Source organism: Tachyglossus aculeatus, chromosome 3 (genome assembly GCF_015852505.1).
Source record: "Tachyglossus aculeatus isolate mTacAcu1 chromosome 3, mTacAcu1.pri, whole genome shotgun sequence".
Classification (NCBI taxonomy): Eukaryota; Metazoa; Chordata; class Mammalia; order Monotremata; family Tachyglossidae; genus Tachyglossus; species Tachyglossus aculeatus.
Window position 1 is genome coordinate 82,893,442 of NC_052068.1, and position 144,179 is coordinate 83,037,620.

Consider the following 144,179-nt stretch of genomic DNA (forward strand, 5'->3'; position numbering starts at 1 on the left):
TGAAGCCTGTCTTTCTACACCCTGATTCTCTGTCCAGAGCAAAGGCCTTGCTTAGTCACTGGAAGTCAGTGCCCAAATGATTCCTGAGGCTGAAGGGTCTGAAGAAGGATGATTCAGGAGATCTGAAGGATCCTTGCATTGAAGAGGTCTTTCCTCAACGAAGCAGTAATAATAATAATAATAATAATATTTGTTAAGTGCTTACTATATGCAAAGCACTGTTCCAAGTGCTGGGGGGAATACAAGGTGATCAGGTTGTCCCACGTGGGACTCACAGTCTTAATCCCCATTTTACGGATAAGGGAACTGAGGCACAAAGAAGTTAAGTGACTTGCCCGAAGTCACACAGCTGACAAGTGGAGGAGCCGGGATTAGAACTCATGACCTCTGACTCCCAAGCCCGGGCTCTTTCCTCTGAGCCAGGCTGCTGACAGAAGGATGTTTTCACAATCAGTCATCTGCCGGTATCAGACCCTTAGATCTGCCCAGAGGGAGAAGCCTGGTGAGAGGTGTGGGGCAGTGAAACTGAAGGCCCTTGGCCACAGATGTTCTACTCCGATGTTCTTGCTGTTTTCCAGCTCTGGTCTGTTTAGCTTTGCAAAGGACAACTATGTATATTTTTTGTTGTTGCTGCTGTCTTTGTTCCTTGTGGTTTTTAAACATTTTCTATCTCATATTTTTGCTTTTCCTTTGGCTTTCACGATAAAATAAACCAATCTGAATAGAGTGCTCAACCATGGCTGACCAAGTGGGTGAGGGTGCACTAATGCCTGCCCCTTTGGTTGACATTTTAGGGCATTCATATTGCTTCTTACTGGCCATCGCACCAAGTTTGACACAAAGCGTGACAAGCGTGACTCCATCAACTTTCCCCCTCCTACTCTCCTACTACAACCCAGCCCACACACTTTGCTCCTCTAATCCATTCATTCAATCTATGCCAACCTTCTCATTGAATCTTGATCTCGTCTAACTCGCCACCGACCTCTAACCCAATAAATATGATTGAATGAATGAATGAATGAATGAATAGCCCACATCCTGCTTCTGCCTGGAACGCTCTCGCTCCTCATATCTGACAGAAAATTACTCTCCTCCTCTTCAAAGTCTTACTGAAGGCCTTCAACAGGCCTTCCCTGACTAAGCCCTCATTTATTTTTCTTCAACTCCCTTCTGCATCTCCCTGACTCTCTCCCTTTATTCATCTCCCCTCCCAGCCCGACAGCACTTATGTATATATCTGTAATTTATGTACTTATCTTAATGCCTGTCTCCCCCTCTAGATTGTAAACTCACTGTGGGCAGGGAATGTGTCTGTTATATTGCTTTATTGTACTCTCCTGAGAACTTAGTACAGTGCTTTGCACACAGTAAGCACTCAATAAATAAGTTTGACTGATTGGCTGACACTGGGCCCCAGGGCCCAGAGGATGTGCATGGCTAAGTGCAAAACATCACTACTGTTGCAAAAATAACTCAAATGTACCCACTGGGTAGGAGGTAGGACATGCTTCCCCCCCTCAACCGGTGGTGTTTTGAGTAATGTGCACCCAAGATGGGAAGAAGCCAGAAAAGACAGCAGACTATTTTCATGAACAAAGTGTGCACATTTGCAAGAGATTCTTTCTCGGGGACACTCTCATTCATGAATACAATCTCACTGACTGCAAAGTCATCTTGGAACCAAAGGACCCATTTCAGAAGCATCATCATTCCCCAGGAGTCACTGGACCCAAGTTCAGCCGCTTTTGTGAGTTTGGGGAAAGGGAGGAAGGAACCCTGCCAAGCCTAAATGGGAAGATCAAGCTGAGTGTGTTCCGAACTTAAAGTCTTCAAAGGATTGACATCAATGAAGCACAAAATTCAGATTTTTCTTCAGATTCACTAATTCATTATTTTTTTCAAATTGATTTGTGCTGCTGTTCTTTGATGATGATTTGAATTATAATTTCTCTAGGCTCATTTGTCTCCCTACTTTACTCTTTCTCCCAGATGAATGGAGAAGCAGTGTGGCCTAATGGAGACAGCACAGTCCTGGGAGTCAAAAAGACCTGTGTTCTAATTCCGCATCTTCCAATTGCTTGCAGTGTGATCCTAGACAAATGACTAAACTTCTCTGTGCCTCACTTTCCTCAACTATAAAATGGAGATATCTGTCTTCCTCCTACTTAGACTGTGAGCCCCATGTAGGATGGGGACTGTATCCAACCTAATTAATTGTACCTGCCCCAGCATGTAGAACAGTGTTTGACACATATTAATCATAAAAATGAGCACAAGTGTTCAGAAAACAAACACTTGTCCTCATGACACTCTCCTCATTCCACTTCTTTCTAAAATTCAAAACTGTTTCATTCCTCTTTGCCTATCATATGGTCCCTTAGCTAATTTTTATTCCTTTCAATAATTCTTTTTGCTTGAGACCATAATTAGATTAATCTGATTTTGATTTGATATTTGATTTGATTTTTATTTTTTATTTTTATTTTTATTTTGATATGATATATTTGGTATATGATATGATATATGATATATTTTGATATATGATTTGATATTTGATATTTTTGATTTTGAGATTCTGCATCCCCTACCTCATTTAAAATAAGGGCAATCTTTCATTCATTCATTCAATCATATTTATGGAGCACTTAACTGTGTGCGGAGCACTGTACTAAGAGCTTGGAAGAGTACAATATAACTATCAACAGACACATTCCCTGCCAAGAATGAGCTTAGTCTAGAGGAGGAGACGGACATTAACATAAATAAATTACAAATATGTACAAAAGTGCTGTGGGGCTGGAAGGTGGGGCAATATAGGCAATATGGGGAATAAAGGGAGGAAGTCAGGGCAATGCAATTTTTATATCTCAGTGGCTAAATCAGTATGCTTGAGTCCTGTACTACAGTTGGTTAGGAAATATTATTTCATAGGGAGAACTTTTCTTTGGGCCCATGCTAAACCCTGAAGTATGACCACTTTTAACCAAAGGCACACTCTAAGAGGCCTTTCCAGTCTAAGCCCCACTTTTCCTCATCTCCCACTCCCTTCTGCGTCACCCTGACTTGCTCCCTTTGCTCTTCCCCCTCTTTCCCAGCCCCACAGCACTTACGTATATATCTGTCATTTTACTTATTGTATTGATGTCTGTCTCCTCAGCTCTAGACTGTGAGCTCATTGTGGGCAAGGAATGTCACTGTTTATTGTTGTATTTTGTACCTTCCCAAGCTCTTAGCATAGTGTTCTGCACACAATAAGATTGTGAGCCCCGTGTGGGACAACCTGATTAACTTGTATCTACTCCAGTGCTTAGAACAGTGCTTGGCACATAGTAAGTGCTTAACAAAATACCATAATAATAATAATAAGTGCTTAAAGAATGCGATGGAATGAATTGAATGAACGAATGAATAATCTTAACAATTTTATCCTAATTACTAGACTAAGCTACCCTTATTCACACATCCTTCTATCAGTATTTTCCATTTAGTTTCAGTCATACATCCATCAGAATTTGCTTCACCTGATCATTTTTAATAGAAATATTACTCAAATTTCATTCATATCTAATGTTACAGAGTGTCTAAAGTCATTTTAAAAGTCCTTATTCTCCTGGGATAAATGTGAAGGACATGAGGTGTATTTAGAAGTGTTGTCCTTACCCACCATTCCCGCCTCATGGCAATCTAGATTGTGATCCAGAAAATGTCTGGTGAAGGTAAATGTTGTTATCACGGACCAAATCCACCAGGTTCACACAGCTCCAAATCCACCAGGCACCAAATCCACAAGCAGCTCCAACCAGTCAGGGAGTACAACAGGGCCTCCAAAAGTGAAGCAGCGACTCTTGGGACCTATTGATGCTTTCCTTGCCTCTGATGGGGTATGTGACCAACCTAGAGATTACCCTCACCCCCAGATCAGCCTCCATACCTGGCAGGGGCACTGGAGATGAGCCAATAGCCCCTGTTGCTTCCCTTAGGCTTTGGAGTTAGCATCCAATGCTCTCGAAGGTCCCGGTGGGAATATAGGGCTTAGCTGTGAGCTGCTCTCACCCTCTGCAGGCCCAGGGCCTGGTTGGAGGCTGTGGACACCTTTTACTGGCTTCTGGCACTGGTCCGGGACATTTGGCACTCCCGGCAGATTCCAAGTCCACAGTTACAAGGCTTTTGTACTTCAGATGGAATTTAGGGGACTTCTACCCCTACCAGCCTGTTTCCTGGAAGGCAAAGCCTCAACAGAAACAGCACGGTCTAGTGGATTGAGCATGGGGCTGAGAGTCAGAAGGACCTGGGTTCTAAGCCCGGCTCTGTCACGTCCCTGCTGTGTGACCTTCAACAAGTCACTTCACTTCTCTGTGCCTCAGTTACAAGGACTGTGTCCCATCTTATTTGCTTTCATCTGCCTCAGAGCTTAGTGAAGTGCTTGGCACATAGTAAACGCCAAACACCATTATTATTCTTATATTCATTCATTCATTCATTCAATCGTATTTATTGAGCACTTACTGTGTGCAGAACAGTGTACTAAGTGCATGGGAAGTACAAGTTGGCAACATATAGAGATGGTTATATCTACCCCAGCACTTAGAAGAGTACCGGCACACAATAAGCTCTTAACAAATACCCTTAAAAAAAAGCCCACCGCTTCGCTGTCCTACCCCCAGCACTTTGACCTCTTCCTAGGCCTACACAGTACTATACAGAGGAGCAGCTTGGCTTAGTGGAAAGAGCCCTGGTTTGGAAATCAGAGGTTCGTGGGTTCTAATCCCGGCTCTGCCACCTGTCAGCTATGTGACTTTGGGCAAATCACTTCACTTCTCTTTGCCTCAGTTACCTCATCTGTAAAATGGGGATTAATACTGTGAGCCACACCTGGGACAACCTGGTAACCTTGTATCTCTCCCAGTACTTAGAACAGTGCTTGGCACATAGTAAGCACTTAAGAAATACCATTATTATTATTACACCATGAATACCTGAGAAGACGGCTCACTTCTACCTCCCGTTTCAGAGACAAAGGCCATTCTCTTACTCTCTTAAATCAACACAAATAGGCCTCACATTTCAAAGTACATTCAGATAATATTCCTTATCTCAACTGTTCTAAGATAAATCAAGGTGAGCAGAATTCAGATCTGTCTAATCTGATTTATTGGAAATTTGAATAACTACCATTACATTATACCCTAACCCCATCTCTTATATGGGGTGACTGCTTTTTCTGAATCAATGGTGCTTACAAAGTGCTTTCTGAAAGGATTGAGAGGGACTACTTTTTGATCCAAAAATCTATAGGTCTATACCAAGTGCTTAGAATGGGGCTCTGCACACAGGAAGCTCTCAATAAATATAATTGATTGACTGATTGATGGCATAAATAAAATTACTTGAAGAAAATTGGGACATTAAAAATCAAAGGTTAATGGAATTTGAAAAGCAGGTGTACGGTGGATTAATTACATTTACTCTGAATGTTTTGATGAGCTAAAAAGTCTAAGATAAAGGACCAAGAGAAAATCTAAGTTTCTTCCAGAATGCCAACACAGGAAATAATGTCATTTCATTCCTCCTGGAAAGGATTAAAACTACATCACTATGAGCCATCTACCATCTAGTTGGTTTCATTGAGTCTGGCAAGAATTCCCAGGAGAGGGGGAAGAAGAAAGCGAGAAAGAGAAAGACAGGGTGGGGGGAAGGAACAAGAGAGAGTGAGAGAGATTGACTTTATTATTTAGGATGGTAAGTTACTTGCATTATTTATGTCTGATTTACATTATCCAAGGAAACAGTTCTCAGGGGGTCAGAGTGAAGATGCATTCTAAACTTCTGATATGTTTCCGGTGTAGACACCAAACACACTCTCAAATTGTTGCCCAGCGTGGCTATTTACCTGGTTTATCTGAATCCCATGTATATGGAGTCAACCTCCTTCAACCACTTTCCCCTTCTGCCTTTCCAGCTCTTTCAAATCTATTCCCATCCAGGGATGGATTGACCAACCAGGACACCAGATCCCCCCCCCCCCCCCCCCAGCAAGGCTGGTTACCCCCCTTCCACTGCCTCACAGCTAGACACACAGGTAGAGGAGATTTCATCCTTAGCACCAGGCTTGGCACATGGTAAGCCCTTAATAAATAGCCACCATTCTATTATTATTATAATTATTACTGAATCATCTCCACCATTCTCAACTTAATAAATATCCATCATTCTATTATTATTATAATTATTACTGAATCATCTCCACCATTCTCAACTGTCTATACAGGGATTCCCCAGCAAGGACTTCTGAGCCAAGTTCAGCCCTGTTCAAATCACATATAAGATGTACTTCTTATGACTGACTTGTATTTTCCAAAATACTGCAATCATGCAAGAACTGTGCCAAGAAACTCTGGGAACTGTCAAGATACGTTACTTAAAGAATATAAGATAGTTTTCAATGTAATGTGATACCATTCTTAGGTGGATGGTTTTGTTGCTAAAATGCGAGATGTATTTTTTTAATGGCATTTGTTAAATGCCTACTAGGTGCCAGGCACCATACTAAGTACTGGGGTAGATACAAGCTAATCAGTTTGGACACAGTCCATGTCCCTCATGGGGCTCACAGCCTTAACCTCCATTTTACAGATGAGGTAACTGAGGCACAGAGAAGTGAAGTGACTTGTCCAACTTCACATAGGAGACAGGCAGTGGAGCTGGGATTAGAACCCAGATCCTTCTGACTCGAAGGAGAGTGCTCTCTTCACTGGCAACACTGCTTCTCAAGCCAATAAAGTCCAGGCTCCAGTAGTGCCCACCCACCTCTCATTCTATTCCAGGCAAATCTGGATACCTGCTAAATGGGCAGCCAGCTAGGAATTATTTAAATTCTGGATCCAGTCACAGGAATTCTTCTTTACTATTGCATCAGAAGGACCTGACTTCTAATCCCAGCTCTGCCACCTGTCTGCTGTGTGAACCTGGGGCAAGTCATTTCACTTCTCTGTGCCTCAATGACCTCATCTGTAAAATGAAGATTAAGACTGTGAGCCCCATGTCGGACAGGGACTGTGTACAACCTGATTACTTGTATCTACCCCAGCGCTTAAAATAGTGCCTGGCACATAGTAAACACTTAGCAAATACCATAAAAAAGTTAATAATGCTTTACTTATCTGACTGTGCTAGTACCCCCAATTCTCCTATATTGCAAGGGTTGCATTCTGGCAGAGCTACAGAAAACTAACACTGTAGAACTCATCCATTCCAACACTGCACACATGTGTTCAGGAGCATAAGCACAAGCCGGATGTTTATAAGCATGACACGACATGACATGGTAACATGACGTATTTTTGGAAGACCATTCCCTAATTTTCCAACCGTTTCCTAGCTAAAACATGGAGTGCAAAAACATGTTACGGCAGAACCAGCTACTCTTAGGATCTCAGTCTGCTGCTATTTCATCAAGGAACTAGTGGGGACATGGGGCATCAACCTGGCAATGGGTCTGGAATATTGTAGCATTGTAACAGTAAAGATAGGGTGAGGGGAAATAATTGTGACAATAATTGGGGTTTTTAAGTGCTTACTGTGTGCCAGGCACTGTACTAATCGCTGGGGTAGGTACAAGATAATTGGCTTGGACACAGTCCCTGTTCCACACGGGGCTCACAGTCTTAATCCTCATTCTCAGATGAGGTAACTGAGGCCCAGAGAAGTGAAGTGACTTGCCCAAGGTCACACAGCAGCCAAGTGGTGGAGCCAGAATTAGAACCCAGGTCTTTCTGACTCCCAGGCCGGTGCTCTATCCAGGGTGGGGCGAGCTACCAGGAAGGGAGGCTCAGGGATTCAAGGGTTCAACATGTTTTTGGTTTATTTATTTAAGGTCTAAATCTCACCCTGGTGATAGGAGATGACTCTCTCTCAGGTAGTTGTGAACTTTTGGATGTTCTCAGCTGAATTGTCTAACTCTATCACTTTCTTGTTCTTCTGCATCTCTGACCACTCCTCTGTTTAGTTTTGTTTTCCATCTCTACTCACCTAACTATGGATTTCCCTCAAATCTCCATGCTTGCTGTCGTTGATGGTATTTGTTAAGCACGTACTACATGCCAGGCACTGTACTGAGCGCTGGGGTAGATGCAAGATAATCAGGTTGGCCACAGTCCCCCTCCCGCATGGGCCTAACAGTATGTCAGGAGGAGGATTCAATCCCCATTTTACAGGTGAAGGAACTGAGGCCCAGAGAAATGAAGTGACTTGCCCACTGCAGGCACTTGTCAGAGAGGGGATTAGAACCCAGGTCCTAGGACGTCCCGGCCCACGGTCTTTCCACTGAACCACACTGCTCCCCTTGCTCCTAGTCTCCTCCCTCTACACTTTCTTGGGGAACTCACCTATTGGCATGATTTCATCCAGCATTTCCAGGCAGAAGATTTCCAAATCTACCACTCCTTCCCTGATATTTTCCCCAGTGATCCCATCTCGGAATCCCCTTTCACTTCCAGGACACCTCCACCTGGATGACCATCAGCATCTTCAACTCAGCATTTTCAGAACTGAACTTATCTTCCCCTCCTAAGCCTCCCTTTCTGCCCAACTTTTCCATCTCCATTGAGAACACCAGAATGCACCCTGAAACGAAAGCTTGAAACCTTGCAGCCTTCGTGTCATCTTTGAGTCTTCACTGGCATTCAATTTACACATCTCATCAACTACTAAATCCTGCTGATTTTTTCTCTTAAACACTTTGCAGATCGATCCCTTCCTCTCCATCCAGTCACCAATCATAATTGGTGGGGAATTCATTTTCTGTGTGCTAATAATAATCATTATGGTATTTGTTAAAATATTATAATTTAGACAGACATCACACTAAATGCTGGGGTAAATAGAAGGTACAGTTTGGGTACAGCTCTTGTCCCACTCGGGGCTCAAAGTTTGAGGGGAAAGGAGAATGATTTAATCCCCATTTTTACAGGTGAGGAAACTGACGGCCAGAGAGAGTCAGTGGTTTAATTGAAAGGAAAACAGTTCCGACAAAGCAGAAATGACTGGATTGGGAATTCAATTAGAAACTTCCAAATAGGGACCTGTAAAAAAAAAGGAAGTTTTCAGGGTGGTAGGGAGAGAAACAAAAAGAAGGAGAATATAGGAAGAAGAGGAAAGACATTTTTGTCTCTTCCCCCTTGCCACATTCTCCCTCCTGACTCTCAAAACTCCTAGCTCACTTCACTTCACATCCTTATACCTCTGTAGAACTGAAACTCTTACAGGGCTGAAGAGCTGCATGCTGGGAAGCCATAATTACATTTAATTTCAACTGGAATTCATGGTTATGTTGTTGCCAGCTTAGAAAAGCAGCACGGCTCACTGGAAAGAACTTAGGACAATAAAGAAGCAGCGTGGCTTAGTGGAGAGAACACAGGCTTGGGAGGCAGAAGTCGTGGGTTCTCATTCCGGCTCCACCACTTATCAGCTGTGTGACTTTGGACAAGTCACTTCATTCATACAATCATATTTATTGAGCACTTACTGTGTTCAGAGCACTGTACTAAGCGTTTGGGAAGTACAAGTTGGCAACATGTAGAGACGATCCCTACCCAACAATGGGCTCACAGTCTAGAAGGGGGACAGAATTCCCTAACTTAACTACTCTGTGTCTCCGTTACCCCATTTGTAAAATGGGGATTAAGACTGTGAATTTACATGGGACAACCTGATTACCTTGTTCCTACCCCAGCATTTAGAAGAGTGCTTTGCACACAGTAAGTGCTTAACAAATACCATTATTATTATTATTATCATTATTATTATTAAAGAGAGCTGAATTCTCATCCCAGAAGGATGAGAGAAGAAGAGGAGAGAAGACTCCCATCCCATCTATGCCCAGGCCTGCTTCGCTTCTGAGATAGGTCAGACTCAAGCTCTTTCAGGCCTTTTGGCTTCAAGCCTAGTCTTGCCAGAGGGGAGAGGCTCAAGGCAGGAAGCCGCCTTGGCCACAGACTCTCCCTTGGAATCTGGCAGAGGGCTGTGGGACTTTGCTTGTGGTGCCAAAAGTTGGGATTTGTTCTCTGCCAATAGAAGTGGGGCTTGGTTTCTGGCATAAACCCACATTTTTGGACAGGCTCTCCGTAGGCCTCCACAGGTAGCCCAGGTGAGTTTGCAATGGAACCACTAATGAGGCTGATTATATTGAGACCTAGTGAAGAGGAAGGTGGGGGAGAGCTGAGTTCCGGTTGATTATTGAGATACTACTCCCTTTTTTTTTAGAAGGAACTCAAACCACTTCTAGATGCCTAGAATATCAGTTCTGTATTTCCGTCAGCCCTTTATGCTCCAGAAAGTTTCCTCTATGCGCCGCGTTTTCTCAGGTGGCTAGTTCTACCTTGTTAAAATTGTCTAGCCTGGATTTCCCCTGAGGTGGGGTGGAGGAGGAAAGGATAGAAAGCCCTGTGAGGAAACCAGCACAGATCTGGCTTTCCCAGGAGAGACTGGTTCACCTTCAGTGGACCCAGGTTTGCTCCAAGAAGTGCCAGAATGAATCAAATCCCTGGGCCCATTTCTTTTTTTATGGCATTTGTTAAGCACTTACAGTGTGCTCTGCGCTTATTACAGTGCTTTGCACACAGTAAGTGCTCAATAAATATGATTGAATGAATGAATGTGCCAGGCACTGTACTAAGCACTGGGGTAGATACACGCTAACTAGGTCGGACACAGTTCATGTCCCTCGTGGGGCTCACAGTCTCAAGCCTCATCTTACAGATGAAGTAACTGAGGCCCAGCGAACTGAAGTGACTTGCCTAGGGTCACACAGCAGACAAGTGGCGGAGCTGGGATAATGATAACAATTATGGTGATGATGATGATGATAATAATAATAATAATAATAATGGCATTTGTTAAGTACTTACTATGTGCAAAACACTGTATTAAGTGCTGGGGCAGGTACAAGATAAGCAGGTTGAATACAGTCCATTTCTCACATCGGGTTCACAATCTTAATCCCCATTTCTCAGACGAGGGAACTGAGGCATAGAGAAGTCAAGTGACTTCCCCAAAGTCACGCAGCAGATGAGTGGCAAAGCCTGGATTAGAACCCAGGTCTTCCCAACTCCCAGTCCCGTGCTCTATCCACTAGTTTTCTGAGACAGCTAGTTCTACCTTGTTAAAATTGTCTAGCCTGGGCTTCCTTTGGAGGGGGGTGGAGAAGGAGGAAAGGGGAGAAAGTCCTGTGAGGAGACCAGCATAGATCTGGCTTTCCCTGGAGAGACTGGCTCACCTTCAGTGGACACAGGTTTGCTTTATGAAGTGCCAGAACAAATCAAATCTCTGAGAGAGTTAGAGAAGCAGTGTGGCTTAGTGGAGAGAGCATGGGCCTTGAAGTCAGGGCCTAGGTTCTAATCTCACCTCTGCCAAGTGCTCACTGTGTGACCTTGGGCAAGTCACTTAACTTCTCTGTGCCTCAGTTTCCTCAACTGTAAAATGGGGCTACCTGGTCTCCCACTTCCTTAGACTGTGAGCCCCACATTCGACAGGGACTAAGACCGACCTAACTTGTACCTATTCCAGTGCTTAGAACAGTGTTTAACACATAGTAAGAGCTTAACAAATACCATTAAAAAAATCCCTTGGCCACTGAAACCAAATCCCCTCTAGAGGGGAGAATCCAGAACCAAACAGTCTAAAAGACCGCTCCCTCCTCCTTGAAACAAAACTTCCAGGCCTCAGTTTTCCTGGTACAGTACTAACTTGTTCTCTTCCTACTTCTCTGACCACTCCTTCTCAATTTTGTTTTATAATAATAATAATTACGGTATTTTTTAAGTGCTTACTATGTGCTAAGCACTGTTCTAAGCACTGGGATAGAAACAAGCAAGTCGGGTTGGAAACAGTCCCTGTCCCACCTGAGGCTCATAGTCTCAATCCTCATTTTTCAGATGAGGTAACTGAGGCCCAGGAAAGTGAAGTGACTTGCCTAAAATCACCCAGCAGACAAGTGGCGGAGTTGGGATTAGAACCGACATTCCCTGACTCCCAAGCCTGTTGGCACTAGGCCCCACTGCTTCTCTTCTTCAGCTTCTCATCTCTTAGCTGTGAAAGTCCTTTTGGGTCCCCTTCTTGTCTCAGCCTCACATCCACTCTCTTGGGGAGCTCTTCGGCTCAACAGAGCTTCAGTTACAGCATCTCTGTGTGGATAACTTCTAAAACCACCTCTCTAACCCCGATTTCGCATCCATCTTGCAATTTGAATACATCTCCCCTTGCCTGCAGGACACGCCACTTGGCTATTCTCCCCATACTTCAAACTCAACATACCTAAAGCTGAACTACTCATATTTCCTCCTAAATCTTCTCCTCCTTCTGACTTTTCTATCTCAGTTAATAACACCACAATCTTTCCTGTCTGTAAAAAAAATGTATAAACACCACAAAAGCTAATTTTTATCATCTGTATTGTGGAAGGGATTATCAGCCATGCTTGCATACAAAATACAGTCTCACCATCTGTAAAATCAGTTTGTCGATGAAGATCAATGACCAATATATCTATATTCAACAGACTGAGTCTGTGAAAGGCAATATGGCCTAGTGGACAGAGCACAAGCCTGGGAGTCAGAAGGACCTGGGTTCTAGTTCTGACTCTGCCACTTTTCTGCTATGTGACCTTGTGCAAACCACTTTACTTCTCTGCACCTCAGTTATCTCATCTCTAAAATGTGGATTAAGATTCTGATCCCCATATGAGACTGGGATTGGGTCCAACCCGATTTCTTGCATCCGCCCCAGTGCTCAGAACAGTGCCTGGTACACAGTAAGTGCTTAACAAATGCCACAATTATTATTATTATTATCATCATCATCATCATCATCACTCGACTCCTTGCACTCCTTCAAGTTTCACATTCAACCTGCTGCCAAATCCAGCCCATTTTTCCTGAACCTTGCTTCCCTTCTGCATTGTCTATGCATTTGGATCTGTCCCCTTTGGGCACCTACTTGATATTCATCCCTCCCTCAGCCCTGCAGCACTTTTGTACATTTCTGTATATTTATTTATATATGTCTTAATATATTAATTTATTCATTTATTTATTTATTAATATACGTCTGTTTCCCCTTCTAGACTAAGCTTGTTGTGGGTAGGGAATGTGTTTACCAACACTGTTGTATTCTACTCTCCCAAGCACCTAGTACAGGGCTCTGTGTAAAGTATGCACTCAAAAAATACCATTGATTGACTGACGGATTGGTTCCCAGAGCCACCCAAGCAGTTACTATCCTTTATAAGTCTTCATCACATCATATCTAGTGTAGTATATCACCCTCTTCAATGGTCTCTCTGCTTCTGCCTCTTCCCCCTATAATCTGTACTATACATTACTGCACAGATCACAGTCCTAAACCATCATTCAGCATGCATGTTTCCTCAAAACTCTCAAATGGCTCTCTATGTCCCGTTCTGTCAAGCTAAAACTCCCTACCTCAAGGCTCTGCACCAACACACCTTACACATTAGCTCGCTTCGCCTGCTACCCCCCAACATAATAATAATTGTGTGGTATTTGTTAAGTGCTTACTGTGTGACAGGCACTGTACCTAAGCGCTGAGGTGGACACAAGCAAATTGGGTTGGATATAATCTCTGTTCCGCAAGGGGCTCCCAGTCTTAATCCCCATTTTTTACAGATGAGGGAACTGAGGCACAGTGAAGTGTAGCGACTTGTCTAAGGCCACACAGCAGATAAGTGGCAGAGTCTGGATTAGAACCCATGACCTTCTGACTCCCAGGGAGGCCCATGTGCTATCCACCTTGCCGCAGTCCTCCCACCCCTCTAACTGTTTAGCTTGCTCACACTGTTCTCCCATCTTGGAACTCCCACCCTGTCCAAATCTGACGGACCAAAGTCCGTCCCCTACTCAAAGCCCTCCAACATGTGCCTTCCCTGATTCAGACCCAGCACTCCATGACATATAAATCCATCCATCAGCCTTTTTTAGCACTTGTGTATATATTTTTATCTAATCATATGTTCAATTATTTGAGTACTCTAAATATTTTTTTGTCTGCTTCCTCCAATAGAGTGAAAATTCCTTGTGGGAGGTGATGTTTCAAATCCTTATTTTTTACATCCCAAGTGCTTACTAAACTGCAGTGCACCCAGGGAGCACTCAATAAATGTAACTACTATTACTGCTGCTACTACTGTTACTACTAGGTCATGGGTTCTAATCTTGGTGCCGCCACTTGTCTGCTGTTTGGCCCTGGGGAGTCACTTCACTTTTCTGGGCCTGTTACCTCATCTGTAAAATGGGGATTGAGGCTGTAAGCACCACGTGGGGGAGGGATCGTTCCAACCCAATTTGCTTGTATCCACCCTGGCGCTGAGCACAGTGCCTGGCATATAGCCAGCACTTAACAAATTCTACAAGTATTATTACTATTATTATTATTAATGCTGTTGCTGCTGCTGCTATGACTACTTCTACTACAACTACTACCAATAATAATGGTGATATTTATTAAGCCCTTGCTTGGTGCCAGGCACTGTATTAAGCGCTGGGATCAATACAAGCAAATCGGGTTGGACACAGTCGCTGTCCCACTTGGAGCTCACAGTATTAATCTCCACTTGACAAATGAAGTAACTGAGGCCTAGAGAAGTGATCTCCATCCAAACTGCTACCACGTTTATCCTATTTCCTCTCAATTACTGTATCAGCCTCCTTGCTGACCTCCCTGCCTCCAGTCTCTCTCCACTCCAGTCCATACTTCACTCTGCTGCCTGGATCATTTTCCTACAAAAAACGTTCAAACCCACTCCTCAAGAAACTCCAGTGGTTGCCCATCCACCTCCACAACCAACAAAAACTCCTCTCCACTGGCTTTAAAGCACTTAATCACTTTGTCCCCTCCTACCTCACCTGCCTACTCTCCTACAACAAGCCAGCCCTCACATTTTTCTCCTCTAATGCTAACCTTCTCACTGTACCTCTATCTCTTCTATCTCATTACCTATCTCTTGCCCATGTCCTGCCTCGAACACCCTCCCTCTTCATATCTGACTGACAACTACTCTCCCCCACCCAAAGCCTTATTTAAGGCCCATCTCCTCCAAGAGGCCTTTCGTGACTAAGCCCTCCTTTGCTTTCCTCCCACTCCCTTCTGCGTCACCCTGATTTACTCCCTTTCTTCATCCCCCCTCTCCCAACCCCACAGCTCTTACTTGCCCATCTGTAATATATCTGTAACAATTTATTTATGATTATCTGTTACCCCTCCTAGACTGTAAGCCCTTTGTGGGCAGGGAATGTGTTCATTGTTATATTGCACTCTCCCAGGAGCTTAGTACAGTCCAAAGAGTACAGTGGAGATTAATCAAATAAGATAAATAGGAACCAGAGCACAGCTAAATGTACATTAAAGCTGCAGTTAGCACAATACAGTAAAGTGCTTTGTATACAGTAAGCACTCAGTAAATACGATTGAATGAATGAATGAAAGTGAAGTGACTTGCCCAAGGTCATGCAGCACTCAAGTGGCAGAGCTGGGAATTAGAACCCAGTCCTGCTTACTACTACTACTACTACTACTACTACTACGGAAGCAGGATGGCTCAGTGGAAAGAGCACGGGCTTTGGAGTCAGAGGTCAGAGGTTCAAATCCCAGCTCTGCCATTTGTCAGCTGTGTGACTTTGGGCAAGTCACTTAACTTCTCTGGGCCTCAGTTACCTCATCTGGAAAATGGGGATTAAGACTGTGAGCCCCCCGTGGGACAACCTGATCACCTTGTAAACTCCCCAGCGCTTAGAACAGTGCTTTGCACATAGTAAGCGCTTAATAAATGCCATTATTATTATTGTTATTACTACAACAACAACAACAACAACTACTACTACTACTACTACTACTACTACTACTACTACTACTACTAGAGAAGCAGCGTGGCTTAGTGGAAAGAGCCTGGGCTTGGGAGTCAGAGGTCATGGGTTCGAATCCTGGCTCTGCCACTTGTCTGCTATATGACCTTGGAAAAGTCACTTAACTTCTCTGTGCTTCAGTTTCCTCATCTGTAAAATGGGGATTAAGATTGTGAGCCCCTATGTGGGGCAACCCAATACAAATCTTGTATCTACCCAAGTGCTTAGAACAGTGCTTGGCACATAGTAAGTGCTTAACAAATACCATTATTATTACTACTACTACTACTACTGTCATCCTGAAATCCTCAAGCCAGTTCAGAATGCCTGGACGGCCTGCCTATGGTGTGAACTTCCAACCCACACACTGAACCAGTACTGTCCAGGCAGAACCCCAACAGACTCAGCACAATAGAAACAGAAATGATGAGCCAACTGTTCACTGTCTCCATTTCCTTGGAATGCAGCCCTTTGTCTGTAGGTAGTGAAATCAAAACAAGCATATACCCGCCTCCCACAATTACTAAAGCAGCAGGAAACTATGACTAACTGACCAACTAGCATTTTCAAAAGTTCCAGTAGCCCCTTACTAAATATTTCCTCAGGTTAAGTCTTTATCTCTATTATTTTACCTCAGTTGCTCTCCTCTATCTCTGTTCCTCTTTGAGCTGTAGAGTGCACTGCATCTAACTACACCTATGTTCTCATCCCAAGTGGATGGTAATAAACTGTTACATTTTTTTTTTCCTGGATGGACTTAAAGGTGTCATTCTGCTTTCTGGCATGGAGTTACAATAGCACTACAATATTAACTCTAGGAGGGAGTTGGGTGATAGCAGATTTAGCCAATCAATCAATCAACCAATGTAAAATAGTAATTCATTCATTCATTCATATTTATTGAGCGCTTATTGTGTGCAAAGCACCCTAGTGTATTGTGCTAACTGCAGATTTAAATTGAATGACTAGGCCAAGGTCACCCAGCAGACTAGCAGCAGAGCTGGGATTAGAGTTTAGGTCCTATTTTTTTCCATCAAGCCACACTGCATCGCTATTTTCATTCTTTATTGGGTTGGGGGGGTTTTCCTGATAAATCCTAAAACGATCCAGAATGCCTTCGCGGTAGCTGATATATTAAAATAAGGTGGAAATATTTTCTTGGACTCTTTCTCAACGCAAGGAACATAGCACATACTTACTTAGCCCTGCTGTAGTTCCTATTTACCTAATATGATTAATCCCCACCTTACTCTTTAGACTTCACAGGATAGGAGAACCAGTTCTCCGAAGTAGTATCTTAAAGTAAACATTTTTATTGGGGAAAAAAGAAAGTGGTTATTTAGCACTATGATCGCAACACGTGTTCTTACATTCCAAGAGAGTCACCAAGCACAAAACAAATGGTATAAACAGATAATTTGAGCTATCCATGAAGTGGGGCAAATGCAATTTTGATAATTTGGCAAACTTGGTAGTTTATGACTGTTTCCAAGCTACCAAGTTTAGTAGTTTTTAAATGGAAATGTTCTAGAAAAGCACCAAGTAATTGTTCTAGCAAAAATTCACTAACAATATAGTACAATTTGAGCTAGTAATCCTGCCATCTCTGAAATGATAGGTGCCCTAAACTTCTTGGCCTCACCTGGAAAACAACTTTCCACCTCCTAACAAAAAGAAAATGCCAAGAAAGCCTCCTCCCAAGTGGTGGCAGTTGGTTGGTTTGCACCTGCTGCGGCACCTGCAAGGTGCCAGATCACAGAGGGGGATAATTTCCTTTGTTTGTTTGATTGAATTTACTCACAAAAACCTCTCTTGTTCTTAACTTTCACTTTTATCCTAAAGAGAAGACAGCAGGACCCTTTCAAGTGCCAGTCTGAGGGAAGGAGCCTCAACACACCCTCCTATTACTTAATAAAGCATTGTTTCTCTATTTGAGCTTTGTGACAGTTGCAAGGAGTTAATTGCATTACACGAGAATACACTTTTCTACAGGGGAGAGAAGTTTATTTTATTATTTGTAAGGCTAAAGGAAAAAATAAATACACTCAACCGATTGGAGCTACAGAAAATAACCGTGCTGTATAAATGCAAAGAATTGTGTTTAGTATTTTCAAGTTACCCACCTAAGACATATAAGCATATACCAACTTTTTTTGTTTATTTGACAGTTGCAAGGAGTTAATTGCATTACACGAGAATACACTTTTCTACAGGGGAGAGAAGTTTATTTTATTATTTGTAAGGCTAAAGGAAAAAATAAATACACTCAACCGATTGGAGCTACAGAAAATAACCGTGCTGTATAAATGCAAAGAATTGTGTTTAGTATTTTCAAGTTACCCACCTAAGACATATAAGCATATACCAACTTTTTTTGTTTATTTGACAGTTGCAAGGAGTTAATTGCATTACACGAGAATACACTTTCTACAGGGGAGAGAAGTTTATTTTATTATTTGTAAGGCTAAAAGAAAAAATAAATACACTCAACCGATTGGAGCTACAGAAAATAACCGTGCTGTATAAATGCAAAGAATTGTGTTTAGTATTTTCAAGTTACCCACCTAAGACATGTAAGCACATACCAACTTTTTTTGTTTATTTGTAATGGTATTTGGGGAGCGCTTATTATGTTCCAGGGATCGTACTAAGCGCTGAGGCAGATAATGAGAAGCAGCATGGCGTAGTGAATACAGCGCAGGCCTGGGAGTCGGAAGGTCATGGGTTCTAATTCCAGCCCGCCACCTGTCTGCTGTGTGACCTTGGGCAAGTCACTTCACCTCTCTGGGCCTCTGTTCCCTCATCTCTAAAATGGAGATTGAGACTGTGAGCCCTACGGGGGACAGGGACCGTGTCCAACTTGATTTGCCTGTATCCACCCCAGCGCTTAGTACAGTGCCTGGAACATGGTAAGCCCTCAACAGATACTATAATAATTATTATTAATTATTATTAATAATTGGTTGGATGCAGTCCATGGCCCACATAGAGCTCACAGCCTTAATACCCATTTTGCATAGGAGGCACAAAGAAGTTGAATGACTTGGCCAAGGTCACCCAGCAGACTAGCGGCAGAGCCGGGATTAGAGTTTAGGTCCTCTATTTTTCCATCAAGCCACACTGCATCGCTATTTTCATTCTTTGTTGGGTTGGGGGTTTTTGCCTGATAAATCCTAAAACGATCCAGAATGCCTTCACGGTAGCTGATATATTAAAATGAGGTGGAAATATTTTCTTGGACTCTTTCTTGACGCAAGGAACATAGCACATAGCAGAAATAGTGCTACGGGATTTCCATAACATCACTGTCGAGCCAGCTCACTGTTGCAATTTGCTATGAGATCTATTACTTCCCATTTCTAGCAATATTTTGTATTTTTGTATTTTGTATTTTGTATTATGTATATATGTATATATGTTTGTACATATTTATTACTCTATTTATTTATTTATTTATTTTACTTGTACATATCTATTCTATTTATTTTATTTTGTTAGTATGTTTGGTTTTGTTCTCTGTCTCCCCCTTTTAGACTGTGAGCCCACTGTTGGGTAGGGACTGTCTCTATATGTTGCCAACTTGTACTTCCCAAGCGCTTAGTACAGTGCTCTGCACACAGTAAGCGCTCAATAAATATGACTGATGATGATGAATATTTTGCTCACCGACACCATTGATTGCACGCTATTAATAATAATGATGGTATTTGTTAAAAGCTTACTATGTGCAAAGCACTGTTCTAAGTGTGGGGAGGTTACAAAGTGATCAGGTTGTCCCACGGGGGGCTCACAGTTTTAATCCCCATTTTACAGATGAGGGAACTGAGGCACAGAGAAGTGAAGTGACTTGTCGAGCATGCATTACTGTTACCGCATCGTAGATGCAGATTGCAGAAAATAAAGCAGCAGGACCTTTGAAGCACATTTTATACAGAGCAAAGGATGGGAATGGCTCATAGGCTTATTTTTAAAGGAACCCGAGACATTTTGTTGTGGTCAGATTTAGACTAATGCCACTTCGTTTTTCCTTTATTTAGAAAAGTTTACCCAAATTTCATAGTTATTTGATGTCAGAACGCCCAAGTCGGGATTACTGGTTAGTGAAACATTGGTTAAACTGAGGCCAAGGCTTAAAAAAATGTGGTGGGGAAGGAGGACGTTGACATTAGGAAGCCTTCTATTAATGTGTGTAGGCCCAATTTTTCATGTTATATATGGATAGTGTTAGGGAGAACTTTTCAAGACAATCGGTGAAATATGTTTGCATGTGTTCTTATCTGGAGTTATAAAGTACATTTTCTCCTAGGAGAGCCTAGCCAAGAACAGAAGATTCCTGATTATACTAATCTTCACTAACTCCTCCCTTCTCATCACTGTAGTTTTGTCCTTCGAAGTCTCAGTCTTAATATACCAGATGGCTTCTGCGCTTCACTCGCAAAGATCTGATGCAATAGAGCAATCGGGCAAGTTGATAGTCTGCTAAGTAAAGAATGAAGAAAAAAAAAAAAACCGGGCCCACCCGGAACGAACCGGAACTGGGAGATGATTTGGCTAATCCGGCCCTCCCCTATTAATACATTTTTCTCTCCTACTCCTCCTTGCTAACATCTTGTTCCCATTTCAATCCCTTGTCCCATTCCAGCGGTTATCATCATCTCGTTTCCTTCCCTTCTCTTGCCACTTCAGTCTCATTCTCTCCTACTGCCCTTTCCCACAACCCCCAAACCAATTTCCCTCTAACCTCCAAACTTCCCCCCTCTAGACTGTACCCTCTTTGTGGGCAGGGCACGTGTCTGCCAACTAACTCTGTTATATTGTTATATTCTGCTATATAAAAACATGTATAATGTTATATATGTTGTACATAACTCTGTTATATTCCTCCAGGAAGCCTTCCCTGACTGAGCCCTCCTTCCTCTTCTCCCATTACTTTCTGCGCCACTCATACTTGCTCCTTCATTCATCCTCCCTCCCTTCCACACAGCATATATTATAGATCTGTAATGTATTTATTCATTCGTATATTTGTTTATCTTTTTATGTATGTATGTATTTATTTATAATAATAATAATGGCATTTATTAAGCGCTTACTATGTGCAAAGCACTGTTCTAAGCGCTGGGGAGGTTACAAGGTGATCAGGTTGTCCCACGGCGGGCTCACAGTCTTAATCCCCATTTTCCAGATGAGGTAATTGAGGCCCAGAGAAGCGAAGTGACTTGCCCAAAGTCACACAGCTAAGTGGCGGAGCCAGGATTTGAACCCACGACCTCCGACTCCAAAGCCCGGGCTCTTTCCACTGAGCCATGCTGCTTCCATTTATTTATTTATATTAATGTCTGTCTTCCCCTCTAGACTATGAGCACGTTGTGGGCGGGTCTTATTTTATACTGTACTCTTCCAAGCGTTTAGTACAGTGTTTTGCACATAGTACGCTCTCAATAAATATGATTAATAATAATAATTGCAATATTGTACTCTCCTCAAGTGTTGTAGTACAGTGCTGTATACACAGTAAGGGCTCAATAAATACGATTGAATGGCTGATTGATTGATTGACTGATTGATTATTGACACGTAGCTGGTCGAGTTTAGCACTCTGTCCTGAACAAGCCTCAGGGGGCTGGATCGGTGTGGGGCTGGTATCAGGGGTGTATTTTGACAAGGACGCTCAGGCCTTGGTTAATAATGGTGGCATTTATTAAGCACTTACTATGTGCAAAGCACTCCCCAGGGGCAAACTTCGGTTTCTCCAGTTTCCCCCGAGTGTTTAGACTGGATATATTAATAAGGATAATAATAATAATAATAATAATAATGGTATTTGTTAAGCATTTACTATGTACCAGGCACTGTTCTAAACGCTGGGTTAGATACAAGATATTCGGGTTGGACACAGTCCCTGTCCTACACAGGGCTCACGGTCTTTATCCTCAATTTACAGATGAGGTAACTGAGGCCCAGAGAAGTGAAGTGGCTTGGCCAAGGTCACACAGCAGACAAGTGGTGGAGTTGGGATTAGAACCCATGACCTTAATAATGATAGTATTTGTTAAGCGCTTACTCTGCGCAAAACACTGTTCCAAGCACTGGGTGGGGGGAATCCAGGGTGATTAGGTTGTCCCACGTGGGGCTCACAGTCTAAACCCCCATTTTCCAGATGAGGTAACTGAGGCACAGAGAAATTAAGTGACTTGCCCAAGGTCACACAGCAGACAAGTGGCAGAGCAGGGATTCGAACCCATGACCTCTGACTCCCAAGCCCGTACTCCCTCCACTGAGCCGCACTGCTTCTCGGTGATGGCATTTGCTAAGCGCTTCACTGTGTGCCAAGCACTGCTCTAAGCACTGGGGCAGATACAAGGTAATCAGGTTGTCCCATGTGGGTCTCACAGTCTTAACCCCCATTTTTCAGATGAGGTAACTGAGGCACAGAGAAGTGAAGCGACTTGCCCAAAGTCACACTGAGGAGGAATTAGAACCCATGACCTCTGACTCCCAAGCTCCTTCCACTAAAGCTACACTGCTTCGGACCCCTTGGGCCACTGTCTATTTATTTTATTTTGTTAGTACGTTTGGTTTTGTTCTCTGTTTCCCCTTTTTAGACTGTGAGCCCACTGTTGGGTAGGGACTGTCTCTCTATGTTGCCAACTTGTACTTCCCAAGCGCTTAGTCCAGTGCCCTGCACACAGTAAGCGCTCAATAAATACGATTGATTGATTGATTGATTGTCCTGGTGACAGCGGGGAAGCAGCGTGTGGAAGCACGCAAGATGGGGAATTAGCAGCTCCGGGTTTCAATCCGGATCCACCAGTTTCCCTTTGTGCAGTCTTGGGCCTCTCTGCTCCTCGCTTTTCACACGAGAAGCAGCGTGCCTCAGGGGAAAGAACACGGTTTGGGAAGTCAGAGGTCATGGGTTCTAATCCCGCCTCCACCACTTATCGGCTGTGTGACTTTGGGCAAGTCGCTTATTCATTCATTCATTCAATCGTATTTACTGAGCGCTTACTGTGTGCAGAGCACTGTACTAAGCCCTTGGGAAGTACAAGTTGGCAACATATAGAGACGGGCCCTACCCAACAGTGGGCTCACAGTCTGGAAGGGGGAGGCAACTTCTCTGTGCCTCAGTTACCTCATCTGTAAAATGGGGATTAAGACTGTGAGCCCCACGTGGGACAACCTGATCACCCTGTATCCCCCAGTGCTTAGAACAGTGCTGTGCACATAGTAAGCACTTAACAAATACCATCATTATTGAGAAGCAGCGTGGCTCAGTGGAAAGAGCCCGGGCTTGGGAGTCAGAGGTCATGGGTTCGAATCCCGACTCTGCCACATGTCTGCTGTGTGACCTTGGGCAAGTCACTTAACTTCTCTGAGCCTCAGTTACCTCATCTGTAAAATGGGGATTAAGACTGTGAGCCCCCCGTGGGACAACCTGACCACCTTGTATCCCCCCCAGCGCTTAGAACAGTGCTTTGCACATAGTAAGCACTTAACAAATACCATCATTATTAAGAAGCAGCGTGGCTCAGTGGAAAGAGCCCGGGCTTGGGAGTCAGAGGTCATGGGTTCGAATCCCGACTCTGCCACATGTCTGCTGTGTGACCTTGGGCAAGTCACTTAACTTCTCTGAGCCTCAGTTACCTCATCTGTAAAAAGGGGATTAAGACTGTGAGCCCCACGTGGGACAACCTGATCACCCTGTATCCCCCTGTGCTTAGAACAGTGCTTTGCACATACTAATCGCTTAATACCATCATTATTAAGAAGCAGCGTGGCTCAGTGGAAAGAGCCCCGGCTTGGGAGTCAGAGGTCATGGGTTCGAATCCCGACTCTGCCACATGTCTGTTGTGTGACCTTGGGCAAGTCACTTAACTTCTCTGAGCCTCAGTTACCTCATCTGTAAAATGGGGATGAAGACTGAGCCCCACGTGGGACAACCTGATCACCTTGTATCCCCCCCCAGCGCTTAGAACAGTAATAATAATAATAATAGCATTTATTAAGCGCTTACTGTGTGCAAAGTACATAGTACTTTGCACACAGTAAGCGCTTAACAAATGCCATCATTATCATTACTATCATCTGTAAAATGGGGATAAATTACTTGTTCTTCATCCCCTTTAGACTGTGAGCCCCGTGTGATGTAGGAGCTGTGTCTGATAAGATGATCTTGAACCTGCCAGTGTTTAGCAACCAAGTGCTTAACAGGAAACATCGCTATCAAATCACCTCTCTGAAACTCGGCTACCCCTCCTGAAAAACGGTGCTAAAATGCCTTCCTTAAACCCCGTCTCTAATGGAGATAAGATGGCTAACATCCCTATCCTCAGAAAGCAAATCCTACTTCGGACAGGGGCTGTGCCTAACTTGATTATCTTATATCTACTTCGGCGTGATAAGCCCAATAAACAATGTATCAAGAAACATTGTGGCTTAGTGGCTAGCGCCTGGGAGTCAAAAGGTCATGGGTTCTATTCCCGCCTCTGCCGCTTGTCAGCTGTGTGACTTTGGGCATGTCCCTTCACTTCTCTGGGCCTCAGTTACCTCATCTGTAAAATGGGCATGAAGACTGTGAGGCCCCCGTGGGACAACCTGATCACCTTGTAACCTCCCTAGCGCTTAGAACTGTGCTTTGCACATAGTAAGTGCTTAATAAATGTCATTATTATTATTATTCTCTGAGCCTCAGTTACCTCATCTGTAAAATGGGCATGAAGACTGTGAGCCCCCCGTGGGACAACCTGATCACCTTGTAACCTCCCTAGCGCTTAGAACAGTGCTTTGCATATAGTAAGCGCTTAATAAAAGCCATTTTTTTTCCAGCGCTTAGAACAGCGGCTTAGTGGCTAGGGCCTGGGGGTCAAAAGGTCATGGGTTCTATTCCCGCCTCTGCCGCTTGTCAGCTGTGTGACTTTGGGCATGTCCCTTCACTTCTCTGGGCCTCAGTTACCTCATCTGTAAAATGGGCATGAAGACTGTGAGCCCCCCGTGGGACAACCTGATCACCTTGTAACCTCCCTAGCGCTTAGAACTGTGCTTTGCACATAGTAAGTGCTTAATAAATGTCATTATTATTATTATTATTCTCTGAGCCTCAGTTACCTCATCTGTAAAATGGGCATGAAGACTGTGAGCCCCCCGTGGGACAACCTGATCACCTTGTAACCTCCCTAGCGCTTAGAACAGTGCTTTGCATATAGTAAGCGCTTAATAAAAGCCATTTTTTTCCAGCGCTTAGAACAGCGGCTTAGTGGCTAGGGCTTGGGAGTCAAAAGGTCATGGGTTCTATTCCCGGCTCTGCCGCTTGTCAGCTGTGTGACTTTGGGCAAGTCACTTCACTTCTCTGGGATTCAGTTACCTCATCTGTAAAATGGGCATGAAGACTGTGAGCCCGCCGTGGGACAACCTGATCACCTTGTAACCTCCCTAGCGCTTAGAACAGTGCTTTGCATATAGTAATCAATTAATAAAAGCCATTTTTTTTCCAGCGCTTAGAACAGCGGCTTAGTGGCTAGGGCCTGGGGGTCAAAAGGTCATGGGTTCTATTCCCGGCTCTGCCGCTTGTCAGCTGTGTGACTTTGGGCAAGTCCCTTCACTTCTCTGGGCCTCAGTTACCTCATCTGTAAAATGGGCATGAAGACTGTGAGGCCCCCGTGGGACAACCTGATCACCTTGTAACCTCCCTAGCGCTTAGAACAGTGCTTTGCACACAGTAAGCGCTTAGTAAATGTCATTATTATTATTATTATTCTCTGAGCTTCAGTCACCTCATCTGTAAAACGGGGATTGAGACTGGGAGCACCGCGTGGGACAGGGACTGCCCCACCTGATTATCTTGTATCCACCTCAGCGCTTAGAACAGTGCCTGGCACTTACCAAATATTACAATTATTATTAGTAAGCGCTTGACAAAAATGCCACAATTATAAGATAGAACAGCCATTGGGTTCAGTGCATTCTTCTGCATCTAGGCTGTAAAATCGCTGTGGGCAGGGAACGGCCTGTTAAAATTCCGTTGTAGTGTAGTCTCGAGCGCTTAGTACAGTGCTGTGCGCCTAGTAAGTGCTTGCTAAATACACTGATTGAGTGAGTGATTAATCACGAATGGGTGGAGCGTGGTAGCTGCCCGCTTTGTGATCTTCACCGCGCAAGGTAGTCCTTTAAGGCAGAGGTGACACGCGTGGCGTAGTGGAAAGAGCCCGGGCTTGAGTTCTAATTCCGCTTCCTCCACTTGTCAGCTGTGTGGCTTCGGGCAAGTCACTTCACTTTTCTGTGCCTCAGTTCCCTCCTCTGAAAAATGGGGATGAAGACCGTGAGCCCCAACGTGGGACAACCTGATGACCTAATATCTGCCCCAGCTCTTAGAACACTGCGTCGCACATAGTAAGCGCCCAACAAATACCATCATCATTACTATTATTGTGCCAGGAAACGTGCCTGCTAACATTCCATTGCACTGTAGTCTCGAGCGCTTAGTACAGCTCTGCAACTAAATCCACTGATTGAGCGAGCGATTGGCAGCGCTCAGAACACCGCCCAGCGCTTAGAACAGTGCCTCGCACATAGTAAGGGCTTAACAAATGCCATTATGATTATTACTATTATTAATTATTATTGCTCGCGACAGGGTGGAGCGCAGCAGTGTCCCGTGCAGGAGGCCTTCCCAGACTGAGCCCCCTTTTTCCTCTCCTCCTCCCCATCCCCCTTCCCCTTCCCCTTCCCCTCTGTCTATATTTGTACAGATTTATTACTTTATTCATTTTACTTGGACATATTGACTATTCTATTTATTTTGTTGATGATGTGCATATATGGCTGTTTGTTCTGAGGATTTTGACACCTGTCTACATGTTTTGTTTTGCTGTCTGTCTCCCCCTTCTAGATTGGGAGCCCGTTGTTGGGTAGGAAGCGTCTCTCTATGTTGCAGACTTGTACTTCCCAAGCGCTTAGGACAGTGCTCAGCACACAGTAAGCGCTCAGTAAATATGATTGAATGAATGAATGAATAATTCTATTTAATCTGACGATTTTGATACCTGTCTACATGTTTTGTTTTGCTGTCTGTCTCCCCCTTCTAGACTGGAAGCCCATTGTGGGGTAAGGATCGTCTCTCTTTGTTGCCGACTTGTACTTCCCAAGCGCTTAGGGCAGTGCTCAGCACACAGTAAGCGCTCAATAAATACGATTGAATGACTGAGTGAATAATTCTTTTTATTCTGATGATTTTGACACCTGTCTACCTGTTTTGTTTTGCTGTCTGTCTCCCCCTTCTAGACTGGGAGCCCGTTGTGGGGTAAGGACCGTCTCTCTATGTGGCCGACTTGGAATTCCCAAGCGCTTAGTCCAGTGCTCGGCACCCAGTAAGCGCTCAATAAATACGATTGAATGGATGATGGTAGAGAAGCAGCGTGGCTCAGTGGAAGGAGCCCGGGCTTGGGAGTCAGAGGTCATGGGTTCAAATCCCAGCCCCACCGCTTGTCAGCTGTGTGACTTGGGGTAAGTCACTAAACTTCTCTGGGCCTCAGTTCCCTCATCTGTAAAATGGGGATTAAGATTGTGAGCCCCACATTCATTCATTCAATCGTATTTATTGAGCGCTTACTGTGTGCAGAGCACTAATAATAATAATAATAATATTTATTAAGCGCTTAATATGTGCAAACCACTGTTCTAAGCTCTGGGGAGGTTACAAGGTGGTCAGGTTGTCCCACGGATGGCTCCAACTTACAGCGCTACCTGGCAGAGTATCATCATCATCATAATTTTGGTATTTGTTAAGCGCTATGTGCAAAGCGCTGTACTAAGCGCTTGGGAAGTACAAGTCGGCAACATATAGAGACGGTCCCTACCCAACAACGGGCTCAATCAATCAATCAATCAATCAATCGTATTTATTGAGCGCTTACTGTGTGCAAAGCACTGTACTAAGCACTTGGGAAGTACAAGTTGGCAACATATAGAGACAGTCCCTGCCCAACAGTGGGCTCACAGTCTAGAAGACTACCTCATGGGACAACCTGATCACTTTGTATCCTCCCCAGCGCTGAGAACGCTGCTTTGCACATAGTAAGTGCTTAACAAATACTCAAATGATGATGATGGTGATCTCCAGTGGCTACCAATCAACCTACGCATCAGGCAGAAACTCCTCACCCTGGGCTTCAAGGCTGTCCATCACCTCGCCCCCTCCTACCTCACCTCCCTTCTCTCCTTCTCCAGCCCAGCCCGCACCCCCAGCTCCTCTGCCGCTGACCTCCTCACTGTGCCTCATTCTTCCCTGTTCCACCGTCGACCCCCGGCCCACGTCCTCCCCCTGGCCTGGACAGCCCTCCCTCCGCACATCCGCCAAGCTAGCTCTCTTCCTCCCTTCAAAGCCCTACTGAGCGCTCACCTCCTCCAGGAGGCCTTCCCACACTGAGCCCCCTCCTTCCTCTCCCCCTCCTCCCTCTCCCCATCCCCCCGCCTTCCCTCCTTCCCCTCCCCACAGCACCTGTATACATGTATATATGTTTGTACGTATTTATCACTCTATTTATTTTACTTGTACATATTTATTCTATTTATTTTGTTAGTATGTTTTGTTTTGTTGTCTGTCTCCCCCTTCTAGACTGTGAGCCCGCTGCTGGGTAGGGACCGTCTCTATACGTTGCCAACTTGGACTTCCCAACCGCTTAATACAGTGCTCTGCACACAGTAGGCGCTCAATAAATCGTGGCTCAGTGGAAAGGGCACGGGCTTTGGAGTCAGAGGTCATGGGTTCAAATCCCGACTCCACCAGTTGTCAGCTGGGTGACTTTGGGCAAGTCACTTCACTTCTCTGTGCCTGTTACCTCACCTGTAAAACGTGGGTTAAGACTGTGAGCCCCCCGTGGGACAACCTGATCACCTTGCAACCTCCCCAGCGCTTAGAACAGTGCTTTGCACATAGTAAGCGCTTAATAAATGCCATTATTATTATTCCTTCTAGACTTTGAGCCCGCTGTAGGGTAGGGACCGTCACTATATGTTGCCAACTTGTACTTCCCAAGCGCTTAGGACAGTGCTCTGCACACAGTTAGCGCTCAATAAATTGTGGCTCAGTGGAAAGAGCCCGGGCTTTGGAGTCAGAGGTCATGGGTTCAAATCCCGGCTCTGCCAGTTGTCAGCTGTGTGACTTTGGGCAAGTCACTTCACTTCTCTGGGCCTGTTACCTCACCTGTAAAACGGGGGTTAAGACTGTGAGCCCCCCGTGGGACAACCTGATCACCTTGCAACCTCCCCAGCGCTTAGAACAGTGCTTTGCACATAGTAAGCGCTTAATAAATGCCATTATTATTATTCCTTCTAGACTTTGAGCCCGCTGTAGGGTAGGGACCGTCACTATATGTTGCCAACTTGTACTTCCCAAGCGCTTAGGACAGTGCTCTGCACACAGTTAGCGCTCAATAAATTGTGGCTCAGTGGAAAGAGCCCGGGCTTTGGAGTCAGAGGTCATGGGTTCAAATCCCGGCTCTGCCAGTTGTCAGCTGTGTGACTTTGGGCAAGTCACTTCACTTCTCTGGGCCTGTTACCTCACCTGTAAAATGGGGGTTAAGACTGTGAGCCCCCCGTGGGACAACCTGATCACCTTGCAACCTCCCCAGCGCTTAGAACAGTGCTTTGCACATAGTAAGCGCTTAATAAATGCCATTATTATTCCTTCTAGACTTTGAGCCCGCTGTAGGGTAGGGACCGTCACTATATGTTGCCAACTTGTACTTCCCAAGCGCTTAGGACAGTGCTCTGCACACAGTTAGCGCTCAATAAATTGTGGCTCAGTGGAAAGAGCCCGGGCTTTGGAGTCAGAGGTCATGGGTTCAAATCCCGGCTCTGCCAGTTGTCAGCTGTGTGACTTTGGGCAAGTCACTTCACTTCTCTGGGCCTGTTACCTCACCTGTAAAATGGGGGTTAAGACTGTGAGCCCCCCGTGGGACAACCTGATCACCTTGCAACCTCCCCAACGCTTAGAACAGTGCTTTGCACATAGTAAGCGCTTAATAAATGCCATTATTATGATTCCTTCTAGACTGTGAGCCGCTGTTGGGTAGGGACCGTCTCTACATGTTGCCAACTTGTACTTCCCAAGCGGTTAGGACACTGGTCTGCACACGGTAAGCGCTCAATAAATACGATTGAATGAATGAATGTTGGCCCCGCTAGGGAGTGCTGTAATACTACTACTACTACTAATAATAATGGTGGTATTTGTTAAGCACTTACTATGTGCAAAGCACTGTTCTAAGCGCTGGGGGTATACAAGGTGATCAGGTTGTCCCATGTGGGGCTCACAGTCTTAATCCCCATTTTACAGATGAGGGTACTGAGGCACAGAGAAGTGAAGTGACTTGCCCAAAGTCCCACAGCTGACAGGTGGTGGAGCGGGATTTGAACCCATGACCTCTGACTCCAAAGCCTGGGCTCTTTCCACTGAGCCATGCTGCTTAGTAAGTCGGGGCTGCCACTGTGCCTGGTGCCGGGAAGAAGGTGAGGTGGTGGAGTGCCCCAAAGTGCCACAGTCTTCCCTCTTCTAGACTGTGAGCCCGCTGTTGGGTAGGGACCATCTCTATATGTTGCCGACTTGGACTTCCCAAGCGCTTAGTACGGTGCTCTGCACACAGTAAGCGCTCAATAAATACAAATGAATGAATGAATGATGCACACAGTAAGCGCTCAATAAATACGATTGAAGGAATGAATGAATGATGCACACAGTCAGCGCTTAATAAATACGATTGAAGGAATGAATGAATGAGGCACACAGTCAGCGCTCAATAAATACGATTGAAGGAATGAATGATGCACACAGTCAGCACTCAATAAATACGATTGAAGGAATGAATGATGCACACAGTCAGCGCTCAATAAATACGATTGAAGGAATGAATGATGCCCACAGTCAGTGCTCAATAAATACTATTGAATGAATGAATGATGCCCACAGCCAGCGCTCAATAAATACGATTGAAGGAAGGAATGAATGAATGATGCACACAGTCAGCGCTCAATAAGTACGATTGAATGAAAAAATGATGCACACAGTCAGCACTCAATAAATAGGATTGAAGGAATGAATGAATGATGCCCACAGTCAGCCCTCAATAAATACGATTGAAGGAAGGAATGAATGAATGATGCCCACAGTCAGCGCTCAATAAATACGACCGAAGGAATGAATGATGCACACAGTCAGCGCTCAATAGATCCGATCGAAGGAATGAATGATGCCCACAGTCAGCGCTCAATAAATACTATTGAATGAATGAATGATGCCCACAGTCAGCGCTCAATAAATACGATTGAAGGAAGGAATGAATGAATGATGCACACAGTCAGCGCTCGATAAATACGATTGAATGAATGGATGAATGAATGATGCACACAGTCAGCGCTCAATAAGTACGATTGAATGAATAAATGATGCACACAGTCAGCGCTCAATAAATAGGATTGAAGGAATGAATGAATGATGCCCACAGTCAGCCCTCAATAAATGCGATTGAAGGAAGGAATGAATGAATGATGCACACAGTCAGTGCTCAATAAATACGACCGAAGGAATGAATGATGCCCACAGTCAGCGCTCAATAGATCCGATCGAAGGAATGAATGATGCCCACAGTCAGCGCTCAATAAATACTATTGAATGAATGAATGATGCCCACAGCCAGCACTCAATAAATACGATTGAAGGAAGGAATGAATGAATGATGCACACAGTCAGCGCTCGATAAATACGATTGAATGAATGGATGAATGAATGATGTACACAGTCAGCGCTCAATAAGTACGATTGAATGAATAAATGATGCACACAGTCAGCGCTCAATAAATAGGATTGAAGGAATGAATGAATGATGCCCACAGTCAGCCCTCAATAAATACGATTGAAGGAAGGAATGAATGAATGATGCCCACAGTCAGCCCTCAATAAATGCGATTGAAGGAAGGAATGAATGAATGATGCACACAGTCAGTGCTCAATAAATACGACCGAAGGAATGAATGATGCCCACAGTCAGCGCTCAATAGATCCGATCGAAGGAATGAATGATGCCCACAGTCAGCGCTCAATAAATACGATTGAATGAATGAATGATGCCCACAGCCAGCACTCAATAAATACGATTGAAGGAAGGAATGAATGAATGATGCACACAGTCAGCGCTCGATAAATACGATTGAATGAATGGATGAATGAATGATGTACACAGTCAGCACTCAGTAAGTACGATTGAATGAATAAATGATGCACACAGTCAGCGCTCAATAAATAGGATTGAAGGAATGAGTGAATGAGGCACACAGTCAGCGCTTAATAAATACGATTGAAGGAAGGAATGAATGAATGATGCCCACAGTCAGCCCTCAATAAATACTATTGAATGAATGAATGATGCCCACAGTCAGCGCTCAATAAATACGACTGAAGGAATGAATGATGCACACAGTCAGCGCTCAATAGATCCGATCGAAGGAATGAATGATGCCCACAGTCAGCGCTCAATCAATACGATTGAAGGAATGATGCACACAGCCAGCGCTCAATAAATACGATTGAAGGAAGGAATGAATGAATGATGCACACAGTCAGCGCTCAATAAATACGATTGAAGGAAGGAATGAATGAATGACGCACACAGAGCTCAATAAGTACGATTGAATGAAAAAATGATGCACACAGTCAGCACTCAATAAATAGGATTGAAGGAATGAATGAATGAGGCACACAGTCAGCACTTAATAAATACGATTGAAGGAAGGAATGAATGAATGATGCCCACAGTCAGCCCTCAATAAATACGATTGAAGGAAGGAATGAATGAATGATGCACACAGTCAGTGCTCAATAAATACGACCGAAGGAATGAATGATGCACACAGTCAGCGCTCAATAGATCCGATCGAAGGAATGAATGATGCCCACAGTCAGCGCTCAATAAATACGATTGAATGAATGAATGATGCACACAGTCAGCGCTCGATAAATACGATTGAATGAATGGATGAATGAATGATGTACACAGTCAGCGCTCAATAAGTACGATTGAATGAATAAATGATGCACACAGTGAGCGCTCAATAAATAGGATTGAAGGAATGAGTGAATGAGGCACACAGTCAGCGCTTAATAAATACGATTGAAGGAAGGAATGAATGAATGATGCCCACAGTCAGCCCTCAATAAATACGATTGAAGGAAGGAATGATGCACACAGTCAGCGCTCAATAAATACGACCGAAGGAATGAATGATGCACAGTCAGCGCTCAATAGATCCGATCGAAGGAATGAATGATGCACAGTCAGCGCTCAATAGATCCGATCGAAGGAATGAATGATGCCCACAGTCAGCGCTCAATAAATACTATTGAATGAATGAATGATGCCCACAGCCAGCGCTCAATAAATACGATTGAAGGAAGGAATGAATGAATGATGCACACAGTCAGCGCTCGATAAATACGATTGAATGAATGGATGAATGAATGATGTACACAGTCAGCGCTCAATAAGTACGATTGAATGAATAAATGATGCACACAGTCAGCATTCAATAAATAGGATTGAAGGAATGAATGAATGAGGGACACAGTCAGCCCTCAATAAATACGATTGAAGGAAGGAATGAATGAATGATGCCCACAGTCAGCCCTCAATAAATACTATTGAATGAATGAATGAATGATGCCCACAGCGCTCAATAAATACGACCGAAGGAATGAATGATGCACACAGTCAGCGCTCAATAGATCCGATCGAAGGAATGAATGATGCCCACAGTCAGCGCTCAATAAATACGATTGAATGAATGAATGATGCCCACAGCCAGCGCTCAATAAATACGATTGAAGGAAGGAATGAATGAATGATGCACACAGTCAGCGCTCGATAAATACGATTGAATGAATGGATGAATGAATGATGTACACAGTCAGCGCTCAATAAGTACGATTGAATGAATAAATGATGCACACAGTCAGCGCTCAATAAATAGGATTGAAGGAATGAGTGAATGAGGCACACAGTCAGCGCTTAATAAATACGATTGAAGGAAGGAATGAATGAATGATGCCCACAGTCAGCCCTCAATAAATACGATTGAAGGAAGGAATGATGCACACAGTCAGCGCTCAATAAATACTATTGAATGAATGAATGATGTCCACAGTCAGCGCTCAATAAATACGACCGAAGGAATGAATGATGCACAGTCAGCGCTCAATAGATCCGATCGAAGGAATGAATGATGCACAGTCAGCGCTCAATAGATCCGATCGAAGGAATGAATGATGCCCACAGTCAGCGCTCAATAAATACTATTGAATGAATGAATGATGCCCACAGCCAGCGCTCAATAAATACGATTGAAGGAAGGAATGAATGAATGATGCACACAGTCAGCGCTCGATAAATACGATTGAATGAATGGATGAATGAATGATGTACACAGTCAGCACTCAATAAGTACGATTGAATGAATAAATGATGCACACAGTCAGCGCTCAATAAATAGGATTGAAGGAATGAATGAATGAGGCACACAGTCAGCGCTTAATAAATACGATTGAAGGAAGGAATGAATGAATGATGCCCACAGTCAGCCCTCAATAAATACGATTGAAGGAAGGAATGAATGAATGATGCACACAGTCAGTGCTCAATATATACGACCGAAGGAATGAATGATGCACACAGTCAGCGCTCAATAGATCCGATCGAAGGAATGAATGATGCCCACAGTCAGCGCTCAATAAATACGATTGAATGAATGAATGATGCCCACAGCCAGCGCTCAATAAATACGATTGAAGGAAGGAATGAATGAATGATGCACACAGTCAGCGCTCGATAAATACAATTGAATGAATGGATGAATGAATGATGTACACAGTCAGCGCTCAATAAGTACGATTGAATGAATAAATGATGCACACAGTCAGCATTCAATAAATAGGATTGAAGGAATGAATGAATGAGGGACACAGTCAGCCCTCAATAAATACGATTGAAGGAAGGAATGAATGAATGATGCACACAGTCAGCCCTCAATAAATACTATTGAATGAATGAATGAATGATGCCCACAGTCAGCGCTCAATAAATACGACCGAAGGAATGAATGATGCACACAGTCAGAGCTCAATAGATCCGATCGAAGGAATGAATGATGCCCACAGTCAGCGCTCAATAAATACTATTGAATGAATGAATGATGCCCACAGCCAGCGCTCAATAAATACGATTGAAGGAAGAATGAATGAATGATGCACACAGTCAGCGCTCGATAAATACGATTGAATGAATGGATGAATGAATGATGTACACAGTCAGCGCTCAATAAGTACGATTGAATGAATAAATGATGCACACAGTCAGCGCTCAATAAATAGGATTGAAGGAATGAGTGAATGAGGCACACAGTCAGCGCTTAATAAATACAATTGAAGGAAGGAATGAATGAATGATGCCCACAGTCAGCCCTCAATGAATACGATTGAAGGAATGATGCACACAGTCAGCGCTCAATAAATACGATTGAAGGAAGGAATGAATGAATGATGCCCACAGTCAGCCCTCAATGAATACGATTGAAGGAATGATGCACACAGTCAGCGCTCAATAAATACGACCGAAGGAATGAATGATGCACACAGTCAGCGCTCAATAGATCCGATCGAAGGAATGAATGATGCCCACAGTCAGTGCTCAATAAATACGATTGAAGGAATGATGCCCACAGCCAGCGCTTGATAAATACGATTGAAGGAATGAATGGGGGAGCGGGTGGAAGGAAAAACGGGCCGCGAGGCCCAAGCTATAGCGGTAAAAAGTCGAAATAGCTGGGGCTGGGCCGGCCTATGCGTCAGGGCCGTGGCTGTCCGTCTGTCCGGGCGAGGCTCGAGTGTCTGTTTTAGACTGTGAGCCCACTGTTGGGTAGGGACTGTCTCTCTATGTTGCCAATTTGTACTTCCCAACCGCTTAGTACAGTGCTCTGCACATAGTAGGCGCTCGATAAATACGATTGATGATGATGATGACTGTCTCTATATGTTGCCACCTTGTGCTTCCCAAGCGCTTAGTCCAGTGCTCTGTATATATCCTGTATATGTGTACACATATCCCGTATATATGTTTATATGTATATATTTATTACTCTATTTATTTATTTATTTATTTTACTTATTACTCTGTTCATTTATTTATTTATTTTACTTGTACCTATCTATTCTATTTGTTTTATTTGGTTAGTATGTTTGGTTTTGTTCTCTGTCTCCCTCTTTCAGACTGTGAGCCCACTGTTGGGTAGGGACTGTCTCTCTATGTTGCCAATTTGTACTTCCCAAGCGCTTAATACAGTGCTCTGCACATAGTAGGCGCTCGATAAATACGATTGATGATGATGACTGTCTCTTTATGTTGCCACCTTGTGCTTCCCAAGCGCTTAGCCCAGTGCTCTGTATATATCCTGTATATATGTATATATGTTTATATGTATACATTTATTACTCTATTTATTTATCTCTCTCCCTCTTTCAGACTGTGAGCCCACTGTTGGGTAGGGACCGTCTCTATATGTTGCCACCTTGTCCTTCCCGAGCGCTTAGTACAGTGCTCTGCACATAGTAAGCGCTCAATAAATACGACTGATGATGATGACTGTCTCTATGTTGCCACCTTGTACTTCCCAAGCGCTCAGTCCAGTGCTCTGCACCCAGTCGGCGCTCAATAAATACGACTGATTGATGGGAGCGCGGGGCGCGCGCGCGCACGCGCGCGCCTCCCCCCACCCCTCGAGGGGGCGCGGCCGCGGCGTGGGCCTGCGGGGCAGGCGCGCGCGCCCCCTCCTCCCCCAGCCCCCTCCCTGGAGCAGCGCGCGTGCGCGCGCGCGAGTGTCTTTTAGACTGTGAGCCCACAGTTGGATAGGGCCCGTCTCTCTATGTTGCCCATTTGTACTTCCCAAGCGCTTAGCACAGTGCTCTGCACACAGTAAGCGCTCGATAAATACGACTGATGATGATGATGACTGTCTCTATATGTTGCCACCTTGTACTTCCCAAGCGCTCAGTACAGTGCTCCACACACAGTAGGCGCTCGATAAATACGATTGATGATGATGATGATGACTGTCTCTATATGTTGCCACCTTGTGCTTCCCAAGCGCTTAGTCCAGTGCTCTCTATATATCCTGTATATATGTGCACATATCTCGTATATATGTATATATGTATATATTTATGACTCTATTTATTTATCTCTCTCCCTCTTTCAGACTGTGAGCCCACTGTTGGGTAGGGACCGTCTCTATAGGTTGCCAATTTGTACTTCCCAAGCGCTTAGCACAGTGCTCTGCACACAGTAGGCGCTCAATAAATACGACTGATGATGATGACTGTCTCTATATGTTGCCACCTTGTACTTCCCAAGCGCTCAGTCCAGTGCTCTGCACACAGTCGGCGCTCAATAAATACGATTGATGATGATGACTGTCTCTATATGTTGCCACCTTGTGCTTCCCAAGCGCTTAGCACAGTGCTCTGCACACAGTAGGCGCTCGATAAATACGATTGATGATGATGATGACTGTCTCTATATGTTGCCACCTTGTACTTCCCAAGCGCTCAGTCCAGTGCTCTGCACACAGTCGGCGCTCAATAAATACGACTGATTGATGGGAGCGCGGGTCGCGCGCACGAACAGGGGCGCGCGCGCACGCGCGCGCCTCCCCCCTCCCCTCGAGGGGGCGCGGCCGCGGCGTGGGCCTGCGGGGCGGGCGCGCGCACGCCCCCCCCCTGCCCCCTCTCTGGAGCAGCGCGCGCGCGCGCGCGCGTGTCTATTTTAGACTGTGAGCCCACTGTTGGGTAGGGACCGTCTCTATATGTTGCCACCTTGGACTTCCCAAGCGCTTAGTCCAGTGCTCTGTATATATCCTGTATATATGTACACATATCCTGTATATATGTTTATATGTCTATATTTATTACTCTATTTATTTATTTATTTTACTTATTACTCTGTTCATTTACTTATTTATTTTACTTGTACCTATTCTATTTATTTTATTTGGTCAGTATGTCTGGTTTTGTCCTCTGTCTCCCTCTTTCAGACTGTGAGCCCACTGTTGGGTAGGGACCGTCTCTCTATGCTGCCAATTTGTACTTCCCAAGCGCTTAGTACAGTGCTCTGCACACAGTAGGCGCTCGATAAATACGTCTGATGATGATGACTGTCTCTATATGTTGCCACCTTGTACTTCCCAAGCGCTCAGTCCAGTGCTCTGCACACAGGCGGCGCTCAATAAATACGACTGATTGATGGGAGCGCGGGGCGCGCGCACGCACAGGGGCGCGCGCGCACGCGCGCGCCTCCCCCTTTCCCCTCGAGGGGGCGCGGCCGCGGCGTGGGCCTGCGGGGCGGGCGCGCGCGCCCGCCCTCCCCCTGCCCCCTTCCTGGAGCAGCGCGCGCGCGCGAGCGCGCGCGAGTGTCTATTTTAGACTGTGAGCCCACGGTTGGGTAGGGACTGTCTCTCTATGTTGCCAATTTGTACTTCCCAAGCGCTTAATACAGTGCTCTGCACATAGTAGGCGCTCGATAAATACGATTGATGATGATGATGACTGTCTCTATATGTTGCCACCTTGTGCTTCCCAAGGGCTTAGTCCAGTGCTCTGTACATATCCTGTATATATGCACACATATCCTGTATATATGTATATATTCATTACTCTATTTATTTATTTATTTTACTTATTACTCTGTTTATTCATTTATTTATTTATCTTACTTGTACCTATCTATTCTATTTATTTTATTTGGTCAGTATGTTTGGTTTTGTTCTCTGTCTCCCTCTTTCAGACTGTGAGCCCACTGTTGGGTAGGGACCGTCTCTCTATGCTGCCAATTTGTACTTCCCAAGCGCTTAGTACAGTGCTCTGCACATAGTAAGCGCTCGATAAATACGACTGATGATGATGACTGTCTCTATATGTTGCCAATTCGTACTTCCCAAGCGCTTACTCCAGTGCTCTGCGCATAGTAAGCGCTCAATAAATACGACTGATGATGATGACTGTCTCTATATGTTGCCAATTTGTACTTCCCAAGCGCTCAGTCCAGTGCTCTGCACAGCGTCGGCGCCCAATAAATACGACTGATTGATGGGAGCGCGGGGCGCGCGCACGCACAGGGGCGCGCGCGCCCGCGCGCGGCTCCCCCCTCCCCTCGAGGGGGCGCGGCCGCGGCGGGGGCCTGCGGGGCGCGCGCGCCCGCCCCTCCCCCTGCCCCCTCCCTGAAGCAATGCGCGCGCGTGCGCGCGAGTGTCTATTTTAGACTGTGAGCCCACTGTTGGGTAGGGACCGTCTCTGTATGTTGCCACCTTGTACTTCCGAAGCGCTTAGCACAGTGCTCTGTACACAGTAAGCGCTCGATAAATACGATTGATGATGATGACTGTCTCTATATGTTGCCACCTTATGCTTCCCAAGCGCTTAGTCCAGTGCTCTGTATATGTCCTGTATATATGTACACATATCCTGTATATATGTATATATGTATATATTTATTACTCTAGTTATTTATTTTGCTTATTACTCTGTTCATTCACTTATTTATTTTACTTGTACGTATTCTATTTATTTTATTTGGTCAGTATGTTTGGTTTTGTCCTCTGTCTCCCTCTTTCAGACTGTGAGCCCACTGTTGGGTAGGGACTGTCTCCAGATGTTGCCACCTTGTGCTACCCAAGCGCTCAGTCCAGTGCTATGCACACAGTCGGCGCTCAATAAATACGACTGATTGATGGGAGCGCGGGGCGCGCGCGCGCGCCTCCCCCTCCTCTCGAGGGGGCGCGGCCGCGGCGTGGGCCTGCGGGGCGGGCGCGCGCGTGTCCCCTCCTCCACCAGCCCCCCCCCGGAGAAGCGCGCGCGCGCGAGTGTCTATTTTAGACTGTGAGCCCACTGTTGGGTAGGGACCGTCTCTATATGTTGCCAATTTGTACTTCCCAAGCGCTTAGCACAGTGCTCTGCACACAGTAAGCGCTCGATAAATACGATTGATGATGATGATGACTGTCTCTATATGTTGCCAATTCGTACTTCCCAAGCACTTAGCACAGTGCTCTGCACACAGTAGGCGCTCGATAAATACGATTGATGATGATGATGACTGTCTCTATATGTTGCCAATTCGTACTTCCCAAGCACTTAGCACAGTGCTCTGCACACAGTAGGCGCTCGATAAATACGATTGATGTACTTGTACTTCCCAAGCGCTTAGTCCAGTGCTCTATATATATCCTGTATATATGTACACATATCCCGTATATATGTATATATGTATATATTTATGACTCTATTTATTTATCTCTCTCCCTCTTTCAGACTGTGAGCCCACTGTTGGGTCGGGACTGTCTATGTTGCCCATTTGTACTTCCCAAGCGCTTAGTCCAGTGCTCTGCACACAGTAAGCGCTCGATAAATACGATTGATGATGATGACTGTCTCTATATGTTGCCAATTCGTACTTCCCAAGCGCTTAGTCCAGTGCTCTGCACACAGTCGGCGCTCAATAAATACGACTGATTGATGGGAGCGCGGGTCGCGCGTACGCACGGGGGCGCGCGCGCACGCGCGCGCCTCCCCCCTCCCCTCGAGGGGGCGCGGCCGTGGCGTGGGCCTGCGGGGCGCGCGCGCCCGCCCCTCCCCCTGCCCCCTCCCTGAAGCAATGCGCGCGCGCGCGCGCGTGTCTATTTTAGACTGTGAGCCCACTCTTGGGTAGGGACCGTCTCTGTATGTTGCCACCTTGTACTTCCGAAGCGCTTAGCACAGTGCTCTGTACACAGTAAGCGCTCGATAAATACGATTGATGATGATGACTGTCTCTAGATGTTGCCAATTTGTACTTCCCAAGCGCTCAGTCCAGTGCTCTGCACCCAGTAAGCGCTCGATAAATACGATTGATGATGATGATGACGCTGCTGCGCTGCACACCGTCGGCGCTCAATAAATACGACCGATTGATGGGAGCGCGGGTCGCGCGCACGCACAGGGGCGCGCGCGCGCCTCCCCCCTCCGCTCGAGGGGGCGCGGCCGCGCGCGCCCGCCCCTCCCCTCGCCCCCGCCCCCGCCCCGGAGTAGCGGGCTGGCGCGCGCACGCGCGCGCGTCCGCGGGCGTCCGGGCTTCCGAGGGCTCGCTTACGGGAGGAGCGCGGCGCCGGCTGGGGAGGGGGCTGGATGCGCGCGCTGGATCCCCTCGAGGGGGCGCGGCCGCGGCGGGGGCCTGCGGGGCGGGCGCGCGCGCCCCCTCCTCCCCCTGCAGCAGCGCGCGGGCGCGCGAGTGTCTATTTTAGACTGTGAGCCCACTGTTGGGTCGGGACTGTCTCTAGATGTTGCCAATTCGTACTTCCCAAGCGCTCAGTCCAGTGCTCTGCACACAGTCGGCGCTCAATAAATACGATTGATGACGATGATGACGATGACTGTCTCTATATGTTGACACCTTGTGCTTCCCAAGCGCTTAGTCCAGTGCTCTGCACACCATAGGCGCTCAATAAATACGATTGATGATGATGACTGTCTCTAGATGTTGCCAACTTGGACTTCCCAAGCGCTTAGTCCAGTGCTCTGCACACAGTAGGCGCTCGATAAATACGACTGATTGATGATGACTGTCTCTATATGTTGCCAATTCGTACTTCCCAAGCGCTTAGCACAGTGCTCTGCACACAGTAGGCGCTCGATAAATGCGACTCATGATGATGACTGTCTCTCTATGTTGCCACCTTGTACTTCCCAAGCTCTCAGTGCAGTGCTCTGCACACAGTCGGCGCTCAATAAATACGACTGATTGACGGGAGCGCGGGTCGCGCGCACGCACAGGGGCGCGCGCGCGCCTCCCCCCTCCCCTCGAGGGGGCGCGGCCGCGCGCGCCCGCCCCGCCCCTCGCCCCCGCCCCCGCCCCGGGGTAGCGGGCTGGCGCGCGCACACGCGCGCGTCCGCGGGCGTCCGGGCTTCCCAGGGCTCGCTTACGGGACCCCCTGCCCCCTCCCTGAAGCACTGCGCGCGCGCCCGCGCGAGTGTCTATTTTAGACTGTGAGCCCACTGTTGGGTAGGGACCGTCTCTGTATGTTGCCACCTTGTACTACCGAAGCGCTTAGCACAGTGCTCTGTACACAGTAAGCGCTCGATAAATACGATTGATGATGATGACTGTCTCTAGATGTTGCCAATTTGTACTTCCCAAGCGCTTAGTCCAGTGCTCTGCACCCAGTAAGCGCTCAATAAATACGATTGATGATGATGATGACGCTGCTGCTCTGCACACCGTCGGCGCTCAATAAATACGACCGATTGATGGGAGCGCGGGTCGCGCGCACGCACAGGGGCGCGCGCGCGCCTCCCCCTCCCCTCGAGGGGGCGCGGCCGCGGCGGGGGCCTGCGGGGCGGGCGCGCGCTCCCCCTCCTCCCCCTGCAGCAGCGCGCGGGCGCGCGAGTGTCTATTTTAGACTGTGAGCCCACTGTTGGGTCGGGACTGTCTCTAGATGTTGCCAATTCGTACTTCCCAAGCGCTCAGTCCAGTGCTCTGCACACAGTCGGCGCTCAATAAATACGATTGATGACGATGATGACGATGACTGTCTCTATATGTTGACACCTTGTGCTTCCCAAGCGCTTAGTCCAGTGCTCTGCACACCATAGGCGCTCAATAAATACGATTGATGATGATGACTGTCTCTAGATGTTGCCAACTTGGACTTCCCAAGCGCTTAGTCCAGTGCTCTGCACACAGTAGGCGCTCGATAAATACGACTGATTGATGATGACTGTCTCTATATGTTGCCAATTCGTACTTCCCAAGCGCTTAGCACAGTGCTCTGCACACAGTAGGCGCTCGATAAATGCGACTCATGATGATGACTGTCTCTCTATGTTGCCACCTTGTACTTCCCAAGCGCTCAGTCCAGTGCTCTGCACACCGTCGGCGCTCAATAAATACGACTGATTGATGGGAGCGCGGGTCGCGCGCACGCACAGGGGCGCGCGCGCGCCTCCCCCCTCCCCTCGAGGGGGCGCGGCCGCGCGCGCCCGCCCCGCCCCTCGCCCCCGCCCCCGCCCCGGAGTAGCGGGCTGGCGCGCGCGTGCGCGCGCGCGTCCGCGGGCGTCCGGGCTTCCCAGGGCTCGCTTACGGGACCCCCTGCCCCCTCCCTGAAGCACTGCGCGCGCGCCCGCGCGAGTGTCTATTTTAGACTGTGAGCCCACTGTTGGGTAGGGACTGTCTCTGTATGTTGCCACCTTGTACTTCCGAAGCGCTTAGCACAGTGCTCTGTACACAGTAAGCGCTCGATAAATACGATTGATGATGATGATGATGATGATGATGCTGTTCTGCACACCGTCGGCGCTCAATAAATACGACTGATTGATGGGAGCGCGGGTCGCGCGCACGCACAGGGGCGCGCGCGCGCGCCTCCCCCCTCCCCTCTTGGGGGCGCGGCCGCCCTCGAGGGGGCGCGGCCGCGCGCGCCCGCCCCTCCCCTCGCCCCCGCCCCCGCCCCGGAGTAGCGGGCTGGCGCGCGCACGCGCGCGCGTCCGCGGGCGTCCGGGCTTCCCAGGGCTCGCTTACGGGAGGAGCGCGGCGCCGGCTGGGGAGGGGGCTGGATGCGCGCGCACCCGGGGGGAGGCCGCGGCTGCCCGGAGCGGGAGCGGGAGCGGGAGGAGGGCGGAGGAGGAGGAGGAGAGGAGGGAGGAGAAGGTCCCGGCGGCGGCGGCGGCGGCGGCGGCGGCGGAGGTCCCCCCGGGCCCGGCTCCGCCATAGAGCAGGGGGGCCCGGGCAGCGCGCTCGCCCCGACCCCGTGCCCGTCCCCGTGCCCGTCCCCGTGCCCGGGCAGCGCTGCGCGGAGGGAGGGCGGCCGGGGCGGGCGCGGCCGGGGGCGGTGGAAGGGGCCGGAGGAGCGGGCCGGGGCGGCGTGCGGGGGCCGGGCCCGGGGCCGGGGCCGTGGCCGGGGTCGTGGCCGCGGGGGCGGCCGGGGTCGCGGCCGGGGGGGCCGGGGCAGACCCCCCAGCGGCGCCCGGGGGGAGCGGGAGGCCGACCCGGCGCCGCCCCCCCCGCCGCCCGTGCCGGTGCCCCCCCCCCCCGTGCCGGTGCCCCCCCCGGTGCCCCTCCCGCCGGTGGTGCCCCCCCCGCCGCTGCTGCTGCTGCCGCGGGCCCGGCCGCCCGACGGAGGTGGCGGCGGCGGCAAGAGGATGGACTGCCCGGCCCTTCCCCCCGGCTGGAAGAAGGAGGAAGTGATCCGAAAATCCGGGCTCAGCGCCGGCAAGAGCGATGTCTACTACTTCAGGTACGGCCAGCCATCCGTCAATCGTCTTTATTCATTCATTCATTCGCAGATCGATCGATCGTATTTATTCGTTCGTATTTATCGAGCGCGCGCGGTGCGCGGAGCGCTGGACTGAGCGCCCGGGATGGCCAAGTTGGCAACGTCTAGAGACGGGTTCGCAGATCGATCAATCGTATTTATTCGTTCATATTTATTGAGCGCTTACTGTGTGCAGAGCGCTGGACTGAGCGCCCGGGATGTCCAAGTTGGCAGCATCTAGAGACGGGCCCTACCCAACAGTGGGCGCACAGTCAAGGAGGGGGAGATGGACTACAAAACAAAACATCATCATCAATCGTATTTATTGAGCGCTCACTGTGTGCGGAGCACTGGACTGAGCGCCCGGGAAGTCCAAGTTGGCAACATCTAGAGACGGGCCCCACCCATCCATCCATCCATCGTATTTACTCATTCGTATTTATTGAGTGCTCACTGTGTGCGGAGCACTGGACTGAGCGCCCGGGAAGTCCAAGTTGGCAACATCTGGAGACGGTCCCCACCCATCCATCCATGCATCGTATTTATTCATTCGTATTTATTGAGCGCTCACTGTGTGCGGAGCACTGGACTGAGCGCCCGGGATGTCCAAGTTGGCAACATCTAGAGACGGGCCCCACCCAACGGTGGGCTCACAGGCTACGAGGGGGAGATGGACAACAGAACATTATCATCATCATCATCAATCGTATTTATCGAGCGCTTACTGTGTGCGGAGCACTGGACTGAGCGCCCGGGAAGTCCAAGTTGGCAACGTCTAGAGACGGGCCCCACCCAACAGTGGGCTCACAGGCTAGGAGGGGGAGATGGACAACAGAACATTATCATCATCATCATCATCAATCGTATTTATCGAGCGCTCACTGTGTGCAGAGCACTGTACTAAGCGCTCGGGAAGTCCAAGTTGGCAACGTCTAGAGACGGTCCCCACCCAACAGTGGGCTCACAGGCAAGGAGGGGGAGATGGACAACAGAACATTATCATCATCATCATCATCAATCGTATTTATCGAGCGCTCACTGTGTGCGGAGCACTGGACTGAGCGCCCGGGATGTCCAAGTTGGCAACGTCTAGAGACGGGCCCCACCCAACGGTGGGCTCACAGGCTACGAGGGGGAGATGGACAACAGAACATTATCATCATCATCATCATCAATCGTATTTATCGAGCGCTCACTGTGTGCGGAGCACTGGACTGAGCGCCCGGGATGTCCAAGTTGGCAACGTCTAGAGACGGGCCCCACCCAACGGTGGGCTCACAGGCTACGAGGGGGAGATGGACAACAAAACATTATCATCATCATCATCATCAATCGTATTTATCGAGCGCTTACTGTGTGCAGAACACTGTACTAAGCGCTCGGGAAGTCCAAGTTGGCAACGTCTAGAGACGGGCCCCACCCAACAGTGGGCTCACAGGCTAGGAGGGGGAGATGGACAACAGAACATTATCATCATCATCATCAATCGTATTTATCGAGCGCTTACTGTGTGCAGAACACTGTACTAAGCGCTCGGGAAGTCCAAGTTGGCAACATCTAGAGACAGTCCCCACCCAACAGTGGGCTCACAGGCTAGGAGGGGGAGATGGACAACAAAACATCATCATCAATCGTATTTATTGAGCGCTCACTGTGTGCGGTGCACTGGACTGAGCGCCCGGGATGTCCAAGTTGGCAACATCTAGAGACGGGCCCCACCCAACGGTGGGCTCACAGGCTAGGAGGGGGAGATGGACAACAGAACATTATCATCATCATCATCAATCGTATTTATCGAGCACTTACTGTGTGCAGAACACTGTACTAAGCACTCGGGAAGTACAAGTTGGCAACGTCTAGAGACGGTCCCCACCCAACAGTGGGCTCACAGGCTAGGAGGGGGAGATGGACAACAGAACAAAACATCATCATCAATCGTATTTATTGAGCGCTCACTGTGTGCGGAGCACTGGACTAAGCGCTCAGGATGTACAAGTTGGCAACATCTAGAGACGGTCCCCACCCATCCATCCATCCATCGTATTTACTCATTCATATTTATTGAGCGCGCACTGTGCGCAGAGCACTGGACTGAGCGCCCGGGATGTCCAAGTTGGCAACATCTAGAGACGGGCCCTACCCAACAGTGGGCTCACAGGCTAGGAGGGGGAGATGGACAACAAAACATCATCATCATCAATCGTATTTATTGAGCGCTCACTGTGTGCGGAGCACTGGACTGAGCGCCCGGGAAGTCCAAGTTGGCAACGTCTAGAGACGGTCCCCACCCAAGAGTGGGCTCACAGTCTAGAAGGGGGAGATGGACTATAAAACAAAACATCATCATCAATCGTATTTATTGAGCGCTCACTGTGTGCGGCGCACTGGACTGAGCACCCGGGAAGTCCAAGTTGGCAACATCTAGAGACGGTCCCTACCCAACAGTGGGCTCACAGGCTAGGAGGGGGAGATGGACAACAAAACAAAACATCATCATCATCAATCGTATTTATCGAGCGCTTACTGTGTGCGGAGCACTGGACTGAGCGCTCGGGATGTCCAAGTTGGCAACATCTAGAGACGGGCCCTACCCAACAGTGGGCTCACAGTCTAGGAGGGGGAGATGGACAACAAAACATGTAGACAGCTCACCTGTAGAATGGGGATGAAGACTGTGAGCCCCTGTGGGACATTTATGGAGCGCTTACTGTGTGCAGAGCGCTGGACTAAGCGCTTGGGAAGTACAAGAGCCCTTACTGTGTGCAGAGCGCTGTACTAAGCGCTTGGGAAGTACAAGGTGGCAACATAGACGGGCCCTACGCAACAGCGGGCTCACAGTCTAGAAGGGGGAGACAGAGAACAAAACCAAACGTATTAACAGTATGTTCAATTAAAATAAATAAATTTATTTTATTTTATATTTGTATATTTATTTCATTTTATATTTGTATTAAAATAAATACAATAGATATGTACAAGTAAAATAAATAAATAGAGTAATAAATATGTGCAAACATATATACAGGTGCTGTGGGGAAGGAAAGGAGGGAAGATGGTGGGGAGGGAGAGGGGGATGAGGGGGAGAGAAAGGAAGGGGCTCAGTTTGGGAAGGCCTCCTGGAGGAGGTGAGCTCTCAGCAGGGCCTTGAAGGGAGGAAGGGCCAGTAGGGCCAGGCTGAGGGACAGAGTCAATCAATCAATCAACCAATCGTATGTATTGAGCGCTTACTGTGTGCAGAGCACTGGACTAAGCGCTTGGGACATACAAGTTGGCAACATATAGAGACAGTCCCTACCCAACAGTGGGCTCACAGTCTAAAAGGGGGAGACAGGGAACAAAACCAAACATACCAACAAAATAAAATACATAGAATAGATAGGTACAAGTAAAATAAATCAATCAATAAATAGAGTAATAAATATGTACAAACATATATACATATATACAGGTGCTGTGGGGAAGGGAAGGAGGGAAGACGGGGATAGAGAGGGGGACGAGGGGGAGAGGAAGGAAGGGGCTCAGTGTGGGAAGGCCTCCTGGAGGAGGTGAGCTCTCAGTAGGGCCTCGAAGGGGGGAAGAGAGCTAGCTTGGCGGATGGGCAGAGGGAGGGCAATAAATAATTCTATTTATTGCATTTTGCTAATATGTTTTGTTCTGTTGCCCGTCTCCCCATTCTGGACTGTGAGCCCGCCGTCGGGTAGGGACCGTCTCTCTGCGTTGCCGACTTGGACTTCCCAAGCGCTTAGTACAGTACTCTGCACACAGTGAGCGCTCAATAAATACGATTGAATGAATGAACGAATGATGCACACAGTAAGCGCTCAATACATACGACTGAATGAATGAATGATGCACAGTCAGCGCTCAATACATACGATTGAAGGAATAAATGAGTGATGCACACAGTCAGCGCTCAATAAATACGATTGAAGGAATGAATGAATGATGCCCACAGTCAGCGCTCAATAAATACGATTGAAGGAATGAATAAATGGTGCACACAGTCAGCGCTCAATAAATACGATTGAATGAATGAATGAGTGACTGCGGCCCAGATGGGGAAGGGCCCGGACCGGGCCTGATGATGATGATGATTCCCTCTGAAGCCCTCCCTTCAAAGCCCTACTGAGAGCTCACCTCCTCCAGGAGGCCTTCCCACATTGAGCCCCCTCCTTCCTCTCCCTCTCCCCATCCCTCCCCCCGCCTTATAATAATAAAGACATTTGTTAAGCGCTTACCATGCGCAAAGCACTGTTCTAAGCGCCGGGGGGATACAAGGTGATCAGGTTCATTCATTCAATCGTATTTATTGAGCGCTTACTGTGTGCAGAGCACTGTCCTAAGCGCTTGGGAAGTCCAAGTTGGCAACATATAGAGATGGTCCCTACCCAATAGCGGGCTCACAGTCTAGGAGGGGAGAGTCTAGAGGGCAGAGAATTGATGATGCTACAGGGAAGGGGCTAGCTCTGATGGGGCTTGGGGTGAGGGGCCCGGACTCATCGTGATAGGGATGAGGGTCTAGGTCTGATCCTAATAATAATAGTGACGGTGTTTATCAAGCGCTTACTATGTGCAAAGCACTGTTCTAAGCGCTGGGGAGGTTGCAAGGTGATCAGGTTGTCCCACGGGGGGCTCCCAGTCTTCATCCCCATCATACAGATGAGCTAACTGAGGCACAGAGAAGTGAGGTGACTTGCCCAAAGACCCGTTGTTGGGTAGGGACCGACGCTATATGTTGCCAACTTGTACTTCCCGAGCGCTTAGTACGGTGCTCCGCGCGCAGTAATCGCTCAATAAATATACGATTAATGAATGAATGAATGACAGTTGGCGGAGCCGGGATTTGAACCCATGACCTCTGACTCCAGAGCCCGGGCTCTTTCCACTGAGTCACGCCGCTGTGATGATGCTACGGGGGAGGGTCTAGGTCTGATTCCCCCTCTCCATCCCCCCATCTTACCTCCTTCCCTTCCCCACAGCACCTGTATATATGTATATATGGTTGTACATATTTATTACTCTATTTATTTATTTATTTATTTTACTTGTACACTTCTATTTATTTTATTTTGTTGGTATGTTTGGTTCTGTTCTCTGTCTCCCCTTTTTAGACTGTGAGCCCACTGTTGGGTAGGGACTGTCTCTATGTGTTGCCAATTTGTACTTTCCAAGCGCTTAGTACAGTGCTCTGCACATAGTAAGCGCTCAATAAATACGATTGATTGATTGATTGATTGATGGGGCTTGGGGTGAGGGGTCTGGACCGATGGTCCTGGGGGCGACGGTTTAGGCCTGATAGTGATAGGGGCGAGGGTCTAGGCCTGATGGAGCGAAGGGTGAGGGGCCCGGGCTGATGATAAGAGGGGCAGACGGTCTAGGACAGACGATGTTTGTTAGGGGCGAGGGCTCGGGACTGGTGATGCCAGGGATGAGGGTCCCGAAACTGATGGGGCTGGGCACCACAGTCTGTGCCATGGTGGTGAGGGGCCCAAGATGATGATGCGAGGGGCGAGGGCCCGGGACTGACGGGTGGGAAGATTGGGAATGCAGGACCAGGACCGAGGTAGCAAAGAGGAAAGGGTGGCGGGAAGGCTTTGGAATTGAAAGGAGGCCAGTGGAGAGAGTGGTTGGTGAAGAGCAGAGATGAGGGGCTGGGGAGAGGCTAAGGGAGCAGGGGGGTGAAGGTTAGGGCGGGAAACCTCATACGGATGGGAGTAAGGATCCAGGAGGAAACCATGATGGAAGAGGTTCTTAGGGGGGGATGAGTCCAGGAAAGGGTTAAAGAGGTGACATTCACCAGACTTGTAAGACCAAGTCACTATTGTGGCCCTCCTCCCAAACTGCAGTAGATTCATCCCAGAGGTGTTAATCATACACATGTGGGAGTTTTGGGTAGATAGGGTAACGCGGTTTTAGTTTAACTTTTATAAAATCAGCAATTTAAAATGCCTTTTCCCTAAGAGAGTTGCTTCGATATTGTAGGACAGGATTTTCCCCCCCCCACTCTCAAAAAGTATAAAGGCAGCTATGTGTTAGTGGTCTTAGACAAAAAAAACAAAGATATCCTGAACGAGTACACTGGGGAAATCTTTCTGCGTCATCTCATTCCATAACCATTGCTTTCAGCTAGTGTGAAGGTGGTTTTTTTTTTTCTCATCCATCAAAGGATGACTTCACAATTCTAAACCCTTCCAGACAGATGGGTCATTATCCTGTTATTTCAGGGAAGATTTCGCAACTCTCACTATCAGGAAGTTTTGTAGCGTTAACTTAATCTTATTTCCATTTCGTCATCACCACCATCAACAGCATTTATTGAGCACTTTACCGAGTGCAGAGCCATCTGCATATACAACGGAACACGCACCAGACCGGAAAAAGGCCTGGCCTCCGGTTAGCTCAAGTCAGTTTTTTTTGTACTGACCCTAGTGGAGATGAAAGAGAGCTGGGCAGCCTCTTTTCTGTAACAAACAGTCATTCGAAAAGTTGAATAGTGTCATGTCATATTCCTTGCCTGCCTAATCAATCCATCAATCGATCGTATTGAGCACTTACTACGCGCATAGCACTGTACTGAGCACTTGGGAAAGTACAGTACAGCAGAATGAGCAGACGTATTCCCTGCCTATAACGCGTTTTTCCCCAAACTCTCCCCGTTCCTGTAACCCGTCCTCGCTGGTCTTGTATTCTAGTCCTTACACTTTCTGTCGGTTGCTCTGGTAAGACTAGCCAGGCTATTTATTGGTCACTGTATTAAGCAGTTTTGGGGATGTCAAGGAAACAGGAGGCAAATAGGCTGGTTCTCTTCCCTTCAGGAGTAACTCTTTATCTTCTGGCCCTGAAAGGTTAGCATGCACCCCAACATCCTAGTGCCGGATTATAATAATAATGACATTTATTCAGCGCTTACACTGTTCTAAGCTCTAGGGAGGTTACAGGGTGATCAGGTTGTCCCACGTGGGGCGCTCAGTTTTAATCCCCATTTTACAGATGAGGTAACTGAGGCACAGAGAAGTGAAGTGACTTGCCCAAAGTCACACAGCTGACAGTTTGGAGGAGCCGGGATTTGAACCCATGACCTCTAACTCCAGAGCCCGTGCTCTTTCTACTGAGCCACGCTGCGTCTCTATAATCAGTAATTATCAGTTGCTTCTCTCTGGATGGGAGAACCCCAGGGTATGCTTGGGACGGCCTGTAAAAATTTGTCTAGTTAAGGATGTGGTTCATTCATTCATTCGCATTTATTGAGCGCTTACTGTGTGCAGAGCTCTGTACTAAGCGCTTGGGAAGTACAAACCGGCTGCCGACGTGGTGGTGGTGTAGCATATGCAAATCTGAAGACACCTATTTTCAGAATAGTTTTTTAATCGGTGATTGGTTGTTCTCCATTTCCCTAGGGACAGATTGATGTCCTCATACAGAGGAGTAAACTTGTCCTCTCTCCCTGAGTTAAATTAGTAGGGCAGATGGAATTTAAACTAATTCTGTGGTCCGTTGGGGGTTCACTTCGCCACATTGCCTGTACCAGATACGGTGTCTTTGGAAGTAAAGGGTAGAGCGAGGCTCTCTGTAAAGTAATTATGCAAAGAAAGTGCATTTGCAGAGATTTTTGCATGGTCCCCTGTGAATACTGGTGCCCTTGGAGACGATTCTAAAAGCTCACTAAACCGGAATTAAGGAAATCGTCAACCATTATTCTGTTCCAATCAGTGACTCTAGTCGTTGGCCGTTTGAGACTATTCCAGCCGAAACAGTTCATTCACCGCCTTAGGTGCTGCTCACTGTCACGTTTGGGTCACTTAGGCCCCCTGGACATCCGTTCATTGAGCCTGGTCTTTCTGATGGTTTGGGCCACTAACTGTCATCTCTGCAGATCATCTCTGTGCGGTTATTTTTTTTTTTTTAGCAAGACTGTAGTCATCATCATCATCAATCGTATTTATTGAGCGCTAACTATGTGCAGAGCACTGTACTAAGCGCTTGGGAAGTACAAATTGGCAACATCTAGAGACAGTCCCTACCCAACAGTGGGCTCACAGTCTAAAAGGGGGAGACAGAGAACAAAACCAAACATACTAACAGAATAAAATAAATAGAATAGATCTGTACAAATAAAATAAATAGAGTAAAAAAAATATGTACAAACATATATACAGGTGCTGTGGGGAAGGGAAGGAGGTAAGATGGGGGGGATGGAGAGGGGGACGAGGGGGAGAGGAAGGAAGGGGCTCAGTTTACCACGAGTGTCACTGTCTCTGTCCGATTTTGAACTCCTCGAGGACCAGGCAGTAGCACGTTCCCAGCAAAGCATCTTAGGCGTTAGATTTTATTCCTTTTGGCGGGTGCCCAGAGACGTAGTTTGTTTGGTTTGAGGCTGACGTATTCATTCAAACCGTCTTTTGGTTATTGCGGCGCCTTCTCTCAGTACAGGAGAGAACAGTATACTACAGCTGGAAGCGTTTTGTCAGTTGTTTTGCGAGTTTTGGGTTGGGCTCCTTTTTGGTTTTATCGCTTTTAGTGTATAGTTTTTTGAGTGTTGCCAGTTGGGAATCTTAAAAAGTTTTTGTGTCACTTCTAATAAACCGGCGTTAAAAAAAAATGACTCAAGGGAAGTTATAAGGCTGTTCTTCTCCACCAGAATCTACTGACCATTTTCATCTGCAGGTCAAACCAATTCAATCGTTGCTGTTTTTTCAAATATCTCATTTTCATATTTCCTCAGCCCTGTTCCGTTTTGTTGACGTGGGGGGTGGGGGAGAGGAAGATTTGCATCGCAGAGTTGTGTGTGTTCTTATGAGAAAGCGACAAGAGAAGCTTTAGTTAGCCATGTTAGGAAGTGAATTTGAGAACCCACATGCTAGGTCTTCGGTAGACAATCTGGAGATGTCATTACGTTCTCAGGAGATTATATTCTCTAAAAGAAACGGTTCCAAAGTCACACAGTGTCTACAGACCGCTCCTCTGATACGTACGGCACAATACATTCCAATCGCTTGTGTGACTTTCCTTCTCAGAAGAGGGGGGTTTGAAAGAAAAGTATTTGGTATACAGGGATGGAAAAACGGATCTCGTAATTCCTTGGCCAATGTGAGATCACTGTAAGCATTGGGGGTTATCGGACGGAGGAGAGAATTCCTAATGCAGAAGACCTTGATGGGGTGGGGTTGGGTCTGTCCCTTACCTTCAAAACAACCCAGGAATTCTGCTAGAGGATTTGAAAATTTGATCCAAGAATAGAGGATTAAGAATCAACACGCTGACTGGGCACCTGGGTTACTAACCTTCCAATTAGATAGTCCAGAAGGAGGTTGGTTGTTTTTTTTTAAAAAAAAACGGCGCCTGTCGAAAAGGGTGTGTCTGATATTACTACGGAACAAAACGGTCAGTTTGAAACGAAAGCCAATCATCATCATCATCAATCGTATTTATTGAGCGTTTACTATGTGCAGAGCACTGTACTAAGCGCTTGGGAAGTACAAATTGGCAACATATAGAGACAGTCCCTACCCAACAGTGGGCTCACAGTCTAAAAGGGGGAATCAATTTGGGGAGAACAGTTTGCTCTGTCCCGTATAACCTGTGTCAGGCTTTGGGATGAAGAAGTGAAATTAACTTGACTCAGAGTCCTTGGTTGCTAGTTAATTAGTAAAATTTCTGCGGATTACTGATAATTTATGGCAGTTCAGGCAGTCTCCTCTCTCCCGCCCCCCCACCCCCACCCCACCACAAGGGTGGAGTAGAGAAATGCAGTCGTGAAAGGAGATATTGGTTTCCATTTGCTTAAGATCACTCAAACTGGCCTTCTTCCAACTTTTTGCAGCCTATTTTGTGGAAGATGTGTTGGGTTGGAATTGAACTTAAAGCATAATTTATGTTTTTAAACTTTTTTTATAGAATGGGTCTTTTGGGGTATAGTTTTGAGTGCTAAAAGCAGAACTCTTTCCACTGGCCCCACACCAGGGCCAGTGTTTTTTTCGTGGGGCTTCCTTGTGACCATCTAAGTACTAGTCGACTAGACTGTCGAGAAGCAGCTCGGCTTGGTGGAAAGAGCCCGGGCTTGTGAGTCAGAGACTGTGGGTTCGAATCCCGGCTCCACCACTTGTCAGCTGTGTGACTTTGGGCAAGTCACTTAACTTCTCGGTGCCTCAGTTACCTCATCTGTAAAATGGGGATTAAGACTGTGAGCCCAACGTGGGACAACCTGATCACCTTGTGTCTACCCCAGCGCTCAGAACAGTGCTTGGCACGTAGTAAGCGCTTAACAAATACAATTATTATTATTGTTATTGCTATTAATAGTATTTGTTCACTGGGGTAGATACAAGATAAGCAGGTCCCATATGGGGATCTTATTCTAGATAGAAGGGAGTACAGGTTTTGGATCTCCTTTTTACAGGTGAGGGAACCGAGGCACAGAGTTGTCGTGTGATTTGCCCAAGATCACACAGCAGGCAAGGGGCAGAGTTTGGGATTAGAACCCAGGTCCCGTGACTCCTAAGGCCCGTTCTCTTTCTGCTAAGCCGTGCTGCTTCCTTTGGTCTTCCTGCTTTTTAGGCCATATGGACGGACGCGATATAGTGTACTCTTCCTTGGAAACTTAGTTCATTAAAGACTAAATCCAGCATGCGAAGTGTTCTTTTTCTAAAGCCTGTGGGGACTAAAAAACTGCTCCTAGCGCAGATGTTGACCAGCGGCAACCCAAGACGGATGCCTGCCTCGCCTTGCTGCAGGCTGGAGAGAATCAGTCAATCAATCAATCGTATTTATTGAGCAATTACTTTGTGCAGAGCACTGTACTAAGCGCCTGGGAAGTACAAGTTGGCAACATATAGAGACAGTCCCTACCCGACAGTGGGCTCACAGTCTAAAAGGGGGAGACAGAGAACAAAACCAAACATACTAACAAAATAAGAGAAGCTTGCCAGGAGCAGGTAGCATCAGCAGATTAAACCAAGGAGAGATCCAGGTTTCGGGAGAAGCTGGCCGAAGAGACAGGCTACTCACCACTCGGGGTTCCTTTTAGTTCTCTGGCCTCTCTTGGTCTGTCCAGCCCGGGTATTCTCTTTTCAGTGCACGTGCTCCGTTTGGCTCATTTTGGAAAGATGCTCAACAGGCCCTCCGATCCAGAGAAAAGCATCGTTTGTTAGCGGGTGCAAACGGAGACATCCCATTAATTCTGTGTTTGCCCGGCAAAATGCCCTCTTTTTGAGGGAGACTCGGTTTTTCAGGTAGGATTTCGTATAGAGAGGGGGATGTCAGAAATTTGTTTTTCAATCTCACTTGCAAAATTGGATCCTGCGAAAGAAGCGGCATGGCCTAGGAGAAAGAGCCCAGGCCTGGGAGTCGAAGGACCTGGGTTTTAAATTTGGCACCGCCATCCGTCTGTGTGATCTTGTGCAAGTCACTTAACTTCTCTTTGTTGTAGCTGCCTCATCTGTAAAATGGGGAATAAATACCCGTTCTCCCTCCTACTTAGGCTGCGGTGCAGGGACTGTTTCCAAACTAATTGCCTCACTAGTCTACCCCAGCGCCCAAAACAGTGCTGGGCCCATAGTAAGCGCTTTAACAAACACCATTAAAAAAAACAAAACCACTCGGCAACTACCTTCTAGTAATTACAGATTTTAAAATGAAGAGCTCCACATCTGACTTGGAAAAAATAGATCAGATAGAAATATGCAGCCAGGAGTTCTGCTTTTGAAACATTTGCTTTTAAAAATCGCCTCATAAAACGTTTTGCCATCGGTTTACCGTTTTAGAGAACGTAGGAGGTGCTGACTTGAAAAGGAGATGAAGCATTAAGTAAATTACTTGACGAGATTGTTGAAATTTAGAGCCGCAGTTGTAACTATGTTGCCTGGAAGCCGTTAGAGACCTGCCTGCTGAATCAGAAGTAAGCCGCCGCAAACAAATACGACCATCTCCGTTTTACAGTTGGTGGCTAATCAATGCCCTTTTCATCTCCCCACTTCGTCTTTAAGTACTTTACTGCTCATTAGCACATATATCAGATGGCGAACAGAGGGGAAACAATCATTATTGCTTGTTATCTCAGATACAAATGTGGTTTAGGGGAGGAGGTTGAAGCCACTGGCCAAAAGGAGATTGGGGAATTGAGGAGGATTTCAGTCATCTCTTTTTTTACTCTTTACCCTCCTTAATATGGATAATTAACATAAATAAGCTTCTGTCGGAAAATTGCAACACATGTGCCATTTCCGTTTATTTTGTATCTTAATGGCAGACGTTAATTCTAGATTTGGCCTCAAAATGTTTGGAAAATACCTAGTCACTTTGGACCTATCATTTAAGATGATTGTGTCCATGGTACCCACGATGGTCCTGATCTGAATGATTTCAATATGTAGAATCAAGAATTTTAGTTGGTATCACAAACCTTACTCCAGGATAATCTGGCAAGGCCTAGCTAAGAAACAGTATTTAATCCCAAGTATTTTCACGTTAGTGGGAACTGAAAACTTCATTTCTAAATTTAGCCACAGAACTTCTGAGTTGGCTTTTTCAGAATTTCGTAATCCCCAGAGTTAATGCCTAAATTCCCGTGATAGGTAAGGTGGTAAACAACTGTTCATCTTTAGAAAACTGTTCAGAGAAGTTCACCCTGAAGGCCAGCTTTATCGGAAGGGCACTGGCCTACAACGATGCTCTTTTTCGCTTGGCAAGGATTTCACAATGTGAAATTCGTATAATTGTACTCTCCCAAGCGCCCAGTACAGTGCTATAAACATAGTAAGCATTCGATAAATCCCATTGATTGATTCATGGGGGAACGCTGCTAGTTTGTGTATTCTAGTCTGCCATTTGATTGGTATAGTGGGAGAACACAGCCACGAAGGGGAACAGGCTCTCTTAGGTGTTCAAGTTCAAAGAGCATGGCATTCTCCTTCCCTCCTGCCTCCTAACATCACTGTAGGGGTAAACTCCATTCCCTCTAGGAGTGGAAATGCACTCAAGAGCCTCAGGTTAGGGAGGTGGGGGCGATAATAATAATAATAATGGTATTTGTTAAGCTCTTGCTATGCGCCGGGCGCTGTACTAAGTTCTGGGGTGGATACAAGCAAATCAGGTTGGACGCAGCCCCTGCCCCACGCGGGCCTCACAGCCTCAATCCCCATTTTGCAGATGAGGTAACTGAAGCCCAGAGAAGTGAAGTGACTTGCCCAAAGTCACACAGCAGACAAGTGGCGGAACCGGGATTAGAATCCATGATCTTCCTATTCCCAGGCCCGCGCTCTGTCCACGATGCCATGCTATTTCCTGCTCCCTGGGATAACTGGACCTCTCCCTGGGGGAACTTCATACCTACTTGCCCGGAGCATAGGTCCGTGATGGGTTCCTTTTCTCATTTGGACAAACTTGTGAGGATCTTTGGGGAGTGGGATGACCCGGAGAACTCTAGGTAGTCAGCCCTGGGACTCTGGGGGAGGAGAGGTGTTTAGCAAATGTGAGGAAAAGGACAGGGAAAGGCACAGAGGAAGAGGAATGAGAGAGCGGAGAAGCCGTAAGGCAATGACAAGAACAGAGGAGCAACTCAAAGAGGAACAAAGCTTATAGGGAGAGGGAGAAGAATGGAGTATTGGACGACAAGAATGGAAAGTCAAAATGAGGCAGGGCACCAAGCAAGGACCAGAATCACAGAGGAAAGAGTAGATGAATAATGAATGCGGGCAGGTTTGAGAGCTAGGTAAATGGAAAGAGGAGAGTCAGGCTGATCAACTGAGGAGTTGTCATAGAGGGAAACAGGAGGAACAGAGACTGGAAAGGTGAAATCAATGGTATTTATTGAGGGCTTACTGTGTGCAGAGCACTGTTCTAAGTGCTTGGAAGAGAACAGTAGAAGCTTTACTGGGGTAGTACTGGAGGAAGACTTGCCTGTTAGGCCTTCTCACTGATAACTATAAAAAATCATCCATCTTTAGGGTGATTTTTTTTTTCTTTTTCTCATTTTCCTATTGTTGCTCTGCTTGGTGTTTTCTGCCTGCTCTTGAAACATCTGGGCCTAACTGACTTAATAGGATTTGATGGTCATGAAATCAATTTCCAGGCATTGAGAGCTTAAATGGGTAGTAGAATGCAGTAATGAATTCTATTCTTGAATCATTCCACTCAGTTTATGCATTAATACCGAATTTTAAGAATTTGACTCAGGATTATATATGGTTAGTGCAGATTTATGATTAAAGGCATCCAGTAATTGTCTAAAACAGACACCAGTTTGGCCTTCATTCTGTCTTCCCATACACCCCATGAAATAAAAGCAGCTGTCTTCCCTCTGCTAGTGCTTCTTCCTTGTTCACACACCGGACAATCTCGGAGACCAGATTCAGCAGAATCAGCAGGCACAAGCCCTGCCCATAATGAAATTATTTTACATCTGTAGCTGTTTTTCATATTCTAGTGCTTCTGCCGCTGATGGTCATTTTGGCCATTCTCTCTTTTTCTCTGGCTGTTTTTTTGTCCAACCTCCGTGTGTTTCCACTGCCTTTGCCCAGGGAAGTGGGGCAGGGTGGAGCGTTGGGGAGAGCTTCTGGGGGAATCATGGTTCCTCAGCACTGCCTCTTGAAGTCGTTTGTGCTTTCACACCGAGTTTGTCAGTGAGTTCTCACCAGGTAGGGACCTGTGGGATTTGGTGTGGCTACAGAAAGGAAGAGAAGCCCTCTTTGGACCCAGACCCAACACCAGGTAGTAGGAGGGCAGGAAACAAGGTAAGCCAGAGTTTACCAGTATGTTCTTCCACTGGCTTTGCCCAGGAAAGGGGGGCGGGGGAGAGCGGGCTTCTAAGAAAGCATGATTCTTCTGCCCGGGACTTCTGGCTCACCTAGAGAAGAGTCTGAACACCATGTATTTTAATTTTATTTAGCTTTTCCCTTTCTTCCACTGTCTGAAACTGGCAACTCCGTTACCAATCTCCTTATAAGTTCTCGTATTTTGAAATAGAGCATCCATTGGTTTGAAGACATGCAGAGGGAGGGCAGCGGAATAAGCCAGGTCACATTTATTTAGTGTGTCTTTCCACTGACCTGATCCAGAAGAGAGATCTCCTTGATAAACTGGGTTCCCCTGGCCCTGACTGGTGTGGTGAGGGCTCTGGGCTTTTTACGTTTTTAACGATTTAATTTTTTTTCCTATCCCATTCCTTCACTCTCTACCAGTGCTAAGAGTGCTGGGGGACTGATGAGTATGTTGTTGCCCAACAAGAATGGCATGACTTTTAGGACATGGGAGGGCCACACGTGGAGTCATTTCATTGCACTCAGTGTCAGTTGTACATCTTGATGTGGGTTGGCTCGTGGATATGGGTGCCAGCCGCCCCCCCCTTTTTTTAATGGTCTTTAAGTGCTTACTTATGTGCCAGCCACTCTACTACGTGCTGAAACAAACTAATCAATTTGGACATAGTCCATGTCCCATGGACATAGACCCACAGTCTTAATCGCCATTTTGCAGTTGGGGCGCAGAGAAATTAAGCAGTTTTACCGAGGCCACACTGCCAAAAAGTGGCAGAACTAGGGTTAGAACCCAGGTACTCTGACTCCCAGGCCTGTGGTCTTTCCACTAGGCCGTGCTGCTGTTTTTTTTTTTTCCTAAATGCCAGTTTCCACAGACGATAACTGAAATCAGTCCTCCCACACACAGTCTGTAGTAACGATAACGTAATAATAATGACAATAATGATAGTTGTGATGTTGGTTAAGCGTTGAGTATGGTGCTTGCCACACACATAGTAAGTTCTGGTAGAGACAGGATAATCAGGTCGGATGCAGCCCCTGTTCCTCTTGGGGCTCGGTCCAAGTAGAAGTGAGAACAAGTTATCGAGGGTGAATATATGTCTCTGAATTCTCATTGAATTTTAGCACCTTTTCCAAGATGGAAACTTTTATCATGGGCTTTTATCATCAGCAACATCTATTGATTTCACACTGGTTGTTCGTGAAACATTGCAGTGCATGAATAGGGAACATTATTTCTTTGCATAGCTTCTTTGAACCTAAGGCCAATATTTAGGATTTTTACCTTAGAGATGAAAATCAGAAATCAGAATCGTTAGTTGTCAGGAAGGACCCTCCTTTCCTTTTAAGATAAGAAAGTGGACACTTTCCTCAGTGTGTTCGACTACTCACCTGCAATCTCTTTGTAGCATTCAATTATTATTTTTATTATGATTATTGTAATAATAATATTTACTTGGGAGAGTCCATTGACTCAAGGAGCTTGAAATCTAGCAGACCTGCAATTGAAACCAGGGGAGAAACTGAGGAACAGTTTACTGTTCTTACTCTACACTCTCCTGGGGACTTTAGCTACCACTTTCGTGTGGCTGACACCAAGCTCAAGCTCTCCAGCCCTATCCTTGCACTTAATCTAAAATACCTCATTTCTTCCTTTCCTCTTTTTTTTTAAATGGTATCAGTTGGGCGCTTGCTAAGGAGCAGCATAGTGGATAGAGCACCAGCCTGGGAGTCAGAAGGTCATGGGTTCTAACCCCGGATCTGCCGCTTGTCTGCTGTGTGACCTTTGGGCAGGACACTTCACTTCCCTGGGTCTCAGTTACCTCATCTGTAAAATGGGGGTTGAGACTGTGAGCCCCACGTGGGACAGGGACTGTGTCCATTCCGACTTACTTGTGTCCACCCCAGCGCTTAATGCAGTGCCTGGAAGATACATAGTTAGCACTTGGCAAATACCACAATTATTATTATTACGTGCCAGGCACTGTTCTAAGTGCTAGGGTGATGCATGACATGCAGGTTGAGTAGATCAGATGCAGTCTCTGTCCTACATGGAGCTCACAGTCTAAGTAGGTGGGAGTGTATAAGTAGGAGAACATCCCACCAGCATGTTAAACTCTAAATATATCAAACGTGAAGCTTCTCTTTTTCCCTCACATTCAATTGCTAAATCCTGCCAATTCTTCCTCCGCATCATTTCCTGGAACCGTCCTTCCTCGCCCCGCAAACAGCTTCCACCCAACCCCATGCTCTTGACATGGAAAGATCTCAATATTGTATTCTTGTAAATTGTCACCAATCCTGTCGGTTCTACCTTCATTTTGTCGCTAAACTCCTCCTTTCCTCTCCATCCAAACTGCTACTACACTGATCCAAGAATTTATCCTATTCTGCCTTGATTACTGTATCAGGCACTATCTATGCTCCTGGCACTGTACACTAAGCACTGGGTTGGATACAAGGAAATTGGAATGGACACAGTCCGTTTCCCACCTGGGGCTCACAGTCTTAATCCCCGTTTTGGCAGTTGAGGTCGCTGAGGCCCAGAAAAGTGAAGTGACTGGCCTAAGGTCACACAGCAGTCGTGTGGCAGAGCAGGTATAAGAACCCAGGTCTTTTTAGCTCCCAGGCGTGCACTCTGTCCACTAGACCATGCTGTACTATCTCACTTGTTAAAAGGTGTGTGTGTGTGGGGGGGGGGGCATTGTTTTAATGCCACTATAACCTTAAGCTTTTCTTAAGATGGATCCCTTTTTTAAAGTAAATTTCCTCCAAAAAAGAAAACCTTTTATCTTTAAGGCTTTCAACTGCCTTGAGTGTGGGTGAGAGTGTGGTGTCTAACTCTGAACTCCCTTGAGGGAGGTTCACTTTAGCAGCCCTAGGAAGTCATCTAAAATGCTTCCTGTTTAGAAAGCATCATGGATAGTGTGGCCAGAAAGTCAAACTTGCTACAGAGCGAAATATATCTAACACTGTCACCTCTCATCCTACTTTGTAGAAAAGTCCTGGGTTTAAGCCTTAAATTTTAGGTATAGCTTGGTACATTTTGAATAATTGAGTGTGGTGTGAAAGAAGTCAGATGAAAGCAAATCTTTGGAAGGCTTAAGTGTTTTTTACCCTGAAGGTGTTTTGCAGAGAGCAGGAGTTTGGCCATTGGCCTTTACAGAAGTAAGCCCGTTATCCGAGCAAGCTCAGTTAATTGAAAGTTTGATAGGCAACAACAGTTTGTCCATTCATTCAATCATATTTATTAAGTGCTTACTGTGTACAGAACACTGTACTAAGCACTTGGGAAAGTGCAGTATAACAATTAACCGTGGCAATCCCTATTAACCGTGGCAATCCCTGCCCACAATGAGCTCACAGTGTGTGTGTGGCGGGGGGGGGGGGGGGGGGGAAGAGACAGACATCAGTACAAATAAATAAAATGACAGATATATACATAAGTGCCGTGGGACTGGGAGGGGGGAGAGCACAGGAAGCAAGTCAGGGTGACTCAGAAGGGAGTGGGAGATGAGGAAAAGTGGGGTTTAGACTGGGGAGGCCTCTTGGAGGAGATGTGCCTTCAGTAAGGCTTTGAAAAGGAGGGGGGAGAGTACTTGTCTGGTGGATTTGAGGAGGGAGAACTAGGCCAGAGGGAGGATGGGGAGGATGTGGGCCAGAGGTCCACCCCACGAGGCAGGCGAGATGAAGGCACAGTGAGAAGGTCAGCACCAGAGCAGCAGAATGTGCGGGCTGGGTTGTAGAAGGAGAGAAGCGAAGTGAGGTAGGAGGGGACAGGGTGATGGAGTGCTTTAAACCAATAGTTTAGTGATCCTGATGAAGTGCATGCCTAATTTTAGTAATCTGTCAGAATAAACCTCCCCGTCCAGACATCACCAGTGATTTGATCTAGTCTTAGTTTGTAAATCAGTTTTCAACAGCTTATGTCAAAAGCAGATTGCTTGTATTGTCCCTCACAGTGTACCACTTTTTTTTCTTTCAAAGAGTTATCATTACCCACTTCTCAGAACAGAACCCTTGCCCCGTTCCCTTGTTCCCGGTGATGTAGATTTTTTTGGTGTTGTTGCTTAAAAGAGGGAAAGGCTACTCTAGATACGTAGTGAATACACAATAATGGAAGCTAATAAGTGATATTAGTTTGACAGACCCACCTAAGAATTATTGCTGTCCACTTATCCTGAAAGTTAATAGGTATGTATAGGTTACATCAATACTAAACTCTTGTAAGATAAGTGTGTGTGTGTCGGGGGGGGGGGGGGGATGCAGATGCATCAGCTAGTCGATAGGAACAATTTAGTGTATCTACATCGGACATTCAGAAATGGTGGAAAATATTATCACAGCTCGAACAATTTAGTGTCTGTACATCCTACATTCAGAAATGGTGGAAAATATTCTCATAGCTCCTGAAAGAAGAGAGGGGAAATGGAATGCCCAAGTGACCACTTAGGGTTCCTGCATGGAATCTTTGTACTCTAAATCCTGAGGGGATAGGGTTGTGTCTGCTTCTCTAATGCCCACCTGTATTTACCCCAGTACATAGCCTATACTTGATACATAGTAAAGGTGCCCACCTGTATTTACCCCAGTACAAAGCCTATGCTTGATACATAGTAAAGCCTTAATAAACACCCGAGTTATTATTCTTTAAAGGTGACTGCAGAAGTAGAAACTTGTTCTGCTGATTGGTGGCTTTTCATTTTCAAGAAGAATTTTTTACCAATTTAGGTTGAATGGGGCTGCCACCTTCTTGTCTGGATAAAGTTCCTTTTTATGGTATTTGTTAAGTGCTTACTATGTACTAGGCACTATGCTAAGCTAGGGTAGATCAATCAATCTGTGGTATTTATTGAGTGCTTACTATGTGCAGAGCACTGTTCTAAGCACTTGGGAGAGTACAGTACAACAGAATTAGCAGACAGAAACAAGCTAATCAGTTTGGACACAGTCCAAGTCCCACATGGGGTTTACAGACTTAATCCCCATTTTACAGCTGAGAAGTTAATCCCAGGGTCACAGAGCAGACAAGTGGTGGAGCCGGAATTAGAACCCAGTTCATCTGACTCCCAGCCTGTGCTCTATCCACTAGTCCATGCTGCTGCTTCTAGCAGGCCAACTCCTTCTGAACATCTCTCCTTCTATACATTCGAACCCCTCTCAGGGTCTTCAATTTATAAATTTATTCATTCATTCAATCATATTTATTGGGTGCTTACTGTGAGCAGAGCACTGTACTAAGTGCTTGGGAAGTACAATTCAGCAACAGAGACAATCCCTGCCCACAACCGTCTCACAGTCTAGAAGGGGGAGACGACCTCAAAACAAGTAAACAGGCATCAGTAGCATCATTATAAATAAATAGAATTATAAAGACACATCATTAATAAAAATAAATAGAATTGTAGTTCTATATGTATTTATATGTACTAGTGCCGTGAGGCGGCAATGGGGGGTAGAGAAAAGGGAGCAGGTTGGGGCAATAGGGAGGGGTGGGCGAGCTGAGGAAAAGGGGGGCTTAGTCTGGGAAGGCCTCCTGGAGGAGGTGTGCTTTCTGTAGGGCTTTGAAGGAGGGAAGTGTGCTAGTTTGGCGGATTTGAGGAGGAAGGGCACTCCAGGCCAGAGGTAGGACGTGGGCTAGGGGTCGACGGCAGGACAGGCGAGAATGAGGTACAGTGAGGAGGTTAGCAGCAGAGGAGCAGAGTGTGCGGGCTGGGCTGTAGAAGGAGAGAAGGGAGGGAGGTGAGGTAGGAGGGGGCAAGGTGATGGAGAGCTTTGAAGCCAATAGGGAGGAGTTTTTGCTTTATATCCATTCAGCTCTTTAAAATTATGCAAAACTGCTTTAATTTTTAGACTGCCTCTTCAGTTGTTTTGCACCTTGCATTGGGTGTATTGGATTTTCGAGATATCAAACAATATTGATCACATTCCCAGGCTGTATAGACTGTGGGCTGTCTGTAGCTTACTCTGTGCCTTTCATTCATTCATTCATACACTCGTATTTATTGAGCGCTTAATGTGTGCAGAACACTGTACTAAGTGCTTGGGAAGTACACGTCTGCAACATACAGAAACGGTCCCTACCCAACAACGGGCTCACAGTCTAGAAGGGGGAGACAGACAACAACAACAAAACCTGTAGACAGGTGTCAAAATCGTCAGAACAAATAGAATTATAGCTATATGCACATCATTAACAAAATAAATAGAATAGTAAATATGTACAAGTAAAATAAGTAGAGTAACAGTTTACTGAGGCAGATCAGCATTCTGTTTCTGACAGTGGCAACAGGTTGCAAAAAAGTGGAACAGTGTAGTAGTTTCTCTCCTGAGTTCACATCGTAAGATTTTCCCTCATTCATTCATTGATTCAGTCGTATTTATTGAGCGCTTACTGTGTGCAGAGCACTGTATTAAGTGCTTGGGAAGTACAAGTTGGCAACATATAGAAACGGTCCCTACCCAACAACGGGCTCAGCTCATTTTGTCTGTGAATGATTCCCAAGAATTTAGGACAGATGCTCTGCACACAGGCAGTCAATGAATCAGGTTGATAAAATTTAAATGAGATTGGAGTTTTTGTGCCAGGTCAACTATTGGCAATCTTCAGATCGCTTCCATTAAAAATCCGCAGTATACCAAAATTACCTAAGATCACCCTTACTGCTGTTTTGCTTCAAAATCAAGATGATCCTGGATTGGAGATGAATCATTTTAATCTGACGCTTCAGAAAGGAAAAATTCAAAGCATATTGCTCAGAGCCAGTTGAAACTGGATTAAATTGCTTGCCAGGCCGGATATGGTCTGCGGGACGTACTCTGCCCACTTCCTGCGTCATCAGTGGTATTTGAATGCTTATTACGATCACAGCACTGTACTAAATGCTTGGGAGAACACAGTACTCTCCCAAGTTCCCTGCCCACACGAGCTGACAGTCTCTTCCGCACTAAATAGTCCCTAATGATTTGGAAGAGGTACTGTCCATCTTCAGTCTAGGGAGTAAATTGGGTTAAATAAGTGGAAATCTTAAATTTTCCCTCACCAGTTATTTCAACAGATGTCTTTATCACTTCCACGGATATCTAGACACCACTCTTCGCTGATCGTCTCCTTCATTCGTTTATTCAATCATGTTTATTGAGCGCTTTCTGGGTGCAGAACACTTTCCCGAGCACTTGGGAGAGTACAGCAGGCTGACTCTCCCAAGCACTTAATGCAGTGCTCTGCTCACAGTAAGTGCTCAAATAGATACTATTGATTGTCTCATTCTCCCTCCCACTCACCTCTCTTCACCAAGCTGAGGTACGTGCTGATCCTTTGACACATTCATTCATCTGTGAACATGTACAGATATACTCTGTCACACCTCTCTGGATAAAAAGTCAATTTAGACCCATTAAGGTGAATTCCAATGATTGGTTCCAGTTCATCAGGTAGGGTGATCCATTCTATTTTTTGTAGATTCCCAAATGATTCTAAAATCAGGAGAGTACACTCTAGGGCTTAATGAATAAACCCTGGGAGGGAGCAGTTCAAATTTTCAGGTATTTACACTGTCACACAGATTATTGAAAGACTTCAAGTGTTACTTGGATCATGATTTTATGGTAAATTTGTTTTTAGAGCTAATAAGAAAAAAAGATTCACCTTTGCGTCACGAATACATTTAACATTTATTGTATACCAATGTGGTTTTATTTTAGACGTGTAATAATCTGTAGCCCGTGTAAGCCCGTTGTGGGCAGGGATTGTTTCTATTGTTGTATTATACTTTTCAAGCTCTTCACACAGTAAACCCTCAATAAATACGGTTGAATGACTATAACTACTCTTGACCTCATGACACTCTCTCAGGTCCACCAAATCCATGGCCAACACACATGGTCGTTTCACCTTTGGGTCGCCTTTTTGGATTTAGCCCCAACTCTCTCTTCCCCCCCAGACATCCTAAAATCCGTTGCTTAATATTCTTTTCTCTCATCCTCAAGAACCTCCTGGTTCCCCTCATCTGTTAAACTTCCAGGGATGGTGCTACATTTGTTCAGTGTTGTCATCCAGGAACCTTGGCTTTTATCTCTACTCTTTATCTGCAGCAATGCCTGTTTCCAGATGAGATCAGAAAGTGCTCGCACTTCAGCCCCAGGCCTGTAGCTTGTTCATTCATTCATTCAATTGTATTTATTGAGTGCTTACTTTCTGCAAAGCATTGTACTAAGCACTTGGAAAGTACAGTTCAGCAACAGAGACAATCCCTGCCTGACAAGGGGCTCACAGTCTAGAAGAGGTTGGGGGGGCAGACATCAAAACAAGTAAACAGGCATCAATAACATCTATATAAATAAATAGAATTGTAGATATATATGCACATCATTAATAAGATAAATAGAATAATAAATGTGTACATATATACACTAGTGCTGTGGGGCGGGAGATGGGGTAGAACAGAGGGAATGAGTCGGGGTGATGGGGAGGGGAGGAGGAACAGAGGAAAAGGGGGACTTAGCTTGTATATTACAGTTGTGGTGTGCACAAGCTGGGTGAAGTAAAAGTCCATGAAGCATTTGGAGGACTTCTCATCCCTGCCTCCCTATTGTTGTTGTTGATGGTGATGATGATATTGAGTGCTTACCATGCGTTAAGCACTGGGGTAGATACAAAGTACTCAGGTCGGACACAGTCCCTGTCCCACATGGGGCTCACAGTCTTAATCCCCATTTTACAGATGAGGGTAACTGAGGCACAGAGAAGTTAAGTGATTTGCCAAAAGTCCCACAGTAGACAAGTAGGCAGAGGCAAGATTAGAACCTAGGAAATGTAACTTCAGTAAGGCTTTGAAGATGGAGAGATGTCTAGTAGGCCAGAGGGAGGACCTGGGGAAAGGTATCAGTGGTGAGATAGATGAGATAAGGGGCCAATGAGCAAGCTGGCATTAGAGGAGTGAAATGTGTGGGCTGGGCTGTGGTGGCAGATCAATGAGGTAATGTAGGAGGGGGCAAGCTGATTGAGGACTTTAAAGCTGATGGTAAGGAATTTCTATTTGTTGCGGAGGTGAATGGACAAGCACTGGAGATTCTTGAGGAGTGGGGAGAGGTGGACTGAACAGTTTTTAAGAAAAATGATCTGGGCAGCAGAGTTAAGTATGGACTTTATGGAGAGTCATAAAGTATGGAGAGGGGAGAGACGGAGGCAAGAAGCTTGGGTCAGCCTAAGTACCAGTTCGGATGAAGAAGAAGGTACAGATTGGGGCGATGTTGTGAAGGTAGAACTGACAGGATTTGGTGTGAGATTGACTTTATGGGTTGTATGAGAGAGATGTCATCATCATCATCATCATCAATCGTATTTATTGAGCGCTTACTATGTGCAGAGCACTGTACTAAGCACTTGGGAAGTACAAATTGGCAACATATAGAGACAGTCCCTACCCAACAGTGGGCTCACAGACTAAAAGGGGGAGACAGAGAACAAAACCAAACATACTAACAAAATAAAATAAGTAGAATAGATATGTACAAGTAAAATAAATAAATAAATAAATAGAGTAATAAATATGTACAAACATATATACAGGTGCTGTGGGGAAGGGAAGGAGTCTAGGTTACTGCTGCGGTTATGGGCTTGTCAGATAGGGAAGATAGTGGCATTGTCTACAGTGATGGGAAAGGCGGGGGAAGACAAGGTTTAGTGGGAAGATAGGGAGTTCTGTTTTGGACGTGTGTCCGTCTGTAAGTGATTTCGTTGTTGTTGGTGTTTTATGACTCGAATGAAATCCCTGTAAATTTAGAAGACCAGAAGGCAGACTTAATCGCTATATAACGCATACGCATGAAGTTGGTTTTTTGGGTGGAGGGATACCCGATCAGGAGAGACTGTAGGAGAAGGTTGGAGTAATGAGAAGTCTGTTTAAAAGATTATCCTGTCTTGGTACAATGAATCATGACAAAATGTGTTCTTCTTTCTAGTCCAAGTGGTAAGAAGTTCAGAAGTAAGCCTCAATTGGCAAGGTACCTGGGAAATACTGTTGACCTCAGCAGTTTTGACTTCAGAACTGGAAAGATGATGCCTAGTAAATTACAGAAGAACAAGCAGAGACTAAGAAATGATCCACTCAATCAAAATAAGGTTTGTTAGTGTCTTTGTTTCACGTGTCTGTGTAATACAAAATCCTTCCTTGTAGGACGTTTCATGCTTTATCACTGGTCCAAGATTATTTTGGGTTCCTATTTTATTACTTCTGCAAGAGCAGGATTTATTACTTTGAGAGCAAGATTTCTGCAGTTATTTTTTATCTGCTCACCTAGTATATCAATTCTCAAATAATATCCTGGTTAGTGCATATTGGTAGAGTGTGTAGTATTCAGTAGGCACAAAATTGTTCATGATTGTGAATAATATGCCATATTCAAATAATAATATAAATTTATATTATATACAGAATATAACATTATAAAACAACACTCCATCGTAAATTTTAATGCCCACAGTGACCAGCGATCTCTAAGAGGTTATTTTGGTTTTCACTGTGATTTCTTGGTTTTCCAAAATATTTTAGCTCAGCAAAATTTAACTCCGGTGATTACAAAGAGCTTGCACAAAAAGATATGTTTCTTAAGAAATGAAGAGCAGAACTTTGTTTTCTGTGACCACTAGAAGGTCATGGGTTCTAATTCCGGCTCTGCCACTTGTTTGCTTGTGACGATGGGCAAGTCACTTTACCTTTGTTACCTCATCTGTAAAATGGGGATTGAGACTGTGAGCCCCACGTGGGACAGGGCCTGTGTCCAACTCGATTTGCTTGTATCCACCCCAGAGCTTAGTACAGTGCCTGGCACATAGTAAGCAATCAAAAAATATCATAATTATTCAGGACATAGAACAGTGCTTGGCACGTAGTAAGTACTCAACAAATACCATAATTATTATTATTATTGGACTCCAAGTGAAGCAAAATGAAGTTTCATTGAAGGCGTTAATGGGAATAAGACCAATTTTTCTCCATTTTTCTATTGTCTAAAGCCCATTTTGAATGCTTGGCCTGAAAATCTTGAACGTATTGGAGTGTTAGGGATTAACACCTAGGTCTATAACACAGGGATGTGACTCTCATTGTAGGGTTCACTGTGTTCGCTGTCAAGCGTATGTTCGTAAACTGATTTTTACTGTTGCTGTATTGCTCTGAATCAAAATAGGCTTGTGTTGTCAGATGAATGTCCCTAATTCCCAAATTATGTTCCTGATCTGAACTAAGCACCATATGTGAGCACTGCTGTTTTTGTGTTTTAGAAATTCTGGATCTCTAAAAGGATAGATGAAATGGGTTTATTTTTAATGTAATTTCATTTTATTCACTTATTTTAATTGGATTATTTATGATGTACTGGATATGAGGCTTCATAATGGAAATTATTGGAATAAAGCATGTTCATGGTATATTTCTCAATTTACAAAATGTTCCTGAATTATTTTTCCAGAGTAAATGAACACTTTAGAGAAAATAGCCATTGATTCAGCACTTTTGTATTAGCTTAACTCCCGAAACAGTGATCATCTTTAGTTTGGGAATGTGCTCTTTTAAGATATCTATGATTTTATAAATTCAATCCATTGGTTTTATTTTTAATATTTTAATGAAAAAAGTGTTTGAAATAATTTGCAGGGCAAATGTTTCACTCAAGACAAAAAAAATGAAAATGCAGTTTAGAGACCTGCACTGGTCCTGTCTATTAAGTACCGGTACTCTCCTCTTGACCGCACATCTTTTTACCTGTGGCTGCAAAAAAAACCCCATCTGCTTTCATGTCCTAAAATTGTGGTGCGGGAACCAATGGGTTGAGCCACGTAAATTGTGGTATTGTAAGTCTCTATTCATAGGGCAACCACGTATAGACCTGTACCCTTTCCTTCTGCCTCTGCCCAGGAAGCCACCCTGCTATCCTTCCCTCGGGCAAGACCGGTAAAGGCCAGGGGCTGAGGCAGGAGGAGCCAGGCCAGGACACGATTAGGTGGAGCCGGGAGTAAGGTGGAAGAAGGGAATGGGAAAAAAGGGATGGGGAATGACGGCCTAAGGATGGGTTGTCCCACCCATGGCTTTCCCCGGGCACCCAGGCAGCGGGTTATATCCATCCAGCACATTGCCAACGGACCTTACCCGCACCGACCAGTATGTACATGCCAATACCAGTTATCCAACTCGACTTGCAATTCAGGGACCTGTGGGTCAGGTTAGGTAAGTTATAGCCATGCAGGTCTCTAGTTTAGTGTAAGATTTCAGGCTTGTATATACAGGACTGAGGCTGGGTTTCACACACCCATCTTTCCCGCAGAGAGCTAGTTTATCACTCAAATTTAGGCTGGACCGATTAACCTTTCTAAGAAAATGGGACAGAGCAATTCAGAGACAATCCGTGTGCACGTGAGTTTTTACCCTATGTTACTTATCTCAGATTTCATCAGAATATAAATCTTAAGTGACTCTTCCCCCCTCCCTTTAGTAGCGTCAGTTTCATTTCTCAAAAAACAGTATTCAAGTCATATGAATGATCAACAAGGCTAAACAGATTTTAGCATAGTCATCCACTTGGGCAAAAATAGATACCTAGTAGATACTGTCTTCCTTTGTGTGTCCAATCTGGGAGTTTCTTGTGTTTTCTTTATTTTGATGTTTTGTTTCAATATCTCTGGCTATTGTTACTGTGTTTGTGAGTTTCATATGGGTCAACAGTTAAGCCTTGATGCAGTTGCCTTTGATCATTCGAAGTGGAAAAAAAAAGTGTTCAAAAGCTTACACAGTCATTTCTTGTATAACTCGTGTTTTCATTACCCAATATGGGCATAACATGATTCACAGTGTTGGTGCGAATACATTCAGTGAGGGAAGTACCGATTATGCACATGCTATTACGTGTTTCAGTCAAGGTGGGATGTTGCTTCATATTTGACCTCAACCATCCTGAATGGAGCCCTCCAAGACTTCTTTGGCAACTTTATAGTATTAAGTACAGTAGAATAACATAGTGGCATGGGTCTAAAGCATTCTCCTACATGAGGATATAAAACTATAGATATATAGATAGGAAAATGAAAGTCTTGGTGGTTATCTTTGAATTCTGCATCATCCATCCCATTAATATAAATTGACTCAATAGTACAATGATGCCGTTTTCCCCCATAACATAGAGCAGACATATCTGTATTTTTATACAACCTAGAAGGTCATGTCCTATAAACTTTTTATTGTGTCTGAGTATTTTTAATTACTTCAGAAAATCATTAGTACCTATTGAGTGCATTTGTGCATAACACTGTACTCAGTGTTTGGGAGAGTAGAGTAGAATTGAATTACATGATCCCTGCCCTCAAGGATCAGGAAGACAGATGCTAAAATAAATTACAATTCGGAGGGAAGAGAGAGATATGGACATGAGTTAGGGCTTAAGTAACAGGGTATGTAAGGTAGGTGCGTCGGTACTCTCAGCCCCCTTCAGCACATAAATTCTTAAAAGTTGCAGACGTGCTGGGGGTATGTGGATGTTAATCATGAAGATAAGGTATTAATTAAGTGGTCACACAGATAGGTAAGGAAGTAAGTTGCAAATGGGGAGAGGATGTAAATAAGAGGTAAGAGGTGGGAGAGATGAGAATATGGCTCAGTAGTTTGAGAGGAATGAAAAGTACAAGATGGGGTGTGGTGAGAGAAGAGGGTGGATAAGTCGCAAGGACATTGAGTGCCCAAAAGTCAGAAATTTTTGCTTTATACAAAGAGGAGTGGGCAATCATTGGAGAAGTTTTGCAGTGGGAGACATGTACAGAATGATAAAAGGATAATCCAAGGAGCAGAGTGAAGTGTAAACTAGAGAGGGGAGGAAGATTGGATTCCGGGAGACCAGTGAGAAGGCTTTTACACTAGCCAAGCTGGGACAAAGCAAGGATCATGGCAGAATGGCAAGAAAAGGGTGAATCCTGGAAATGTTGTGGAGGAAGAATTGAGGGGATTTGGTAATATATTGAATAATGGGGGTGAAAGAAAGGGAGAAGTCTTGGATGATGCTCAGGTTGCAGGCAGGAGATGGGGTGGATGGTGGTGATGGGAAAGTTAGAAGAAAGATAATTTGGAAGTGAAGATGAGTTAAGTTTTGGACACTTTGAGCATCAGGTATTGGTGGGACAGCCATGTAGAGATGTAGGAGCAGATGTGAGTTTGCCTAGGAGAGAGATTGGGCCCAACAAAGCAAATTGGAATGTCATCTGCGAAGAGAGGATAGCTGAGGCCATGGTAGTGGATGAGCTTGGGAAGGGAGTAAATGTAAAGTGAGACTAGGAGGAGACAAAAACAGGGCCTTAAGGGTAGACATACGTTAGGAAGTGAGAGGCAGAGGGAAAGCTGATGAAAGAGACTGGGTTGGCCAGAGCGGTAAAAGAAGAATCAGGAGAGCACTGTGTGACAGTAAAACCAAAGTTAGAGACTTGAATATTTTTCAGTGTCTGGCACCTTACTGGGCATAAGTGGTATTAAGAGCAATAATAATAACAATAATAGTGGTATTTAAGTCCTATGTGCCAAGCACTGTATAAAGCGCTTGCTTAATTCACCATCCACATAATAATCAATGTCATCACCACTGACAACTGCTTTTTGAGGATTGTTATTAGCTCGTTATTATTTTAGGTGATTGAGGTTACACTCTATACCGTTAAGAAGTTTATAGCTTTAGAGAAAGGACAAGAAATATATACAGGATGAGACAAAGACTCAAATGATGTAGTACAATGTGAGAGTTGAGAGGCAGCAAAAGACAGTGCCTGTCAAACCACAATTTAGGAATGGAGCATCATCTAGAACAGAAACCTAATGATGACTGGAGAAGCAGCAGCCTAGTGGATAGAGAGTCAGAGGACCTGGGTTCGAGTCCTGCCTCTTCCACTTGTCTGCTGTGTGACCTTGGGCAAGTGATTTAACTTCTCTGTACCTCCATGACCCATCTGAAAATGGGGATTGAGACTGTGAGGCATGAGTTGTCTCCAGCCTGGTTATCTTGTATCTAACCCAGTGCCTGGCACATAGTAAATGCCTAACAAAATACCATTACAAAAATCTTGCCTAAGGAAGGTGGGATGTGATTCTCTGTGTAGCAAGTGCAACTGGGCCACAAAGGACATTATTTACATGTAGGTAATTTGAAGATGACTTGGTCACATGTCTTAATCGCCACCCCCTCAGGCCCTTCTGAAAATCTCACTACCAAAGACCAGAGAATCATAGAAAAGCAATAAATAGAATATACTGTGCTTATTTATTTAGGTGCAATACAAAATGGGTATTACTAATCCAAGACCTCTCTATCACCATTCATATCTTTATAATATATATATTTTCACATGCAATATAAAAATTAAGGAGGAAGAATTGATTAACTCATAGAAAGTGGCTGGCATTAACTTGGAACAACTTTCTAGTTCTAGAATTCAACTTTATAGGTGGGAAGGGATACCATAAGGTAGGCAGGAGCAGGAAGACCCCTGCATATACTTGAAGACTCATACGAAGGCAGGGGATTGGATTGGATTTGGGCCGGTACAAAAGAGCAGATGTCTAGAATGGAGATAATAGGCCCAAGACAAGTAGAATTTAAACTTCTGCTACAGTTTCATCATTCGCTCAAAGGGAAGAGTTAAGCATGTGGAGATCGTAAACCCTCTAAAATCAAATTAGAAATTTAGCCTTATTTTATGAATTTGCTAGTAATCAGAAACTTAGTATTTCACTTCAGTTTTCCACTTAGCTCCGTGGCAAATTACTTAAGAAAGATCAGAACTATTTTAATTCAAAGAATCTAGCGGCAATATTAGTCTTCAAAGAATTGTATTCGTAACATTAGCTGTTTGCCGAACTATTTCTCATGGTTTTAATTCTGTGCATATTTGGAATTAAAGCAATTGCTTGGGAGTTAATTAATATGTTCTTTTATGGATTATGAAATGTCTGCATCTTATCCTTCTTTCCTGGCTTTTATTTTAGGGCTTGAAAGGGTGATTTTGCAGTTAGGGACTTGAGTTAGATACAAATGGGGATCTTCAAATAAGGCTATAGCAAAATAGAGATGCTCTGAAGAGTAAGAGCTGAAGAATAAGTTGGAAAGCTTCAAAAAAGGGGGAAATTTGGTCAGATCATTGTAGGCGACTATAAATAACATAATTGGGTAGGGACAAGAATAGTAAAACCGACCCCAGAAAAGAAATACAGCTATTACAGAAAGAAACAGAAAACTGTTCTTCAGTTATACTAGGCAATATGCAGTTGTTTACCTACAAGCACCCCTGATTGGCAATTTGTAAATGCTATTAACAATTTGATATGAAAAGCTAGAGCCTTTTTGTAGTTCTTTTATTTCTAGCATTATAAAAATGATCAAATGTGAATAGTTGACCAGATCCATCAATCAGTAGCATTTATTGAGTGCTTACTGCATGCAGAGCTTTGTACCAAGTGTTTGGGAGAGTACGTGGCTCAGTGGAAAGAGCACGGGCTTTGGAGTCAGAGGTCATGGGTTCGAATCCCGACTCCACCACAAGTCGTCTTTGTGACCTTGGGCAAGTCACTTAACTTCTCTGAGCCTCAGTTACCTCATCTGTAAAAATGGGGATTAAGACTGTGAGCCCCACGTGGGACAACTTGATCACACTGTATCCCCCCCAGCGCTTAGAACAGTGCTTTGCACATAGCACTTAACAAATGCCATCATTAATATTATTATTATTACAATAAAATAAGAGTTCATACTTTCCCTCAAGGAGCTTACAATCAAGCCGGGGTGACAGACATTCCAGTAAATTTTGGTTATGTACATAAGTGCTGTGAGGGTGGAGTGAGTATCAGAGTGCTTAAGGGGTAGGGATTAAATATCTAGGCAATGCAGAAGGGAGAAAGAATATAGGGGAAGAGGGATTAGTTGGGGAAGGCCTCATGACTGAGATGTGATTTTTTTTAAATAGGGTTTTGAAGGTGGGGAGAGAGTTGTGGTCTGTTTTAATAAATAATAAAGAGCTGCATTAAGGCATTCAGATTCTTTTAGTGTGAGTAATCATTGTCAAGAATGGGAAACCAGGGCAATTTTTGGGAATAGTAAAATAGACACAAAAATAAATTAATTACTTAAGCATCCTTTTTATGCAAGCCTTGGTAATCATTTTTAAAAATATGTTCACAGGGTAAACCAGACTTGAATACAACATTGCCAATCCGACAAACAGCATCAATTTTCAAACAACCAGTAACCAAAGTTACCAACCACCCTAGTAATAAAGTGAAATCAGACCCACAGAGAATGAACGAACAGCCGCGTCAGGTAAGGACCATGTCCATCCTTATTTTTTCAGGAAGTAGAACTACGTCTGATCTGGCTCAAATGAGCTTTGATTAAAGCCAAAGGTGCCAAGAAAGTCACATTGTTTTACACATTAAAAATTACATTACAAGCAGGTAAAGATTGTAAAATTTAAATTTCCTGTATTTTGAAAAAAACATTTGGAGGAATTTTAATGCTTTAATATTACAGATCTTGCCATTTCTATGCTGACATTCACCACCAATATTTTAAGACCAGTTGATTTCATTCTGTTGACCTCTTTTAGAATTTCAATCCTTAAAAGCTTTGCTTTAGAAGGCTCCTATTTTGCAAATGGATGAAGTTTGTTTTTAGGATACTATATGCTAACTCAAAATAGTTTGAAACCGATGCTTTCCCTTTTTTTTTATTAGATTCCCTTTGTACAAATCAGTTTTTCAATACCCCATTTCAATAAGCTCCTTTTGTGTGTGATTTAATTAAAATCCCCGTACTATTACTTCATTGCTTCATTACATCACACCAAAATATTGTTCTAGAAAGGAACAGAGATCTAAGCACTAGCTTAGTCTAACAAGGTCTCTCTACTGACCAATTATGCTAAATAACCAGGAGAGAGAGCTATAATAAAAATTTCCCAAAGGACCTCGGTAATCTTGTTTATCCATTCCTTTCTTAAGTTAGTCTCAACAAGTTTAGGTACCTCAAGGGCACATTAGTAGTGGTTAGAGAAAATAACTTGTTCAAGGGTGTGTGCGTGTGTTTGTGTCTCTTTCCCTTTCTCTTCTTGCTCTTTCCCAGCTAAGGAACAGACACAGAGTTGAACCACAATCATTACTTTTTGCTCTCATTTCTATTTCAAACTCCAGTGTCTCACGCCACCTTTTTTTTTTTGTTTTGGTTTTGATTTTCATTAATCCCGCACATATCTCACCCCTAATTTTCATAAGGAAGAGGCCAAATTTTTCAAGCAATTGCTGTAGAAGAGGCTACATAAAGAAATTCAGTTCCCACATCCTCTATAGTGTTTTTTCCTCTTTAGGTGAGCCAGAAAAACAGAAGATATTTGGAGCCACATTGGATCAACATCTTGCTATAGATGTCTCAAGATTTGAAGGTCTAAACTTGCTTTACTGTTGGTCCCCAAGAGGTTCAGCAGGGGCCATGTAAGTGTATCACATCCGATCTAAAAGATGCATACCTGCATGTGCCTTTAGGTTCTTGTCACCACTTAGGTTTTCCTTTGGGCCATTCAGTTTTCTGTTCTGGGCTTTCACCTTCAATTCAACAGCACCATCTAGTAGTCCCTAAACTGGTGGTGGTCCAAAAATTTACATCAGGAAAGGATTTTTTGCCACTCTGAACTTTGTCTGCCTCGGCAAAGCCCTTTTCTGATAATTTCCTTTAATTGTGTCCTCTCTGAGGTCTTTTCCATTTTGCCCTGTGCCTTTTTTGGTGATTGAGAACCCTCTCCTCATAATGATTTTCATTGAGTGATTCTTTTTCAGAATCTAATTAATAATTTGTGGCCCTTAAAAGGTAGTCCTCAAAAGATAACGAAGGTGGGATGGCATTTTTAGTTCAACAACTTCCTCACAATGGATCTGGGCTTCCTGATTACATGCAATTCCTTTGACCTGACTCTGTCTCCAACTTTCCTTGTCTAGATATCAGAGCAAGGTGAAATTGAAAAGCTAATGCTCTGGGCAAAGACAAAGAAATTGCTGATTGGGGAGTCAGCTAATTGGAAGGATTTGGGAAGTGTTTTCTTGAGTCATTCTCAATCACATATATCAGAAATGCCATAAAAATTGTACCACCTGAATACCTGCTAGGTAGAGAATGCCACTGAGTTGGAAAAAATATTCCATTACACTTAGAAAATGCACACTTGAGTTATCTGTTCAGTTTTATGAAACAGAAAATTATGTTTCGAGGTTTCCAGCTTTTAGTATGGGTGATGAAATCAATGAGGTTGAAGAGCAAAAAGAGTGCAAAATAATGCATTTTCTTTGTACGCCAATCCAGACACTTGAAGTTATGTTCTTCCCCTGTGGAGGACATGCATTCTGGGAAAAAAAGAACTTTTGGAAATGTACTTTTTCTCAAACTGTGGGCATGGCAAGAGCAATCATCCAATTTTATTTTCACTCCAGTGGAAATTTTTGCTGCATTCTCAAATTTGGGGGAGAGCCTGGATATCTACAGGTCCATTTCCCACATTTTAATCCTTTGCAAAAGGGTCACATCCGATTTTGTGTTTAAACCACATTGCACTGCTCTTTGGACTGGCATTTAATCCTAGAGAGGGTAACATTTTACCCTTTCATTGTGTGTGTTTTCAAGTCTTTTGTTCCTGCAATGATTCTTCCTTAGTCTAAAAGTTACATAGCTCGTTGAGAGCAGGGACTGTGTCTACCAACTTTGTTTTATTGTACTCTCCCTAGCACTTAGTCCACTTAGTACAGTGCTCTGTACATAGTAAGTGCTCAGCCAACGTGATTGATTTTTAAGGGAATGCATTTTTTGATGAGGTACCACATCATGTTAGTATGGAAATAGAAAAGATTGGGAAAAATATAAATAGGAGTAAAAAAGAATGTTGTATCAAGTGTCTTTTTAATAGTAATGCCATCTTAAATTTTTGTAGTACTTTGATTTTTCCAAAGCATGATCACCTCATTTAACGTTATTTAGTCTTCACAATGTACCGAAGGGGTAAGGATGGAATCCCTCTGGACTGTAAACGCACTGTGGTCAGTGAACGAGTCTACCAACTCCTGTTATATTGTTCTCACCCAAATGCTTAGTGTAGTGCTCAGCATGCAGTATGTGTTCAATGAATACCTTTGATTGACGGCTTAATTAATAAATAATCTTACCCTTATTTTGCGGAAGAGGAAACTAAAATAAGAGAGGTTTAAGTGATAGGCCTCTGGTCACGCTGCAGATCAGTGGCAGACCTCGGAGTAGAATTTAGGGCTTTTGACTCCAACCTCTTTCCACCAGATCATGCTGCTTACTATGCTGATGAGAGAATCATTAAACTACCAGTATTCTTGACCTCATAAATTTAGAATAAAAATATCTTAAAAACCCCTTATGGTTGTCTCTGTAGTAAACAGCAAGGGTCAACAGTGCATATTAATTTACTAGATGGTTTAGAATTCTGTAACTATTTCAAAATGAGAGCCTTCCTCCTATGAGTCAAGTACTAGTGGGAGAATATTCTCTTGAAAGCTTTTAAAAAATGGCTATCACTTTAAATAAAATGATGCAGAGGGTATGCATTTTACAGAATTCAAATACAGTTTTTCCTGGACTTTCCTTTTTCACATCTAGGGTAATTATTTTATACACCGTAGAATATAGTGATAGTGCAAATAGCCAGATATGCTTGAAATAATTGTCTCATATGATTAATGCTTATTATAAGACCATAAGTGGAAAATATTTAATATGGGTTATTTATGGTAACACTTTACTTCTTTCCATTTCTTATTAACATTAGTACATTTACTTGAAAAAAAAACACTCTTCAAGTAAACCACAAAGCTTAGCTGGGAGCTTAGAGCGTAGCTTGCCAATTACATTATTTTTAAATAATTCATTATTTTCAAGGATTCTAGCAAAGATGACAGCTTTTCTAACTTATCCCTCAACAACTGAAAGGCATATTACTCTCAATACTTCAGTGGTTTTCTATCCGACATTCTCTGCCTTAATCCCCGACAAGCCTTCTCAAAAATTGTGATTTTGTATTCCTGTTTTTCTCTTCGTTCTGGAGTTTTTGTAGTCTTTTTCCCCTACCAAGCACCTCCTTGGTTTTTAAGCTATTATCAATCCCAGGGTCTTGGTATAACAACTCAGCATAACTCGTTGGCATTGATATTTGGTCCACAGAGCAGCCCTTACCCTCAGACCTTCTAATTCCCATTTTAGTCCCTGACAGAACAAAGAAGTGTGAGGCACAGGATAGTGACGTGGTGAAGGTTGTTCCCACTGACCCATTCAGATAACAAGATTGCCCCTTAGGTAATTGTGGCCGAAGCAACCGTGCACCAGGATCGTGGTTTATGATTGATCCTCTTTAGTAAAGCACCCCCATCCCAGGATCATCTGGTAGACCCTGCACCAAGAATGAGAATAGTAATAATGACTGTGGTTTTTGTTAAGCGCTTACTATGGGCCAGGCACTGTACTAAGTGCTGGGGTGGATACAAGTAAATCGGGTTGGACACAGTCCCTGTCCTGCATGGGGCTCCCGGACTTAATCCCCATTTTACAGCCGAGGTAACTAAGGTACACAGAGAAGTGAAGTGTGACTGGCCCACGGCCACACAGCAGACAAGTGGCAGAGCTGGGATTAGAACTCATGACTCTTTGACTCCCAAACTTGTGCTCTATCCACTGCGTCATGCTGCTTCCCCCACCAGTCCATTCGGGTAGTGGGTCTGTCCTGCTAGATAACGAATTCTGGAGGGATCACATTCCCAGATCATGGCTTTACGAGAGATATCCTTCTTTAAAGTGACCCACTGGGCCCACATGCCACGGTGCTCCATCCCATTATCAAAGGATTGGGCCTTTTAGAGAGAAGCGGCATGGCCTAGTAGATACATGTGTCCGGGAGTCAGGAGAACCTGTTTTCTGTCTGTTGTGTGACCTTGGGCAAGTCACTTCACTTCTTTGTGCTTCAGTTACCTCATCTTTGAATTGGGGATGATGACTGAGCCCAATGTGGAACAGGGACTGTGTCCAGTCCATTACCTTATACCTACCCCAGCGCTTAGGACAGTGCCTGGCACATAAAAAATGCTTAACAAATGCCACAATTATTATTATTGTGATTATTGGTGTTATCATCACCAAAGAAATAATCCATCCCGAGTGCTTCCCAGACTCCTCCCCTTACTTCCCAGTCCATCCAAGAGAACCGCATGCTGAGCACTTTCCTCCTTTCTTTTGCTGCTAGTATGTGGGTATATGCAGGGATTTTGTTTCTTTGTCCTGAAGAAATGGGTAAGTGTGGCTCGGTGGAAAGAGCACAGGCTTTGGAGTCAGAGGTCATGGGTTCAAATCCTGGCTCCGCCAATTGTCAGCTGTGTGATTTTGGGCAAGTCACTTCTCTGTGCCTCAGTTACCTCATCTGTAAAATGGGGATTAAGACTGTGAGCCCCCCTTGGGACAACCTGATTACCTTGTATCCTCCCCAGTGCTTAGAACAGTGCTTTGCACATTGCCTATTATTATTATTATTATTATTATTATTATTATAAATGTGAAGTCTACAAGGTGTTTCATGTTTTATTTCCTTTGTGTAGACATGGAAAAATACCCTATCTCAATCATATTTTTCTGATGTAATAACGAGGCTAGTTGAGTTGGAAATATAACTTGGAAATCAGTGAGTTGCATGTTTTGAATTCAGTAAAGATTCCCAGGGAAGTTATATTTGGGAGAGTTTAGAATCAGCACTTGTGGGAAGGGAACGTTTCTGCCAGATCTGTTAAATGTATGGTATTTGTTAGGTGCTCACTATGTGTCAAGCAGTGTTCTAAGCAATCAATCAATCAATCAATCGTATTTATTGAGTGCTTACTGTGTGCAGAGCACTGTACTAAGCACTTGGGAAGTACAAGTTGGCAACATATAGAGACAGTCCCTACCCAACAGTGGGCTCACAGTCTAAAAAAGCACTGGGTTCGATGCAAATTAATCAGGTTAGACATAATCCTTGTCTCATAAAGGGCTCACAGTCTGCATGTTGTATTGTACTTTCCCAAGTGCTTAGTACAATGCTCTGCACACAATCTACAACAAATATTGAGTGATTGTACATGTTTTTCCAAAAGTACTGTCAGTGACCTTTTCCTGGCAGCATCGTTCATTCAGTCATATTTATTGAGCACTTATTGTGTGCCAAAGGACTGCTGATGCCAAAGCAGTCATTCATATATACCCAATTTCTTCAGTTTGTCAATATTCATCTTGTTCCTATGGATGACTTTTACTCTCAGCAACTTCCTATGTGAGGTACCCATGTTCAGTCTCATTTGCTTAATTTGTCAGTAGGGAGTATATCTCTTTAGGCCTCTGTAAAACCCATACCATATTAAATTCATTCATTTTGGCTTCCTTGCCCTATTCCCTGTGTCCTTGATTTGTCTTGAATGGCGTGACCTTCAATTGGCAGCTGCATTATTCATAGATTTGCTTCATTTATCTGTTAAGACTCTGTTTCCCTATTCGTAACCAGAATTGCTTTGTTTGGGTGGCCTAATCTACCTGTTTGATATATTCCTGATATTAACTCTCCATTGGCCATTTCTGCAGTCTTGCGAAATTTTCAAATTCTCCCTAGACAGTACACAGAATACTTAGTGATGAAAACAGGCTTCAGGCTATTCTTGATTTCATTGTTATTTTGTAATTAATCTACTACAGTCTCAGAACTGCTGTGAACTTCCAAGATTCAGACTCAAGTAAGTAGGTCCAAACTTTGATTTGGAATTGGGAATGACTAAAAATATCATGATTTCCCAATATTGTTACTTTTGGCCAGTTATGTAAGCTAATAACTGATGACCCAGTACCTATCTGGATAAATCATGGATCATCTTCTCAAAGCTTCACTTGGGACACATCCCTCCATTTGTTGAATTCATCCACTGGCTTCCCAAGTTCCTACGCATCAAAGAAAAACTAACAGTTGGCTTTAGGGCTCTCCACCAACTCAGCCCCATTTAACTATCTACTTTCTTCACCTACTATTCCCCAACTCCCTCTCTTTGTTTCTCCCAAGTTAATCTTCAAACCGTATCTGACTCTCAACTCTCCCTCTCCCATTTCTTTGCTTCGACTGTTTCCCTGGCAGTCTCCCTCCCCAAATCTGACAGATCCTTCCTTTCCCCATGTTCATGGCTCCCACTAAAATATCCCTTTCCCACTTAGTACCCAGAATGTGCAGCTGTATAAACCTGACTTGTGAATCCTCAACACATTTGTACCTATGTATATTTAGTTTGATATTCATTTTGACTATTCACTTTTTAAATATTGAATGTGGTAATTGTATTGGTATCGGTCATATTTAAAAATGCTTCTCAGTCCCCTGGATATGAAAGTAATAAATGCCTATGTGAATTACTGCATACGTAAGTATCTGTGAGTGGATGAACACAAACACAGTGCTTTTTTTCCTAGAATTTCAGAGGTCCAACTACAAATTTAAGTCCTGAAAGGTTGTCATTTGCCTGCACATTAAATCACTGGTGGAACAGGGTTTCCTGATTTCCCATTATGTGATCTGCTCAGTAAACCTATCCACTCAACTAATATCAGTTTATTTTCATGCATTCTATTATCTTGATTTAAATATTATTGTACTGATGACCGATTGTACTTGATACACTTTGTCCACTAGACAAATGCCTGTACTAAAATAACAATCTCTTCCTTTAGCCTAGGGGAAAGAAAAAACCCACTGAAATTCAACTAAAGTTCCCAAGAGAGTGTCTGTAAATAGTGTACTTGCTTTTGATATATAATGGTGACTTTTACTTAAAATAGTTGTTTCTGGAGTGGTTTGGGTACATTTATGGTCTTTAGTTTCATAATGGGTTATTAAGGGGAACTCAGGGGTGTTGGAGTTCGACTATGATATCAACCATGGTGAATTACACACTGTTCCCACAAGTTTCCTTTTGTGCTACTCTGAGCCTCTCGTGGACCCAGAATATAATTCTTTACATTTTGAATTCTTAGAAATGCTAATGAACAATGGTCAATTCAGTTCAGGGTTCTGGGTCCGACTGTGACATCAAAGAATTCTTGGAGGAACAGTGTGGTGGTTGCACTCCTTGATAGCCTTTCTAGCGGTAAGATAGTTCTTTGTAGAATCCCTCAGTTTTTCTCTCTCATTGATGAATTGATATCAGTCCTTCTTCATTCTTTCACTCAGTCGTATTTATAGAGCGCTTACTGTGTGTAGAGCACTGTACTAAGCGCTTGGAAAGTACAATTCAGCAATTCAGAGAGCCAGTCCCTGCCCACACCGACCAACATCCCCAGTTTTTCCCTTAAACATTCCCAGCATTTCTCCTTTAATAATATCTGTCGATACTCTGTCAACATAAATATCTGTTAATGAATTACATGTAATGACCACAAATGCTCTTTTCTTCACATTAATATGAGGCAAACCCTTCCTAGTTGTAGTTTATCTCATGTTTTTCTTTAAGTTACTCTAGAATACCAGTTTCTCGTATTTCAGAAGTTACTTATCTCAAAATCTGTGTGTATGATTCTAGCTAAATGAAGGTGTGGTCTGCTATATTTTTGCTTGCTGAACTAGGAATAATAGCTCTTAAGGAAATGAATCTTCTAGAGCTTACATGTTGATTGCAAGTGAACGTTAACAATTTCATTGTGACTATTGAGTAAATTTAATGAAATAAATTATTTTTAAATTTCAATATATCCTTGGGAGTGTTTAAGGTTATATTATTGCTCATGGAGATTTTGATGTACTGTATTCTCCCAAGCACTGTTAGTCCATTACTGTGCACACAGTAAGTGTTCAAGTGTTGATTTTGTTGGTTTTGGTTTAGAAAAACTGAATATAGGTCTATGGATTCATTGATTTATTGATCCAGAGAATGAGACAAGCAAATAAAAGCTAGGGAAACTAAATGATTGTCTAGAAATCCCCAAATTTGCTCATGGAGTCAATTAGTGACTCTAAATTCCTTGGAGATGCCTTTTAAATAATGGAAAGGAATTCAGTTTCAGAAGTAGCCCAAACAATATAAGATAAAGGTAAGAAAGTGAAATAGGTGTTGAAATAGAAATCGAAAGGATATACTGTGAATTGAAATAATTGAAGAGCTGTCTAAATTACTAAGGAGTGGTAATTACTAAGGAGTTAGGTTTTGCATGGAATGGAAAAAGATGATCCACAGATTACATTTTTAAATTCCTTTCCACATAACTCCCTTCTGCTAGATAAGGAAAGCTATTAAACAATACTACCCTTTGTTTTTAGATTTAGCAATCATGTGGAGATGGCCAAGTCTTGATTACTCTGGCTGTCAGGAAACAGTAGCAGTAGAAATTGTAAGGTTGTTTTAGTGGCCACAGGTGCAGTGTAGTGCACTGTATTCAGCACTTGGGAAGGAATAGCAGAAGTATGACACGTTCCTTGCCTACCAAGAGCGTATGCTCAAAATTGGGAGACAGACATAAAAATATTCACAGATAGGGCAGTCAGGATAATCGATTATACATATGTACATAAGTGAGGGAGGGTGTAAATAATCAAAGATATTTCCTGAGTGCATACTGTGTGCAGAGCACTGTACTAAGAGCTTGGGGGAAAACAAACAGTTGGTAGACACATTCCCTATCCATAAGGAGATTACAGACTAGGGAGGAAGACAGACATAATAATAATGATGGTATTTATTTAGTGCTTACTCTGTGCGAAGCACCGTTCTAAGCACTGGGGGGATACAAGGTGATCACGTTGTCCCACATGGGGCTTCCAGTCTTAATCCCCATTTTACAGATGAGGTAACTGAGGCACAGAGCTGTTAAGTGACTTGGCCAAAGTCACACAGCTGACAAGTGGTGGAGCCGGAATTAGAACCCATGACCTCTGACTCCCAAGCCCATGCTTTTTCTACTGAGCCACACTGCTTCCTGAAAATAAATTACAGCTATGTATGTAAGGACTGTTGAGGGGGAGAGTGTGGGGGTGTATAGCAAGTGCTTAAAGGGTACAGATCCAAGGGTTTAGGTGACGCAGCAGGGAGAGAGCGTAGAGAAGATGAGAGCCTAGCGGGGAAGGCCTTTTGGAGGAGATGTGCCTTTACTGAGGCTCTGAGGATGGGGAGAGTGGCCGTGTGTCCTCTATGAAGGGGGAGGATGTTCCAGGCCAGAGGGAGGAAATGGGCAAGGGGTGGGTGGTGAGACAAACGAGCTCCAATTACCATGAGTAGGTTGGTGTTAGAGGAGCGAAGTGCGCAGGCTGGGTTGGTGATGTGAAATCAGTGAGGGGGACAAGCTGACACCGAGTGCTTTAAAGCCAAAGGTATGGAGTTTCTGTTTGATGCAGAGGTGAATGAGCAGCCACGGGAGGTTCTTGAAGAGCGGGAAGACTCGGACTGAATTCTTTTTAGAAAAATGATCTGGGCAGCAGAGTGAAATAAGGACAGCAGTGGGGAGAGACATGAGGCTAGAGGTAATTGATGGTTTGTTATTTGGAGTGTTGCGAAGGTTTATTGGAGGAGGGATGGTTTATGAGAGCTTTGAAGGTGGGAAGAGCTGTAGTCTGTCAGTTTAGGAGGGGAGCAGGGACTTTCAGGTTGGTGGGCAAGTATGACCAAAGAGGTAGAAGTGGGAGAGTCAAGAGCGAGGTACAGCTAGAAAGTTAGCTTGGCAGGAATGAACAGAGTGAGTTGGAGAATAGTAAAATAGTAATTACAGCCTTTTTTAAATCCCCAAATATGTGGCAAGCTCCAGGGTAGATGCAAAACTTCCAGATCTTTTGGACCCAGTCCTCGTCCTAAACAGGGCTCACAGTCTTTCTAATCCTCATTTTACAAGTGAGGAACCTGAGGCCCAGAGAGGTTAAGTGACTTGCCCCAGGTGACATAGTAAACCAGTGGCAACTTGGGTCTTCTGACTTCAAGACCTCTATGCTTTCTGCTAGCTCATGCTCCCATGAGGTGGGTGGTTATGTAAGGTGGAGAGGAGTTGTTGGAGGGCAGTTAGCTCAGTTCTTTCTCCTAATGAGTTATGTGGGTCTATGATGACTATCTTAAACCACATCCCAGCAGTGTTGAGGAAGTAGAAGCCCTTGGTATGAATAAATCCAGTCTTAAGAGGTATGCATCAGTTGGGTGGACCCAAAGTCAGCTTCCTAGACAGGGCCCAGCAACATCACAAGCAGACAAATCCCTTATCTCGGTTAGTCCTGGATCATGGATCAGTAATTAGGTCTTTGAGTTGTAGGTTGTGTACAGCAGTGAGTCTCAGTTGAGCGTGTCACTTTGCCTATCATTTCATGACTGTCAGGATGTGGCTTTCTGTCAGCAGGGACTTAGAGTAAGCCATAACTGGATTCTCCAAAACAGTCCTCTGGGCTATCTGCCCAACAGCCTTGGCCTGTTCCTGGTTTGTACTTCAAACTCTTGCCGTGTCAGAGTCACTGACCCCTCTCCTGCTTTCTTCGAGACACCTTCCTTGTATACTCTTCCCAGTGTGCCAGAAACAGCATGGCCTAATGGAGAAAGCACGGGCTGAGGAGTCAAAAGGACCTGGGTTCTAGTTCTGGCTCCGCCTTGTCTGTTTTGTGACCTTGGGCAAGTCACCTTATTTCTCTGTGCCTGTTACCTCATATGTAAAATGGGCATAAGGGTGTGGGCCCCTTATGGGGCAGGGATGGTGTCCATCCTGATTTGCTTTGTATGCTTAGTATATATGGCACATAATACATAATAAATACCACTATTATTATTATTATTATTATTCCCCCCAGACATTAGCCCCAGGATTCCCTCTATCCACCCAGCATCCTGGTTGTGATTGCCTTTCCCCTTTCAGAGCTTCCTTCTTTTTGTAATTCTACTAATGAGACTGACCGTATACCCTCCCAAGGGCTTTTCAAAGGTGCCAGGCAGGGGTTCTTTAAAGAATTAGGAGAGAATAACAAATAGAGGCCAGTTTATGACCAGAGACTACTAGAATGTTAATAACATACATTTGAGGAAGCACAACGTGATATAAAATCCTCTGAGAACTGCGGAAAAAAGCTAGTCTGTAAAATATGTATATTAACACTATTAACTTAAAGCAGTTTAAAACCGCTTTTATACCTGTTTTGTTGGTGTGAGCTCATCTGCAATAGCAAGTCTCTGTATTTCTCTGCCTAAAGTTCCCACTGGTATGCGGACATTTTTACTGGCTCTTTCCACCATATGTTACTCTACATTTGATGGACAGTATTTTCAGCTTTTATTAAAATTCCTGACCTGACTGATTTCTTTCCACCCCCTTTGGTGGTTTGCGTAAGCAGTGTTAGAGCAGTGGGGAACTGATAATATTAACAAGCTCTCGTCCAGTTAACTTAAATATATTTATTGGCTTCATCAACTTCTCTTAACTTAGGAAAATGCATTGTAGTAACGTATAATATTATACTTTTAACAGTGAGATTTTCTTGGATGTCCTTCAGGTTATAGGATACTGCTGGTCCTTGTAAAGTCTGACTTTTAGCCTAGTGTAATGCACCAGGGCTTAAAAGTATTCTTGGCGCAATTTCATAAATAACTCCACAACTTCATTTCCCCCACCCCACTCATTTCAATTCACCTCAGTTAACTGAACTTAAAAGTAAAATGAGTGTTTGACTCCTGTCCACAGTGCTCATCACTCTTATTTATTTCAAAAATAATACCTGAGGTTATACAGCCCTAGTTTCAGAAATTCATTAAGCTGGGAGCATCTTCTAGACTGTGAGCCCACTGTTGGGTAGGGACCATCTCTATATGCTGCCAACTTGTACTTCCCAAGCGCTTAGTACAGTGCTCTGCACACAGCGCTCAATAAATACGATTGAATGAATGAATCACACCGCCCCATCACCCTCACCCCTTTTTAAAGGGCTGTTTTTCTAGAGGAAGCTCCAACAATGCCAGTTTATATTTATTTAGTCTTTCAAGAGGAGTGAATGGAAAGAAGGCAAGCTAAATTAATGGTAACTCTTTTGGACTATTCCAAGCCTTACCCTATTTCAAGTGAATCCAGTCTTTTCTATGTTAGAATATTGAGTATCTGCCAATAGCCCAGGGGCCAAATGGAATTGGCCCAGAAAGAATCACAGCTAGTCTAGCACGTTAGAGATGTATAGTTTCCCTAATTTGCATTGTTCTGTACTTGCACTTTCAATGGGTACATAAATCCTAAATCCTTAAGACCATATTGCTTGGGGTGTAAAGAATGGAAAAGCAGTTGGTGGTTAACTGCAATTTTTTTTCCCCCGGCTTTTTCCCATTCCTGAGGCGTTCGGGTTTGTTTTGTCTTTATTGTGAGTTGAAACACAGTGCATCTAGTGGACATTCTGCCAGTTTGGAATTTCCACTTGTTCAGTTTCCATGGACTTCTCCTCTGTTGGATTCCCAGCATAATCCTGGCAGACTGGTGCCTCTGAGTCACTCTTGGCCTGATCTGTCTTGGAACCAGCAAGGAGCCATCCCACAAATTCACCCTCCACCACCTCTCTCAAGGTGGTCAGCTTGTTGTCTCCTTCCCTCTTGGTTTTCTCTTCTATTTTTGTTTCCACATGAGCCCACTCCTCTGTTTTATCCATTCAGCAGTATTTCGTTTTTGGGTTTTTTATGGTACTTGTTAAGCGCTTACTATATTTTATGTGCTGTTCTAAACACTGGGGTAGTTACAATTAATCAGGTTGGTCACAGCCCCTGTCCCACATGGGGCTCACATTTTAAGTAGGAGGGAGAACAGGCTCAGCAGCATGAAACAACTTGGCCTTGCGGAAGGAACACGGGACTGGGAGCCCCTCATGGGCTCTGGACTGTGTCCAACCTGATGAGCTTGTATCTACCCCAGCACTTAGTACAGTGCCTGTCACATAGTAAACGCTTAACAAATGCCATTTAAAAATAAGAAAAACAGAAAGCCCCCACAGGTATTGAAACCCCATTTTCTATGACAAAACTGAGGCATAGAGGTTAATAAGTGACTTGCCCAAAGTCACTGATCAGGCTAGTGTCAGAGCCAGGATTAGAATCCAGGCCCTCTGACTCTTAGACCCATGCTTTTTCCACTGGGCCACACTTCCTCGTGTTGTTCATTCATTCATTCATTGTCGTATTTATTGAGCGCTTATTGTGTGCAGAACACTGTACTAAGCGCTTGGGAAGTACAAGTTGGCTCCCTACCAACACTCCCTACCCAACAATATATATAGAGACGCTCCCTACCCAACAATGGGCTCACAGTCTAGAAGGGGGACACAGACAACAAAACAAAACATGTAGACAGGTGACAAAACATGTAGACAGGTTGTTCACTTCCTGTGTGTAGTGCACTGTCTTAGGTGCTTAGTAGCATACAATATGAATATGAAATCCAGTCCTGCCCTCAAGAAGCCTGTAGAAAAATGGTTTTGGTTTGGTCATATCAATCAATGGGATTTATTGAGCACTTACTGTGTGCATAGCACTGTATTAAGCACTTACTCTCTTTGACCTTCTTTCACCTATCGCTTACCATCCCACCCTTTTATATTGCTCCGAGTGTGTGGCTCAGAGTATCCGTAGACAGTTGTTGAAGGCTATTTTAACAGCTCAAATCGACTTCAGCCCAAAAATTCCCACTTCATTCTAAATCTTACTGTATTGGAGACTTTTGAATTGGCTTTTCCCTGTGAAAATGGCTGTATTTTCTATGGCTTCTCTTAGTGTTTCATCTCCTGTGTTTTCTGTCTTCATCCTGTTACCTGTTTTATCCAAAGCATGTTTCTCCTCCCTGTAGCTCCTGCTGGTCTTCTGTGTCTCTCCAAGTTAGTTCCTTTCTCTTGCTCTCATCTAGGTCTGCCTGTTTTATTTCCCCTACCACCTTCTCTGTCTGTCTTTCTGCTAGTGTCTGCTTTCTACAGGCATGCTGTGTGTTAGCTTCTGTTTCCTGGAATTAAGTTTATTGTCTTGTCTTTTCTCCTCTATTTCTTTCCCACCTACTTTGTTCTTTCTAATCTGTGTCTGCTTTCTTCCTTCAGTCCTCTTTTAATTTTTTTTCTAAATCATGTTCTCTTCCCTCTTGTCTTTCTGGAAGTCTTTTTCCTTCCTTTAGGAATCATGTCTAAAATTGGCCTCTTTCCCCACTCTTTGGATTCATTTCTCTCTCTCTCAATAGAAGGGTTCAGTATCAATCAATCAATCAATCAGTTGCATGTATGGAGTATTTACTGTGTTCAGAGCACTGTCCTAAATACTTGGAAAGTACAGTATAGCAGTATAGCAGAGTTGATAGACATGTTCCCTGCCCTTAGTGAGCGTACAATCCAGAGGTGGAGACAGACATTAATATAAATGAATTATGGATATTCATATAAGTGCAGTGGGGCTGAGGGAGGGCTGAATAAAGGGAACAAATCAGGGCAATGCAGAAGGGAGTGGGAGAAGAGGAAATGAGGGCTTAGTCAGGGAAAAACTCTTGGAGTAGATGTGCCTTTAGTAAGACTTTGAAAGTCAGAAAGTAATTGTCAGATATGAAGAGGGAGGGCATTCCAGGCCAGAAGGAAGATGTGGACGGGGGTCAGTGGTGAGATAGATGAGGTCAAGGTACAGTGAATAGGTTGGCATATGAACTCTCTTTATTTTACTTGTACATATTTACTATTCTATTTATTTTGTTAATGATGTGCATTTAGCTTTCACTCTATTTGTTCTGATGACGTGACACCAGTCCACATGTTTTGTTTTGTTGTCTGTCTGCCCCTTCTAGACTGTGAGCCCATTGTCGGGTAGGAACCGTCTCTATATGCTGCCAACTTGTACTTCACAAGCACTTAGTACAGGGCTCTGCACACAGTAAGCGCTCAATAAATACGATTGAATGAATATGAGGAGCTGAAGTGTGGGCTGGGTTGTAGTAGGAGAGCAGCCAGGTGAGGTAGAAGAGGGCAAGGTGATTGAATACTTTAAAGTAGTAGTCTCCCTCTCTTTCTTGCCTATTTTATGTTTTCATTTTCCTCCCCTGTACTCTTTTCCCCACATTCTGTTTCTCTGTGATTGGCCTACTGTTCTGGTTATTTCATGCCCCAAGTCAAATGTTGCCTTCCCATACTAATGCCTCCAAGCCCTGAGTTGTCACAGCCTTGGTTTCCACTTATTTTTCCCCTTTGGCCTTTTCTTCACCTCCCTTCTTACTCTCCTCCCCATTTCCTTCACACCCCTTCAGTCTTCTAGGAACTAGATGCTGTCACCAGATGCCAGGCAAATAATGAATGGAACTTACTTCCCCTTCATATCTGACAGCCCACCACTCTCTACACTTTCAAAGCCCTCCCAAAATTACATCTCCTCCAAGAGTCAGGGAAGGACTTAGTTCTCCTATTTGCCCATTGCCTGTGCACTTGGATCTGGGCCCTTTAAACACTTGGTATTCACTCCACCCTGACAGGACTTATGAACACATCCTTATATTCTCCCATTTCCCCAATTTTAATGTCCTATTTCCCCTCTAAATTGTAAGCTTTCTGTGGGAGAGAAGTGCTCCCAAGTGCTTAGTATGATCTTCTGTACTATTAAACATTGATTTATTGATTGAGTAATTGACTGATTGAGTGATTGATTGATAGAGAGCAGCATCTGGGATGAGAGGGGTTGTGAGTTGTTCTTCATATTGTAACCAAAATGCAGTTTTGTGTCCACCATGCTCAGGATCTCAGAAGCTGCTTAGTCCCACTCCCCAATTTTGAGGGGGCAAGACAAGTTCCCTATTGTCCGTTTGGTGTCCATCAGAAGGGAGGGGTTCCAGGTGATCTGTGGCATGTAATTTTTTGTGCCTCCAATTCTGCTTTATCTGGGGCTGCTGCCCTGCTCATCCTCTCCTTGTTTCACCACTATCACACTATTTAAAAATTATGTGTTAATTCTGTGTTAATTAATATTTCTTCCTTTGGTTGCCCCCAAGTCACATTCATGGCAGTTTTGGATATTTCCAATGCAAAACGTTTACCCATGATTTTAAAGTTGATTTTTGTATGAAAGAAGATGCAAAGAAAAGCATGGACAATGAACAAACTTTTTCTGATCATTTGGTACAGAATATAGAACTGTGCCCTATTTGTCACTACTGCATTTAACTTTTATTCACCCAGACCCATTCAGTTGTGCAAATGATTGCAGAGCCTGGTGGACCAGAGGACATCTTAGCAAGTTTTATTAAATTGTTGTTGTTTAGTAAGTTATTGGAAACAACACACGCACTGTGTATCATAAAACTGTTGTGGCATTTATTTTATGTGAGCCATCATGTTGCACACAAGTTTACAACCACTGTAAGCATGCTGATACACTTGGAGATGTTTTTGTGGGCCAGAATGATGTTGATACACTCGTTTTTTCTCTAACTCTATTTTCCCTGTATGTTTTAATGCTATTGGGGAATTAAGGAGGTGGGCTTGTTGAGACAGAACACAGTGCAGTGTCACCAGAAATGATTGCGAGCATGTGTGCAGCCCCCGATCGAGGCAAACTTATTACTTTTCTTAATGTGGGGTTTGTCAGGAATGGAACCCCCTCATTACAGGAGAACAGAGCAGACATGAGTCCCTCAAGGGTCAGAGTCCAGCTCAAATTCCCACTCGTGTAAACTTTCCCAGCCTTTTTAGTATGATGCTCTCTGCACACAGTAAGGGCTTAATAAATGCTATTACTACTACTATATTTGTTGGATCTGGGGGGCAGCAGGATTGACCCACTTCATGGCCCGGCTGCTGCCCAAGCCATAGTTTGTCCACTCCTGATGAAGGTTAAAGCTGAATTGATTAACTTCTCTGAATCAGACTAATTAGGACTACAAAAGACAGAGAATGTCCATCTTTCTAAGCTGGCCATATCCAGTATTCTTTGTTTTAATTCACCCTACCTTTTGTACCAGGTAACCAGCTTTCTTCTGTACATATGTAGTCAGACACGGATCCATAAAATGATGATTTAAAGATTAATGAGACACAACTATGGGAAGAACAACTATGGGAAAAAGCAAAATAAGGATGGAAAACTTGGAAAAGCTGTCATTATAGTTCCAAGAGCTGTTGATCACCAAAGGATATTGAGCCTTAACAATGGGGAGTTAGGGGTGTCAGCCATTGAACTCATCAGATATATAATTACAACTATAATCGTAATATTTATAACTACAATCCAGGACTGTAAGCTCCTTGTGGGCAGGGAACATGTCTACCAACTCTGTTATACTATCCCAAGTGCTTAGTACAGTGCTTCACACACAGTATACACTCAGTAAGTACGACTGATTAATTGTATGAATTATGCTAAATAACGTGGAAGGATGGGTACTGGTTTTCTATTGCTTAAAAAACTTAGTTTGCACATACAAATTTGCCTTTTTGAAATTTTTAGTAGGTTGTAGGTGTGAGAAAATAATGAATGATTTCTCTGTGTACTTTTAGTATATACTTCCTTTTATATTCTATATGTTACAATGCTGTAACTGCTTAGCAATAGAAATACAGGACGGTTTTTATTGAGTAAACCTTTCAAGCTAATGTATTTCAAAACATTGAATGATACTTGCTGAAATCCCATTGAGCATACAGTCATTAGATAACATTTTAGACAAAGAAAATGAATTCATTTCATGATACAACTGTATTGATGTTAATTATGAGAGTTACCATGCAAATGGGCCAGGCATTATGCTAAGGTTCTGGGGTAGGCTGGTTCTGGTTTTCATGAATTTTTCTACTCTGCTTACCAAGGCATTTTCATATTTCAGCTTTTCTGGGAGAAGAGGCTTCAAGGGCTAAGTGCATCCGATGTAACAGAACAAATTATAAAAAGCATGGAGCTACCTAAAGGTCTTCAAGGTAATTGCATAGGCTTTTTTGATAAATGGCATTCCTTATTAGGTGAAATTGTGTTGGATATTTTGAATACTCTCAAGGAAAATACCAGAAATATGGTGGAATGGCTATTTGGTTTATGTTGCTCAGAAATCTTACCCAATTTCAAGAGTTCCTTCCATTTCTTCCTTGATTTTTCCATGGTGCATTTCAGCTCACACAAGTGCAGTCGAATTAACATTTATTAATAATCAAAACTGCCTGTGCTTTATTGTTTTGGGGTATTTTTTTATTTGTAAGCCTTATGCAAAATCAGTAGTGTAACTTACCCACATTGGTACTAATCCCGAGAACCCGGAAGTAAAAAGTATTAAGATCTTTCCTAACGTGAAAGTGAGCTAAACTGTTTCAGACCTCAAGGGATATATTCAAAAGGACATTTGAGGACAAATACAATGTAAGAAGACCCAGATCACTGAAATAGTCGACCTTGCTTTAAGAGTTGTATACCCTTTTATCATAGTAGTATCATAGTAGATGACATAAAAGTTACATTGAAGTGTTATTAAGTCAGTCAGCTTTTGTGTAAATCTGTGAATGCTAAATATTTCCTGTATCAGAATGTAGAGATTTTACTTAAGTAATGAGTCAATCTTTGCTGTTTTTCTTATCTGTAGTTAAAACATCCAATTCCTAACCAGTGATGGTATAAAATAGCATTCCAGGTTCACGGAGACATCCTTTCATTTGACACGCACCATACTTTTTGTTATATTTTCAGTAATACAACTGCTTTAAAAAGACCCAGATCACTGAAATAGTTGACCTTGCTCAGAGAGTTGTATGTCCCTTTTATGTACATTAGTATCGTAGTCGATGACATAAAAGTTACAGTGCAGTGTTATTAAATCAATCAGCTTTCGTGTAAATCTGTGAATGTTAAGTATTTCCCATATCAGAATGTAAAGATTTTACATAATTGATGGGCCATTCTTTGCTGTTTATCTCATCTGTAGTTGAAATATCCGATTCTGAACCAGTGATGATATAAAGACAGCAGTCCAGGTTCTCGGGGACATCCTTTCATTTGACACGTACCATACTTTTCGTTTTCACGTTTTCAGGAGTTGGCCCGGGTAACAACGACGAGACCCTACTATCTGCTGTTGCCAGCGCTTTGCACACCAGCTCTGCACCAATAACGGGGCAGATCTCTGCTGCTGTCGAAAAGAACCCCGCTGTTTGGCTGAACACATCTCAACCCCTCTGCAAAGCTTTCATCGTTACAGATGAAGATATTAGGTAAAGTGTTTGACAGTAATCGCCAGTAGATTAATTTTTTTCCCCCCATGAGACAGTCATGAACAATTAGGCGTCAGACACCATCGTCCTGCGTGGTCCTAACCACATGTATAAGGTCCAGCTTGACCAGCCAGGCCCTTTCACCCTGGGTTCATTCAACAGCTTCTTTTGGTTTGCAGTCAAAGCCACTCTTGCATTCGTGCATTCATTCAGTCGTATTTATTGAGCGCTTAATACGTGCAGAGCACTGTACAAAGTGCTTGGGAAGTACAGGTCGGCAACGGTAGAGACGGTCCCTACCCAACAACGGGCTCACAGTCTAGAAGGGGGAGACAGACAACCAAACAAAACATATAGACAGGTGTCAAGATGGTCAGAACAAATAGAATTATGGCTATATGCACATCATTAACAAAATATATAGAACAGTAAATATGTACAAGTAAAATAGAGTAATAAATATGTACAAATATATACAAGTGCTATGAAGAGGGGAAGGAGGTAGGGCGGGCGGGGGAGGAGGAAAGGAAAAAGGGGGCTCAGTCTGGGAAGGCCTCCTGGAGGAGATGAGCTCTCGGTAGGGCTTTGAAGGGAGGAAGAGAGCTAGCTTGGCGGATGTGTGGAGGGAGGGCATTCCAGGCCAGGGGAAGGACGGGAGCCCACTCTTTTAGACTGTGAGCCCACTGTTGGGTAGGGACTGTCTCTATATGTTGCCAACTTGTACTTCCCAAGCGCTTAGTACAGTGCTGTGCACACAGTAAGTGCTCAATAAATACGATTGATTGATTGATTGACGTGGGCGGGGGGTCGACGGTGGAACAGGTGAGAATGAGGCACAGTGAGGAGTTTAGTGGCAGAGTGGAGGGTGTGGGTTGGGCTGGAGAAGGAGAGAATGGAGGTGAGGTATGAGGGGGCGAGGTGATGGACAGCCTTGAAGCCAAGAGTGAGGAGTTTTTGTTTGATTCGTAGGTTGACAGGCAACCGCTGGAGATTTTTGCACCACCAGTTGCTCTCTGAGGCTCTTTCTACTATTATTATTATTATTATTTTTTTTGCCCCACAGACTTTCTAAAGCCTTGGGTTGAAATTTGATTGCTTTCCTCTGTTCAGTCTGCATCCTGCTTTCTGCCAGCATTGCATAACCATGCCACCAAGCACAGAGAGAGATTTCTGTGTATCCTTGGATGCCCTGCTTGTAGTTGCCCTACTTCACCTCCTCACATATCAAGTGCTCGAGAAGCAGGTCATCATTTATCTTCTCTCTGCAGCCGACTGAGAGGCTAGCAGAGGCATTGTTGCAGTAAGCAGCATTTCAGTGTTGGCGTACAGGCTGCATTTCAGCTCTTCATTTAATCCTCTTGCTTTTCACTGTTACGTCTGGTTTGTAGTTAGTACTGGACTCACACAAAAAGATGAGATGCAGTGGAAAGAGCACGGGCCTGCGAGATTGGGGACCTCTGGTTAATCCCAGCTCTGCCTCTTACCTGTTGTGTGACTTCGAACAAGTCATTTAACTTCTCTGTGCCTCAGTTTCCTTTTCTGCCAAAGGGGGATGAAATGCCTGTTCTTTTTCTTAGACTGCAGCTCCCATGTGGGACAGGATTGTGTCCAGTCTTCTTATCTTGTATCTACCCTAGAACTTAATACAGTGCTTGGCACCTAGAAAGCATTTAACAAATATCACATTTTTTATTATTATTAGAAGAGACATGTAGCCATAAAGTAGCCACTGTCAGGAAGATCACACCATTGTGATCACACTAATTAGAAAGTGTGAACAAGCAGGTGAGCTAACTGAAATGCTAAAGACGTTTTGTTCGGACAAGTTCTATAAGCTCATTTAATAACTCTGAGATATATCCTTTGGGTATTAAGACATTCCCTGCATAGTTTGTAATAGCCCATAACGCTTGTTTAAGCCATTTAAAAAACATTTTAGATGAGCTGTTAAGTGTCAGCCTCCCCATAGAACAACTTGACCTTGAATTACATATTGAGGTCAGAAAATTTAATTTTGAATTTATTTTTCAAGTGAATGGATGAATAAAATTTACCATAGCGTCTATTTAATTGGTAGCTCCACACCCTGCAGTTCTCATAGCATCACCCCAGAACTCAAGTGATCTTAGGAAAAAGTTGTAATACAGTGGAACCTAATCAGTATAATTTGCTGATTTTTCCAAAAATATGCAATAGCATATGCCCACACATGATTCTATTACCTGATTGGCGATCTACTCCAGGTTCATTCATTCAGTCGTATTTATGGAATGCTTACTGTGTGCAAAACGCTGTACTAGAGAAGCAGCATGGCTCAGTGGAAAGAGCCCGGGCTTTGGAGTCAGAGGTCATGGGTTCAAATGCCGACTCTTCCAATTGTCAGCTGTGTGACTTTGGGCAAGACACTGAACTTCTCTGGGCCTCAGTTACCTCATCTGTAAAATGAGGATGAAGACTGTGAGCCCCCTTTGGGACAACCTGATCACTTTGTAACCTCCCCAGTGCTTAGAACAGTGCTTTGCACATAGTAAGCGCTTAATAAATGCCATTATTATTATTATTATTATTATTATTATTACTAAGTGCTTGGGAGAGTACAATAGAACAATAAACAGACACATTCCCTGCCCACTGCGAATAAACAGTCTAGAGAGGCCTGCAGGAAGAGCAGCAGGGCACTTGGGGTGATGATGGTGAGCAGAAACTAGCATTCTAGGTTACCCAATCCCGCGGACTCTGTCCCACCTGATTACCTTGTGTCTAGTCCAGCACTCGGTACAGTGGCTGACATATTCATTCAATTAAAAAATATTAAGCGTTAACAAATACCATGAAAACCGCCGCCAAAACTTCAGCGTTTAATTTCTCAGAAAGCAGTGCTATCAAAACGTTTCAAGTGGTGACTTGGCTAATTTGGTCCAGAGTATTAAAGTGTTATTTTGTTTTATGAAATAGTTAAGCTCCAACTCAGATTCATTAAGTATAAACACCCCCATCAGCATTGGTTTGGACTTCGTAGTAAAATTTTGATTTAATGGCTTGTGAGGATGTGACTTACATTTGCTTCATTTTTACACCCTTCTGGGAGTAATGATGACACATTAAAATGAGCTCTCACTATAATGGCTATTGTTTCAGGACTTGGAGTTGGAATTAACAAAGCCAAAAATTTAAGATGAATGGTGATTGACTTTCTATTGTTTCTTTGGTACTAGTTTAGTGACCTTAACTTGTTCCGTGATATCTTATATGCCAAAACCAGTTTCCCAGTTCACATTCAAGTTAATTTTTCCTCTCACTAAAACTCAGTACATATAGGTCATTAGTTTTAGACTGTGAGCCCACTGTTGGGTAGGGACTGTCTCTATATGTCGCCAATTTGTACTTCCCAAGCGCTTAGTACAGTGCTCTGCACATAGTAAGCGCTCAATAAATACGATTGATGATGATGATTAGTTTTAGGAAGCCTTTCTCGATGAAATAAATCCAGGAAATGGTGTATATTCCAAGCACAGCTAACTTAATAATCTCCCTCGTAGCTGTCATTCTGACTCAACCTCTGATAAAAACTTGGGAGAAAAAAAGAACCCCCCCAAAAAATGATCAAATATGTTATCTGGATTGTTTCATTAGATGGCAAACTTATAGGAGTTAGAGCTGCACCTTTGAATTGCCCCTTCCTTCCTCTCCCCCTCGTCCCCCTCTCCATCCCCCCATCTTACCTCCTTCCCTTCCCCACAGCACCTGTATATATGTATATATGGTTGTACATATTTATTACTCTATTTATTTATTTATTTATTTATTTTACTTGTACATTTCTATCCTATTTATTTTATTTTGTTGGTATGTTTGGTTCTGTTCTCTGTCTCCCCCTTTTAGACTGTGAGCCCACTGTTGGGTAGGGACTGTCTCTATGTGTTGCCAGTTTGTACTTCCCAAGCGCTTAGTACAGTGCTCTGCACATAGTAAGCGCTCAATAAATACGATTGATTGATTGATTGATTGTCCCATGCAAAGCTGAACACACTGCTGTGTTACTGAATCCACCAGCGTCCTAGGCATATACATGAAAACCTGTATGTAGATTAATTAGTTTCCAACTTGAAGTGGAAATTTCCAGCACCATAGGCAATTAATCACTCGATAGAAGTAGTGATTCTGAGGTTCTTGATACATCTCATTATTACATCTCATTTTTACATCTCATTACATCTCATTTTTAGACTGTGAGCCCACTGTTGGGTAGGGACTGTCTCTATGTGATGCCAATTTGTACTTCCCAAGCGCTTAGTACAGTGCTCTGCACATAGTAAGCGCTCAATAAATACGATTGATTGATTGATTGATTGATCTCATTGCCTCACAATGTTATTGATTGTTAATATTCCCAGGAATATCCAGCAGAGGGCACTTTCGAATCATTCCACTGTCTTTTCTTTATACATACAATTTTCTGGTTTCAGACAGGCATTGAAATTCTGGTATTTGCATAACGCTGCTCCGACTCTGCTTTGGGACCAGTCCCAAAATAAAAACTTGGAGGCATATGCCACCTACTTGTGGTTGTGGCATATGAAATCATTTTTCCATGTTTGGGTTTAAAACAGCTATTGATCCAAGTAGGAAAGTAGCCCACAGAAATTATACAGTAATTGTAGAGAATTTGTGGGCAGCATTGTCATCTTTTAAGGCAGGAAGAAGCAGAAAAATCAGAGGTTGTGTTGCAGATCTATTTTTTTGTTGTTCTTTTTTAATCCCCGTGGTTGGATTGAGGGAAGCAGCAGGCCTTAGTGGAAAGAACAAGGGTTTGGGATCAGAGGACCTGGGTTCTAATCCTGGCTCCTCCACTTGTCTGCTGTATGACCTTGGGCAAGCCACTTAACTTCTCTGTGCCTCATTTGCCTCATCTGTAAAATGAGGATTAAGATTGTGAACCCCACGTGGGACAACCTGATTACCTCGAATCTATTCCAGTGCTCAGAACAGTGCTTGGCACATAGTACTTAACAAATACCATAGTTATCATTGAGGGGAAATTACAGACCCCACATTTACTCTTTTGGAAGGAGTGCATAGCTAAACATAAATTCAGTTCATGTGAACACTTAGTATCAAGTGGATTACTATGGATTTCATAAGTAGTTAATTCATTTGGACCTCTTTATAGAAGTCTGTATGCTTAGAGCTAAAGTTCTTGAAAAGCTTACCTGCGAAGGGCAGTCAGTCCTGGCTCCACCACTTACCTGCTGTGTGTGACCTTGGGCGAGTCACTTAAACTTTTCTGGGCCTCAGTTTCCTCATCTGCAAAATGCCCCCTCCTACTTGAAATGTGAGCCCCAGTGGGACCTTACTATCTTTTATCTATCCCAGCGCTTAGTTCAGTGCTCGGCACGTAGTGTTTAACAAATCCCACAGTTATTATAAGGAGGTCTTTGTACTGGGCCTTAAAACCTTGCATCTAACTCCAAAAGATTGTCTTGTCTTACGCTGTCGAGTCGTTTCCCACCCAGAACGAAACCACGGACACATGTCTCCCAGAGCGCCCCACTCTCCATCTGCAATCGTTCTGGTAATGTAGCTATAGCGTTTTCTTGGCAAAGATACGGAATTGATTTATCATTGCATCCTTCCGCACAGTAAACTTGAGTCTCTGCCCTTGACTCTCCCCCATGCCGCTGCTGCCCAGCATGGGTGAGTTTTGACTTGTAGCATATTGCCTTCCACTCACTATCCACCATCCAAGCTTGGAATGGAATTGGTAGGCCCTGCTCAACACTCCCTCCCGTAGCCGAGACTGGTAGAGGACTGAAAACTCTCCAGGTGCAACCCTGAGTGGAGACCAAGAGGTTAGGACTCCCATAAATGGAAGTCCTTGTTGCAGCTTCATGTAGTGTGTACATGAAGGCTTACTACTTTCCCAACTGGCCTTACATTTATGTTGAACCTAATAATAATCGTGGTATTTAAGTGCTTACTATGTGCCAGACACTATTACTAAGCGCTGGGGCGGATACAGGCAAATCGGGTTGGACACAGTCCCTCACCCACATGAGGCTCAAAGTCTCAAACTGATCTCACAGATGAGATCACTGCGACACAGAGAAGTGAAGTGACTTGCCCAAGATCACACAGCAGAAAAGTGGTGGAGCCGGGATTAGAACCCATGACCAGAAAAGTGGTGGAGCCGGGATTAGAACCCATGACCTTCTGACTCCTGGGCCTGGGCTCTATGCACTATGCCATGCTGCTTCTCCAACCTAGAAAGTAGCAAGCAAGGTACAACTTCCCCCAGGTTTTATTAATTTTTTATTTTTATTTTTTTGCCTCTGTCATTTCTTTTGGCTTTCTTTCCTGGTCCCTATACTGGCTTAGCCCAGGAAAGGAAGAGACCTCTGAGTAAGCATGATTGCCCTGCCCCTGGTTAACATGGAGTAGTGTGAAATTGTCCTGTGTGTTTACATGGGGTTCTCACCAGAGAGGAATGTGGGATTGAGAAGTGGAGAGGCCCCCTTAGGCCCAACACTAGCAAGGAAGACAGGACCTTCTTTCTCTCCACATACCTTAAAATTATTTTTTTTTTTACTTTTCCACTCTTTCACTCTCTGCAACCAGCATCTCGAATACCACAGCCTTTTTCATTGCCAATAGTTTGTACCTCAGTAATGAGAGTCTTGCTCAATAACAGGGTACATACTGAGCCCAGGCAACAGGAGGGCCGTGTGAGTAAGCTGGTTTGGTTTTTTATGTCTCTTCCTACCCTGGTGGAAGTAAGCCAGAAGGGTGTGGAATGAACCATCGGTCCAACAGTTAGTGCCGGTACGCCCATTTCGGTTTAAATGATTTCAAAGTGGGTGATTTTGGCGGTCGAGGGAGAGTAGGGAGGCCACTCAACTACCCAGATCGGGGGTTTACCAGCGGCATGGGAGTGTCTCTAACATGGCTCCGGCCCCTGGCTGGGACTGTGACACAGGGCCCAAAGTGTGGGTGAGCCAGGCCTCGGGTCGCCAACAGTGACGCCGTCCGCTCCTGAAGTGGGCCTGCCTGGCTCTCGGTGGGCAGTGGGGTCTGCCAGTCCACATCATCATCATCATCAATCGTATTTATTGAGCGCTTACTGTGTGCAGAGCACTGTACTAAGCGCTTGGGAAGTACAAGTTGGCAACATATAGAGACAGTCCCTACCCAACAGTGGGCTCACATGCCAGCTGTTCACTGTCCTCTCGTCCCCATCTCCTGTTCCGTCTCCTCTCCCAGTTGGGATGCTACTGCCACTGCTCCTGCTGCACTAGGCTGCACAATCCCTGCGGAGGCGAGCATGGAGGCTAGGCACCGGAGTTAACCCCGCCTATTCCAGGCTGGGTGCCCCAAGGGAAGGAGTGAGGAAATGGAGAAAAGGGAGAGTAGTCCCAGCTACTGTGGCTCAAGGCTAGTAGAACCATTTTCTCCCCATTTGTAATTCATAGCCTCCTCCTCTAGCCTTGAAGTTGATGGTGGGTAGGGAATGTGTCTGTGAAACTCGGTTGTGTTGAACTCTCCCAAGCTCTTAGTACAGTGCTCTGTACACAGTGGCCTAGTGGATAGAGCATGGATCTTGGAGTCAGAAGGTCATGGGTACTAATCCCAACTCTGCCACTTGTCTGCTGTGTGACCTTGGGCAAGTCACTTCACTTCTCTGTGCCTCGGTTCCCTCATCTGTAAAACGGGGATTAAGACTGTAAGCGCTATGTGGGACAGGGACTGTGTCCAACCCGATTATCTTGTATCTAACCCCAGCTCTTAGAACAATGCCTGGCACGTAATAAGTGCTTAACAAATACCATCATCATCATCATCAGCATAAGAAGAAGTGCCCTATAGTTACCGTAGTAGTTACCATTGATTGATTAATTCAGTCCCTTCCACTTGGGGGAATTGCCCTCCCTGATCCAAGGCCTGGATTCTAGTAAGACTCCTTCTATGGTTGGTGTGGGAGAGAAAGAGGGACCAGGCCCTAAGGCTTTGGCTTTCCTAAGTGCTTAGCATGTAGTAAGAACTTAATAAATACTAACACCACCGTTTCCAGCAGCTCTAAAGGCAGTATCAGCTCCAGGCAAGAGAGGAATGAGTCATGTCTTTCATTCATTCATTCATTCAATCATATTTATTGAGCGCTTACTGTGTGCAGAGCACTGTACTAAGCACTTGGGAAGTACAAGTTGGCAACATATAGAGACGGTCCCTACCCAACAGTGGGCTCACAGTCTTGATTTTGAGACTTAGCACTCACCTTCCTCACCCTCCAGTATGGCCAAAGGAATTTATTGCTTTCACCCATTTTCCAGTAGCTTGGTCCAGGAAAAGGAGGTTCTGGGAAATCATGGCTCTGCTGCTCCTGGCTAGTGTGGCCAGAAGGTGGGTTTTTTAACTTCTCCCACCCCACTTCTTAACTGTCTACAAGTATCACTATCATGTGGTTCCCCGTCTGACCAGGCCACTGTGTGAGATTGAAATTGATTTGTGAGTGGAGGCAAAAATGAAGAAAAAAAATGATGGCTTTAATTTCCAAATCTTGGAATAAAAGTCAAAAGGGATAACAGTAAGCGCTCGGTAAACACCACTGATTAATCGATAGTCAGTGAATGATTACTCATTTCAAAAGGCATGTAAGAAGCAAGTCATTTTCAGGTTTCTCTTTCAGTAAGAAATCAATGCAGATTGCTTGTAATTCAGTAGGGTGTGGGGAGGGGATAGGGAGAGATAAGGAAGAAGGGATACTTTTTAAGAGGAACATACTGTGGGGGGAAAAACTTTTATGAGTCATACATACAACTAAAATTTTTAGTGAAGGCATGGCACTATCTGTAATATCGAACTCTTTTGTTTTCAGGGTGAATCAGTTGGGGAATGGCTCCAGCTTATTTTAAACAGCCTTTAAATAAGCCATAAAAGCTCTCCAAAGTAGCCAACATGACCTCTGTTGCCTCAGAATTCAACATTCTGGAGTTGCTTTAAGTAGGAGGTTATAATAAGTCCAAGCCATTCCTGAAATAGAACACAGCATACTGACCAAAACGTGGCTAGAAATCTAACTGACACCACTTTCTCAAGTGCCTCGATTGTTAGTGCAGAATCAGACTGAATTTAATAAATTGATCTCAAGGTCTGCTATTAGAAATTATTCATCCTAGATAAACGTCACAGGAATGTTACAAGTTAATAATAAAGCCCACAAAGTATTTTTGGAGGGGCGGTAAGGAAGAGAAAAACAGTGTTCAGACGTATAATGGTAGTGGGGTGGCTGTTTAGCATAGAAAGCGGGCCTCTTCTCACCTCATGGAGCCAAAGATTCATTGGTCTGCTGGGAGAAAAATTTGTCATCCTTGAGTCCAAAAGAGCTGGGCCACTAATTCAGAATACTCCGTAACTGATAAGCAGAAAGCATACTGTGGAGAAGAGCTTTTTAAAATCAGCAGGGATTTTTATTTAGCATCCACAATTACAGTCCCAATACTGGCCCTCAACAGGGTGCAGCGTAATAGTCACTTGCTTGAGATAATAGGTGTCAGCGGGATGAGAAGTCCAGGTCCCTTTGTCTTATAATTTGTGTGGGGATTTTAACTTTGTATTAATGGAGGATACTTTTCCTGAGAACTCCCTCATCTAGCAGCCTTAAGATTGAGTTTCTCTTGGGAAGTTAGTTGTTTTGCTTGGGTGGAACATTTTAGTCGCTGAATTTGGATTTTAATTTTATTGTTGTGTTTAGCGGCCCGTAGCATCTCTTCATCAATAGCTTCCCTGTTTCCCCTTTTGAGCTGCTCTATTCATGTAGTGCCAACTCCCTGGGATCCATACTTCAGCTTATACAATTTAATGGTACCCTGGAACTCAAAAGTTATGACAACGCATTTGTCCTCAGACTCAGCAGTGAAATCACTGTTTTCCTTCACTCTCACCCTCCTCCTTTAAATTAGTTCTTTCTAACTGAAATTCTCGTCAGCCACGGGGAATCCTGTTTTTCAAAAGCCATTTTGGGGCACATTATGCAGAATTTATTGTGATGAACCAGTTTGATGTTGAATTTGAATTTCCTCCTGAGTAAATAAAATATATTAGTTTTGAATAGCTTTGCAGTGGCATTGTAGTGACACCTTTTCAACATCCACTTCTGGCATCTGTTTAATGTATATAAGCACCTGAAAGGCAGGAACTGGATTTAAAGAAGCTTCGGACGCAGTAAAACAGTGCCATTTTCTATTTAAAATGGACTTTTTTTATTTAGGTAATGTTTTATTCAGTAGGTTGATGTTTACCCATGACAAATGTGGTTTTCGTTTGGAATAATAATAATAATAATGATGATGGTATTTGTTAAGCGCTTACTATGTGCAAAGCACTGTTCTAAGCACTTGGGAGATACAAGGTAATCAGGTCATCCCATGTGGGGCTCACAGTCTTAATCCCCATTTTACAGATGAGGGAACTGAGGCCCAGAGAAGTTAAGTGTCTTGCCCAAGGTCACACAGCTGACAAGTGGTGGAGGTGGGATTTGAACCCATGACCTCTGACTCCCAAGCCCAGGCTCTTTCCACTGAGCCACGCTACTTCTCTGCCACTCGACTAATTGGAAGTGAAGTAAGAATTTCCAGAACTCTGCCCTGTCTAAGCATGTAACACCTGTGACTAACACCTCTCCCCCAGCAAATTACATTTATTTCTACCTTAGTTTGTGCATCATGCAGATACCTTGTTTGATGTTTATTCAATTTTGTATGTTGTAATGCCCTTTGGAACCTTTTTCCATTTGAGTATTATCCTCTAGATTGTAAACTTGTTGTAAGCAGGGAACGTCGTTTCCACCAGCTCTGTTGTACTCTCCCAAGCATTTAGTTCAGGGCTCTGAACGCAGCAAGCGTTCAGCAAATACCATTGATGATGATCAATCTTATAAATTCCCAGAAGCCTAGAACAATTCCTTTTAACAAGTCTTCCTTCAGTGTTGGCACTGTGCCTTTCATAGATGTGCTCTTAAAAAGACTTTCTTTTAATAGATTCTTTAAAAAGATGCAAATTATAGGTATCCTTTGATCAGTACTCGTATTAACAAAAATTATGGAAAACAATATAACTTTGTTTAAACCCAAAAGACCTCCGCTTAGTAAATTGATCATGAATAGCTACTTTGTTTCTGGCTTTTTAACAACAATATTCAAAATGGCATTCATCCTAACTGGAAGGTGTGCTGAGATTTTTTTTTAATGTGGAATTTGAGAAAGAATAGAAAAGTGCAGTGTTCATCTTGAACATGCCGTGGTTTTTATGACACTAAAGTCAAAGGGATGATAATTTGCTGAACTGTACTATGAGGAAGTCATCTGGACTAGAAAGGTAGATTGAACAGTCAGCTTTATTAAAACTAATTAAAACAGTAGGATGGGTATAATTCAGACCCTTGAAATTGCCCACAAGTCCATGTTCAATGGCGTATGTATGATGATACATGTATGATGATGTGTACCTCTGGAACGTTATAAAAGGAATAGTTTCAATGGTAGGAGACTTTAATTGATGATTAGGGTTATTGAATCCCCAATCATTCCAGGTAATCAGTGTTCTACTGTTCTGTTTTTGAGTACTGTAAGTCAATTTTCTGCCTTTAAAATTCTCATCCATTTAACACGAATGATCTGGAACATAATGTGGCATAATGATGGCTTATCAGAAGTGCATAACCTCAACACCATTGTTCGATACAAAGAGTGCTCTTACAGAGGGCAGGTTGGGAGTTATGCCTTACTTTTCATGAGAAAGACATGCTTGTTGTCAAGATTAAATGACCTGGATAAATTCTTTCTAGCATGGTACGTGGTCAGCATTAATTTGTCTGTCAATGAGTTTATGAAACGAGGCTGCCAAGGTTAATATCAAAATGTACCTGTATATTTTATACATATGTTATTGTGTTATATGCATGTATATTTCTCCTCAGTTTTCAGCTTCCCTCACTTCCATTTTCTCTTCCGAGTACTCAGTATTAATTACTGTTTTTCACATATCTTTATTTAAGTTCATTCTTAAAAGGAACATACAAGGAACTTAAAGCTTTCCACTTATGTGTAACTCCTGTCTATTTCTCAAAACAAAACTTTTCCATTCAGATCAATTAAACACTGTAATGTATGACTTATGCCAACCCAAGTTTCAAAGGACACTTTTCAAAGACCTCCTTGATGTTTAGAGGCATTTTGGAGCATGTGAAGCTTTTTCTTTTTTGCCCCTCACATCTTGAGATACAGAGATTGGGGGAGAGGCATAGGGTTACTCTAAATTTATCAGTCAGGTTGTTTCATTAATGGAAATGCAAATAAGGATAATAAAGCTGGAATGGACTAAAAGATAACATCCAAGTGATTCATTTTCTGAAAGAATTCCAGGCCATATCTGAGAGATTTAGTAGTCCTACAGTTGGAGCTACATTGAATTTAGGAGGTTGGCATAGTTAAGGGAAATAGTTTATTGATTGCTCTGAGTTTGTGAGAATAACGTGAATATTTACATTAGTAGTAAATAGTACCTTCTCATCAATGATATGAAGAGGTAGAAACTGTATGGCTTTTGCTCAGCATATTTTAATAGGTTCATTTTAGTGCATCAGTTAAAAATATTTAATCACAGTTTGGATAATGACTGTTATATTTGAGATGACTTTGCCCTGCTTCCAAGTATGTATCGCATACCCAAAGAAACTCTTCTCAGTGCTGGGTGTCTGTGCGATCTCCCTGGGAGGAGATCAGAGAGTGCAGCCTTGGGAAGGGCAGAGAAAAATGACATTTTCGATTTCAGAGTTTACTAGTTTGGGGATATTTGCCTCATACCATAAATAGTATTTTCAGAAACTTCTAATGCTTTTCATTAATCTCTTTAAAATAGGAAACAGGAAGAACGAGTCCAACAGGTGCGTAAGAAATTGGAAGAAGCACTAATGGCAGACATCTTGTCACGAGCTGCTGATACTGAGGAAATGGATATTGAAATGGACAGTGGAGATGAAGCATAAGAATATGATCAGGTAAAACTAAAATTCAGTGTGATAGCTAAGCATTTAAAATAATTTCTTAAAAATTGCCACTAAATGAATAAGTGGTTCCAAATTAGGAAGATATGATTAATTTCTATGGGTAGTAGCAGTAACTTTATAGGAACAGGGAGAAAGTTGCTTTTGAAATAAAATTCAATCAACTGTAGTAAAGAAAATAATGCTATTTGATTATAGTACCTTAAACTAGTTCTAGACTGAAGGTTTTAGTATTTCCAAAATTTGGCCGGGCAACCTTTGGATGCTTCTGCAGCCAGAGTGAATTCAAGAACATTTTCTTGGCATGGTAGACTGTGCCCAATTGTTCAGCCACCCATTCTGGAAATGTGCTGTTTGTCTTTACTGAAGTTAAAGGACCGTACAGACAAAATGGATAAGCAAGGGTCTCTGAGGTGAGAAATAGCTTCTCACACATTGGTTTTGAAAAGAAAGCATCCAGGTTTTATTATCCAGTTGTTTTAAGTTAAAGCATTGTACTTTATTGATTAGTGACTTTTTCCTCTTTGGAAGGAATCCCGCTCAATGATATAAACTTAATTCTTCTAGCAAGAGTGCCTTTGAGAATGCATTTTTGTCCAGGGACTCCTTAGTTGCTTCTTGCTATTAAATGAATTGTCCCCTTCAAAAGGATTAGGCCATCCAGTGTTCTCAGAGGTAGTTTTTTTCCCCCCCTCTGATTCAAGATTATCAACAGGGTAAGGAAATTAACATGATATTGTTTACCACACACAACCAAAAAAACAGTTTTAGAGTATTCTTTCTCTTTGGAGTTCTCCCAGAAGCTGTCTTGGCTTGGTGTTCCAATCAAGAAATGACATTTAGTGAGCACTTACTGTGTGCAGAGCCCTGTACTAAGCACTTGGGAGAGTACAGTACAACAGGGATGAGAGATTCGTTGCCTGCCCACAAGGAGCTTTCAGTTTAGAGGTGGTTGTTCGACTATAGTTGGAAGAAATCCCCAGAGCAAGAGAAAAGACCATATGCCACCCTCAAAGGGTCTAGGAGCAGCTGCCCAATACCTGTTACTCTGGTCCCTTAGCCTTTCTTTTCCAGGATCCCCTAGGAATGACAGTGGTGGGAACAGCTTCTCTTTTTCAACCTCCCTGTATCTCGCTATACTGGGAGTCAGGAGACCTGGGTTCTAGTCCTGGTTCTGCCTGCCGGCGGTCTGCCAGCACCGGTGCAGGTTTCTGTCCTAAAAAGAGGAAGAGTATGTTGTGAGGTGGACAGGCCCAGCAGGCAATCCTGAAAACCACTGGCTAGCGGTGGCAGAGCTGACCAACGGGGCTCCCAACGCATCGCTCAAAGACACTGCCTCAGCACCGTGCTTCAGTCTCTTCAGCCACAAATGGGTCCTGCGCATGACAACCCTTCTGTGCACTTCACAATGTGCTGCACCCCTGCCCTCCTCGTCATTAGTAGCATTTGATGCCTCATCAGGAACGTGACTGATAAGGATGAGAGAGTGCAACACAGAGCACACAGTAAGCGCTCAATAATTACGAAGGGTGCTGTGCAAACCACTAGCACTGTCACCAGTTCCTTTGCTCCCATTCTCAGTTCTGAAATGCCAAATTTGGGGCTGAAGAGTCATTATCAGTGGAAAGCTGTTGTCGTCCTTTTCTCTCCAAACAGTGTAGGGGTAAGGGTTACCAGCAGCAGAAGAGAGTGTTTTGCCCCTTGGTTCACTGATACTGTCTTGTCAGTTCTGAAGAGGGCCTCTCCTAATCTCCGAACATCCACTCCCTTGGAGAACTCATTTGTATCAACTACCAACTCTCTGTGGGAGGCTTTCAAATCTGCCTCTCCAGTCCTGACCTCTCTCCTTTTCTAGTCTCAGATTTCCTCCTGCCTTCAGAACATCTTTAATTTGACATCCCTCTGCCCCCTCAAGCTTAACATGTCACAAACGGAACTCCTCATCTGCATTACCGATACACTTGGGTTTGTACTGGCTTAGCCCTTTGATATTCCCTCCTAATTAGATCGTGAGCCCAATGTAGGACAGGGACTATGGTCTAATCTACTCATTTTGTATTCATTCAGTCGTATTTATTGAGTGCTTACTGTATGCACAGTGCTTAGTATAGTGTGCGGTACCTAATAAGTGCTTAAATTCCACTACTATACTGTCGTTATTATTATAATCAGTCCTCAGCACTTTTGTACATACCCCTGTATTTTATTGATTCTCCTATCTGTAATTTATTTTAATGTCTGCCTCCCTGTGTAGATTGAGAGCTTCTTGAGGGCAAGGATCGTGTCTACAAACTCCATTGTATTGTAGTTTCCCAAGTGGTTGCATGATGCCTCTTGTCTGCTGTGTGGCTTTGGGCAAGTCATTTCACTTCTCTGGGCCTCAGTTACCTCATCTGTAAAATGGGGATTAAGACTGTGAGCCCCATGTGGGACAGGGACTGTGTCCAATGTAACTTCCCTGTAATCACCCCAGTGCCTAGTTCAGTGTCTTGGCACACAGTAAGCACTTAGCAGATACCACAGTTATTATTATTACAGTGCTGTGCACATAGTGAGCACTCAGCAAATGCCATTGATCTATTGTATTGCAGTCTCCCAAGTGCACATAGTAAGCACTCAATAAATGCCACTGATTGATCTATTGTATTCTGCTCTCCCAAGCAGGTAATACATTGTTTTGAACACATTTAGGTGCTCATAAAATATCATTGATTCATTGACTGATTGAGATGGAGGTGTTCCAAATACTGGTCTTAGACCAGAGCCACCTTCGTGGCACTGTCCAGTCTGGGGAGCCCTGACAGGGACTAGAAGGAGATGGTTACTTAATACTGTATGGCAAGTAGGAAATTGTCATATTGAAAGCTTTAGACGAATAGCTTATGTTCTGTGGGAATAATTTTTAATTTAACCCTTTTCAGAGTAAACTCGAGTGTTCAACGGATTTTTGCCCTAGTAACCTTCAGAGCTGCACGACTGTAGGTTGTGAATGATTAACAAACTCGTTATGGGTGGGGAACATGCCTGCTAATTCCGTTGTATTATACTCTCCCAAGCACTTAGTACAGTGCTCCACACATATTCACTGCTTAATAAATACCTTTGATTTATGGATTGATTAGCAGTGCCTCTTGATAATTTTATTTGCTTGGGTGAGAATATAAAATCAAAATTGAGATTACATTCAGCGTAATAATTAATGCCTTAGCTGTAGCAATGAATGTCAATTCTGTCCTTATTAAGTTGACACATATGGAAACATTGATTGGGCAGATAATATTGTGGACGCTTTGTCATTCAAGTGTTTACTGAGTGCCCGTGATGTGCCCTAAGCATCGTAGAAGGGGCCTGAATGACTTATTTACTATGCACATTTTGTTGAACTTGAATGAGGAAAATACTGTCAATATACACTAGGAGTGAAGCTAATAAATCAGTCCAAAATATGGCATTCGAACAAAGGGTAAATTGCATTGTAGAGGTCATTTTTCTTGTTGGTATTATTGTTGTTTGATATGGTGGCATGGACCCCGTGACACATTCATATAAGGATATTGTATCACTGGCACAGCTTTTAATCAAAGCAATCATAATTATTATTAATAATAATAATAATAATGTTGGTATTTGTTAAGCACTTACTGTGTGCAAAGCACTGTTCTAAACACGGGGGGTACAAGGTGATCAGGTTGTCCCACGTGGGGCTCACAGTCTTAATCCCCATTTTACAGGTGAGGTAACTGAGGCACAGAGAAGTGAAATGACTTGCCCAAGGTTACACAGCAGACAGATGGCAAAGCCGGAATTAGAACCCATGCCCTCTGACTCCCAAGCCTGTGTTCTTTCCACTGAGCTATGCTGCTTCTCAGTGATTCTCCCCTCCCAATGGAAAATTGTTCTGAAAAGTATTAAGAAAGTCGTACGACTGACTTACTGCAAGTAAATTTTTATTGATTTAGTCAGCACTAAAGTATTTTCAGATATTGTTGCATTTTATATTAGCTAGTTGATCTCTCTTCCCCAGGTCTCCTGTTTTGTAGCTGCAAAATGCCTCATTTAATTGTGTAAAGAATGATTTTGAACAAGTGCATATGGCTTTTTTTGAAGATGAGATTTCTTAAATCTCCCGGGTTCTAGTCCTGCCTCTGTAAGTAGGGAAATGCCTACTGGGCCTATGCCACGGTGGTGCAGGTTTCTGACCCAAAAACTGCCCAAGACTTTTTTAGAGAAGCGGATGACTCAGTGGAAAGAGCACGGGTTTGGGAGTCAGAGGTCATGGGTCCTAATCCCAGCTCCGCCATTTGTCTGCTATGTGACCTTGGGCAAGTCACTTAACTTCTCTGAGCCTCAGTTCCCTCATCTGTAAAATGGGGATTAAGACTAAGCCCCACGTGGGACAACGTCATCACCTTATATCCCCCCCAGTGCTTAGAACAGTACTTTGCACATAGTAAGCACTTAACAAATGCCATCATTATTATTTAAAAGATAATAGCTCATCAAGAGAAAATATTTTTGCCATAAAGTATCTGGTCACTTTCCCATACTCAGATAAAAATAGCATTATTCAGAACATGTCACTTCTAAGTTATGCAACCAAAAACCATATCCCCACCAAAACTTCTAATCAGGACTTTAAGAAGGCAGTTCTAATTGAAACTTAGGTAGTTCTAATTATTTCATTCACTCCAGCTTCCAATCAACAGAACAGCTCTCACCTGAAAAATAATTTGACTAATTATAATTTTTTTCATTTACAGGTACTTTCAACTGATTTTCCCCAAGGGCAAATTCCTAGGAGTTGGCGATGATTTCTTCCACTGGTTTTTGCTTAAAAGAAGAAGTGGACCCATGCACATTTATATAGCTTTCTAATAGCGTTAACCAATGCCTTTTTAGACATATTTTTGATGTATATATCTATTATTCAAAAATTGATCTTTATTTTATGTCCTATGACTTAAAAGTAGTCTTTTTAATATCAAGCAGTACCCTTAAACTGAAGCTGAGCTTTTGATATCAGGTTGCAATCTGCAGGAATTATAATACTTGTATTAAATATTTGTTTCCCCTACAGTTTTAGTATGGATGAATCAGGACAACTGAAAAAAATGTTTCCCAATTAAAGATTATTATGACTTCACTGTATATACAGATTTTTATACTTCTATTGAGAGAAGACACCTGTACATTCTTCCATCATCACTGTAAAGACAAAATAAATGACTATATTCACAGACTGACCGGAATCTATTTGTTGAAGAATAAGGACTCTTTGTGTTTCAGAACGCAGGTCAATTTTGATTCTGAGGCAGCATGTTGGGCGAGAGTTGAGGGAGGATATAAAATCACACCTTGGCTGGCACCACCCCAAGCCAACACCCCAGAAAAAGAGCCAGAGTTACTGATTTTCACCAGGATTGACATCCGTTCCCTGTCACCATGCTCTGCTCGTTTATTTTTCCACTCCCTACCCTTTCCAGAAAGGTCATCCCATTCCACCTCTCACTGAAGATTAGTAGACTGCAGTAAAAACTTGAGCCATCCAAAACGTCTTGGTCCAACATCAGTTTGGATAGGGGATTATTTTGAGGAGAATTATAACTTCACTTCTCTGTGCCTCAGTTCCCTCATCTGTAAAAATGGGGATTGACTGTGAGCCCTCCGTGGGACAACCTGATTACCTTGTATCGAACAGTGCTTTGCACGTAGGAAGTGCTTAATAAATGCCATTATTATTATAACTTTTAGACTGTGAGCCCACTGTTGGGTAGGGACGGTCCCTATATGTTGCCAACTTGTACTTCCCAAGCGCCTAGTACAGTGCTCTGCACATAGTAAGCGCTCAATAAATACGATTGATTGATTGATCAATTGTAACCACATGTGTTGTCGGCATATAAGATGATCGGAAGTTGGATCATCCAGTTTCCATTTGCGTTGGGGTAAGCCTTGTTCAGGCCCATGCTTTAGGTGATGATGGCAGCCCCACGCTCTGCAGTGCAGGTCTGTGCCTGCCCTATGCTCGCATGGGCAAAGAGTACGAGTTTCCGTGGGCGAGGACAAGGCCCCCAGCTGCTGCCAGGAGTGGTTTAGGCCTGTAATTTGCCCTGGGTGCGGCCCAGAATGCCATGGTCGATGGGCCTCGTTTTAGGGGGATCAGAGTTTTCCTCCTTTGTAATCTCCCTGTGCCCTCAGCCACGTCCCACATGCTCAGTTTTCTGAAATGGGTGTCTCTTTGCTTTGCATGTGTTCATTTTAGGGGCATGCTTCCATCTGTGAGATGTAGGTTTGCCCAAGCACTTAGATCAGGGCTTTAACTAGACCCATCAGCCGCTTTTTTGGCTGCAATGAGGGTAAACTTTCCCATTTCAGTTCATTTTTGAACTAGCTTTGGTTTCAGGCTGGTGCACAGTGATTGAAGGGTCTGCTTTTTGCGCGCGCGTGTATGTGTGTGCTTTCCTCAGTTCTGCTTCCTGACAGCTTCTCTGAACCTTCATTTGGAATGGAAAGCTGACATCTCTACTCTAAATCACTCCCATCTGTGGTTGGAAGCTCCTTAAGGGCAGGGAATGTGTTTCTAGCTTTTGTGGTACTCTCTCAGGTATCTAGTACTCAGTAGATGCTCGGTAAATACCATTGATTGATTGACTGACCTTTTGCTTTTCCTCTAGAATTCATGCCAAGCTGCTCTGTCTTTCTCTTTTTCCTGTAATGCACAGAAAAGCTGTGTGCTGCAGCAGCAGAAGGATAATCAATCACCTGGGGGACGGATGCCTTAAGGGTATTTATGTGGGCAGAGTGGATTCAAATGTCATTTACTTCATGCTATATTGAGGTAGTTCTCCACTCTACTTTCTAGGTGGGCCTAGCTGCCTTAATGAACTGGTTTCCCCGCCTTGAACTTTTTTTTTTTTGGCATTTAAGTGCTCACTATATGCCAGGCACAGTACTAAATGTTGGATAATAATTATGGTATTTGTTAAACAGTTACTATGCACTAAGCACTTTTCTAGGCACTGGGGTAGATACAAGTTAATCAGGTCAGACACAGTCCCTGTCCCACATAGGGCTCACAGTCCCTGTCTTGGGAGTCAGAAGGATCTGGGTTCTAATCCTGGCTCTGCCACCTGTCTGCTGTGTGACCTTAGGCAAGTCACTTCACTTCTCTGTGCCTCAGTTCCCTCTGTAAAATGGGGATTAAGAGTTTAAGCCCCATGTGGGGCAGGGACTGTGTCCAACCTGATTGACTTGTAGCTATCCCAGCACTTAGAACAGTGTTTGGCACATAGGAAGCTATTAAGAAGTACTATTGTTATTATATTCTTCCACAGTCAGTTCACTGATGTAAGTTGATTAGCACTCGGGGGTCCCCATAGGGTCAATCAATAAAATAATATTTATTGAGTGCTTACTATGTCGGTCACTGCATAAAGCACTTGACACCGTACTAAAGTTCACTGCATTTTGGCCTTCGTGGACCCAGCCACCAACATAGTCTCTGGGCTGGAACACCCCCCCTTCCCGCCCAACCACCACTCCCCGCGGACCTTGGCAGCTCAACTAAAACCAAACAGGCTTCTGGAGATGGAGGGTGAGACCCCTTTGAGGTGGAGTGCTTTGTTGGCCATCGCCTGACCTGCCCTCAAAGCCCCTTTGAATTAAGCGTAGGGCAAAATGTATTCTACCGTAGCAAGTTTAGTTGTCAAGGAAAGCTTGATGATCCTTGCCGTCTCATTTGTTACTGGCCACCCCAGAAACCAGTCAGGGCCCCATCGGGGTCTGGGCAGGTTTGGCAGGTCTAGTTTCATTCATTTATTCATTCATTCATTCATTCAATCGTATTTATTGAGCGCTTACTGTATGCAGAGCCCTGTACTAAGCGCTTGGAAAGTACAATTCGGCAACAGAGACAGTCCCTACCACAACGGGCTCACAGTCTAGAAAGGGCATCTAGTTTGCTGCCATTCATTAATTCATTCAATCGTATTTATTGAGCGCTTGCTGTGTGCAGAGCACTGTACTAAGCGCTTGGGAAGTACAACTTGATGTTCACCCAGTCGATGCCAGATGTTCATCCAGTGCTGGGGGAAGTAAAAACATTCCTTTCTGGTCTGCTGTGACTTCCTGGGTCCTCTGATACTGGACAAGTTCCCCCCCGCCACCCACACACACCTCCACAGTTGTTGGAATGACCCTAATGATGTTTACCAGGCTGCTGTATCCTTCCTCTCAGATGTTGCCATGATGCCCCACCTTCCCCAGAGTCACATTTAGAAAGCAATTTACCTTCCATGGTGGGCCCTCGGCCTATTCGGCTTCAAATTGTTCATACTGCTAAGGAGCATTTTGGTGAAATCAAACCGTTAAAAAGCAGCCATAGAACTTCCCTAGTGCTCAGTCTCCACAAATTATGGGATGAGATCATTAAGTCATAATTACTTTTTTTTTCCAGGGGAGATAAATAACTCAAGAATAAACAATGAGGCCTCAAACTGAGCCTTTTCACTAGCAGTTTGCCTCCTGGAAAGAAGTAACGATCCCTATTAAATGTCAACAGCAGTACTTAATTATTGCAGCAATTATCTAGCCATTGGTTCTTTCCATCTTGAATCTCTCTCAGGCCATCTGGCCCCTCCCCCCAACCAGGGCAGGTAGACCACATTGACCAGTCTTGCCTTAAATGCTTCCCAAACTGGGGCTCAAAGCCTACCATCCTGAAAAACAACATTCTTGGCACAAGCGCTTAGTACAGTGCAAGTGCTTAGTACAGTGCTCTGCACACAGTAAGCACTCAATAAACACGATTGAATGAATGCTTCACGTAACACATGCCTATAGAACTCTCATCATCTGATTGCACTTCTGCATCAGTGTCTTCACTGGCCTGCTTTCATTCTCTCCACTCTTCAGTCAGTATTACATCCTGCCTCTCTGACCATCATCATCATCATAATGATAGTATTTATTATAGGCTTACTATGCGCCCAACACCTAAGTGCTGGGGTAGAAACAAACTAATCAGTCACAAGTTAACCACGTTTGACACAGCTCCTGTACCACTTAGGTCTCACAGTCTAAGAGGAATGGAGAACAGGTACTTTATCCCTGTCTTACAGGTATTCAGTACCTGCCCCCGTCCTGTTTAGACTGTCAGCCCCATGTGGGACAGGGAATGTGACCAAAGGTGATTGACTTGTATCTATCCCAGTGCTTAGAAGTGCTTGACAAATACCATCATTTTGTAGATGATGCAAGAGGCACAGGATTCATGCATAGCAAACAAGTGGCAGAGCTGGGAGTAGAACCCAAGTCTTTTGACTCCCGGTCTTTCCACTAAGCCGAGCTGACCAATTTCCCCTAAAGTCCACCTCACATCTCTCCCTTCCTCAGAAACCTCCAGTGGCTTCTTATTATTCTCCTCCTTTTCCTCTGTATAAACTTTTACCATTGACTTTAGGGCCCTCCACCAACTATTTCCTCTCTTCTCTGCCCTCTTCACCAACTACACCTCAGGCTACTTTCTTCTGCCTTTCCCAGCTCACCTTGTTCATTGTCACTTCAGTGTCACCTGCTCAACACTTTTCCAGCCTCCAAACCTTTGTTCTTGCCTACTCTCTTCCTGAAATTCTCTTTCCTGTCACAAGACCTAGGGCAGCAGCATGGCCTAGTAGATAGATCACGGGCCTCAGAGGGACCTGTGTTCTAATCCTGGATCTGCCACTTGTCTCCTAGGTGACTTAGGGCAAGTCACTTCACTTCTCTGTGCTTCAGTTCCCTCATCTGGAAAATGGGGATTAAGACTGTGAACGCTATGCGGGACAGGGGCTGATTGGTCTTTATCTACTCCAGTGCTAAGTACAGTGCCTGGCAGATAGTAAGCTCTTGGCAAATACCACAAAACAAACCAACGAACAAAGGAAGGTGACAGCTCTCCCCATCTCAAGGCCCTCTTGAAGTCCCATCTCCTCTAGGAGTCATTCCAATGGACTTTCTTCTCTCAGTTCATACCTGCCACCAATTCTCTGGCCCTCCATTGTACTTCCGTCCTCCCGCAATTCTCTATTCCTTTAACATGTAATGATTATAATGATTATGGTACTTGTTAAGCACTTACTATGTGCCAAGCACTGTTCTGAGCACTGGGGTAGATTCCAGTTAGGTTGGACACAGTCCCTGTACCACATAGGGCTCATATTCTTCATCCCCATTTTACAGATGATGTAACTGAGGCCCAGAGAAGTTAAGTGATTTGCCTAAGGTCACACAGCAGGCACATGTGGTGGAGCTGAGATTAGAACCCATGACCTTCTGACTTCCAGGCCTGTGGTCTATCCACTAAGCAATGCTGCTTCTCTAGGTCTTGTGAAGGGAAAGAGGATTCTGGGAAGCGAGTGGGCATGAACAGATAATTGGTACTGCCGCTTCTGCCCCTACCACTACTGTGGCTGCTGCTGCCAGTCGTTTCCCTCTGTGGCTTATAGTTCAGACTCTTTCGGACTGCCAAACTGGGGGAGAAGGGCTTGGCTGAGATGTGGGCATGCAGGGAGGCCGGTGGCAGTGTTGCTTTGGCAGTGTTGTGCACACAGAGAGGGCTCAATAAATGCCATTGATTGAGTGGTGCCTGTCCCCTGGGGAAGCCCCCTCCAAGGCTTCCCTCTTTGTCACCCCTGCAGACCCCTCAATGAGCCAAATGGCTTGATTTCTTATCCCACCTGTGCCACTTGCCTGTTGCGTGACTGTGGGCAACTCCATTTCTCTGGCCCTTAGTTACCTCATCTGGAAAATGGGCACTGAGACTACATTAGTGGAACCCCAGCTCCCAGCAGCCTCTGGGGCAACCACAAGCGAGCAGCAGCAGTGACATCTGGGCTCTTTCCATTTGGGTCCAAGCCTTGTTTTCAGACTGGATTGGACAAATTTCCAGCTCAGTTTAAGCCAAAAGGGGCCTGGAGCATAGCTGGAGATTTCTGGGCCTTGCAAGCCTTTACAGTGGGGGCGGGAGGAGAGAGAGAGAGAGAGAAAGACATATATATCCATACACACAAATACGCACACACACACACACAACCACTTGCATTGGAGTGGACCCTGTCCTAAATAGAAGCTTTTGATGTTTAATGGATCTGAGCCAGAAAACAAAGGGGCAGCGACCTCAGCCACCAGTACAAACCCTGAGCAAACATTCCAGTCAAATTATTCGTCACTCCTCCTTGTATTTTCTTGGACTGACCGTTTCTCCCCACCCTTTGTGATCAAAGGGTATGTGCACTGTGAAACATAAATTATGGCACTGAGGAGGAACTGCCGTTTTCTGCACAAATGCTGAACAACCTTCATAGAATAATTCAGGACACTGTAACTGCTTAAAATGTACCGAGAAGTGGTGCTGCAAGCAAATGGTATCGATTCCATATGTTTGTATATGTTTGTACATATTTATTACTCTATTTATTTTACTTGTACATATCTATTCTATTTATTTTATTTTGTTAATATGTTTGGTTTTGTTGTCTGTCTCCCCCTTCTAGACTGTGAGCCCACTGTTGGGTAGGGACTGTCTCTATATGTTGCCAACTTGTACTTCCCAAGCGCTTAGTACAGTGCTCTGCACACAGTAAGTGCTCAATAAATACGATTGATTGATTGATTGATTGATTGATTCCATCTTGGGCAGTGGAATTCCTTCACAAGTTGTAAATTTTTTTATGTTTGATTCCCCTGTTGGAGTAGAAGCTCTTTGTGGGCAGGGAAAATGCCACTTCATCTTGTACTCTCCTTGCACCTAGTACAATGCAGTGTAGCTTAGTGGAAAGAGTACAGGCCTGGGAATCAGAGAGCCTGGGTTCTAATCACAGCTCTGCCACTTAGGTACTATGTGATTTTGGGTAAGTCACTTAACTTCCATGTGCCTCAGTTCCCTCATCTGCAAAATGGGGATTCAATACCTGTTCTTGCTCCTACTTTGTCTGTAGGCCCCATGTGTGACCTGATTATCTTGTATCTACACCAGCGCTTAGTACAGTGTTTGGCACATAGTAAGCACTTAAAAAATACCACTATTATTGTTATTACAGTGCCCTGCACCAAGTGGGCACTAAATAAATACTACTACTACTACTATTACCTTTATTGTGATGTGTTCAAATAGGTGGGATTTTATTTGCCTCACACTTATTTCCTTTAACCTTTCTCGGTGCTGCTTCTTTGGTGATTACATCTTGTCAGGGTGGGTAGAAACCTTAACATAGATGAACCCAGTTAATGACTAATCTCTAGAGTTTAAAATGTGTTTCTGGTTTTTCCAGTTTCCTTTCCTCCCTCCGGCTTTCTAGAATGCCATTTTCCGATGAAAGTTCCAGCCATGGATCCCCATGGAGATGGATATTTCCTTGGCCAGCAGCTTGTGGGCAGAGAGGAAAGATGAGAGGGGAGGAATCTGATAATAATAATTGTGGAATTTATTAAGTGCTTACTATGTGTCAGGCACTGGAGTAAGCACTGGGGAGGATACAAGCAAATTGGGTTGGCCACAGTCCCTGTCCCACATGGAGCTCACATGTCCCTTAACCAGAATGGAAGACATTTTTCTCATTTGCTGCTGTTGCCTAAAATTTACCTTTTTGTTGTCCTCTGCCTGGCACCTGGGAATGTTTTTTTACATTTTTAGAACATTTTTCTGACACTTGTAAGAAGAAGGAGAAAGAAAAGTCGACATGTGATCTCATTTGATTATTTAATTTTTCTAGCATCTCAACAACCAAATGATTTGGTTTAGCACATATAAGTGGAATCTGCTAGAGAGAGCCCGTGAACTGCTCAGGAATACCTGATCAGATCTTCAAAGGTACTAAAGGTTAAATAATGGAAGAGGTAGCCTGGGGAAAGTAATAATAATAATGATATTTGTTAAGTGCTTATTATATGTCAAGCGCTGTACTAGGAGGTAGGGTAGATACATGATAATTGGAACAGTATGGCCTAAATGTAAAGATAATTGCAATAGCATGGCCTAGTGAAAAGAGCACGCGCTTGGGAGTCAGAAGACTTGGGTTCTAATCCCAGCTTTGCCGATTGCTTGCTGAATGGCCTTAAGCAAGTCACTTAACTTCTCTGCATCTCAGTTACTTCATCTGTTAAATGGGAGTTAAATCCTCCTCCCTCCTATTTAGACTGAGAACCCCAGGTGGGATAGGGACTGTGTCAATCAATCAATCAATTGTATTTATTGAGCGCTTACCGTGTGCAGAGCACTGTACTAAGTGCTTGGGAAGTACAAGTTGGCAACATATAGAGACAGTCACTACCCAACAGTGGGTTCACAGTCTAAAAGGGGGAGACAGAGAACAAAACCAAACATACTAATAAAATAAATAGAATAGATATGTACAATCAATCAATCAATCATATTTATTGAGCGCTCATTGTGTGCAGAGCACTGTACTAAGCACTTGGGAAGTACAAGTTGGCAACATATAGAGACAGTCCCTACCCAACAGTGTCCAACTTGATATACTTGCATCTACCCCAGTGGTTAGAATAGTGTTTGACACATAGTAAGCACTTAACAAATACCATAAAAAAAAAAAGGTTGAATCCAGGCCCAATTCCACAGGGGCCTACAATCTAGGTAGGAAGGAGAACTGTCATTGAATCCCCATTTTACAGGTGAGATTACTTAGGCATAGAGAAGTGAAGTGGCTTGCCTAAATTCACGAAGCATGCGTATAGTGGAGGCAGGATTAGAACTCAGGTCCTCCGATACGAAGGCCTGTGCTCTTTCCACTTGGCCACACTGCTTCTCCTGACAGTAGTAGGGCTTATAAAAAGAAGTAGGGGCAGAAACAGGCAAGCACTCTTAGGATGCTCGCTCCAAATCAAATTTATGCTTTTTGGTATCCCTCTCTTTTATGGTAGCTCTAAACACTAATTTTCATATTATGAAACACTGTTTCCTTTCATTGGCCTCCTTTTTTGCTGGTCCATTTGGTCATACGTGGGAATGTCTGTCTGCTGCAAAGTAGGTCACAATAATAATAATAATAATAATAATGGCATTTGTTAAGCACTTACTATGTGTAGAGCACTGTTCTAAGCACTGGGGGGGATGCAAGGTGATTAAGTCATCCCACGTAGGGCTCACAGTCTTATCCCCATTTTCCAGATGAGGTAACTGAGGCTCAGAGAAGTAAAGTGACTTGCCTAAGGTCACACAGCAGACATGTGGCAGAGCTGGAATTTGAACCCATGACCTCTGACTCCAAAGCCCGGGCTCTTTTCCACTGAGCCACGCTGCTTCTCTAAGTCTAGAGTTAGAACACAATCACTCAAGAGTATTTCCTGAGTGCTTATACTGTGCAGAATGCTGTGCTAAGCCCTAGAGAGAGTACAATAGATTCAACAGGTGTAATCCCTGCACTCAAGGAGTTTACAATCTAGTGAGGGAGATAGGCACTAAAATAAATTACAGGAAGGAGTTTAAAGTTACGTTCATACCATTGATCGCTACTCAAGTGCACAGGTGACACAGAAGTGATGAAATAGGGAGTGGAAAAGATGGGGGAGATGAGAGAGGAATCAGGGAAGAGCTCCTGGAGGAGGTGTGATTTCAGAAAGGCTTTGAAGATGGGGCAGGCCATGGTCTGCTGGATTTGAAGGGAGAGGGGCTTCTCAGCGGGAGAGAAGACATGAGTGGGAAGTTGTCGGAAGGAGAGACTAGAGCGAGGCACAGTAAATAGGTTGGCATTAGAGGAGAAAGCTGTGCAAGCTGGGCGGGAGTGGGAGAGGAGCCAGGATAATAGGGGTATTGAGCTGAGAGAGTGTCTTAGAGCTGATAGCCAGGAGTTTCTGCTTAAGGCGGAAGAGGGATGGGCAACCTAAGGAGGTTTTTGAGGATAGGGGAGATTCATTCATTCATTCATTCAACCATATTTATTGAGCACTTACTATGTATAGAGCACTGTACCAAGCACTTGGGAAGTACAAGTTGGCAACATACAGAGACAGTCCCCACTCAACAATGGGCTCACAGTCTAGAAGGGGAAGACAGACAACAAAACAAAACATGTAGACAGGTGTCAAAATCGTTAGAACAAATAGAATTAAAGCTAGGTGCACATCATTAACAAAATAAATAGAATATTAAATATGTACAAATAAAATAGAGTAATAAATCTGTACAAATAATAATGGCATTTATTAAGCGCTTACTATGTGCAAAGCACTGTTCTAAGCCCTGGGGAGGTTACAAGATGATCAGGTTGTCCCACGGGGGGCTCACAGTCTTAATCCCCATTTTACAGATGAGGTAACTGAGGCCCAGAGAAGTGAAATGACTTGCCCAAAGTCACACAGCTGACAAGTGGTGGAGCCGGGATTTGAACCTCTGACCTCGGACTCCAAAGCCCGTGCTCTTTCCACTGAGCCACGGGAGATGTGTACAGGATGATGCTTTAGAAAAATGGCAGGGAATGTCACCATTTATTGTTGTATGGTATTTTCCCAAGCGCTTCGTACAGTGCAATGCATCATCATCATCATCATCAATCGTATTTATTGAGCACTTACTGTGTGCAGAGCACTGTACTAAGTGCTTGGGAAGTACAAATTGGCAACATATAGAGACAGTCCCTACCCAACGGTGGGCTCACAGTCTAAAATGGGGAGACAAAACCAAACATACTAACAAAATAAAATAAATAGAATAGATATGTACAAGTAAAATAAATAAATAAATAGAGTAATAAGTATGTACAAACATATATACATATATACAGGTGCTGTGGGGAAGGGAAGGAGGTAAGATGGAGGGATGGAGAGGGGAACGAGGGGGAGAGGAAGGAAGGGGCTCAGTCTGGGAAGGCCTCCTGCACACAGTAAGCACTCAATAAATAGTAAATGAATGAATGAGTGAATGAATGTACTTTCCAAGCGCTTAATACAGTGCTCTGCACACAATAAGCGCTCAATAAATATGATTGATTGAATGAATGAATGAATAAACGGGCAGCTTCTGTATGGTGTACAGGTTATATAATTCAGACTGTTGTAAACTGCCAGTTCAAGGCTGAGCGATTATGAGAAATCTCCATTTCTTTGGCCTGCCATCTTCTTCAAAGCAGGGGCCTGAGACACTCCTGACACCTCCTGGTTGGAAGCGATGCCTCCTGAGCAGGAGGGAGAAAGAATATCTGATTCTCCCGCAAAATCCTTGGAAAATGAGCTACATTTGAACAGGCAGAGAGGAGAGGTTGAGGGGACACACAGGAGTTGGCCCAAGAGCGATGAGAAGGGATAGGAGGCAAAGAGGAACAACAGAAGAAAGGAAAATGACGTGCATGGACGTGTTAAGGGATAGTGGTTGAAGGTATTTATATTTCTTAAAAGATCCCAAGCAACGAACTTCTGGAATGTAGTCCGTCTCCTAGTATCGCAGCTAAGCTCTTCCTAACACCGCTGCAATGAGTGGGACATGTGGGGAGAGTGAATGGCAGAAGGATACTCCAACAGCTGCTGTATAGAGAGCTCAAACTGGGAAACAGCAAGCGAGGACAGAGGAAAGGTTTTAAGGAACTCAGTAAACAAATAACTCGGACAATGCTGCATCCTGGCTGAACACTGGGCACCAGTTGCTGCAGATTGACCAGTTTGGCACACTGCTAGCAAAGAAAGGAGCTGCTCTTTTCAAGCACAAAATTGGTGAGAAATGAGAGTTGAGGAGGTGAAATGGAAAATTGTGTGAGGTGCTGCAAATGGAAGCAGCATGGCCTAGTAGATAGGACACAGGCCTGAGAATTCATTCAATCATATTTATTGAACACTGACTGTGTACAGAGCACTGTACTAAGGATTCCCAGCTCCACCACTTGTCTGCTCATGACCTTGGCCAAATCACTTAACTTCTCTGTGCCTCAGTTACCTCATCTATAAAATGGGGATTAAGACTGTTTAACCTCCTGTGGGACGTGGACTGTGTCCAACCTGATTAACTTGTTTTTACCCCAGCACTTAGTAGGGTGCCTGGTACATAGTAAGTGCTTAACAAATACCATTAAAAACCCAAACATGATAAAATAAGAGGACAACGTTTTTGAATGCCCTATCGTGGCTGGCACTGTGGATCCTGCATTGGACTATTTATAATAATAATAATGAAGGCATTTGTTAAGCACTTACTATGTGTGAAGCACTTTTCTAAGCACTGGGCGGAATACAAAGTGATCAGGTTGTCCCACGTGGGGCTCGCAGTCATAATCCCCATTTCACAGAAGAGGTAACTGAGGCACAGAGAAGTTAAGTGACTTGCCCAAAGTCACGCAGCTGACAAGTGGCAGAGCCAGGATTAGAACCCATGATCTCTGGCTCCCAAGCCCGTGCTCTTTCCACTAAGCCATGCTGCTTCTCTTTTTATTCTCACAAGCACTCATAATTTAATTTTATTTTACCATCAGCAATATCTTCCTTGAATATTAAGGACAATTTTAAAATTGGGACTGCAATATAGAAAGTGAAGACATTTTTTTTCTCAATATTTTTGGGTATGAGAGGGACCAGGAAAAAATAAATCCAAAGAAATTGTCTATGGTGAAAAGGAAAATTATTTTTCTCCCGCAGTCTTTCATTTTTAGGATGTGTCAGGAAAGGGGAAGGGTTCAGATGGACAAATCTGAGCTAACACACTGAATCAAGGAACAGTCTCTACTCTTTTTAATGGCTACTGCAAGTTTCATGTCTTTCTTGAGCATGACATTTGCTTTTTAAAAGACAGAACAGACTTAGTTTTATTTGAGTCCATTTAAGTCATTAAAGTCCTTGAGACACCAAGAAATGAAATAAGTTCGAATGAATGTTAACCATTAGAACAGAGGAGCTAAAATTCTCACTAGGGTTGGGAATGAAATTTCACCTCAATCACTCCTTGTTTTTGTTCTTGATCCAAAACTACTCAAAGTGGATCTGAGAAGGACTCTTAATAAAGAGGGTTTATTCCTGCTAAAGATATTTAGGCTCAGCTTTTTCCAGGACGTGGTCAAAATTACTGCCTATTGCCCTGTAGCTACTATGCTCTGCTAAATGGGGGTGGGGGGAAAGCACCTCATTCAATAATTGCTTTTTGGGCAATTGCAGCAATGCAGTTAACTTCAAGTTATTCCCCGAGTCAAGGCAGGGGTGTGTAAGCAGACGCCAGTAGATCTCTCTTGTCTGAACACAAATAGCTACAGTTAGGGTACAGCCAACAGGACTTTTAGATACCAAATAGACAAATAGACTCCTGTAATGCACATGCATTATTTTGGGAAAGTCTATCAGAAGTCATTCAAGCCTGGAACATTTCTCAGATGGGGTTCCTCTGTTCTCCTCACTTGCTCCAGAGCCGGCGTATTCCCTTCCCGGACTTCTGTGGAAAGGAGCACCGCTTCTGAGGAGAACTCAGCATGAGTTGAGGTGAAAGGAGACTTGATTATGAAAAGAAATATTATGGACCTAAGGGCTTCTGGTGCCGTGCCTGTACTGTAGACAGACGAATTGGAAACTAGACCGCCTGATGGAAAACTGGAGAATCGACCTTTCTCTCTCTCTCTCTCTCTTAATGGTATGTGCTTGCTTACTACATGCTTGCTGTACTAAGCACTGGGGTAGATACAAGATAATCAGGTTGGACACGGTTCCTGTCCCACATTTTCCAGATGTGGTAACTGAGACACAGAGAAGTTAAGTGACTTGATCAAGATCACACAGCAGATAAGTGGCGGAGCCAGGATTAGAACCTGGGTCTTTCTGAATCCCAGGCCTATGCTCTATCCACTAGGCCATGCTGCTTCTCAGGCCACACTGCTTCTCTAGCATATCTCTAATGTTTCTGGCAGCAGACTTTCTAAACAAGAAAAGTTCTTTGATTTCACTTCATCTTCCCATTTTTGAGGTCAAAGCAAATGTCTGAACTTGGACCTGCTTTTGTACTGCAAACGATTTTTGAAAGAGTGAGCATTTCAACCTTTCCTCTGAAGCATGGGTGCCAACTTTTCCTCTGGAGGGAGGGAGTGTAAAAGGAGACTGGCAAGGAACTTGTCCTCTAGACTGTAAACTCATTGTTGGCAGGGAACATGCCTACCAATTCTGTTGCATTGTGCTCTCCCAAGCGCTTAGTACAGTACTGTGAACATAGTAAGCGCTAAATAAATACCACTGATGATGATGATGAGGAGGAGGATGGTGATGAACATATTCCAAGGAATTGACAGTCACTATTTTGGGTCTTTTCAGCCCTGATGGGGAACTTTTAATTCTTATTAGAGATGTGGGAAGGGCAAGGCTGGGAGTCCAGATCAAAAAAGCCTTGGCACGTTTTTTTGTCTCCTCAACTGCTCTCTCCGGCCTGAAGTTCAACTTTCCAGTTTCTCGGACTCATATACAACAAGCTTAGCTATCAATCAATCAATCAATCAATCATATTTTTTGAGCACTTACTGTGTGCAGAGCACTGTACTAAGCGCGTGGGAAGTACAAGTTGGCAACATATAGAGACGGTCCCTACCCAACAGTGGGCTCACAGTCTAGAGCCTGGAACATTAAAAATACATTGCCCAAATACTATTTTTAACCTGATAGTGTTTAGAAGAAATATTGTGATCCCCTTCTTCCTCCTGCCTCCACCCAGCTGAGAATAAAACCAGCCTCTCTTTTTAAGTTAAGTGCTAAGCAAAAATGTAGATATAGTGAGGAGCAAACCTGTAGAGGTCAGTGTGGTTTTAACAATGGCCAACATTTGGAAACTTGTGCCTGAAACTTGTTAGCATTTCCATCAGAACCTTGTCCCTATTTTGTCCTAATGAGCCAGCACTACTATGGCCACACACCATGTCTGGTGTGGAGAACAATTCCCTTGATGGCCATATTCCTATAAGTTTAAACATTGGCAATCAAAGGCAGGTCTAATTTGAAATTTAAGCCCATTAGTGTCTCTTTCAAATATTGTTTCTTTCCACCTTTGCACTCTGGATGGTTCAAGGTTGCCAGGGCTGTTGTTCTCTTTGCAGTCATTCATTCATTCAACCGTATTTATTGAGCGCTTACTGTGTGCAGAGCACTGTACTAAGCGCTTGGGAAGTACAAGTTGGCAACATATAGAGATGGTCCCTACCCAACAATGGGCTCACAGTCTAGAAGGGGGAGGCAGACAACAAAACAAAACATGTGGACAGGTGTCACGTCATCAGAACAAATAGAATTAAAGGTAAATGCACATCATTAACAAAATAAATAGAATAGTAAATATGTACAAGTAAAATAAATAGAGTAATATCCCAGCTGTCCCTGAGGTGTCTTAGATCCAGCAATTTCCATCGATTCTGTCACCTTTGCCTTCACCACTGTTGGCCCTTGCCTGATTTACAAATGTTCAAATAAGGCCTCCTGCACCACCCAAGATCTGTGTGTAACACTTGCAAAGGCCTTAATACAGCCAGTGACAAGCTAGTTGGTGCTCGCAGACCAGTAGTGAAAAAAGACCTCAAATCAATGGTGCCGATCCTACTTCAGGCTACTATTTATTCATATTAATGTCTATAATAGTAATAATAATAATGGTATTTGCTATGCGCGTCCTATGTGCCAAGCACTGTTCTAAGCTCTGGGACAGATACAAGGTAATCAGGTTGTCCAACGTAGGTCTCACAGTCTTAATCCCCACTTTACAGATGAGGTAATCAGGTTGTCCAACGTAGGGCTCACAGTCTTAATCTCCACTTTACAGATGAGGTAACTGAGGCACAGAGAAGTTAAGTGACTTGCCTGAAGTCACACAGCAGACAAGTGGATTAGAACCCATGTCCTCTGACTCCCAAGCCCGGGCTCTTTCCACTAAGCCACACTACCCCTCTAGAATGTAATCTTGTAATCCTTGTTAGAAGCAGGGAACCTAACTGCTAATTCTCTTGTATCATACTCTTCCAAGCGCTAAGTACAGTGCTCTGCACAAAATAAGCACTAATTAAATACTATGGAGTGATTGATTACTACTACTAATAATAACAGCATTTGTTAAGCACTTACTATGTGCCAAGCACTGTTCTAAACTCTGGGGTAGATACAAGGTAATCAGGTTGTCCCACAAGGGGTTTCACAGACTTAATCTCTATTTTACAGATGCGGTAACTGAGGCACAGAGAAGTGAAGTGACATGCCCAAAGTCAAGCAGCTGACAAATGGCAGAGGTGGGATTAGAACCCACGACCTGTGAATCCCAAGCCCAGGCTCTTTCCACTAAGCCATGCTGCTTCTCATTACTACTGCTTTCTTGGTTTGGCTGGGCGAACCTTTGACTGTATCTTTCACATCATTTAATGGTCTGCTCTCTTGGCTGAATTATGCCTCATTTCTGGAAATAAACTCTCCTGAGCATTGTTGCGATTATCGTGGGTGTGTTTAGCCCCTTATCAGCTGATCCTCAGTGAAGTTACAACTCTGGCTAAGTGGAAGTGGACTGCCTGCTCCATGTCGTCACCACCATCAGTGGCATTTATTGAGCACTTACTGTGTGCAGAGCACTGTACTAAATGCTTGGGAGAGTACAATATAACAGAGCTGGTAGACACATTCCCTATCCATAAGAAGCTTACAGACTAGAGTAGAAGAAAGACGTGAAAATAAATTATAGCTATAATAATAATAATGATGGTATTTAAGTGCTTACTATGTGCCAAGCACTGTTCTAAGCGCTGAGCTATGTACAGTGTACAGCTATGTACTTATAACAGAGTTGGTAGACACATTCCCCATCCATAAGAAGCTTAGAGACAAGAGTAGAAGAAAGATGTGAAAATAAATTACAGCTATAATAATAATAATGATGGTATTTGTTAAGTGCTTACTATGTGCCAAGCACTGTGCTAAGCGCTGAGCTATGTACAGTGTACAGCTATGTACATAAGGGCTGCTGAGAGGGAGAGTGGTGAATATCAAGTGATAAAGGGGACAGATTCAAGTGCCTAGGTGACCCAGAAGGGAAAGGGTGTAGAGGAGATGAGGACCAAGCTGGGGAAAGCCTCTTGGAGGTGATGTGATTTTAACAAGGCTTTGAAGATGGGGAGAGTGGTGGTGTATACTAGCTGATGTCAAGACCCTCTATGGTTTGGCACTTTTGGATGATTTAAGTACATTTTAAGTCCCACTGGTTCAAGTGGTGGCTCCGAGTTGGGAGGAAGCACTTGGGGGTACATTTTTCACGAGCCCAGCACCCTGTCAAGTATGAATCCTGCCACTCTGTCTATTTTTTATGGTATTTGTTAGTGCTTACTGTCTCATACATTGCTGTAAGTGCTGGGATAGAAATAAGTTAATTAAGTTGGACCCAGTCCCTGTCCTGCATGAGTCTCATAGTCTAAATATTCATTCATTTATTCCTATTTATTGAGTGCTTACTGTGTACAAAGCACTGTACTAAACACTTGGGGGAGTACAACAATATAATGATGGCATTTGTTAACTGCTTACTATATGCAAAGCACTGTTCTAAGTGCTGGGGGGATACAAGGTGATCAGGTTGTCCCACGTGGGGCTCACAGTCTTAATCCCCATTTTACAGATGAGGTAACTGAGGCACAGAGAAGTGATTTGCCCAAAGTCACACAGCTGACAAGCATCAGAGTCAGGATTAGAACCCATGACCTCTGACTTCCAAGCCTGTGCTCTTTCCACTGAGCCATGCTGCTTCTCACATTCCCTGCCCACAATGAGCTTACAGTCTATAATAATAATAATAATGGCATTTATTAAGCACTTACTATGTACAAAGCACTGTTCTAAGTGATGGGGAGGTTACAAGGTGATCAGGTTGTCCCATGGGGGGTTCACAGTCTTAATCCCCATTTTACAGATGAGGTCACTGAGGCAGAAAGAAGTTAAGTGATTTGCCCAAAGTCACACAGCTGACAGTTGGAGGAGCTGGGGTTGGAACCCATGACCTCTGACTCCAAAGCCCGTGCTCTTTCCACTGAGCCACGCTGCTTCTCTAACAATAATGGCATTTATTAAGCACTGACTATGTGCAAAGCACTGTTCTAAGCGCTGGGGAGGTTACAAGGTGATCAGGTTGTCCCATGGGGGGCTCACAGTCTTAATCCCCATTTTACAGATGAGGGAACTGAGGCACAGAGAAGTGAAGTGACTTGCTCGAGGTCACACAGCAAGCAATTGGCAGGGCCAGGATTAGAACTCAGGCCCTCTGATTCCCAGACCTGTGCTCTTCCCACTAGGTCATGCTGCTTCTCTATTGGTTGGGTTGGTATATAGAGTTTAATACATCTTTTGGGTAACATCCAAGAATTGTTACCTCAGGTTCCTTTTCCTCCTGCAACTTTTCTTAATCTCCTTGAAGCCCAGAGAGGCATGGACCAACCAATCAATCAATCAGTCAATCATATTTATTGAGTGCTTACAGTGTGCAGAACACTGTACTAAGCACTTAGGAGGGTATAATTTCACAGAATTAGTAGACACACATTCCCTGCCCACAGTGAGCCAATTGGGTTGGGGGCCTCTGAGACCCCACCGTCTGACCTTCCCCACCTCTCACAAAAGCGGACTTGGAGGCAACAGCAGAGGCGTTCTCCAAGTCAAACACTTTCATTCATTTTATTTTATTTTGTTAGTATGTTTGGTTTTGTTCTCCGTCTCCCCCTTTTAGACTGTGAGCCCACTGTTGGGCAGGGACTGTCTCTATATGTTGCCAATTTGTACTTCCCAAGCGCTTAGTACAGTGCTCTGCACACAGTAAGCGCTCAATAAATACGATTGATGATGATGATGATTCATTGTCGTATTTACTGAGTGCTTACTGTGTGCACAGCATTGTACTAAGCACTTGGGAGAGTACAATACCACAACAAACAGGCACCTTCCCTGCCCATAATGTCCTCATCATCGAGGCCCATCGTCACCGAGTACTTGCAGCTAAATGCTTCAGAGTCTCGGCACTGTGGAGGGTGGCACCTAGCAAGAATCTTTCATCCACTCCTGATTTAAACGCGGCAAGACAAGGCCCCACATCACTGACTGGCACGTCCTCTTTCATATGCCGAGCCATTCCCGGAATGTTTGGCAGCGGCGTAGGGGCAGACTGATAACAAGCAGTGTCTGTGCTCCGGCACTGCCCTTTGTCAAAGGCAAGAAGGGCAATCAAAGCGGGAGTAGATGACTTATCGGCAGAGGTAGGAGACAGTTTTGGCTGAACATGATGCTGATGTCTCATTCTTTGCTCTTCCTGCTGCTCTACTCGTTTCAGCCAATAGTGTATAAGTGGCGGGGGCAATGGGAATGTCAAATAACAGAACAGACTAATTATGCGTATGGTTCTTTTTAGGTCGAGAAACACACTCTCTGTTTGTACTTGGGAATGCCCTAATCTTTATTAACTTCATTTGAGAAGCAGTGAAGCGCTGCGGCCTGGTGGAAAAAAAGCACCACCTGGGAGTTTGAGGACCTGGATTCTAATCCCAGCTCCACATTTTCCTGCAGTATGACCTTGGACAAGTCATTTAACCTCTCTGCCTCAGCTTCTTCCTCTGTAAAATGGGGATTCAGTATCTGTTTTCTCTCCTACTTAAACTATGAACCTCATGTGTGGGAGGGATTACCTGACTTGATTATCCTGTTTTGACCCCATTGCCTAGTGCTTGCTACCTAGTAAACTCTTAAGAAATACCACAATTTTCATTATCAACCAATCAGTGGTATTTATTGAGCTCTTACTATGTGCAGAGCACTGTACTAACCACGTGGGAAAGTATGACAGAAATTATTAGTAAATAATAATAACAGAAATGATGGTATTTGTTAAGTGCTTACTATGTGCCAGGCACTGTTCTAAGTGCTGGGGTAGATACAAGGTAATCTGGTTGGCGCTGGGGTAGATACAAGGTAATCTGGTTGTCCCACTGGGGGCTAACAGTCTTAATCCCCATTTTACAGATGAGGGAACAGAGGCACAGAGAAGTTAAATGACTTGCCCAAGTCATGACACAGCAGACAAGTGGCAGAGCAGGGATTAGAACCCATGACCTCTGACTCCCAAACCCATGCTCTTTTCACTAAGCCACGCTGCTTCTCACATATGTTTCACTCAATTCGTCAACTGTATTGATGGAGTGCTTACTGTGTGCAGAGTACTGTACAAAGCACTTGGGAGAGTATCACATTCCAGAGTTGGTGGACACATTCCCTGACCACATTGAGCTTACAATCTAGAGAACAGAATATTTACAGAACAGGGTTTCTAGCTCTGTAACAGAGATGAGGTAGAGGTATTAATAAATGACTAGATTTCTTTTCTCTTGGACACACCAAAATCCCCCAGAAGGAGCCTCAATCATTTCAAAGTTAAATCCATTCTGGGATCTGAATTCTGCCCTCTAGACTGTAAACTCATTGTGGGCAGTGAGTGTGTCTGTTTATTGTTGTGGTGTAACCTCCCAAGTGCTCAGTAAAGTGCTCTGCATACAGTAAACACTCAATAAATAGGATTGAATGAATGAAGGAAATGTTTCTTGCTTTCTTGGCTTTGGTTCTCGTTTCTTCTATCAATCCAACTGTTGATCACAGCGGGGCCTAATGGAAAGAGTGTGGGGCTGGGAGTCAGAGGATCTGGGTAGTAATGCTGCTTTGTCACTTACCTGCTGTGTGACCTTGATCAAGTCACTTAACTTCTCTGTGCCTCCATTTCCTCATCTGTTAAATGGGGATTAAGACTGTGAGCCCCATGTAGGACAGGGACTATGTCCAACCCCATTATCTTGTATGTACCCCACAGCTTAGTACAGTACCTGGCAAATGGTAAGGGATTAACAACTGCCCCAACTATTTTTATTATAGGTATTTCCTTTGCTTTATAGGGATAGAGTGTTTAGGTGCTCTGGGGCTTCCAGGTACACCCAACTGAACGTGGGCTGCTGTCCTTCCAGACCCCAAAGCAATTCACGGTGGAAAGACTTTCCTGTAGCTGCCAGAAAATCAGTACAGCATGTTGTGTCTTAGTGACAATGGCAGCCACAAGCAAAAGTGTTGATTTTGAAGGATGTATTTTGCCCCCATCAGAAGGCAATGCAAACAGCACTAAATAAATTCAAGTCATTCCCCTTACATCAACCATAACCAAACTAATAAAACATAATTACCATTCCTAACTAAATAGAATAAATGTTCCCAAATCTTTCTTTCGGTGATCATCATCAATTAATATTTACTGAGAAGCAAAGGAGATTTGGCAGTGTACCAGGTTCTATCAACCACAAAAAGTGGTGCATGCTATAATAGGTCTGTGCCCCCTCCCCCCCCTTTTTTAATAGTATTTGTTAAGCATTTACTATGTACCGTACTATACTTAATACTGGGGTAGATATAGGTTAACCAGGTTGGACACAGTCCATGTCCCACATGGGATTTACAGTATCAACTCCCACTTTACAGATGAAGTAAACGTGACTTGTCCAAGGTCACGCAGCAGACAAGTGTTGGAATCAGGATTAGAACTCAGGCCCTCCTGACTCCAAGTCCCTTGCTCTATCCACTACACCATGCTGACATGATGATACTTCAGGATCTGATATTCCTTTGGATAACTACATAGTTCCTTTAACAAGGTAGAGGCAGAACCGAAGAATGAAATGCAATCTAGAAATTCTCAGCGCCATGAAATATCTAGTAAATACTCACCAGCTCATCTCATTTTTAGAAGTAGCTTGGCCTAGTGGCAAAAGCAAGGGCTTGGGAGTCAGAAGTCATGGGTTCTAATCCCAGCTCCACCACTGACCAGCTGTGTGACTTTGGGCAAGTCACTTGACTTCTCTGTGCCTCAGTTACCTCATCTGTAAAATGGGGATTAAGACTGTGAGCCCCACGTGGGACAACCTTGTATCTACCCCAGTGTTTAGAACAGTGCTCAGAACATAGTAAGCACTTAACAAATGCCATTATGATTATTATTATTTTACTCATGATTTGGCTTTACTGGGAGAACATCACTTCTGAGATAATAATTGTGGTATTTGCTAATCACTTATTAGGTGCCAAACACTGTACTAACCGCTGGGGTAGATACAAGTTAACTGAAGTAGACATGGTCTCTGTCCTAGATGGGGCTCACAGTTTAAGTAGGAGGGTAATCAGATATTGAATTCCCATTTTACAGATGAGGAAACTGAGGCACAGAGAAGTTAAGTGACTTGCCCAAGGTCATGCAGCAGGCAAGTGGCAGAGCCAGGATATTTACGACTCCTCACTTTGGGCAGCCTTTGGTAAAGAAGAGAAATTTGGGGATTCCCCAGATCTAACTGTGAGAGGGAGAGTTCCTCTCCCTTGTTTCTCTGTTTGCTGTGTGCAAATAGAAGCAGCATGGCCTAGTGGAAAGAGCTTGGGGCTGGAAGTCAGAAGGACCTGAGTTCTAATCCTGATTCCCCCATTTGTCTGCTGCATGACTTTGGGCAAGTCACTTGACAGATTGAACATGTCGGAAGAGATCTCCAATTTCTTCAGATGCACTGCATTAACAGATTCCTCGCTCTGAGGATCTCTTTTCAAGACCGATATGGCCCAGAATATGGATCTTCCATTGAGAGTAGCGGTCAGAACTGGTTCAGGAATTTAGAAGTAAAATGGTGGTGGTGGGGTGTGTTTTTGATCTGTGGGTCAATTGCCATCTGCCCTGCCAGATTAAAGCTACTTCATGCTTGTGCTTGAGGCTCAATTCTGGAAGCACCATGGCCTAGTGGAAGAATATGGGCCTGAGGGTCAAAGGACCTGGGTTCTAATCCTGGCTCTGAAACTATCAGCTACGTGACCTTGATTGAGCCACTTAGCTTCTCTTTGCTTCAGTTACCTCATCTGTAAAATTAGGATTGAGACTGTAAACCACATGTGGAACAAGGAGTGTGTCCAACCTGATTATACAATATTATATTGTATCTATCCCAGTGCTCAGTACAGTGCCTGGCACATAATAAGTGCATAATAAAAACCATAAAAAAAGGCCTTGGACCTGCTTTTAGATTTTTTTATGGTGTTTGTTAAGCATTTACTATGTGCCAGGCACTATTCTAAGCACTGAGGTAGATTCATGGTAATCAGGTTGGACACAGTCCATGTCCCACATGGGGCTGGCAGTCTTAATCCCCATTATTCAGATGAGGCAACTGAGGCACAGAGAAGTTAAGTGACTTGCTGAGGATCACACAGCAGACAAGTAGTGGAGTGAGATTAAGACTCAGGTCCATACTCTATCCACTAGGCCCTCCTGCTTCTGCTTTAATAATAATAATAATAATGGCATTTATTAAGTGCTATGTGCAAAGCACTGTTCTAAGTGCTGGGAAGGTTACAAGGTGATCAGGTTGTCCCACAGAGGGCTCACAGTCTTCGTCCCCATTTTACAGATGAGGGAACTGAGGCACAGAGAAGTTAAGTGACTTACCCAAAGTCACACAGCTGATAATTGGTGGAGCTGGGATGTTACTAAATTTTGAGCTTCCCAGACTGAGAACTTCCCCTAACACTTGAATAACTTGGCCACTTTCTAGGTATTGTCTTCATCTGAGTTGTGACAAAAACATTAATGAAACGTTTTTACTCATCCACAGGAGGACAAATAATAAAGTGGTTAATATTGGATCCTTATGGACTGTAAACACTCTCAAAAGGAAGCGTAAAGCAGATGTATTGATTCTGGCTTCCTATTAGGGCGAGTTTCATCTAAAAACTGTTGTACTGACAGAATTGTGTCTCAAGGGAATTTTTGTAGGAAAGAGTAAATACTTATCTTTTCCTTGCCAGACATGGCCTCTCCCCAAAGAGATCTAAACAATAGAAAATATGGGAGGATTTCTCAGAATCGTGTTTTATATTAGAAAGGATCACTAACTCAATAGCTAAATTGGGTACTTTTCCTTGTTTCTAAAAGGATTGTTGAGCCTTTGGGATTTTTCTGTAACTCTTAGTCATCAATCCTAATTACCAAAAGGGCAGAATTCCTCACCCCAGGCTGGAGCAATAAGAGTAACTATTTAAGTAGGGAGCTGCTTAATGATTGGTGGCCTCTTATCACTTGTTAACCAATCTAGAGTAATTGCATTCGTCTGGTGTTCTTGACCTATGTGTTCATGGTTTTACAATATTTTCTTTTTAGTAGTATTTGTTAGATGCTTACTATGTGCCAGGCCATGCATTAAGCACTGGGGTAGATGTAAGCTAATGAGGTTGTACACGATCCCTGTCCCTCATGGGACTCACAGTTTTAATCCCCACTTTACAGATGAGTTAATTGAGGCCCAGAGAAGTTAAGTGATTTGTCCAAAGGAACACAGCAGACAAGTGGTGGAGCCAGAAATAGAATCCAGGTCCTTCTGATTCCCAGGCCTGTGCTTTATCACTAGGCCATGCTGCTTCTGATTTTCCCTTGGAACCTTCATTCATTCATTCAATTGCATTTTTTAAGCACTTACTGTTTGCAGAGCACTGTACTAAGCTCTCAGAGAAGTACAATACAACAATAAACACTGACAATCCCTGTCCACAATGAGCTCACAGTCTGAGGGTGGGGAGGGAGACATCAATATAAAAAGTAAAATGACAGACATATAAATAAGTGCTGTGTGGCTTGGGGGGAAGAGCAAAGGGAGCAAGTCAGGGCAATGCAGAAAGGAGTCGGAAATCAGGAAAAGTGGGGCTTGGTCTGGGAAGGCCTCTTTGGAAGAAAAGATAATAGGAGGCTTGCGTGGAAGAAAAGGTAATAGAAGATGTGTGACACTTTTGGAAGCCTCAGGTAAAGGAAATAGACCATCAAGTTAAAGTGCAGCCTAACATGGAGACAAAGTGGAGAAACAGTGGGATTTTGTTGATTGTCTTAGGATGTACAGAAGCAGCATGGCTAGTGGATAAAGCTTGGGCCTGGGAGTCTGAAGGACTAATCCCAGCTCTTCCAAGTGTCAGCTGTGTGACCTTGGGCAAATCACTTCACTTCTCTGTGCCTCAGTTCCCGCCTCTGTAAAATGGAGATTGAGACTGTGAGCTTCATGTGGGACATGGACTGTGTCCAACCTGATTTCTTTGTGCCTATCCCAGAGCTTAGAACAGTGCCTGGCACATAGTAAATGCTTAACAAATACCTTTAAAAAAAGGATGAGGTCAAGATTATGTGTGCATCTAATAAAATCCTAGTTAGTGGTAAGTCTAGACCACTTAGCAGGAAATACACCTCTAAGCTTTTTATCTGTGGTCAGGGCCATCAGGAATGTAGCCTCCCTGTTTGAACAACTGGGCACTGGACTCTTGAAGGATTCATTGCACAAGGGCTAGGAATCGATCCGTCAATCATATTTTTTGAGCACTTACTGTGTGTTGAGCACTGTTGTACTAAGGGCATGGGAGAATAAAATAAGCAATAAACAGACACATTCCCTACCCATAATGAGCTTACCATCTAGAGGGGGAGACAGACATTAATATAAATTAATTAATTCATTTATTAACAATAATAATAATGGTGGCATTTGTTAAGCGCTTACTATGTGCCAAGCACTGTTCTAAGCACTGGGGTAGATACAAGGTAATCAGGGTATCCCGTGTGGGGCTCACAGTCATAGTCCCCATTTTACAGATGAGGTAACTGAGGCACCGAGAAGTTAAGTGACTTGCCCAAAGTCACACACCTGATAAGTGGTGGAGCAGGGATTAGAACTCATGACTTCTGACTCCCAAGCCCGTGCTCTTTCCACTCAGCCACGCTGCTTCTCCTTCATCATCATCATCATCAATCGTATTTATTGAGCACTTACTGTGTGCAGAGCACTGTACTAAGTGCTTGGGAAGTACAAATTGGCAACATAAAGAGACAGTCCCTACCCAACCTTATTAGGAGAGGGCATGTTGGATGGGGCCTTGGGTTCAGGAAGCTTCATGTTAGGGGGTGTCTGAACAGGTGCCTCTGCATACCTCTGTAGTACCCACCCCAACCAGGATCCCCTCTCATCTTCCATTAACCTTTCTTTTCCACTCCCCAGCCCAGCTCAGAGCATGGACAGAGGCAAACTCCACTTCAGTTCTGCTTATTCTCGCTGACTGAGTCAATCATGAAGGATGTCAAACTTGGGAGTTTGTAGTTTGCTCTGACTCAAGCGTAGGAAACTCGGGGGGGTGGGCAGGTGGAAAGTCAGTAAAACATGGTGATTTTTCTAAAGCTGGATGAAAGGACATCCAACGTGACTTCTGGCCTTGAAAATGTTCTCGAATGCAAACAGGTAAGTATTTTGGGCTTCTTATTTTTTACGTGTACGGAGGGACATAAATTCAAGTATTCCCAGATTGATTCCCTGTTGATTGCTTAATCAAGAAACAGTGTTGCCTGGTAGAAAGAGCACAGGACAGGCAGTCAGAGGACCTGGGTTCTAATCCTGACTCTGCTACTTCTCTGCTGTGTGACTTGGGGCAAGTTCACTTAACTCTATGTCAATCAGGGAGAGGTGTGGGATCTTTTAAGGGATTATGAGGAAAATATAAGAGAATCCCTGTTTTAGGTAAGTGGGAAACCTATTCAAATTGCTACCCTCTCATGGCCAGCTGCAATGACCCCATATAACGGTGAATTACCAGATAACCTTTGAGGTCTGAAATAGGAGGCTGGAACCTTTTAAAATACAGTTATCCAGGATGTAGTTCAGCAAAATGACTATATTACAACAAGAAATGGAAAATCAAAGGATGGCAGAAATACTGATATATATTCAGAGGTAGTTGGTAAGGAAGGATAGGTACTGTGGGGCATCACAGAACAGAATATTTCTCATGGCAGACATTACTGCACGCTCTCACCCATTTGGTAAACCTTCATTGGTGGAGTAATCAGAGTGGTTTAATAAAGGGTGTGTGTGGGGGGGAAGGTAAGTAAATCCCTCCCCCCAGCTCTCCCCCTGTCTTCTGAACTGAGATTAACTAACTAATTATAGTATTTGTTAAATACTTACTATGTGCCAAGCACTGTACTAAGCTCTGTACAAGGTAACCAGGTTGGACAGAGTCCTTGTCCCACCTGGGGCTCACAGTCTAGGTAGGAGGGAGTAGGATTGAACCCCCCCATTTTATGGATGAGGAAACCGAGACACAGAGATGTTAAGTGACTTGCCCAAAGTCACACAGCAGAGAAGTAGCAGAACCGGGATTAGAACTCAGGTCCTTTGACTTCCTGGCCTGTACTCTTTCCACTAGGAAACACTGCTTCTTGATTAAGCAATCTACAGTGAATCAATCTTGGAATGCTTGAATTTCTCTTTCCAAAATTTTGCCGTGGTGTATATATGTTTCTTCCAAAGTCCTTTCTTAAGGAAGTTTCATGGCTTAGCTGTCATATAGCAAACATCTATAATTCCAGGGTAGAGAACTTCTTTAAGACAATTATGTTTCACAAATCTTTCCTGGGGCACAGATTGAAGAAGGCTTTTCTTTTTCAAATACCTGTGAGAAAGCTGATTCACCCTTGTAGTTGCTTTAATTTAAAAGACATTTTTATTCAAATTTACAGAGTTAATACTGTTTCTTAGGGTTGGAGTGCAGTTTCAAAAGTTTGGTGATTTTAATGAGCCTTCCTTAGGAACTTTTGCCGGCTTGGGACATACTTTAACATTTTAAAGTTACTGTCTCTGGATCAAATGCCCTGAGGGAGTACTAGGTGATTTAAAGGTAATTAGAAATATTTATGAGGCAAAAAAAGGTTATTTCTGCAGCTATGATAGTTTTTAACTGTGGAGGGAAAGAGCTAAGCCTGGATAAATAGAAAAGCCAAGCAGGAAAAACAAGCAAGATAGTGCGCTATGGAACAAACCATTTGAAAGATAAACATCTAGCTAGGAGGTAGGTATACAGTAGTGCTTGCTACCTTCTTGTCTATCATCTCTAATCAAGAAATCATATGGCAGAAAATGAAAGACTACCTGCTTTTGCCTCAGACTCCTTATCTTGGTATAGCACTTGAAAGCATTTCATATTCCAGTGCTTAGAACAGTGCTTGGCACATAGTAAGTGCTTAACAAATACCATCATCATTATTATTTTTTTTTGGTTTTATAGTTTGAGGAAAAGAGAGTGAAAGAAAACACACGTTTTCAAAATGACTGTAGCACAAGGACAGCTAATTCCATTCCATGATAATAATAATAATAATTATCATTAAGTGCTTACTATATGCTAAGCAGTATACTAAGCACTGATTACCAGATAATCAGGTTTGGACAAAGTTTCTGTCCCACATGGAGCTCATAGTTTAAGTACAGTGGAGAAAAGGTATTGAGTCCCGTTTTACAGAGGAGGAACCTGAGGCAAAGAGAAGTTACGTGACTTGTCAAAGATCACACAGCATAATAATAATTGCGGTATTTGTTAAGTGTTAGCACTGTACTAGACACTGGTGTAGGTGTAAGATTAACTGGTTGGGTAGGGATTGTCTCTATTGCTGTATTTTACTTTCCAAGTGCTTAGTACAGTGCTCTGCACACAGTAGGCGCTTAATAAATACTATTGAATGAATGGATGAACAGTCACAGTTGTCCTGGTCTCACATGGGGCTCACAGTCTAAGGTAAAAGTCAGGTACAATTCCAGATCAGGATCTGAGTGGGGCTATGAATGAGATCCTGGAAATTGCTATCAAATAGTTTCCATAAATCAATCATATTTATTGAGCACTTACTATGTGCAGAGCACTGTACTAAGCCTTTGGGAAAATACAATATAATGGAGTTGATAGATACTTTTCCTGCCCACAATGAACTTACAGTCCAGAGGGGGATGGTGGCAGCCAATCGGGTTTGGCACCACTGAGATACCAATATCTGTCATTCCCCACCTCCCAATTCTTAGGGAATGATTGCCCTTACTGCCACCCCCCCCAGCCTTTTCCCCTTCCCATCTCTCTCTCCCTCCCACATGCATACCTAGTGGCAGGGGAAGACCAATGGATCATTCATTCATTCATTCATTCAATCATATTTACTGAATGTTTACTGTGTGCAGAGCACTGTACTAAGTACTTGGAAAGTATAATATGGCAATAAAGAGAGATAATCCCTGCCCAAAATGGGCTTACAGTCTAGACGGGGGGAGACAGACATCAAAGCAAGTAAACAGGCCTCAAAATAAGTAAGCAGAATTATAGATATATACATATATACATAAGTGCTGTGGGTGGGGGGAGAGGGTGGGAAGGGCAAAGAGAGGGAGTCAAATTGACGCAGAAGGGAGGGGGAGCTGAGGAAAAGAGGCCTTAATCTGAGAAGGCCTCCTGGATGAGGTGCACTTTCAGTAGGGCTTTGAAGGGGGGAAGAATGACTGTTTGGTGGATTTGAGGAGGGAGGGCTCTCCAGGCCAGTGGTAGGAGATGGGCTAGGAATCAGTGGCAAGATAGGTGAGATCTAGACACAGTGAGAAGGTTAGCACCAGAGGATCCGAGTGTGCAGGCTGGGATGTAGAAAGAGAGAAAGAGGTGAAGTAAGAAGGGGCAAGGTGATGGAGAGCTTTAAAGCCAATAGTGAGGAGTTTTTGTTTGATACGGAGGTTGATAGGCAACCACTGGAGATTTTTGAGGAGGGGAGTGATGTGCCCTGAACGTTTCTATAGAAAGATAGCCCAGGCAGCAGAGAGAAGTATTTACTGAAGTGGGAGAGGCAGGAGGCTGATGCAGTAATCCAGTCGGGATAGGATCAGAGATTGCATTAACGTGGTAGCATTTAGATGGAGAGGAAAGGGTGGATCTTGATGAGGTTGTGAAGGTGAGACTGACAGGATTTGGTGACGGATTGG

General features: G+C 43.9%; 1 protein-coding gene across 1 annotated transcript; it reads left to right on the forward strand.

Annotated features, from left to right (window-relative positions):
* Positions 1–17,025: 17,025 nt before the first annotated feature.
* MBD2 (methyl-CpG binding domain protein 2) lies at positions 17,026–114,587 on the forward strand. Its single transcript, XM_038743414.1, is given in 12 exon segments — positions 17,026–17,036; positions 18,083–18,214; positions 18,304–18,372; positions 43,818–43,996; positions 43,999–44,100; positions 44,153–44,267; positions 68,999–69,158; positions 76,241–76,378; positions 94,928–95,018; positions 96,119–96,296; positions 109,206–109,344; positions 114,111–114,587. Coding segments are annotated over 11 exon segments (1,302 nt in total). The 3' UTR covers positions 109,333–109,344; positions 114,111–114,587.
* The last annotated feature ends 29,592 nt before the right edge of the window (positions 114,588–144,179 follow it).